This window comes from Rana temporaria, chromosome 4 (genome assembly GCF_905171775.1).
Source record: "Rana temporaria chromosome 4, aRanTem1.1, whole genome shotgun sequence".
NCBI classification, from domain to species: domain Eukaryota; kingdom Metazoa; phylum Chordata; class Amphibia; order Anura; family Ranidae; genus Rana; species Rana temporaria.
In genome coordinates, this window is record NC_053492.1 from 391106819 (window position 1) to 391234318 (window position 127500).

Sequence of the window (127500 nt, forward strand, 5' to 3'; positions counted from 1 at the left end):
TTTTTATATATTTTTGGGGATATTATAGCAAAAAGTCAAAAATATTGCTTTTTTTTTTTTTTCAAACTTTGTCGCTCTATTAAACAAGCTATCATATTTAAACTCAGTTTTGTAAAATATACATGAAAAAGAAAATGAATGATGTGACAACAGGGTCTCGAGAAGAGGAGTTTCATGTGAACCAAAGACAGCTATGGATTCTCAGAGTGTTGCCTAATGCATCACAGATCAGGTCCTGTTTAATCAAGTAGTAGTACCAACCATAGGGAGGAAAGAGGGGCAAGAAGGTATGGCAAGATGAGAAAATTGGGGATGGAGGCTTAAGGGTCAGGGCACACACAGGGCCGGATTCCAGACAAGGCCAGGCCTCGGGGCGGCAGTGGGTGCAGGGGAGGCATTGCAGCTAAGAGGAGAGGAGAATTTTATTTCGGGAGTCCCCCCAGGTCATGTCACGGATAGTGAGAGGAGAGAAAACAGAGGAAAGAGGAGGTGAGATGGTTCTCAATGTCATATTCGGCAGCAGCACCCCCTCCCACTTCTCAATGTCCTGCCGAAAAAGTCCCCCGGCGGATAATGTCCCTCCTGTACTGCGCAGGCGGGGGCGGCATTGAAGGACCCGGCCTTGGGGCGGTAAAGGGATTAAATCCGGGCCTGGGCACACAAGTCGATCATGGATGGTCATAACACTAGCAAGTTGTGATCAAAATTTGCCAGTAGGTGTTGGTTGAACCTGTGGCATTGGCTGCCAGGTGGGTAAATATTGTGGGTCATAATATGTGTGTCTATTGCAACTGTAAAACCATAATAAACATGAACTTCTCACCAAAGGATGACTTCTGCCCATAATGCACTTGTAATAGAAGAGGCGATGTACTTACCTTCTGGCGGTCCATGTCTTGAAAAGCCACGGTTTCTCTGCTCTCCATCTACTGCAGGTATTTGACACAGAATGTGGTGGCCATGGAGAAGCAGATTGGCAGCTTTTTATCACAGGAATTTCTGGGAAGATATGTGTATTGCCTATTCTGTTACAAGCTGCTTTGTGTGCAGAAGTGACCCTGTGGTTGTTGTTGCACATGATTTTTTTAGGCCTGGTTCACACTAGTGCGATTTTCTGTTGCGAGTTCAGCCACATAGTAAAGTATGATAATGGAAATCCTATTGATTTGAATGGTGCCCGCTAACCTCAATGCAATGTACCTGCAATGCGAATTTGGAAAGGAACCTGTGCTACTTTGGTGCAGTGAGTGAGGCACAATTTGTTATAGATGCACAAAAAATGCATCCAGGTGAGTTTTTTGGTCCGTTTTTGCCCACGATGTGGTTGCTTAGAAGCCGGCACCTGCTGGCATCCTAACAAACAGTGATTCATCTCTGCTGTCAGACGGGATTCTTGGCTGAAAGCAGATTATAAACAAATAAGCCTATCGGCACAAATGTAGGGAGGACCCCCATGCCAAAAAAAATGGCGTGAGGTCCTCCCCCAAATCCATACCAGACCCTTATCTGAGCATGCAGCCGCACTAGTGTGAACCTAGCCCTAAAGCGGTAGTAAACTCTGCTTCAGAACTTGTACCTACAGGTAAGCCTATAACGACGCTTGGCTAAAGGTGAATGTTTCCTAAACTTGCGGTGTTTAGGAGATTTTCACACTGGAAGCAGCCAGTGATGTCACCGGCGCATGTGAACTGCACTCTGAATTGGCAGCACGCTGAGTATGCTGTCAGTTGGGAGCACTGTGCCATGGCTGTGACTCCCGTGCTCAGGCACAAGAGTGACGCCATCTTGGCTCATTACATTCAAACAGCCAGAGCCTGCAAACCAAGAAGGAAGCCCGAGTGACAATGGAAGCGCCGACCACAGTGACAGCATGCCGCCGGAGGGCATGGGGTTTTAGGGTAAGTCTGCCATAGTGTTGACAGTCCTGTTGCTCAGCTGGGAGATTGCTCTACTGGGTTGAACAAAACAAAAAATTCATTGTGTGTACCAAGCTTAAGCTAACTAAAGGTCTGTTGTTTAGCACAGTGTTTCCCAACTCCAGTCCTCAAGGCACACCAACAGGTCATGTTTTCAGGATTTCCCTCACGGCTGTGGTAATTACTAAGGCAGTGAAACTCATCAAATCACCTGTGCAAAATAATGGAAAGTCTGGAAACATGACCTGTTGGTGTGCCTTGAGGACTGGAGTTGGGAAACACTGGTTTAGCACCAACCTAAAGCATGGTACATTCTGCAACCCAACGAAAAAAGCTGACAAAAACGGACAGATCGCCATACCAACACCAAGTGATGTTGGTGCAGCAATCTCCCCTGCTGTGCTATTATATTCTGACAGGAATCTCCCTTCCCCACCAGAATATCATTGATCAGCACTCGCAGCCATTGGCTGTAAGTGCTGATCGGATTGCTCATTTTCCAGCAAGTCCCATCGGCAAAAGCCGGTTGTTAGTCGGTCAATACATTTTTAGTTGCTTAGTCACTCAAAAATTGCTAGCAGTTGGAAGTGGCTATAAATCAGTGTAGCATGTTCTACCAAATAGCATGTAGTAGCCTGTGCTAATTGTATTTTCTCTCTGATTTTTCCTTCAGTCTGTGGACGTGGACTGGCCTCCTGCTTTGGATGACTGAATACTCTGTTCAATGGATGATTGCCCTGAAGACCAATCTTGCCGACCGGCAGGACACTGCAGTATTATTTGGATCATGTTGATCTGTTTTTATTCTCACAATTACTAGTATTCAAATTATTTTATGTTCTTAGCCTGTGATAATCATGAACAAGGAAATAAAGAATGTTACTGCAGTGGAAAATCCTGTATCACAATTGCATTTTTGCTATAATTTCAGATAACATTCTATGACTCTATGTTGTAAAGCCCCTTTTTTATCTTCTTCTGAAATACTCCTTGAAGATTCCTGAAACCTTAGGCTCCATGCATACTGGTTTAAAGATCTTCAGGAGTTTTGTTTTCTGCCTGTAGAAGCAGCTCAATGTTATGTTTTAAAGTTATAAACCCACTTTGAAAAATAAAATAAAAACTAATGCCTGCAAGACGATGGCATAATGAGATAGTATGCATAGCATACTAGCTGTTTATGTAATACTCACCTGAGATCGAAGCCCTTGCTGCATTGCCCGTGCACAGCCCCGGCCGGCGACATCACTTCCGGGGGTTACTTCTGGGTATCACGGCTTCAGCGCTGTGATTGTCCGGAGCCGCGATGACGTGACTCCCGCGCGGGAGCCGCCGGTAACGGCACAGTATAACTGAAGCAACAGCATGTCATGATGACTTTGGCTCATGTAGACACAGGGTATATCTCCTAAGCCATGCATGTTTAGGAGATATCCAGGGTAGCTACAGGTAAGCCTTAATATAGGCTTACCTGTAGCAAAAAGTTTGTTGTAAGGGTTTACAAACACTATAAAGCGGAGTTCCACCCTAAAAATGAACTTTCTATTAACAGCTTGCCTTTAATGTTAAAAAAATATATATATATATATATATATATATATATATTATATAGTTTACCTTATAGAGAGATACAGACAGCAATACAAATCTGACGTAGCCCTCCTTGCTCAATTGACAATAAAAAAATGGCTGAAATCTTTTCAGTTACAGAGTCCAGAGCTTTATTTACCATAAAGCAGCACATTCAAATACTACTTCCCCTTGGTAGACTCTGCTTCTCTAAAGAGAGTTTACCTTTTTAAATCAGAGAGGTTTATATTTTTACAGAACAAAAGGTCCTTCCATTTTTTTGATTATAACATAGAAAGGAATAAGGACAGCGAGACACGTGCATACAGAGAGGAGACCGCCCGTAATGTGGTCTCAACCAGAAGGTTTTTTTTTTTTTTCGTTACCTTGCCTAGTTCCTGGTCCTAGGTGGTTCAACTTCCTGCCCGAAGACCCCATTGCCTCCTGGGAAATGAGTGTCATCATTTCCCAGGAGTCTCTGGGCATTACTGTGCCTAAAAATCGCCCAGCATGCACCTCTCCCTGAAAACCAGGAAGAAAAAGGAACTGGGCTTCACATGCCCACACATATGATGGATACGGCCACAACATGAGCTGGAGGATATAAGGAAAGTGTTTGCAATGATTTCTGGAACGATTTGGGAGCTATTAAAATGTTTTAGGGACTATTTAATGTGATTAATTTTAGCTTGCAAAAAAAAAATACAAATTATGGCCGGAACCCATAAGCTTAACGTTCACACCATGGTGCAGAGACGTCAGTTTTTCTGCACGCATTTTGCAAGGGCTCAACAAAAAAAAAACAATTGTTCTCTATGTGCCCTGTTGACACCACATCAGGGGTCTGCAACGTGTATGCAGTTTTCTGCACAGAAAAAAACATGACATGACATCAACATTGGTGTGAATAGGGCACATAACTGATATAAACTGATGTCTCTGCAAGTGAAATCTGCGCGATTTTCCCATCAGTTTTCATGCACGTATGGTGTGAGCGAGCCCTTAGAGCAGGGCCGGCCTTTGGGGTATGCGAGCTGTGCGGCTGCACAGGGCGCCATGGGCAACAGGGGCGGTCTCCTCTATGTATGCACATGTCTCGCTGTCCTTATTCCTTTCTATGTTATAATCAAAAAAATGGAAGGACCTTTTGTTCTGTAAAAATATAAACCTCTCTGATTTAAAAAGGTAAACTCTCTTTAGAGAAGCAGAGTCTGCCAAGGGGAAGTAGTATTTGAATGTGCTGCTTTATGATTAACAAAGCGCTGGACTCTGTAACTGAAAAGATTTCAGCCATTTTTTTATTGTCAATTGAGCAAGGAGGGCTACGTCAGATTTTTATTGCTGTCTGTATCTCTATAATGGAAACCACCTCTCTATTTCTCATCAACAGACAACGGTATGGTAGATCTCTACAGTTAGGAGATCATTAGCAGTGTTTTCAAAGAATGAAGATGATTTGGTACCTTGTCTGGTTTTTATTGCATTTCCCTCACTTCCTACGAGGTTATAGGGACAGGATTTATGAAGAAATGTCCCTATCAAAAATTTAGACTCCAATGAAAAAAAAAAACACTTCTTTCTACTCCATAAAGAGCTTAAACATGTAAAGCCTTAAGCCTCGTACACACGTACGGGTTTTCCCAGCGGACTTTTTACCACCGGGGAAACCGAGAACCTGCTCGGTCACTTTTTTTCCCCTACACACGACCCGACAGGAAAAAGTGCCATGAGAGCTTTGGTCGGGAAACCCGGCCGTGTGTATGCTCCATTGCAGTCTTTTCCCATAGGAAAACTTCCGGCTTAAAAACCACTGGGAATCCCGGCAGGGAAAAAGAGAGCTGGTTCTCCTTTTTTTTTGTAGTTCTCCTGTCAGGAAAACTGTGATGAAGCATACACACGGCCGGGATTCCCAACCAAAAGCTCTCATGGCAGTTTTCCCGACGGGAAACCTGTATGTGTGTACGACGCTTGACTCTCTTAAAGTGGAAGTAAACCCTCCTATCATTTTCAGCCAAGGAAGCGGCCATCTTGACCTCTGTTTAATCTGCAACTGCCATGATGCTGTACATGTGACCTGTTATGAAACCAGCCATTGGATGGTTTGGCAGTTTGGTTGAGAGCACAAACAAATGTGACAGCTAGCATTTCCGGTATGCCAGGAATGTTAACTGTTTTTGTAACTATCAAATTGAAGGGTTTACTTCCACTTTAATCTTAGGTTAAGGGACACAGTATGATGCATTCAGGTGCATTGAGTTATTATGCTGCTGGCTTCAGGAGATTGTCCTTACTGCTTTTGTTTGCCAGTGTCCAATCTAGTTACAGGGGTGTCAAACTCAATTGTGGGCCGCATCAGCATTATTATTGCCCTCAAAAGGACCGGTTGTATCTGTAAGATTAGGTTCCAGCGCATCTCCTCCCCTTACATTAGATGTCAAGAGCCACCCCACCATCAGAAGTTGAGTCCCCCACTCTCCCTTACATCACAGTGCACCCCCCTTTCCTTATGCTGCTGCTGGGAAGAAGCTGGATGCATTGCTTGAAAGTAGGGGTCTGGAGGAGGACCAGAGGAAGGCTGGAGCTCTCCTGCTTCTGCAGGAGAGGTGTGAGGGCCACATGAAATGGCCTGGAGGGCCGGATTCGGCCCGCGGGCCTTGTGTTTGACAACTGTGATCCAGTACAACCCCTCTGACTTCCAGCATGCCTGAGTTTGTTTTGTTTTTTGTCCTAGGAGACGAGACATCTCTCCTCCTCCAAAACCTTTTTGTACTTTTTTGTTATCAATATAATTTTCATCCAGAAAGTCTCTAAGTCGTTGTAGAGCAAGAAGGTATCCTTTTTCTACTTACTGGGACTGGAGCTGCTATTACATGAGGAGGACAAACTTTGTGGGAATAATAGAAACTTGGTTTGACAGCTCAAACGGCTGGCTGGCAAATATTCAGGGGTATTCCTTGTATCGAAGGTAGAAGAGGAGGAGTGGTGTGTCTTTATATCAAAAATGATGTAAGGGTGGTAGTGAGGGGTGACATTGTGAATGGGAGGTGGAACCCGTGTGGGTAGAACTTCAAAGACAAGAAGTAAGTGGTAAATTGATAGTGTGGGTATGTTGCAGGCCTCCCAAACTGAAGGAGGAGGAGCTGGACCGCCTATCACAGTTAGAAATGTCATAATGGGGGACTTCAATTATTCTGATATTGACTGGGCTGAGGGGACAGCTCACTCATTAAAGGCCCGTCATTTCATGAATGTCTTACAGGACAACTACATGTCTTGGTGAATTCCCAGACTATAAAGAATGCATTGCTAGATTTATTAACCACTTGCCGACTGCCTAACTTGTACTGCGGCAGGTCAGCTCTATTGCACAAAATCACATACCTATATGTAATTTCCACCCACGATCATTACCGAGAGAGGCAGAACGGCGATCTGCCTATGTAAACAAGGCAGATTGCCGTTCTGACAGGGGAGAAGATAGAGATCTTGTGTTCCTTTTAAGCAGGAACACGGATCTCTGTCTTCACCCAGTCAGAGCAACCCCCACACAATTAGAAAGCTCTCCCTAGGAATACATTTAACCTTTTGATCTCCCCTGATGTCAACCCCTTCCATGTCAGTGTCATTAGTACAGTAACCGTGCATATTTTTAGCACTGATCATTGTAATAATGTCACTGGTCCCCAAAAAAGTGTCAGGTGTCCGATTTGTACGCGGCAATGTCCGTCACACTAAAAATAGCTGATCGCCGCCATTACTAGTAAAAAATGTATAAAAATGGCAAAAAAAAATCCCATAGTTTGTAGACTGGTAAACTTTTGAGTAAACCAATCAATATGCGCTTATTGGTATTTTTTCTTTACCAAAAATATGTACATGAAGAGGGAAAATGGATGATTGGGCTCAATTTGGACATTTTCACGTAGGGGTATAATCACTTTTGTTTAGACATTAATGGCTGTGTGTTGCATTATTTTTAAGGGACAGCACATTTACACTGTTATACAAGCTGTACACTCACTACTTTACATTGTAGCAAAGTGTAATTTCTTAAAGCGGATGTTCACCCAAATAACATCTATATCAGACCAACTTCTTTATACTTCTAACATGTACAGTCCGCATTTTTTGTATTGCGCTGTACATACCGTATAATCTATATTTGCAATCTGGCTTCCGGGTACTTCTCCCCGCGGGATTCGGCGTTTCTATGCTGAGGAGGCATGTCCTCTGGGAGGTCGCCCAGATGATTGACGGCCTTTCAGAAAAAGTTCCACTCGGCAGATAAGTCCCCGCCCCCGTATTGCGTAGGTGCGTCACAAGTCACAGCGTTTCTGAAAGAAGCCGAACATGCAGAGCTGTGAGTCGGCTCTATACGGCGCCTGCGCACTGACTAGGAGCCGTGTAGAGCTGACTGCGTAGGCGCCGTATAGAGCTTCTGCATGTTCGGCTTCTTTCGGAAACGCTGTGACGCGCCTACGCAATACGGGGGGCTGGGCCTTATCCGCCGGGGGGAACTTTTTCTGAAAGGATGTCAATCATCTCCGCGACCTCCCAGAGGACATTCCTCCCCAGCATAGAAACGCCTACTCCCGCGGGGAGAAGTGCCCGGAAGCCAGATTACAAATATAGATTATACGGTATGTACAGCGTAAAAAAATAAATAATAAAATGCGGACTGTACATGTTAAAAGTATAAAGAAGTTGGTCTGATATAAATGTTATTTGGGTGAACCTCCGCTTTAAGTGTTGTCACATGAAAAGTTAGAATAAAATATTTACAAAAATGTGAGGGGTGTACTCACTTTTGTGAGATACTGTATATATTTAAATCGCATGATCACAAGAACAAAAATGTATACCGTATTTATCGGTGTATACCGCGCACTTTTTTGCCCTGAAAATCAGGTCAAAGTAGTGGGTGCGCGGTATACGCCGATACCCGCTTTCCCGCGCCGAGTTTGAATACTGCGCCAACATATACCGAGCGCAGTACACTCGTGTATTGTTGGGCAGTCTCCGGTCCTCTCGCGCTGACGTCCTGGACGTACAGGACGTCAGCTTGAGAGTTGCCGAGCCTGCCCGACGATACACGAGTGTACTGCGCTCTGTATATGTCGGCGCTGTATTCAAACTCGGCGCGGGAAACGAGCGGGGAGGACGCCGGACCCAACGAAGAGGACACCCGAGGCCGCAGACGGACGCCGGACCCGACGAGGCTGCCGATGGACGCTGCGCAAGACACCAAAACTGTAAGTACAAAAAAACTTTTCCACAGGAATTCGGGCCAACTTTAGGGGTGCGCGCTATACGCGGGAGCGCGCTATACCCCGATAAATACGGTATATTGCTGTTTATTTTTATGTTAAATCTTTTTTTCCACCTAGTTATCCTGCTTTCTTAAATTGATTAACCGAATACCTCCCCCACTCTTCTCAGCCATATAAGAGGGATGTGTTATGTAGTTCAGAGAAGCGATTTTGTGACAGAAAATGTACTTGGCCTGAAAAAAGAAATGGAATGCAGTCGCTGCATCTAATGGCTGCCCAATTGCAATATATTCATCTTTCTTTTTGGGTTTAAATACACTTTTCATTTACGTGGAAACTTCCATTTTGATTTCTGTAGAAGAGACAGATTAAATCATCTCTGCAGTGATCTGAGTAGGAGGCTGCTATATATAACTTGTTCACATGCAAAGCATCATGATCTATTCAGATTTCCTTCTTTTTCTGCACTTTATATGAATAATTAGGACATACAGGTTGCTAGATATTATCTGCAAAGCCATAGCAAATGTAAAGGTGTAAATCCTCCAACCATATAGTGTCACATCCCTCTCTTGTCACATTTTCCATTGTGAGCCTGAGCATCAGATGTGGGTGTCCTTCGTCATATGAAACTACTCACGTGCATTACAACATTGTGAGCTGACACGAATGCCAGTTACACACGGTCCTTTTATGAAGGGGGCACTAGAATATTACTCAGAAGTGGTCAGGGTGTGGGCTGTTATCTCATGGATGAGGTCTGGGAAATGATGAGAATTGCTGTGGACTTCTAGGGTTAGTCCACCTAAAAATGTTACTTTTTATGTCTTGTTTTCTGTCGGGCTTCTTTCATGTTTTAAATTCTCGCTACAAAAAAATAGAAATTAATCTGCTACAGTTGCAAGTGTTCCAAGATCTGTATCAGTCCACCAAAGAGTTGAGGTGTTTACCTTCTATTGTTGCCTGTTCCAACACTTGTATTTTCCATAATAGTATACCATGTATAAATAAAATATATCTAAGAAGAGGAATGAGTATACAGTATCACATACCTGGTAGCAGAGTCTGAAATGAGGAAGGCCTCTCACACCTCTGATTCGGGGCCTGGGTAGTGTGAACTGGAGGCCAGGAGTGCAGACTGGTACGGGTACCTGTAAGTCTTGCTAGTAGTAGAGCAGGTGTCCATGCCAGGCAGGAAAAATTGTCAACAGTCTTCAGTGACTCGGGCAGGCGGGTAGACAGCTGGTAGGTTGAGGCATACACTGGTAGCAGACTGTAGAACAGCAGGGTGAAAGGCAAGTACTGGAGACCACAGGAAGATTAACGGAGTCATGCAGGCCAGGTCATACACTGGCAGGACGGCTCAGGTACAGAGAAGCAGGCAGGAGCGAGGTCAGGGTACAAGCCGGGTCAGGAAACAATCAGTGGAACAGAAGCAAATGGAGCAGGCAGAAGCGGTGGTTGGTGTAGATGGAGCTCAGAGAGTAGTCAGACAAGCCAGGTCAGCAATTGGAATCAGGAGCCAGGGTCACAAGATACAGGGGGGGGGGGGGGCTGCCACAAGTGCACGCGAGGATTCCGATGCGCACCAATATGTGCGTGCATAAGCATTAGCCAAATTCCTACATCTGTGAATTTCCTGACATTGTATTTTCTTTATGGCTACAGCAGGTGTGCAGACCCAGGAACATGCAGTAAGTGCAGTTAAGTTATGAGAGATAAAAGATGTTATCAGATGGTTGGAGGGAGGCTAGAACTTCATTAACCTTTTCTTTGGTTAGTGTCCTCAAGGGAGACTCTTGCACTCTTCCTAACACAGTGGCAATGCTGTTGCCAAGACAGTGGTAAAAAAATGGGTGTATGGGTATCGCAGAGCTTAAAGTGGTGAAAAACTTAACTAATGGACGCAAAAACAAAATTTTTAGAGAAATCTTAATGTTCATCGACGGTCACAGCGCCTCCTTAATCTCGACCATTGAGTTATATCGCCTCTGCAGGAGTAGGACTAGGCAGAACATAAAACTTGGCTACGCTCCATGGGCCTTCCCAGTCAGTATATAACCCCCTCCCTGCTCTAGGTATTTTGGTTTTTTTTTCTTCCTTCCATGCATCTCCTGGGAGATCTACAATCAGCTGATGGGCTGGATAATCTAGATCCAGTGGTCTCCCCAGTCCAGCCAGCGAACACGTGCAGACTGCAGCTACGCACTAGGTCGCCCGTGACCTACCCTCAACGGACTCGCAGGGTCTCATACGACTGGGCTCTGCTCCAAGTCGCAGCGGTCCCTTGGCTGTCAGCCCCCCCACTTTTTGGGGTTACACAAGGACCATGGAAACGGCTGGCCGCTTCTTCGGCTACCATCTTCAGCTCTCGTGTTTAGCCTTGGGTTATTTTTCCCACCTCTCATTTTTCTTTGGCACTGCTTTTGGATGTCCCAATGGTTGAGATTAAGGAGGCGCTGTGTCCGTCGATTTACGAAGGAGAAAATAGGATTTTTGTACCAACCGTAAAATCCATTTCTCTGAGTTCAGCGGAATGTAAACATCCCTTGTAATAGGAATCAGTGTGACAGGTCCTCTTTATGGAGAGATGTGGGGTCAATAACCCACATCTCTCCTCCAGGCTTACAAGCATGAAATCGGTGAAAAAACATTTACCGATCTCACACCGACAGCCGCGATTGCGGCTTTGTTTACTTCTGGGTACCGGGTGTGACGTCATAACGTCGCGCCCGGGCCTCCAACGGTCATAGAGATGACTGGTGACCATCTGGTCACCAGTCACCTCTATGCTTCCCCAGCCAGCGCCGGCCGATTCGCTCTCCGGGCCCCCGATGGCACGGAAGAGCCCGGAGAAGCATCGGATGGCGGCGGGAGGGGGGGAATGTCCCCTCCTGCTGCCTCTAAGAACGATCAAGCAGCGGAACTGCCGCTTTGATCATTCTTATTGTGCACAGAATCGCCGGCTGAAGACGGTGATATCTGAATGATGCCTGTAGCTGCAGGCATCATTCAGATATCACCGCACAAACAGAGGACGTATTTTCTCGTACTGCGGTGGGCAAGTGGTTAACAAACTTCCACTTTTTGTCCACACCACAGGCAGCACCAAAGTGCGAATCTCTGGTACAGGTTGGAGCAGAAACCTTACTGCAACAGGCTTGAGCACTACATTCAAACTGAAGTATATTAATATAAATTGACTGTAGATTGAATAGGTGCAGCATTATATAGGTATATAATGGTGGACTCAAGTGTATGATAGGTAGCATAATTCAAAGTAGATTAGCATAGTGGCATGTAGGTCCTGCCCTGAGAGTCTTCCTTGGCATGAGGCAGACTTACGGTCTGCTGCCCAAACATAATTTTTGGGGAATCAGTTGTAAAGATTCTCACCTGGAGATCCTACATATAACAAACACTTCATGTTACAGGATGACAATGCTAAACCACTACCTAGAAAATAAGCATCAGCATTCCTGTCCTGAGCCTTATTTCATTTGGCAATTGGGTGGCCTATTGGGTCTATCGGATAGATAAACCAATGACCAACTAAAGCAGTTGGCATGACAGGCTGACAACACTAGTAATGATTGTGAGACAGTGGCTTAGTGTTGTCTGCCGGCAATGGAAAGTGCTGTATATAGTGAGCCATGATGTCAAACATACTAAAATCTACATTTTAGGTGATACTCTCTCTCCGGGAGCAAAGTTTGACCTTGTCGGAAGTATATGTATGCATTGAACTGTGGGCATAGCAACTTTAATGGCTGGTGGGAAGTGGTTCCGAATATATGGGCAGATTGTGGAATACAGGATTTCAGTTGTGGCCCGTTGGCCCGATGAGTAGTTGTGTTGGGGGGTGAGGCTGTTTTTTTTGCCCGCCCGGCACTTTTTTTACTTTTACCTATAGGTAAGCCTATAATAAGGCTTACCTGTAGGTATAAAGAATATCTCCTAAACCTGCACGGTTTAGGAGATATTCCCCTCGCAATGCGCCGCTGATTGCAGCGGCGCATGCACAGGGGGGGATCTACAGCGAAAGGACCGGCCGCCGCCGGACCTTGCCGAATTTAAATCATCGCCGCTCCAGCCAATCACAGAGCTGGAGCGGCGATACGCGGAAGACACGCCGAGTCAAGATGATATCTCGCTCGGCGTGGACCAAATCAGGTAAGTTCTACACACCTCGTTCCGAGGTAAGTATTTCATAATGAGCTAATATGCGGTGCATATTAGCTCATTATGACTTTTGCCTTGCAGGAGAAAAAAAAATATTTTTTGATGCGGGTTTACAACCGCTTTAAAGGAACCTATTTAATAATAATAATTAAAAAAAAACCTTTACAACCCCTTTAAGCTCTGGAATACACTTCATTTACTCAGCGTGTTGCAATAATAAAAAATAGGAGCAGTTTATTCTCAGATTAATTTATTGGTGTATTAAAAAAGTAATGTATGACAATTCACCATCAATACAAAATAACCAAATTAAAACAGACACAAAGTAAAATATATGAAAGCATCTTGTTCTCAAAAAATGAGAAACATAACCGAACATTGGTATTAATATACAATATGAATGTGACACAGAAACAGAGCTGAGAACTTTATCAGAATAAACAAAATCATAAATAAATGTCAATGGCATCTATATGAAAAACACAAGAGATCCTAGCAAAGGTTTGGGTTTTCTTTACATAAAATATGCTTAACAATTATCTTTTGTGGCCTTTAAAGACATCTGTGACTGAATAAATGCTAATTCCAAGACCTAGTTGTGGTCCTTAGATTATATGGCAATAGGATGTGTGGCCTATAAAAGACCGCATATGTTGGCAGCTCAACCTGGACAGATTAGGGTGGAGAATTTCTCAGGGTTTCTTTGTATTAGAATGGAACTGATGCTTCTTTACCAAAGACCCGATGTAGCTCAGATCAATGAAAGTTATCCTGGGTTCATGTCATGAAATTAAAGGTAACCTTTCACAATGAAAATATTGAAACTCCACAGTTGTGATTTAAAGTCGAAATCTAAACCCAAGAACAAAAACATTAATGGGTTAGATCCACAAAGAAGTTACGCTGGCGCATCTATTGATACGCCGTGTAACTTCTAGTTTGCTCCGGTGTATCTTGTTTTGTATCCACAAAACAAGATACGCCTGAAGCTGGGCTAGATCCGACTGGCGTACGTCTTAGTACGCCGTCGGATCTAAGTTGCATATTTACACTGGCCGATAGGTGGCGTTTCCGTTGTTTTTCACGTTGAGTATGCAAATTAGCTAGATACAGCGATCCACGAACGTACGTCCAGCCGGCGCATTTTTTTTACGTCGTTTGCGTAAGGCTTTTTTTGGCGTATAGTTACCCCTGCTATATGAGGCGTATCCTATGTTAAGTATGGACGTCGTTTCCGCGTTGAATTTTGGAAATTTTACATTGTTTGCGTAAGTTGTTCACGAATAGGGCTTTGCGTAGAATGACGTTCACGTCGAAAGCATTGGCTTGTTGCGGGTTAATTTCGAGCATGCGCACCGGGATACCCCCACGGACGGCGCATGCGCCGTTCAGAAAAAACGTAATTTACGTCGGGTCAAGTAAAATTAACATAACACGCCCACATCTTTAACATTTGAATTCCGCGCCCTTACGCCGGCAGATTTACGCTACGCCACCGTAACGTTAGAGGCAAATGCTTTGTGAATACAGCACTTGCCTCTCAAAGTTGCGGCGGCGTATCGTTACTACGATAGGCTACGCCGGACTAAAATTACGATCCGCTACGTGGATCTGGCCCAATGACTGCAGCTGCCCACTCTGGCCTGTATTAACTGGCTTTTGTTCACTTCAAGATGGTTTCCCATACAATGTGAATGCAAAATCCGCTTGAAGAAGGTCGAATGCAGGTCAGGAAGAGGTAAACTGCGGGTCAAATGTACCGGTCAATGAACTCTGAATGATCTCAAAAGCTATTCAAACTTTTGTCAAACTGATGCCAATGACATGGGCCCTAATACTGTTGAAACAATAATTTTTGATGGAGTGGTAAAGCCCTAGCAATCTAAGGAATCATGAGATGCACTAACCCTACCTGCCTGGGACACTGTAGACATATAATATTAAGACCCCTTTCACACTAGCAGACCGATCGGGTCCGCCTGTCAGTTTTGTGGACCAATCGGGTCACCCTGTCAGTTTTTCAGACCCGATCAGACTCTCCTCTATGGAGCGGCGGGTGTCCATTGACACCTGCTGACATGCGTTCCGATCTGCTAAAAACAGATGGATGGGGAACCATCCCCTATCCGCTTGGTAGATTTGTTTGGAAGGCAGTCCATTTACATCTGACCACGCATAAGCGGAGCAGGCAATGACCAGCCATCTGCCTGCTCAGAGAGATTCCCCGCTGAGTATGTGGACTCCAAGGGAGCCTGCCCCATGTGGAAGAGGCCAAGAGGCTGTTATTTTCTTTTAATCCTTTGCTAATGATATGCCAACCATTGTAGTCTCCTGTCTGTTCACATATTCCTTCACATGTACTGGTGTAAGGAGGACTACCAGGCTTTCTTCTGCCTACCAAATGCTGCCTTTTTAACCAAACGGCTACAGTGTAAAAATTTCGAGATGAAAAACAATGGAAAATTTAGTTATCTTAAAAAAAGAAAAAAAAAAACACAATATGAACACATATCCAAATCTAACGCATTTACATTCATTACCATTAAAGAAGAATCATAAACCAAAAATCAAGAGACAATTAACGGACATCAAAAAAAAACGTTTTTGTCACTTACAGCTGACATGACTGTTGTACAGTAGCCAATTTAGATGACAAATTAGTATTTAGAACCCAATAGCATAGCTAATAAAATGTTGTGTATAACTATATCCGATCCATTTTAATTGGGATGTTACAACAAGTCTTCCCCATCTAATATACAGAAAAGGAACTTGAACACAGGTCACTTTATAGAAACTTTTCCAGTTTGGAAAGCATTACAGTTAAGACCCCATTCATCAGGGACACTGGCACTACATGAATATTGCTTAGCAAGTATAACGTAATCCACTCAGTGGTACAACAAAGAGAATTCACTTGAAACAGCAAATGTTACTTTCCATGCTAAAGTAAAAACATATTACAGAATCTGATGCAATAACTGTTCACAACAGTACATTCCAATCATGACAGACGTAGATTGGATATTTGATATAAAAGAAGGTAACAAGCTCCATGGGACAATTTACCAAAATAGATATTTTAGTTATGAACTGATGCTGGTGAAGGAATTGCCCTCTGGGTTTTAGGCCAGGTTCACACCTATGCGAATTGAGTGCGGCTTAAACCGCATCCAATACGCAGAACATTTCTAAATACATTGTTTTCAATGAGGCTGGTTCACATATGTGCGATGCATTCGCACTGCGCATTGCAGTAAAACCGTGTGCGTCTTTTAGGAATTGTGGTGCGGCTCAGGTGCGAATTCAAGCCCATTATCTTCTATGGATACGCAGCTGATTCGCAGATGTGTTCAGTTCTCTTCAGGAATTTCTCTCATTCAGCTCAATACACTTCTCCCCCACTCTCCTCTCACCCGTAACTTCTTCCAGGTCTCCAAATTCGCATCTAAAACGTTGCTAATCTGCTGAACACTTCTCTTATCTCTCTGCAGAGATAAGAGAGCTGAAATTCGCACTGCACTAGTGTGATTCCGGCCTCAATAACTCTTCCATACTCCAGCAGCCAGATCTTCCTGATCCCCAGCTCCACCTCACTTGTCCTGATGCTTTTTCCTTCTTATAAAATAAGGGAACGTAGTACCCTACTGCTACGAGGTGGGTGGAGATGAGAACTATTTTCAAGAAATCGCTCCACTATAGTTTCCAAGATGTATATAGAAAAAATGAGCATGGTACCCTACTGCAATGATCTTGGTAGGTTGATGGAGATTTCAGAAATCTTTCCACTATAGTTTCCAAGGTACATATAGAAAAAATTAGCATGGTACCCTACTGCAATGATCTTGGTAGGTTGATGGAGATTTCAGAAATCTTTCCACTATAGTTTCCATGGTGTATATAGAAAAAATTAGCATGGTACCCTACTGCAATGATCTTGGTAGGTTGATGGGGATTTCAGAAATCTTTCCACTATAGTTCCCAAGGTGTATATAGAAAAAATGAGCATGGTACCCTACTGCAATGATCTTGGTAGGTTGATGGAGATTTCAGAAATCTTTCCACTATAGTTCCCAAGGTGTATATAGAAAAAATGAGCATGGTACCCTACTGCAATGATCTTGGTAGGTTGGTGGAGATGGAAACTCATTTTCAGAAATCTCACCACTAAGATCCCAAGAGACATATACAGTATTTATTAGGCTTAAAAGTAATAAATACAGTAGCACAAGTTTTTGAAGCTTGTTATATCTCACCAAATCTCTACAACTATATTAGTGTTTCAAAGTTGAAACCATTTCATAAACATGGACTCAACATTCAAAAGTAAGTTAAATCAGTTAGACAGGTCGAACAACAAATTCAGGATCTTTTTTTGAATGACTAAACACTATAGAATACTTTCAGAACCTCATTCTACACACACCAGGCACTGATATTGCAGAGGTACAAGTAAACTACCATCAATAGCTCACTGCTGGCTTCCTGTTCCCTAATGCAGGTATAATGTCCCTGATCTACCTCTGCCTGACAAATTTTTCCTACACCAACCTTAATATTTCCAAGTTCAGACTATGGAGTTCATTTACTAAAACTGGAGAGTCCATAATCTGGTACAGCTGTGCATGGTAGCCAATCGACTTCTAACTTTAGCTTGTTTAATTTAAGCTTTGCCAAAAAAAAATGAAAGCCGATTGGTTTCTATGCAGAGCTGCACCAGATTTTGAACTCTATAGTTTTAGTAAATCAACCTCTTTGTTTAAATTCTTGTTGAAATGTCTTTGATCACAGGTATAACAGACATGCAAAGTGCTACTGACAGTGAACTGTACTCTCCTCTTCTCCCCCTGCCAATTTTTCTAGTCCCCAGAAGTAAGGAACGGCAGCTTTTTATAAGCTGTGATGTGCTCCAGCCAGTGGTGGGGACTTTCCCTGTCCCCTTGTCACAGCCCTAGGCCCTATGCTCTGCCATACCTGGATATACTGGGCATTTTCTTTGCTCCCATTGGCTAAAAGGGCAAACTGCAGGTTGGCTTTAAAACCAATACCAGTGCACTACGCACAGTCACTGCTAAGTACTATCCAGGCAAGATGGTGTGCTTTAGATATGACTGCAGTCCATGGTCGCATGATTCTGTACTCTCCACTATACCTCTCCTGCTTGAGGGTTTTATTCACACTGCTATTACCCTGTATTTTATTGCAACCAAAGCTTTGCTTTCCTATAGAGCACATATTCATATATACTGTTCATTGCAGCATCCAACAAGCTGTATTATTTGGATATGCTGCCCTTCGGGTCCTTTTCAAGTCAAAATATAAATGCATGATTACAGGTGCCAATGAAGAGCACAGTTCTGTATGCATTATGGTGTAAGTGTATCCTCAACATATATGGATGAGAAGCAATACAGAAAAGTAGGGTTTGATTATTGGTGCGACGACCGATATTCACTTTTTTAGAAGTATTGTTCCAAAAAAATTACCGATATTGCTTCAAGGTGTTTTACCGGGGTCATGCATGCAGCTGTGGTACTGTTCTTTAGAGTGGACGGTCGGCTTTATTGTAATAACAACCGACGCGGCTCAGCAGCTGCTCGGCTGTTAGTACAAGCAGGCTCTCCTGCCCCACCGGGAGGCCCAAGCAACCAGGCGGTACATTCACCGGCTGGCCGAAGAACCGAACAAAGACAATGCATCGTTCTGGTCTCGGATCTAGTAATCCGGAAGCAATGTCATGAAATGACTTCCCGGGTTACTGGCATCTTAAAGCGGAGTTCTACCCAAAAGTGTAACTTCTGCTTAAACCACTCCTCGTCCCCTTATATGCCACATTTGGCATGTAATTTTTTTTTGGGGGAGGAGTGGGGGCTTCAGTAGGAGTGGGACTTCCTGTCACACTTCCTCCTTCCGGCCAGGAGCGCTTAGGTGATATGTCATATCGCCTACGGCGGCCCCTCCCCGTAGGCGATAACCTGGGACATGTGACAGGTCCCAGGCGATCGCCTATCCACTCAGGTAGCGCAGCGCCGCTCGTGCATGCGCAGTAAGTGCCCGGCGGTAAAGCCAAAAGCTGTCACGGGCGGGTGCCAACAGTTAGAATGTAGGCGTCGGCGGAGAGGGGGGGAGAGGAGCGGAGCATAAGCCATCTGCCTTTGAAGTCCAGTCCATGGATTGTTTCTATTCCATCCACTTTTGGCTAAATATCAAGTAAGTATACAACGCACAAATGGGAACATTTTGTTCCAATCCCTTACCCTAAATATATAATTTTTTTAATGTGTGAGGGGGCCGTCCAAACTGAACTACAAAAACTGACTACTCTATAAAGTTTGTCATTTACAGCACATTGTAAAGGGGGTGTACAAGGCTTTGGCCCTTTCAGATGGGGCAGACTCTTTCATCTCTCTGGTGATCCCTGCTGAGCAAGCAGATGAAAGGTCTGTGTCTGCTCCGCTATGCAGAGCAGACACTGATACAGCCCGCTGTTCTTTATGGAGCGGTTGGATGAAAATGGACTGCTTGTCTGTTTCCATCTGACTGTCATCCGATCCGCCTGACAGATGGGGATCCCCATCTGTCTGTTTTGAGCAGCCTGGATCAAATGTCGGTTGATATTCACCACTCCACAGAGAACAAAGGGTGGTCTGATCTGGCACGCCTGAAAAACGGACGAACGGACCTGAGACAAAAAGAGAAAAAACAACACAGAAAAGATGGCAGTCAGTCCTTATGAAAGCGTCCAAACAATCTTCATTGTCTATCGCCTGACGGGGACAAAATCTGTAAATTTATTCATAGTCATACCTTTGCATGCACAGTGGAGGACAACTGGGAAATTTGAAAAATAGCCAATAAAAGATCCTTTCTTTGCTGGTGTTCTGATGTTACCTGCTGTTGCACCAACACTGTGTACAGTTATCATGCACACATATAAGAATTGTAGATTTTGATTGAGTTTCATTCCAAGTGCATAAGTATACTCCTAACCTCAGGAATCTAAGTCCATCTTCAACAAAAGTTGTTTACAAGTGATAATTCATACAGCTCATTTAGCCAAGACCTAGTTACAATGACACAGTCATTACATTTATTCATTAATATTTGCACACTGGCAAATAATATAAAAGGCTCTGAAAAAAAATGTGTATAAACGTGGCACGAGCAATAAGTATAGTAATTTCTAAAATAAAATATAAGCACGAAAAACAATAGAAAAAGCTATTAATTGCTGAATATTGCAGCAACGATCTGGGTTACTCTATCATTCCCTATATTTACAATGGATTTTACAATAAAAAAAATACAGTTTGGTGTCCTCCTTCAGAGTAAGTGTGATATCATACTGTTACAGTGCAGTAGAGACAAGAAAAGTCTTATTATAGAGCTGTAAAGAGCTTGTAGTTCTTTAACTACTGGATATAGCAGTGGTCTCCAAACTGTGGCCTTTGGGCCGAATGCGACCCTTTGCTTGCATTTATCGGGCACTATCAATCCCACTGATACGAGACACTATTTTGCCATCTGACACAGGCAATGGAGCACTATTTCTTCCACTAACAACACTAATGGGGCACTATTCCTCCCCTTAATACCAGATGTTTATTCCCACAGATGCCAGGAAATTTCCACTTCCGCTGGCCAAAATCTGGGCTTTCGAGAGTCTGAAGGACAGTAAACCGGCCCTTTGTTTCGAATGTTTGGAGACCCCTGGGATATAGGATGCTCAAGGCTCCAGTACATGCCACCATTGACAATGAGGCCCCGTACACACGACCGAGTTTCTCGGCAGAATTCAGCCAGAAACTCAGTCGGAGCTGTATTCTGCCGAGAAACCCGGCCGTATCTACACTTTCGGCCGAGGAAGCCGACGAGGATCTCGGCGAGGAAATAGAGAACATGTTCTCTATTTCCTCGTTGTTGAATGGGAAATTTCGGCTCGCCGACATCCTCGGCGGCTTCACAAGGAACTCGACGAGCAAAACGATGTGTTTTGCCCGTCGAGTTCCTCGGGCGTGTGTACGGGGCCTCAGGCTTGCTGATCCGCATTTACTCACATGACATTATTGCTTACTGGAGAAACAGGATTTTCTTCACAATGTGACCACAGCACACATCATTTGTACTGCCCTGCATAGTCTTTCCTGCAGTGAAATCCATGTTTTAATTCAGAAAAGGAACCTAGTGTAGGAAACGTTTATATTTTTACATGGCTAATCTTGTGCATATTATAATTTTGTCCGTATTTACATCCTTTGAATACAGAGACCAGAACTGCTACACAGTAAAGATACGGGATATGGAGGAAGACATATGACATAGACAGATTATCTCTGCCAAATAATCAGTAAAAAAAAAAAAAAAAATTGGCACCCCTTAAATTGTAAAAAAATCAAAACAATCCCGATCTAAGAAAAATTGTGGATGGACAAACTAGGAAGCCCGTATGGGAGAAATAGCCAATCTAGCAAATTCTTCTCTGAATCCACAGTTTCCTGAACAATGGCAGTTCAACTTTGCATCGAACAAGTGCATTATTGATGGATGACTGTTCATTTTAATGGTACTATGGATTCGACATGCTTTGTTGTAGATTCTCAAAAAAGCTTTCAAGTTCAGAATCAACGCTTACACACATGGTTTCCATAAGATCAGAACCTTGCTGATTCACCATACTGTCATGTGACGTGCTCTGACTTGTTGAATCAAAATAATTTGTTTGAGGTAAACTGGTCACAGTCATCCCTGGCAATGACGATTCATTGGTTCTACTTGGTGCCAAGTGACCGCCGTCTCTTCTAATTATATCTTTGTAGGAAAAAGCATACGAGGTACTTCCAAAAGATGCAGAAGGATAACTGGGTGGTTGGGAGACATCCTGAATACACATGGAATCTGTATATAGCTTCTCCGGAGTATTAAACCTTTGTTGATTTAGGGAACTGTTTGTTTGCAGCAGGGTATTATACTCCACATGGCTGGTGGCAACTTGCTGAAGTTTTCCTACATGGCCTCCCTTCTGTGCTTGGAGAAATGTGGTTGTTGGCATGGTGTTGTAGGAGAAATCCTGAAAATTGTTTGAGATTGATGGTTGGCCTTCCGTCACTGACCAAAAGTTAGGATAATTAGCGGACGTGCCTATTTGTATAGACTGGGTTCTGGTTTCTGTTGATGGAGGCATGGCGAAAGGAAAAAGAGAGCCACTTTTCTGTGTCATGGACTCTACTGAAGGTTGTACACAACTTTGAACATTAGAAAGAAAGAAAGGTTCTGTAAGACAAAAAAGGGAGAGTCTCTTCTAATATTTATAGATCACTCAGTGAAGCTATAATGACTGATAGCAGGGTAAAATCAAAATCACAAAGTTATGGGAATCATTTTTACCTGTTTTAATAGTTCGCTGTCTGTCACTGGATCTTGACATGGTTGCCAACAAGCTTTCTGCTTTGTCCATTTGTTGAGGTTTTTGAGAATCTACCAAAGAAACACACCACCAGTTAGTAATGTTACTATTTCCATTCCTTACTAGGAAACATTATCGAGGATGATGTTGACAAGACACATTGGGGGTTTTAAAAAAGAGTGTCATAAAGTCTGTCACACTCTTCTAAACAGAGAAATCTGAGCATATCCTGGTGCTAATCAACAAAGTAGGAGCTAGCCCCTTTGTTAAAGTAGGAGCTAGCCCCTTTGTTAAAGTAGGAGCTAGCCCCTTCGTTAATCAGGAGCAATCTGTTCCATTATCTATGCTGTGTCTGGTGCATAACCTGGTGAGGAACCTTGCTTTTGCTGGGGCAAACAGCTGGACATATAAGAAGTGAAAGTCACCACTATATTTTTCCCATTACGACACTTCAGGGTTGTTCGGCTGCCTATGTCTGCCCACTGTCCGCTAGTATGGCTCTGAAGCACACAGCACAGGTTGAGCGAGAGCTGCAGGGATACATTAGTACACTGTATAATACCATACTGTACACCAGTGGTCTCCAAATTGTGGCCCTGGGACCAGATGCGGCTCTTTGCTACCTGTTACCTACCTATTTCATCCACTGATACCAACAACTGGGCATAACCCCCCCCCCCAACTGACCCCAATGAAAGGGGCACAATTCCTCGCAATGACACCAATAATGGGGCAAAATTCCTCCCAAGGACACCAACGATAGGGCACAATTCCTCCCACTGACACCAAGAATAGGGCATTGTTTATTTTCACTGAATGCGGGACCTTTTCTACTCCCAGTGGCCATAGTTCGGCCCCCTAAAAGTCTCAGGCTGGGTTTACATTATTGCAAATCGGATGTGGATTTCTCCGCATCCAATTCGCATGTCAGGAGATTTTGATTGGCTCTCCATGGAGCCAGTTTACACATCTCCAAAGTGAATTGCACAGGAGTCCTGTGTGTCTTCTGGTCCATTTCAGGTCCGAATTCAACCCAAAATTCGGACCGAAATCTGACCTGAAACGTTGAACAGGGATGCGCGCCGGACCCCTGTTGTGAGCCATTCCATACAGCAGTGTGAACCCAGTCTTAAAATGTTACTAAACCCACAACAGTAAAATCTGTCTGTATATGCAGAATAGCATGCTTGTTATACTCACTGTGGAACTTAAAGTGGTTGTTAACCCACTTCTACTAAATCCTGTAATCCTCTCTGTACCATAATAAGTGTCCCTGTGTCTGTGTAATGTAAACAATCTGCCGATCTGTACCTATATAAGCCTGGCTCCTGGCGCTCAGCTGACTGTCAGCTATCTTCTCTCTCCGGCTCACAGATCCAGTGAGTGGGGCCGAGCACTCCCGCTGATGTCAGCCGGGGAGGAGGGGGAGAGAGGAGAGAGAGCCGACAGCCAGCTGAGTGCCGGGAGCCGCGCTTATATAGGTACTGATCGGCAGATTTGTTTACATTACACAGACACAGGGACACTTATTATAAGATTACAAGATTTGGTAAAAGTTATGGGGGGGGGGCACTGGTACGAGCAGACAGGCAGGGAGGGAAGGGGGAGGAGGAAAGAGGAGACACAGACACAGGAAAGCAGGGTTGCGGATGACTGAGGCACGTACTCTGATCACTTTGTCAGGGTTTAACAGCCCTGATTATCGTGGTCAGTTTACAGGGGGTAGGGTATAGCCAGGCAGGATCAGCAAGGCATTTCAGGTGTTATGGGGGCCAAATGACACAGCACAAGTGCTGTGCTGTATAACATGCTTAAAGGAAATTTTTTTTACTTTTTTTTTGTGCATTATTGCTTTAAGAGGTTCATTCTCTGTATTCTGTAAATAGGCTCTTTTATCCTGTATTGACAGATCCTCACCCCCCCCCTCCTGCAGGTTCTCTCCGGGCAAGGCCAGATAAGACAGAGTCACAGTGGTCCCCCTGCACATGCTCAGTTTGGTCTCTATTGCTGGAGAGAAAATTTCCTGTCTTGAGCTGAGTTAGTCAGTTTACATGGTATTGACATCGCACATTTGGGCATGTATACAGATCCTAAATGACAGCCCAGCCCCTCCCTCCTACTCCATGCGCAGTATCTAAAAAAAGAACACAGTGGGTGGGATGTTACATCTTAATTCCTGGAAGATCCGCCTCCCATAACAGCACATGGACACAGGCTATTGAGGAAATCTTCTCCTACCTGAACTCTCAGCACTGGACAGACTCTGCAGTTTATCACTTGACCGTGTTATACAGATCAGCCAAAAGGTATATAGTGGCAGTATTTTAATGTAAAAAGATGATTTATAAGCTGTGGGCACTGGGGGGGGGGGGGGGGCAGAATAACTATTTTCATATTACTGGGTTTAGTAAAACTTTGAGGACAGTAAACCGGCCCTTTGTTTTGAAAGTGTGGAGACCCCTTGGCTTTTAATTGCTGGTCTTTTTTCAAATTGTGAAAAAAGCCAATCAAAACAAAATACATAATAAAGCACTTGATAATAATATCCTCATTTTGTTTAGATGATATCTAATAGCTCAAACCATTCACTATTAAAAGTATACAGTTTATGAAAAGAAAAACAAAATTATATTGTTACTCACCCCAGAATATACGTAACATCTCTTCACTTTTTTTAAACTTCTTTGCATATTGGTCTACATAGGTTGTAAAAAAAAAAAAGTTACAATTATTTCATATATTCAACATGCTATAATACAAACTATACTGATTTACCAAATATGTCATTCTTTTTTTTTATTTCAGCTAATAAAAGATTACTATGTCCTTTTACAATTCTGACATGGTGACATTAAAGAGAACCAGAACTCTGAAATCTATGCCCATAAATAACAAGCAGGGGTAAAGGACTAGTCACCAGTATTGGCTGCGGCCTTCCTGCAGCTACCAAGTCATCTTGGTAGAGGCAGGGCTTTGCATCCTTGTATCAGCGTCAACCTCTTAACCACTTAAGCCCCGAACCATTATGTAGCTAAAAGACCTGGCCCCTTTTTGCGATTCGGCACTGCCTCGCTTTAAAGCGGTGGTTCACCCTGCAGAACAACATTTTAGCATACAATTCGGCATTGTAGCGCGAGCTACAGTATGCCGGTCTTAATTTTTTTATCGCCGTACTCACAGTGTAATCGTACATAGAAGATTCCGACTGCCCGCGGGGAATGGGCGTTCCTTTCAAGAGGGAGGGTGATTGACGGCCGGCTCTGGCGCGTCACGCTCCCCGAAGACAGCCGGAGTAGGTCTCGGCTCTTCACGGCGCCTGCGCACAGACTATGCGCAGGCGCCGTGAAGAGCCAAGCCTATTTCGGCTATTTCCGGAGAAGCGTGACGCGCCAGAGCCGGCCGTCAATCACCTTCCGTCTGGATTGGATCTACTATGTACGATTACACTGTGAGTACGGCGATAAAAAAATTAAGACCGGCATACTGTAGCTTGCGCTACAATGCCGAATTTTAGGCTAGAAGAAAAAAAAAAAAATTATTTTATTTTATAGGGTGGACCCCCGCTTTAACTGACAATTGCGCGGTCGTGCGACGTGGCTCCCAAACAAAAAAAATTGGCGTCCTTTTTTCCCCACAAATAGAGCTTTCTTTTGGTGGTATTTGATCACTGCTGCGGTTTTTATTTTTTGCGCTATAAACAAAAATAGAGCTACAATTTTGAAAAATTGCAATATTTTTTACTTTTTGCTATAATAAATATCCCCAAAAAAGATATAAAAAAAAAATGTTTTCCCTCAGTTTAGGCCGATACGTATTCTTCTACATATTTTTGTAAAACATTTTTTTTTACAATAAGTGTTTATAGATTGGTTTGCGCCAAATCTATAGCGTCTACCAAATAGGGGATAGTTTTATTGCATTTTTATTAATATTTTTTTTTTTTCTAGTAATGTCGGTGATCAGTGATTTTTATCGTGACTGCGACATTATGGCGGACATATCGGACACTTTTGACACCATACATCTTGTGAGACACAGGCAGATAAAGCTTGTAGAATGTAGATGTTCCATATGACATAGCAAATGTTCACTTTTTGAGTTAAGGTCCACTTTAATGTTTAGTATATCCAGTTATTTTTTTTATCAAACAATAGGTGCTGGAACTAAACCACGACCCCCCAAAGCCCCTCCACCCACACACACCCTCCAAATCACATCAAATAGTGGTTGTGGTCAGTCAAATTTCACAAACAGTAGGAGGGTCTTAAAGGGGCATTAAAAACCCGGATTGCATTACATACAGATGGCAGAGTTCGGGGGGGAGGGGTTACACACAGAGTGCAGAGCTGCCACTTGTAAACACAGAAACCGCACTTCTATGTTTACAAGTAATTGTGGTGATCAGCCCCCCCCCCCCCCCAAGGGTCTGAGCCATATCCAAAAAAGCCCTGAGTATATCCATACAAAGCTTGCAATTTGACCTACATGTTCTTTCTTAGGAATGTTTTTTCATGGTTACCAGTCTATGCCATGTTCCATTTGCACCAGACATGGATCTTTGTCATCTTGTGTCATTTTAGTGTTATTTCTGACATGGCTTCAGTCCTTTGTGAACAATATTTAAGAGGGAAGCCAGTAAATGGCCTTCATAGTCCTTCATTAAAGAGGTAGTAAACTTCCTCTGCAGACATGTACCCATAGGTAAGCCTGTAATAAGTCTTACCTATAGGTAGTGTAAATATCTCCTAAAGATATTTACATTACATTACATTACATTACATGCAGCTAGTGACATCACTGGCGCATGCGCTCTGATGGAACGGCTGCAGGTGCCATTCCATCCAAGCCCTGTGCTGTGAACGCCAGCTCACGCGTGGGAATGACATCATGGCGGCTCTTGCCAATCACATCGCCAGAGCCCGCGAACCAAGAAGAAACTCTGGGGAAAATTTCAGCCATCTCAGCTGTGTGCGGTTGCGTCTAAGGTAAGTCTTTTAAAATGAGCTAGTATGCGGTGCCTTTGTCTTGCAGGTTTTTTTTTTCTTTTTTTAAGACTTTGCAACCTCTTTAATGGGCTCCTGTTTGGTACCACTGGTTACAAATGAATAAAATCCCATTATCAAGGTGGTTAAATATTAGAAAAGGGACTGGTAAAAGCATTCCGGGACCAGATCTTATGGGAATCCATGCACAAGCACTATCTTTCTGACTCCCTACACACCAAAGCTCAGCATTTTGTAGAGAAACTCATAAGCAAGTGGCATAGAAACTCATAGCGATATAACTATGGTGATGCACATGATTTTTTTCAGCCATTTGAGTAACTCCAAGATCTTTCCAGAAATTGGCAAGAAGGGATGATGGCTTTAGCATAGAATGTAATAAAGTATATTAATTCTGCTTTATATTTATCAGGAGACAAGTTCTCACCTTTTTCACAAGGTATGTATCTGAAATCCATGGGTTCACTGACTTCTTGGTCAGATGGTCTTTTCAACTGCATTTTTACTGTTGTAACCTCAGTGATAGGAAAGGGGAATGGAGGAGTCCTGAAAACAATGGCTACTTGACGGTGCACATCAGCTTGTCCAAAGATTCCTTTGTTTTCCCAGTTGTCAGTAAAAAAACGGACCTCTATGTCATCTACATAAAACAAAAATTAAATATTTTGAGATATATAGTTAGTGAAGTGAAAAGGTTGTAGGACATTTTTTTGTATAGCCCTATTATCATGTTTTAGTCCACAATATAGCTGTATATTCCATGGTTTCATCTGGACTCTATGGAAGAACCATGCTATCTGTAATACATTAGCTATGTTCAGTAACGGAAAAATTCAATAAAAAGATCACCAGTTCACAGAAAGCCAAGGGCCAGTGCCCCTCTTCAAGGGGAGGGGTGCTACTTTCTGATATATAGCTGTTACCCGATAATAATGGCAAAATAATGTAATGGAGAAGTTATAAGGAAAGCTTGCTAATCAGAATAAGATCTGGAAATTTGGAATAATAGGTAGGTCAGACCTAAACACTTCATTTAGTTAAAGTGGATGTAAACCCGCACATATACCCAGTGAATTGAACAGCCTCAGATGATACACAGGGATGAAACAAATCTCCCTACATAAGTTTTACATGTATATCTGCTGTCTTCATCTGTATATATCCTTTAGAAAGTGCACATCCTTTTACAGATTTTTCTCTTCCTGGTTAGCACTTAAACCGAGGTTCCACTGTATGTATTGTAGTAGAGCGTCCCAGAGAGAGCCTGGGAAAGTCCTGTTCGGGGTTTATACCTCTCCCAGGCTCCTCTCTTACACATTCAGGGAGCTTTGATCCAGTTCAGGTGTTCCTCTCTCCCAGGTCCATTTAAGCTCACCTGAGCAGACAGCCTTTGCTCTGCCTAGGAAACACAGATGGTCCTGATCTGTGAGAGAGCAAGGATGTTGGTGGAAAACTGTTAAGCAGTTTGTGTTTAAGCTGACAAGCTGTAGGCTTGTTCAGCCTGGTAGTGAGGGCCTGTATATATATTGTATAGCTAGAGCCAAGACACGGCTAGGTTTTTGTTTAATTATTCTTTGTTCTGTTTGTTTTTCTGCACACTGTACAGCACCTGTAAATAGACTTTGTATATAACACCAATAAACACCCCACTGTTTTTCACTTATCCCATGGACTTGGTATCTGTGCCTGCTCATCCCAGGGAGCTTTTGTACCTGCTACCTATCCCTCAGGTTACATATGGTGGAGAATGTGGGCAGCAGTAGTAAGTTACTATTTAAAAGGCTGTTTGCTCAGGTGAGCTTAAATGGACCTGGCAAAGAGAAACACCTGAACTGGATCAGAGCTCCCTGAATGTGTAAGAGAGGAGCCTGGGAGAGGTATAAACCCCAAACAGGACTTTCCCAGGCTCTCTCTGGGACGCTCTGCTACAGTATATATATATATATATATATATATATATATATATATATATATATATATATATATATATATATATATATATATATATATATATATATATATAAATATATATATATATATTATACACACTGCTACAGCTACTTTGTTTTTTTTTAACCCTTAAGCATTTTGCATCCACACTGTGCCACTGCTAGGGTCATAGACAAAAGCTCTACTACCCCTATATTAGGAAATTTAATTTTTATCATGAAAAGGTTTTAAATGTCAATCAAATAATAAGAAAAAAAGCCAAAATAGGGGGTTTGGGTCTATTTCAGACATGGGTCTATTTTAGACATTTCTTATAAACACCTAACACAATGGGGTTGATTTACTAAAGGCAAAAAGACTGTGCACTTTGCAGTTGCTCCAAAGCTTAGTAAATGAGTGCATGTGATTGGGTATTCTTTGCAAAGTGAAACTGTATCTCACGTATTAATCTCTGGAGCAAGTGCACAGTCTATTTGCCTTTAGTACATCAACCCAAAATAATTCATTGACTGGAGTAGAAGTAAAATTTGTACCTTTCTGAACTTTGTCACATAGCAGGAATATCTCATCACCTCCGGCTGCAGTCCCACAATTTTTATTCACACGGCAGATCCGTAGCTCGGCAGTATTGGGAGCTCCTAAAATGGTAAAATAGTCAAACTATGAAGAAACACTAAGATTCTTCCTATCTTTGATACCACACAAAATGGAAAGGAAATTATATATATATATATATATATATATATATATATATATATATATATATATATATATATACATGTGTGTGTGTGTATATATATATAAAAATAAACACACACACACACACATACTATACACAAATACACAAAGTCATTGAAGCAGAACTTAACTTTCTCAATCAACATTGACTATTTTTAAACCTTATGTTGCTAGCAATAAAATAGATAGGAAAGTATACCATTTTATTTTTTTCTTACATTTCTTCAGTAACTTTCTGTTTTCCAGGCCTATGCAAATGATGTCATACATCCCACGAGTCTTCAGAAAAGGAGCAGGGGGTTTTCTCAGCAAACTGTTCTGCCAATATGCCTGAGCTAAGGGCAAATAGACTCCAGGGAGTAATTGTTACATGAATCATCTGCTCTTATTTAGGATGGCCACGACCATAAATGCTGGCGGGGGGGTGTTTTTCAAATCAATTATTCAGCAAAATAAAGCACGGAGACATGGATGGATGGGTGAGTTTGCTTTGAATATTAAAAATGAATAGAATAGCGATTTTGGTGCTCAGATGCAATGTAGTTCTGCATTATTTATTTTTAAGAGACCTAATTCTCCAGCCACTGCACTACCGGTTTGGCATTACCAGGGCTGTGCTGGGGCCCCCCCCCCCTCACGGAGTTGTCCACCTGTGTCCTAGCAACAAGGGACAGTGTGAGGCACTGGGGATGAACAGCATCTTTGATGGCTAGAACACTCATGGTCAGGCCACACAGTGCCGCTGGTTGCTAGAAGGCAGATGGCTTGGACCCGCAGTGTCAATGTTAGTTATGATGCACACAGCTGTTTGCACCATAACAGTCAATGGTGCTGTGCAGTCAAGAGGCTGAACATACACAGGACTGAACATGTACTGAGGAAGGATTGTCTGGTATGGACCCTACAATCTTAGTGTTGCCCCCATCAGACTGCTACCAGCTGCGCCCGTTGTAAAGTCTCAGTTAGAGCTGTAAAATTAGAATGGAACATGAGTTTTGTTGATTACCCAGCTCTATCTGTTATTCATCTGGGGGGGTGTTGGACCTAAGCACAGTGGCTGACATAGAAAGCAAAGGTCCTCAGCCAATGGCTGAGAGCACTGACCGCAGTGTTCTGGTGGGTGGGCCGCCCCCCTGTAAGAACACAATTGCTCAGCGGGAGAGATCGTTGGTGCAGTGGCTCCAAACTGAGCTGTACGTTTTTTTTTTTGTTCAACCCGCTGGGTTCCAGGTAAAATAATGAAATTAAACATTCAAACTAAAAGTAAAATCAATTAATAGCAGGCTTAAAGGAAAGGCCATAAAGGCAAAATTTAGGGGATGTAGATACTTTGTCTTTCCTTTAGGACCTCATTAACCTATACGTTATTAATTTTATTACTAAAATCAGGCAATTAACATCCAATTACTGTATTTATTGGCGTATAGCACTCACTTTTTTACCCTGAAAATAGAGGGTAAACTGTGCCAGCGTGTTATACGCAGGGGGGTGTAGAATGTTTTTTTCCTGGAACTTCTCTATTAAAGTTAGGGTGCGTGTTATACGCCTGTGCGTGTTATACGCCGATAAATACGGTATATAATACTTTAATTTGTATTCTTGTACAGCAGGAATGTGCAATTAGCGTACCTCCAGCTGTTGCAGAACTACAAGTCCCATGAGGCATAGCAAGACTCTGACAGGCACAAGCATGACACCCAGAGGCAGAGGCATGATGGGACTTGTAGTTTTGCAACAGCTGTAGGTCCGCCAATTGCATATGCCTGTTGTACAGTATAGGTCAGTGGTGGCGAACCTTGGCACCACAGATGTTTTGGAACTACATTTGCCATGATGCTCAGCTACACTCAAGCGTGCATGAGCATCATGGGAAATTTAGTTCTAAAACATCTGGAGTGCCAAGGTTTGCCATCACTGGTATAGGTGAATTAAAAAGTGTAGAGGGCGGCACAATTAGCGTAGTTAAGCCAGACATAACTGGAACCCACACCTGGTTATAAGGACGTAGGAAACTTACGGTTATCATAAATTGGGTTGGAGACAATAGGTGTCAGAGCTCTGGTATATTTCCCTTGTTCATCAGCAAGAAAGACTTGGAAGCACAGTCGTACAACATTGAGGTCATAGTCTTCAATTGTAAGCAGCTGTTCTTCTCGTACTGCAGGGAAACAGAGGTTGAGAGCATGTATCATATATGTACTACAAAAATATAATGTCATTATTTCCCAATTCATCTGAACGGCAAAAGGTGCCCCTGCACCCGCTTTGCAAGGACTCACACACTGTGGTTCCAGGCCAGTTCCTAAGGGCTGGTTCTGTTCTGCAGTGGGCCCTAAGATATGAACCTAGGGGGCATCATGTGCTAGACCTCCTCTATCCATGAAACTTCTCTCATTGGCCACCACCATTCCCTCACTAGAGTTGACTGCTCCACCTTCCTGATACTTTACGCTCTTCACCTGCCAGAGGGTTAATGTGAGAGGAAGAAATAAACGTGAGGTAAAACTGTGAGGTAATTTGTGAGGAGACCTGTGCTCTGTGCTGCGGGCCGTAGGAACCAGCACTAGAGGCCAAAGACTCTTCAAAGATGGCCGCTGACGCTTCAGATCAGGACACGGACACAGTAAAATGGGGCCACCACCATTCCCTCACTAGAGCTGACTGCTCCACCTTCCTGATACTTTACGCTCTTCACCAGCCAGAGGGTTGATGTGAAGATTTACACTTCAATCCCCAAAAAGTATTCACTGTATAAATCACTCTTTTTTCAGGAATCAGACCAGACGTTGTTATGTAACCAGACCTTCTTTTACTAACTTGTAAATACAGTTCTTTAGTTGTTTCCATACCATAACATATCATGGTGCAACATTCCCAAACACAACATTTTTCACAACATCCTCCTTTTCCTAAATGCTGTGGTGTGCACACCTTTTCGATGTGCTTGTTCTCAACAAATGTATAATAGAGATTTAATCCTTTGCCCCGTATAAGGGTCCCGCTATGAAGTTGACCCACTTTTGACAAAAAGGCTATATCTCTACGTGTATGGTCCACTTTCCACTCCCAGCAGACCACGAGGCCTTGCCTCCTCCTATATACATTCCTTCTCAACAGGAAGTGACACAAGCAGGGGGAAAGGCTATTAACCATTAAGTCACCAAGCATTAACTCTTTGGTACAAAATACAAAGAACGTTTAGGCACTTGCCTACAGGGACACCCATGGCTCGAGTTTTGGACAATTCAGCATGAATCTGCCCTAATTCAAGTCATTCATGGCAGCCTTAAATCTCCTTTCTATCTAGTCGTAACTCTATACCCAATAACTCTATTCAGTTACCATTCCTTAGTACCCCAGCAGTGCAAGCCAACAACACTGGTTTTCTATTAGCTTACAGTTTAACTGTGTCTGGATCATAGGCGTGCGCACAGGGTGTGCCAGGTGTGCCCAGGCACACCCTAATCACCCTGTGCAGCACAGATTCCCCCTACTGCCTTGGTTCCCCCACTCCTTCCCCTTGCAGCGCTGCTGGCTTCCCTTCTGTTCTCTCCTTCTGGCTGTTGCTGCAGGGATGTTTTAGGATGAGTGGGGGAAGGGGCCGGTAAATATGTAACTTACCGGCCCCTTCCCTTTCATCGTGAGTGATCTGTAATATGTGTTTGAGCTTAGGGGTGCACATCCTAATGCAATTGGCTGCGCACACTTATGGTCTGGATCCAGGGCTTTAGGCCATTGTTGTGGGGCCCAAAGCAGCTGCCACATACTTGCCAACTATACCAGTTTAAATTCCCTTGTCCCTTGAAGTTTTAGTCCTTTGCTATGTCCTCATATCTCAGTGTGAAGTGCTGCTACTAATGCTGCCCAGCTTTGCCCTATTGTTGTGAACAGATGACTCACCTGCAGACCCTGTGTTTACATGTTTACATGTAAATAACCATCATGTACATATAAATAACAGGAGCATTAATATGTAAATAGTGGTGGCATTCATATGTAAATAAAGGCAGCATTCATATGTATATCATGTCCCTCTGCAGTGAAGAGATGATGTGATGTAAACTCTAGCAACCAATCAGTGAGCAGTATTACTGTACAGTAATCTTTAGCAACCAATCAACAAGAAGAAATCATGTGCTGTAACCTCTAGCAACTAATCAGTGAGCCTTAATGTGTTCTGTAACCTCTAGCAACCAGTCAGTAAAGTGGTAATGATATGCCGTAACCTCTGGCAACCAATCGCAATCACTGCCTGATCTGATAGAGTAAACTGATTTTAAGTCTAGCTGATATTTATTGTATATCTCAGAGCAGGTGGAGAGCAAAATTGCATGGGAGGGCCCCCAAGGTCCAATCAACATTAGAGACGGCCCTGTCTGGATCACTGTGTGATATTCCAAATCTAGGTTAGGTCTGTGATAACATTGGCAAGCCTCTCTAATGCAGTTTTTCACGTGTTTAGCTTTCTGAATATAACATCATTTATACAATTACCCTCCTCGTAATAAACCATCTTCCTAATAAAATGAATACTTGCCATGGGGTCCACTACTTATAATGTAATAGCTCCACCTTCATGGTCTCAGATACCTTCAGGTCTGATAACTTAACATTTTACATACGCACCCATACACACACAGATGTAGGCAGGCATGAATATAAATACTCTTTATATAAATACTGTTAGGTAGATTCACAAAGAGTTAGGCCGGCTTATCAGTAGATAAGCCGACCTAACTCTGAATCTACGCCGGCGTTTGTTTAAGCGTATGCTCAAATAGAGATACGCTTAAACAAAGCTAAGATAGGCCGGCTTGCGCCGTTCTATCTTAGCTTGCAATTTTTTGGATGGCCGCTAGGTGGCGCTTCCATTGCGGCCGGCGTAATTATGTAAATGAGCTTTTACGCCGATTCCCGAACGTACGCGAGCCCGCCGCAGTCGATTAACGTTGTTTCCGTAAGGCCTAAGGCGGCCTAAAGTTATTCCACCTATGAGGTGGAATAACAATGTTAAAGTATGGCCGCCGTTCCCGCCACGAGGTTCGATTTTTTTACGTCGTTTGCGTAAGTCTTTCCGCGAATCGGGAGTTACGTCGTTTACGTCCGCGTCGAAATCAATAGGCCCGTACAGCCTACTTAGCCACAATGCGCACTGGAAAATGTAGTCGCCCGGCGCATGCGCAGTGTCAAAAAACGTGAGGTCAAGCCTCATTTCCATACAACATGCCCCCCTCCAAGTCATTTGAATTAGGCGCCCTTACACCCGCTCGTTTGAGGCTACGCCGCCGTAGATTAGCAGGTAAGTGGTTTGAAAATCACTACTAGCCTAGTTAATTTACGGCGGTGTAGCCTAAACAGGCTAGGCTAGGCCGTCCTAAATATAAGCCTTTCTACGTGAATCTACCTATGTATTATCAATGGCCTTTCCCATAAGCCAACTGGGCATATTGGTCCTTTATATACCCACAAGTATACAACAAAACAGGTGGAAAATGTACAGAAGGGAAAACAATACTGAGTCATTCATGACAATAACAGGATTTACTGAAGTCTCTGTGAATAGCACTAGGTGGCAGTTCTCATAGGTAGAACTGAGAAAAGCACCTTTTCCATTGAGGTTTTATAATCATCTACGATTGTACTCCCACATGGTATCAGGCTTGGAGTTATTTGTGCTGTACCGATATTGGCTACAACTAAGGGTTGATAAAAAATGGGTACTAAAGATTAAATAAATGTAATGCTCATAATCAGGAGCTGCAATATCAGTTTCAGGTTGATTCCTGTGCTGCAGTTTTCCAGTTCTCTGTGAGCTAATATATTCCATTCCATTCTCCCACATTCCACTTCCTAATTTTAGGCTGGAACAGTGATATAACTGGATAATGCAAATTGATGCATACATAAATAACAAGTCAAATCTGAGTAAGCCAAGCCGATTGTTGTTTAACCCTTTCACCTCCATACCATAGCCAATTTTTTGATTTTGCTCACACATACTAAAATGAATGTACACATTAGTATGCTTAGCATGGAGTACATGAACAAATGGTGGTACACACACTATATTACCAAAAGTATTGGGACACCTGCCTTTACACGCACATGAATTTTAATGGCATCCCAGTCTTATGGCTCTCAACTGCCATGAGAGCTTTTGGCCAGGAAAACCAGCAGTGTGTATGCTCCATCGCAGTTTTTCTGTCGGGAAAACTGCTGAAAAAAAAAAAGAGAACCAGCTTTTTTTGGCAGTTTTCTATGTGAAAAACTGCGATGGAGCATACACATGGCTGGGATTCCCGGCCAAAAGCTCTCATGGCAGTTTTCCTGTCAGAAAAAACTCTTGTGTGTAGGGGGAAAAACTTACGGAGAAGGTTCTCGGTTTTCCCCTTGGGATTCTCGGCGGACTTACCGACGGGAATCCCGTATGTGTGTACTAGGCATGAGTCCGTATGGTTCAATTACTGAGTTGGCCCACCCTTTGCACCTATAACAGCTTCAACTCTTCTGGGAAGGCTGTCCACAAGGTTTATGGGAATGTTTGACCATTCTTCGAGAAGTGTATATGGATGAAAAGGCCTGGCTCGAAGTCTCTGCTCGAGTTTATCCCAAAGATGTTCTATAAGGTTGAGGTCAGGACTCTGTTTAGGCCCACCCCAAACTCACTCATCCATGTCTTTATTGATCTTAATTTGTGCACTGGTGCGCAGTAATGTTGCAACAGGAAGGAGCCATCCCCAAACGACACAATCTGCCCTTTCTAAAGTGCATATGCGCCGTAGACATCGGCGCACGGCTTTATTGAAAATATCTCCTAAACCATGGAGGTTTAGGAGATATTTCCATCACCTATAGGTAAGCCTTAATATAGGCTTACCTGTAGGTAAACGTGGTTGTACAGGGTGTACAACCACTTTAAGTACATTGTGACACCTTAATATACAAACTCATGCTATCTTAGGCCGCATACACACGGTCGGTCCATCCGATGAGAACGGTCCGAAGGACCGTTCTCATCGGTTAACCGATGAAGCTGACTGATGGTCTGATGTACCTACACACCATCAGTTAAAAAAACGATCAAGTCCAACGCGGTGACGTAAAACACAATGACGTGCAGAGAAAAAAGAAGTTCAATGCTTCCAAGCATGCGTCGACTTGATTTTGAGCATGCACTGGTTTTTAACCGATGCTTTTGCATACTAACCATCGGTTTTGACCTATCGGTTAGGCGTCCATCGGTTCAATTTTAAAGCAAGTTCTAACATTTTTGACCGAAGGATAACTGACTGATGGGGCCCACACACGATCGGTTTGGACCGATGAAAAGGTCCTTCAGTCCGTTTTCATCGGTTTGGACCGACCGTGTATACGTGGCCTTAGAGTCCAACTCCTTGTTTTGTGATATTGTGAGTCAGGAATTCTCAACTCCACCTATCAGTTTCTTATCAGTCTAAATGTGTAAAACTCTTAATGTTGTCTAATTTTGCATACCCTTGGTTGTTCAGAAATTAGTCATGCCTCTTCCCCTTCCCCAATTCAGTCTATATAAAGCATTGCAGAAAGATGTACATCTCAGAAAAGGATATGTCATTGCTCATCTGTTAAGAATTAACTGGTAAGAATCTACAGCCCCGTCCTGTGAAAGACCTGCTCATTATAGCAATGGAAAAACTACGAATACATTGATTTACTGCAAATTGTATTAGTTGTACTGTAGCACAGTGGCATTGTTTGCTAATTCGTATTGGGAGTTCACTGAATACTTGAAAGTGTGTCTGTGTGTCTTTGGGGAGATTTTCCTTCACTTCCTTTGCTACAGACACAATGGTAATTGAGAGGAAATCTCTTCAAAGTGAATAGCAATCCCACTTAGACAGTTGTCACCAGAAAAACTGTCCCCATTGAAAAGATGTGTTCCTGTTTTGGTGACTAATTTTGGGTTTCCCACCTCTTCCACAGAATGGCTACCAGTAGGGATGAGCTTGGCTTCAATCTAAACCTAGAAAAAAAAGGGTCAGTGCTGAACCAATGAACTTTATACAGGAGATTCCCCACCCTGAATTTGCAAAGAATGAAATCCTTGACTTAAAGCGGAACTTTACCTAAAGGGGAAGTTTCACTCGTTTGCATCTCCCCATCCACTGCCACATTTGGTACTTTTTTGGGGGATCGGGCACCTAGAAGGCTGGGGAAAGACTCACAAAGCGCATTGCGGCTCGCGCATGCACATGCGCAGTAGTAATTCGGCTGTGAAGCCAGAGGGCTTCACTGCCAGTTTCCCTTACTTAACAACTTGCCTACAGTGCACTATTACCCCCTTCCTGCTCAGGCCAATATTCAGCTTTCAGCGCTGTCACATTTTGAATGACAATTGTGCGGTCATGCAACACTGTATCCAAACAAAATTTTTATAATTTTGTTCACACCAATAGAGCATTCTTTTGGAGGTATTTGATCATCACTGGGTTTTTTATTTTTTGCTAAACAAACAAAAAAAGCCTGAACATTTTGAAAAAACATTTTTTTCCATAGTTTGTTCTAAAATTTTGCAAATAGACAATTTCTTTCCTTTACTGATGTGCACTGATAGGCACTGATAGGCTGCACTGATAGGCTGAACTGATGGGCACTGATGGACACTAATAGGTGGCACTGGCAAAGCCAATAACTGGCTTGTGTTGACATCCGTGATCAGCTTTCATTGACCATGTGGTAGAGGGGCGCTGTGAATGGCCCTTCGGACTGGGCTATCACAGAGCGTGCTGTCCGCGCACTGCAGGGGGCACGCGGGAAGCGCGCTCATGGAAGGATTTCAATTGACGCTCTCCTGGCAAATTAAGCTAGCACTGTAGCCATTATTCGGCTACAGAGCCGGTGGTAACAGGTTAAGATGCCTGTGCCTGGAACCAAAGCCAATTGAAGGATCAGCGGGTGAGGACAACACTGGATCTTTGGACAGGTCAGTGTCCTTATTTTAGAAAATCAGCAGCTCCAGTATTTGTAGCTGCTGACTTTTCATTTTTTTGGGGGAGACTGGAGCTCCTCTTTAACCACTTGACAACCAGGCCTATTTTGGCACTTCTCTCCTTCATGTAAAAATGTTTTTGCTAGAAAATTAATCAGAACCCCCAAACATTATATATTTTTTTTAGCAGACACCCTAGGGAATAAAATGGCAGTCATTGCAACTTTTTTTCTCGCGCAATATTTGCACAATCATTTTTCAAATGCCTTTTTTTTAGGGAAAAAAACGGTTTCATGAATTAAAAAATTACAAAACAGTAAAGTTAGCCCAATTTGTTTGTATAATGTGAAAGATGATGTTATGCCGAGTAAATAGATACCTAACATGTCACGCTTTAAAATTGCGTGGTCACCAGTCATTTCTATGCCTCCCAGGCAGCACCGGCCGATTCGCTCTCCGGGCCCCCGATGGCACGGGAGAGCCCGGGGAAGCACCGGATGGCAGCAGGAGGGGGGGGGGGGACGTCCCCTCCCGCCACCTATAAGAACGATCAAGCGGATCCGGGACAGGTTGGAGGTTAATGATCTTGTCTGGGAGAGGTGGCATGTGGAGGAGGACCCGCCGTGAGCCGACGACAGGTCACCGAGGTACATTACTACCCCCGCCCTTCTTGTCTGCCCCCCCCCTCTTTCCTTTTTCTTCTTTTTCTTTTTCCTCTCGCCTCTCTCTCTTTCCCATTTCCTTCTCCTCACCCCATCCCCTCTTTCTTCTTTCCCTCTTCCTTGATTTCTAGTTGTTTTACAAGTTACTGATCGTATAAACAAGTATGAAGCCACTGTGTAAGTACATTAAGCTGGAATTTTGTACCTCCTCTTTTCTCTTACACTTGAAATGCTGCTATATTTTGTATTGACCTTTTACGAAAATAAAAAACTGTTATTTGAAAAAGAACAATCAAGCGGTGGAACTGCCACTTTGATCATTCTTATCGCGCACAGAATTGGCGGCTGAAGACGGTGATATCTGAATGATGGCTGTAGCTGCAGGCATCATTCAGATATCACTGCACAAAGTCGAGGACGTTAAATAACGGCCTTCGGCCGTCAAGTGGTTAATATGTCCATGTGGCCATATTAAAGATAATGACATTGACCTGATATGACCATGTACCCATATTAGGTCAATGATGTTACGAGCATCCCTGCCCCTTTGCATACGTCAGCTGCAGGGTAGGGAATCTTCCCGCCCACAGCACATTGACCGAGCAATTCAGACCAACTTAGGTTTGGACTGGACCCCAAGCTCATTACTCGCCACCAGGATAATTAGAGAGGATAAATCTACCTAGCAGGGACATAGAGAGCAATACAAAAAAGTGAGCAGTTTTCTGACCATTCCCTAGGCTATACATAAACTATAATATGTTGCCTACAGTTGCTTTTAAAAAAGCTTCCCAGGTGTCAGACATTGGGGGTTATTTACGAAAGGCAAATCCACCTTGCACTACAAGTGCAAACTAAAAGTGCAAATCGCACTTGAAATTGCACTTGGAAGTGCAGTCGCTGTAAATCTGAGGGGTAGAGCTGAAATGAGGGGAAGCTCTGCTGATTTCTATCATCCAATCATGTGCAAGCTAAAATGCTGTTTTTTCTTTTCCTTGCATGTCCCCCTCAGATCTACATCGACTGCACTTCCAAGGGCACTTTGCACTTGTAGTTTGCACTTGTAGTGCAAAGTGGATCTGCCTTTCGTAAATAACCCCCACAGTGTATAAATCTTATTATTGACAGTGTACTTTGTGAGAAACTTGATAATACATAGCTTTGCTTTTATATTTCCGACCAATTTGCTTAAAAAGAGCATGATTCTATTTATATACATACAACTCCTATACTTTAACACAAAAGCCACTTGAACCTTTGTAGCCTAATAACTTAAAGTCGTAGGTGTATTTGAACAGAATAGTTTCAGTTACTTGTTTACCTCGGAGTAATTCAGTACCGCTGCAGAAAGAGTAGATACTGTGGTTTGCAACAAAGGTAATCTTACCACAGTGTTATGTGTAGGTATACATCGGAGGTTGATGCGGCCCACTAAATGTTCCTCCTTCAGAACTGCTGGCTCCATCAGCTAATGTAGTATTTCAAATTCGAGTCTATATATAAGCCAATAAGGTTAAAGAGCTTATGTTATAATAATTTCCTGTGCACCCACAAATGCATTGAGAATCATTGCCCACACTTGTGTGTGGCATGGTGGTAAGTGTGTTGGAGTTGGAGAAAAGGAAACATGGCTATATTAAAGCAATACATTTCCACTTCTGCATCTTGAAATAATGCATTAATATTCATTTTACTGCACTGTTTTAATTATAATATTACATAATATTAGAACAGTGTGCAAACTGCAGTAACCTTGAGCAGCTAATCAGAATATACTGTATGTTGCACACAGTGGTGAAACAACTAGGGTTTTCAAAGGTCACACTGGTGACCAGCTTCTCGTGTTCCGCCACTGTCGGGCCCCCCAAGATGGCAGGAAAGTGGCCAACTGAACAACATGTGAAAGGGTCCTGCTGCAGGAACGTAATAAAGAGCCCCGCGTTAGGAGTAAAGGACCCCAAGACCAAAGGAAGGAGCCCTAGAACCAGAAGAAAGAGCTCCAGGGCCAACTGAAAGTGGTTCTAGTTATGCCTTTGAATTCACAAAAAGATACACCACGTGCCACTCCACACTGGATGCACATACACAGTCAAGTCTTTGCAAGTAGAATCCCCAGATTCAAGATCTTTTGCAGAAATCAGCAAGGACTGGTTCATATAGTGCAGCCCTTCTAAACCAGGGGTCTGTTGAAACCTTTCGGTTATGTGAAAGGTCACTTAGGCCTCGTACACACCATAGGTTAACCAGAGGACAACGGTCTGAAGGACTGTTTTCATCAGTCAAAACCAATCGTGTGTGGGCCCCATAGGTTATTTAACCATAGGTTAAAAAAAAGACAACTTGCTTTAAAATTAACCTATGGATTCCTAACCGATAGGTCAAAACCGATCGTTAGTAGGCACGACCATCGGTTAAAAATCCACGCATGCTCAGAATCAAGTCGACGCATGCTTGGAAGCATTTAACTTCGTTTTTTTTAGCACGTTGTGTTTTACGTCACCGCGTTCTGACACGATCAGTTATTTAACCTATGGTGTGTAGGCGTGACGGACCATCAGTCAGCTTCATTGGTTAACCTATGACAACGGTCCTTCAGACCGCTGTCCTCTGGTTAACCTATCGTGTGTACGAGGCTTAAGAGTTGTGCAAGAGATTATGATATTTAGGGGACCAGTTCAGGTTGATCTCCCTCCTGGCAGTGCCTGTATAGTTTGGACACCAATGTCACTTGGCAGAACTAACGGTGCAGCACTAGTAGAGATTCTCCTCTTGTCTCTCGTCAGTAAATAATGACATCAATTATCTTTTTAGCAGTCTGTCCCACTGATCACCAATGGAAAGGATATTTTCCCATGGACTACCAATGAAACAGGGCATTCCTTTTACTAACTACCAGGGTAAGGGGCATTCTTTCTCCAACTGACCACTAACGTAAGGGGGCACTTTTCTACTGACTAACAAATGGAGGGGCACCTTCTTCTACTGAACACCAGTGTAATAGATATTTTCCTCCAACAGACCACCAGTGTAATAGCACTGGTCTCCATTGTTTGTGGAGCCCTTCTTCCACTCTCCCTCAAAGTAAGGGGACACCACACTGCTACCATTGTGCAAAACAAAAATTAGATAGACCACAGGGCAGCAGCCTTAGGCCCCGTTCACACCTAGGCGTATATACGCCTGTAGTGTGAACGCCGCTGCCGCCCCGACATGCCAGAGGGATGCTTTAGCATTGCCCTCTATGGAGATGGTTCACATCTCCACGCCGAACGCCGGACGCCTGCCGCCTGAAAAAAGGTCCCGGACCTTTTTTTCAGGCGTCTTTCGGCGTTCGGCTAGGAGATGTGAACCATCTCCATAGAGGGGGTCACAGGCTGCATTCACAATCGTGGTGTTTTGTCGCCGCGAATCGCGGTACAAAACGCCGCTATTTGCCGCCGCAATTCGCGGGACAAAACGCCGCGATTCAGTACGCTATAGTGTGAATGCAGCCTTATAGGAAGAAAAACAATGCAAATAAAACAAAACATATAAGGAGGGTAAACCCAACACTCCCAAGTAGACAGAAACAGAGGTAGAAAACTATGGTAGACAGATCTCTTTGTTGAAGTATCCAAGACATATAAGAAATCAGGGGCTGACTCCACCTATGTGCAAATTTATCATTCTAGTCCCTTGACTTCTGAATGGGGGAGGAAAGTACATTTATATCCTGTAAAAAAAGTGTTTTGTACAAAACCCACTGTCAACCACTGAAAGGAAAATCAAATTAATGAGATCATGAACATCTGAAAATAGATACCTTTGTAACATTTGTAGTGAAACAGGAAGTTTCAAGTTTAACAAGAAAGGTGCGGAAGTATTTCTAGCCTGCAATCAATTGAAATTACTTTGCGCTTCTACAGAAATTCCTGCACATTTTTCACAGCAGGAACTCAGTTCCCTTTGCAGGACTAGAGCAGCCGAGGCGCCCGAGCCAATCCTTCACTAAGAGGCGATGCCCAGCTCGAGTCACTGTCAGTGGCAGGCGAACCTTAGTAATCCTTTATGTTACTGGCCATTTCCTGTAAATGGATTCATCAGGTAGTGTGCGGGTATTTCCTCAATGCCGCAATGTCTCCTGGGAGCTTTTGTCATTGTTCCCAGGAGACATTGCGGAGGTCTGCCGCGAGTTATCGCGGGATTAAGAAAAAACATGCGGTTTAGTAATTATGCATATGAGCGTATCATTTATTTATTTTTTTGGTGGGGGAGTGGATCTTGGGTGGGAGTTCCCACACTTTTTTCCCCAGGACTTGACCAGCTTAACACCTTGAGTGGAAGCAGGAGGATTCTCAAAGCGATGACCAAGACATTTTAATAGGGCTGTGCCACCAAGCTGAAAAGAAGATGGGCTTTAAAAATCTCATGGTCAGCTTGTATGGAAAACTCCCAGCCATGTTAATAACCTGGTCACACTTCTCATGTTATCCTGCATATAACAGTTGTAGCACCCTCCTAGTTAGGTTGCTAAGATGTTAGGCAAATCTATTTTTTGGCTCCTCTGTAATCAGCGGAGCAGCTGTAGATTGCTTTTGGCTGTTCTGGATAGCACAGGCTGCGGGTTTGATTGCTGTCTCCTGCTTTCTAGAGGCTTTTGGACCATAGGAGGTTTTGGGCAAAGCAAATGGGCAGAAAAAGAAAGAAAGAAAAGAGGGTGCACCAGCCTTGTGCATTATCCTTTGATGAGTTTATTATAAGAATAAATTAAAAACTACTCACAAGCATGTGAAAAAAAAACGCAATGTGAAAGCCTAATGCCGCGTACACACGATCGGTTTGTCTGATGAAAATGGTCTGATGGACCGTTTTCATCAGACTAACCGATCGTGTGTGTGCCCCATCGGTTATTTATCCATCGGTTAAAAAAATAGGAACTTGTTGTAAAATGATCTGATGGTTAACTAACCGATAGAAAAAAACGATCGTCTGTGGGTACGTCCATCGGTTAGAAATCCACGCATGCTCAGAATCAAGTCGAAGCATGCTCGGAAGCATTGAACTTAATTTTTCTCAGCACGTTGTTGTGTTTTACGTCACCGCGTTCTGAAACAATCGTTTTTTTAACCGATGGTGTGTAGGCACGACTGATGAAAGTCAGCTTCATCGGATATCTGATGAAAAAATCCATCAGACTGTTTTCATCGGATGAACCGATCATGTGTACAGGGCATTAAAATGATGATATCGACAGTCTCCAGGTGATAAAGAGAAGGACATGAGCATAGGTTCTCATGTCCTTCTCTTTATCACCTGAAAACTGTCGGTTAGAAATCCACGCATGCTCAGAATCAAGTCGAAGCATGCTCGGAAGCATTGAACTTCATTTTTCTCAGCACGTTGTTGTATTTTACGTCACCGCGTTCTGAAACAATCGTTTTTTTAACCGATGGTGTGTAGGCACGACTGATGAAAGTCAGCTTCATCGGATATCTGATGAAAAAATCCATCAGACTGTTTTCATCGGATGAACCGATCATGTGTACAGGGCATTAAAATGATGATATCGACAGTCTCCAGGTGATAAAGAGAAGGACATGAGCATAGGTTCTCATGTCCTTCTCTTTATCACATGGAAACTGTCGATATCAGACCGATTGCAATCAGTTTAAAGCTTTCACATTGCGGTTTTCTTTCACATGCTTTTGAGTATTTTATAATTAATTCTTATAATAAACTGCTAGGATATCCCTATCCTGGAGGGAAGCAAGGCCTGAGACATTATCCATCCTGAACTTTCGATCACCAGATCAACACACTTGTGTGCTTTTAAGGCAAATGGGCAACCTGGATATTTATTGTGCTTCAACCAATCCCTGCAGAGGTGGGCCCAGTAGGTAGCTAGAGATCACATAAATAGCCTGAGGCCTGGAGCAGCCTGTTTTTTTCCTGCCGGAGAAGTCGCCAGCCGGAAGGGCCTTGCCCCTCTGGGCAGTCTGCTGGAGTTCGCTTCATTTTCACTGAGTTCCCAGCTGTCTGAGGGCCCTACTTCTAAACTCTTCCTTTGATGCTAATAAAGGGATTTTCACCTAAGGATCTGGTCTGGAGAGCTCACTGAAGACTACCCGGCAGAAGTTGAAAAGGGTCCGACTGTCCTTTCACATTGTGAGCATTAACCTCTCCCTCGCTGAAGAGTGTCCAGTGGATACTGGAAGGAGGCATCGGGTGATCCTGTGACAGTGTGAGTACTGACCTGAGCTCAGAGTCCTAGCGACTGTGTGCTGTTTCATTTGGGTTGAAGAAACTTCTAAAAAGGGACTCAGTTCTGTCATCTGTACTTGCTCTTGCATAGAGACTGTGCAAGGAGGTTTAGCAAAGTGTGTGTGTGTGGGGGGGGGGGGGGTCCTCCCATAAAATATTCAGTCTATCTGGAGTATCCCATATCACCCTACACCCCATACAGATTGTTTCACAAAAGAATCTTAAAAAGACATCACCTAGACCGATTACTGAGCCAGAGTGGGTGGACTGTTGCTGTATACCTGGCTGCTCGGCACTAATCTAGGGACCAGTTTATTGACAGCAGCTCTCATGGGAGTAGCGCTATACAGCTATATCTCACTCACTGAAAATCAACGGATGCACAACCCCCCCAAAAAAGAAAAAGGCTAAAACAAGCCCAGTACATCATGGAAAGTGTTCACTTGTTTCTGCCTAATGTCTTTGGTGTAGTGGTTAATCAGTCATTCTTAGTACACTTACAAATCTTCACTTTCACTTCCTTTTAGACATAAACAGTGGTTAACAAACACCCATTACAATGTCTTTTTTAGTGGAAATATATTTCCTTGCAAAAAAAAAAAACACTTATTTTACTGAGAATCTAAATTGTTTATCTGCACTGAAAACCAATGTCATCACTTGCTATCCTGCAAGCAAGTTGATAAGAGGTGTTATGCACTGGGATGTGGACATTGCTCGTGAAGTCTAGATGTCAAATGCTTTAGTTGATGCTTCCAAATCAGCCTTTCTCAACCAGGGTTCCTCAAGGGTTCCTCCAGAAGCTACTAGGGGTTCCTTGAGCAATTAAAGATTTGTTATTTCAAGATAAGTAGCCATTAACACCTGTTATCTTTTTATTTATCTGTAAGAAAGGATGGACCATCAGTGTGATGGGGTCCTTCTCTCACTGATTCTCCCAATGACCACCAGTTTAATGTGGTCCTTTTCTCGTTGACCCTCCCAATGGCCACCAGTGTAATGGGAGGCCCTTCTCTCCCAATGGCCTCTAGAGTAATGAGGTACTTGTCTGACTGACTCTCCCAATGGTTGGCATTGTAAGAAATATATTTGCCAAATACCCCAGATTCCAGATTTTTGTGTTTATTTTTATATCTCCTCTCTTTTTCTATATCTCAACTGCTTGAGCGGTGAACTATAGATATAGGGCCAGATTCAGGTAGACTTACGACGGGCGTATCAGTAGATACGCTGTCGTAAGTCCGAATCCCCGTTGTCGTATATTCAAGCGTATTCTCAAACTGAGATACGCTTAAATATTGCTAAGATACGACCGGAGTAAGTCTCCTACGCCGTCGTATCTTAACTGCATATTTACGCTGGCCGCTAGGGGCGTGTACGCTGATTTACGCCTAGAATATGTAAATCAGCTAGATACGCCCATTCACGAATGTACGCCCGGCCGTCGCAGTAGAGATACGCTGTTTACGTAAGGGGTTTTCAGGCATAAAGATAAACCACCAAAAAGATGGTGCAGCCAATGTTAGGTATGGACGTCGGAACCGCGTCAAATTTTTCAAGTTTTACGTCGTTTGCGTAACTCGTCCGTGAATGGGGCTGGCCATAAGTTACGTTCACGTCGAAAGCATTGACGATTTTCCGTCGTGATTTGGAGCATGCGCACTGAGATATATCCATGGACAGCCCATGCGCCGTTCGATCGAAACGTCATTTACGTGGGGTCACACTTAATATACATAAAACACGCCCACAGCTTCAACATTTGAATTAGGCAGGCTTACGCTGGCCCTAATACGCTACGCCGCCGTAACTTCTGGCGCAAAATCTTTGAGAATACCATACTCATCTCTCAAAGTTACGGCGGCGTAGCGTATTGGAGATACGCTACGCCCGCCTAAAGGTATGTGAATCTAGCCCATAGTATTTATTAGCAGGGGCTCCCTAATACCTGGAAATTATTAAAAAAGCTCCTCTAAAGATCCTTTACTTCCTTACTTTATTTTTTCCCCTCTCTACTTTCTCTCACCATTTAGTTTACTGGTTGAAGCCTATTGAGTACACTGCACATGTGATCCATGTTCTACCATAGGCTCCGCAAGCACTATGTTTACTGTTAACATGTCAACACTGGTTCACAGCTAACTTGCTATCATGTCTCTCTATACTGTTTCTGACTATCTCATCCTCTTACACATATGTCAGATGAATAACAATATTTGCCCTGCTCATTCCTTTACCTCTGTACTTGTTTTTTGAATAAAATAACTTAAAAAAATCATTTGATCTTGAATTGCAGAATAGTATAAAAGTGTACAAGCAATGCTCATTCTAAAATGTCTGTATTATATTCAACAATAAATGTATAATGGTGCTTTAAACAGTGAAGTCTACTTGGATGATATACATGACTGGAGAGCCCAATACCAGCTTCGGCACCACCATGATCAAGCCAAGCAGGTGTTCTATCGGGTTGAGGTCAGGACTCTGTGCAGACCAGTCCTGCAAGTTCCTCCACCTCAAACTCGCTCATCAATGTCTTTATGGACCTTGCTTTGTGCACTGGTCCAAATCATTTGGTATAGGGAAATTATGGTGTGGGGTTGTTTTTCAGGGGTTGGGCTTGGCCCCTTAGTTCCAGTGAAGGGAACTCTTAAAGGAGTTGTAAACTTTTGTGTTTTTTCACCTTAATGCATCCTATGCATTAAGGTGAAAAAACACCTTGCAGTGTCCGGCCACCCAGCCCCCCCCCCCCCGTTTTACTTACCTGACCCCCGAATTTCTGCGTTGCTCTCTCCTCGGCTTCTCGGCTCTTCATTGGATAGATTGATAGCAGCGCAGTCATTGGCTCGCGCTGCTGTCAATCAAATCCAATGACGCAGGTGCCAGGGGCAGGGCCGAGTCATACACTCGGCAGCTATGGACGCCGAGTGTATGACACGGGAGCGTGCCCACAAGGTAACCCCCTCGGGAGAGAGCTTCCCAGAGGGGGTTATCTTTAAGGCCCAGCATACCAAGACATTTTGGACAATGTCATGCTCCTAACTTTGTGGGAACAGTTTTGGAATGGCTCCTTCCTGTTCCAACATGACTGTGGACCAGTGCACAAACAAGGTCCACAAGGACATGGATTAACGAGGTTGGGGTGGAGGAACTTGACTGGCCTGCAGTCCTGACCTCAACCCGACAGAACACCTTTGGGATGAATTAGAGTGAAGACTGTGAGCCAGGCCTTTTTGCCAAACATCAGTGCCTGACCTCACAAATGCGAAGAATGGTCAAACATTCCCATAGACACACTCCTAAACCTTGTGGACAGCCTTCCCAGAAGAGTTGAAGCTGCTATAGCTGCAAAGGGTGGGCCAACTCCATATTGGACCTTACGGACTAAGACTGGGATGCCATTAAAGTTCATGTGTAAAGGCAGTCATCCCAATACTTTTGGTAATATAGTGTTTGTACCATGGGAAATGTCGTATTCGATAAAAAACAGGTTTAGGTAGGATTTTGTGTGCCTCAAAGTGCCCTGCCAAACCATTCAGAATGATTGGGCTGCTTTAACGCCCCCTTAGTGCATGGAATGTATGGGGTTAACTCAAGTGTGTTAACACAACACATAATTTGAAGGGGTCTCAAAAGCATGGCAATGCACATTAAACTGCACATTGATGCAGGTTAATAAAGAGCCCTTTAAGGATGTATTTTTGACTAAAGAGCTTTAACCTTTATTAATGTCAGGAGAGTATTTTTACACCTTTGCCTACACAATGCCTTCAAAAGAGTACCATTGTGATGAGGAAGGCAATGACCGTGTTAATGGTTATTGGTACTCCTACACCACCTGGTTCACCACCATCTGACATATTTAAAACAAATTTGCTAGATAGCTGTCTCTGTGCCCTGTTTTCAAAATAGTATTCTTGTATATGGGTTACAGGCAGGATGTTCCTACGCAGACAGAAACACTTCCACCACGATGACAGTAACTTGTGATTGGCCCTTTAGATTTTTTTAAGTAAGACAACTGGTTTATTTTTAGAATTTGTATACAACATATCATCATGACTTGTACAGAGTACAGAGTAAAAGTGTAGCGGAGTGCCCATTTTCTTACCATGCTCAGATGCAAGCATCAGGCCCCTATAACTCCATGTTCTACAACTCCCTGGGTTCCTGGACATGCCCAGGGAGTATAAATTCCTCAGCTTTCTTCCCCTAGCAGTTCAAAGACGGTCTCCTGAGATACCAGCCTCGTGCTCGGTGCTCTCCAAGACAGGTTCTTCATCGAGTGGCTTCCTCCCTCCAGGACGGACAGCACAGGACCACTCTGCAAACATAGACCCTGTCTGACTACTGTGCCTACTTAGTAGATCACAACTCTGGACCAACGTGGTTCCCGGAGCCAGGAACACTTGAACACGCACCCCCAGCCAGGAGGGCCACACACGGGGGTGGTGGGACGACAGACCCAGGATCGACGACCCTGGTCCAATGGCATCTGTCCCTTAAGTACTCCTCCCCAGCATGTACAGCGGGATGATCAATTCCCACTGATTGGCTGCCGAAGGGGAACACCTAAAACACCTTGACCTGACTGCTGCCACCCTTGGCCTGAGGTGGTAACGGTACTCGCAGTACAGCCATGGCTGGAACAGAGGCCCAAATTTTGAAAAATCATAAGTTCTGAGTCAACTAACTGTCAGACTACCCTCTAAATTTAAAGCGGTGTTTCACCCTAAAGAACAAGTTTCTAGCATGCCATCAAGCATACTAGCGCAAGCTACAGTATGCCTTTCTTTTTTTTTTTTTGCGCCGTACTCACAGTTTAATCCTGTAGTGAAGTTTCAGACTCCCCGCGGGGAATGGGCATTCCTATGCAGAGGGAAGATGATTGACGGCCGGCTATGGCGCGTCACGCTTCCCGAAGATAGCCGAAATAGGACTTGGCTCTTCACGTCGCTATACGGCGCCTGCGCACAGACATCGGAGCTGACTGCGCAGGCGCCGTGAAGAGGCAAGTCCTATTTCGGCTATCTTCGGGAAGCGTGATGCGCCATAGCCGGCCATCAATCATCTTCCCTCTGCATAGGAACGCCTATGTTTTTTTAGGGTGAACCCCCGCTTTAAAGCAGCGCCGGCTAAAAAGTAGCAGGCTGCTACACAGATAAGGCACCAAGTGAGTTTAATTACCACCTTAATCAGCCACATTACCTGTGTAATTAATATGTGTTCGGGTTTAAAGGGATGAGGTGGCAACTCAGATACATGAAAAATGATGTCATGTTGTCCTTTGTTTTCTCTTGGTTTCATGTACTAAGTAAGTCTTTATTATGATTGGCCACCGATTGTATAAGTTATGGTTTCTTTTGCACATGATATGTTAGGTATAAAGTAGTACTGTTGGCATTGCACAATGTTAATCAAAATTTGCATTTCACAGGCACACCCAGTCACATCTGTTCCTCCCCAACTACACTGTTGTGTCTGGTTGCCACAATAACACTTTGATTTTAAGTGTTTTAAGCTTCCTGTCCTTACCCAACAGAGAGAGCATAATACTTTACTGAAAGGGATCGATCACGCTTTAGCATTGCGTTGCAGTGCGTTAGCATGCGTTGCATACTAATGAAAGAATAATCCCACACTACCAGTTGCTATACCAAAATCAATAAAATGAATAAGTGTTAAGGAGCAGCTCAAAACACTTCTGTGATATCACCACAAACACAAATATTTAAATTTATACAAAACATAATGTAGCACTCCTAAAATATCTAACCACACTCATTAGGATCTCATACACCTTTACATACAATTTAAATACATAAAAAGTGCAATCAACTTCAAAAGTGCAAAGGTGCTATAAACCATAAAATTAATATAGTGTGCAGTCCCTTTAAAATCCCTTCATGTAGCTCGCCAATATATTTGGAATATACAGCATATTATACTTGAAAAACCAAAGTGCTAGTGCAAACTGAATAACTGTGCCAAAACACACCAAAAAAGAGAAATGTGCCCATATACAGCCAATAAATAAGTGCTTTACACTTCTCTTGTGCAAAATCTCACTGTCGGTGAATCAATCCCTTCCCACAGTGCAACCACCTCTGTGCCCCCTTTTCCATGCAATATGTCGCCTCCTCACCGCTTGTTTTAAGGCTAAACCCCAAAAATAACAATTACTACTGGTTCTAACACAATATTAACACATACTACTGGCCCGAACCCCAAAAATAACACATACTACTGGCCCTCCCATATTAATAACAAATACTACTGGCCCTACCACAATAATAACATATACTACTGGCCCTACCACAATAATAACAAATACTACTAGCCCTACCACAATAATAACAAATACTACTGGCTCTGCCATAATAATAACAAATACTACTGGTTCTACCACAATAATAACAATTACTACTGGTTCTACCATAATAATAACAAATACTACTGGCCCTACCACAATAATAACAAATACTACTGGCCCTACCATAATAATAACAAATACTACTGGCTCTACCACAATTATAACAAATACTACTGTCTCTACCTGAAAGGGACTACAATTTTGGTCCTCTCCAATGGTGTAATAAAACTGCAGTGCCTAACCATACACTTAGCTTTGGGTCAAGTCAGGACTACAACTGGTTTGGGCCACAGACTAATAGGAAATTCTAAAGCCCTGTACACACGATCAGTCCATCGGTTAACCGATGAAGCTGACTGATGGCCTGATGTGCCTACACACCATCAGTTAAAAAACCGATCGAGTCCAACGCGGTGACATAAAACATAACGACGTGCAGAGAAAAATTAAGTTCAATGCTTCCAAGCATGCGTCGACTTGATTCTGAGCATGCGCGGGTTTGTAACCGATGCTTTTGCATACTAACCGTCGGTTTTGACCTATCGGTTAGGCGTCCATCAGTTCAATTTTAAAGCAAGTTCTAAATTTTTAGACCGAAGGATAACGGACCGATGGGGCCCACACATGGTCCTTCAGTCCGTTTCCATCGGTTTTGACCGACCGTTTGTACGCGGCCTAAGTCACTTAGTGAGCTGAAAACTGGGCATAAATAATCAAAATTTGCCTTCTGATCTAGACTGATTCAACTTGTGTGTAATGTTGTGTCATACATAATGGACGCACAAGACATTCCGTAATGTAGTATTATTAAAAATGACCTCCCTATTTTAAACTGATGGCAGTTGCCTATGGACAGATCTAGACAGAATTGCACTCTCCTTTTCGTGCATATGGCTCACTGCCCTACAGCTCATGCACAGCTCTTCATGTTTGGCAATTTTCGGAGCTAGAGCGCTGCGCCTGCGCAGTCCAGGGCGGGTATTATCCGCCAGGGGACACATCTCGGCAGAACACCGGTGCCATTGGCAGCTGAGTAAACAGGAAGTGACGTTGTGACGTCGCTTCCGTGTTTACACTGAAGAGACTAGATCGAAGCTGTTCGCGGCTTTATTTCAGTCTCTTGCTAGGCACTGGGGGCAGCGGATCGTGCATCGGGTCTCCCGGTGGGATAGAAGGCCCGGTAAGAGTGGCGGAGGCAGCAGGAGGGGGAATGTCCCCTCCCGCTCCTCCGGCATAACAACCAAGTGGCTCTACAAAATGATAACGGGATGATGCCTGCAGCTGCATCATCGCGGTATAACCCCTGAAATCCGAGGACGCATATGTGCGTACGCTCGGCAGGAAGGGGATTATCCATTGAAGGTCAATGCATGAACAAAGCCAGTCACAACTGAAAATAGGAGAGACTATACACTGGACTGCATACCAACTATTTCTGTGCTTTACATTTTCCATTTATTTAAGCATCCTGAGCAGGCCCTCCTGCTGATGTAAAATTTCAGCTACTTTGCAGTAAATAGGAGTTTCTTAACATTGGCATGGGGAGTTCTCAGCTATAGTTTTAAAATAAATAAATAAATACAAACAAATTACGTTAATAATGAAACTTACCTCCAAAGGGGTTTATATTACGATTTCTTCGGGTATGGATGGCCTCTCTCACTTCTCTTCTCCGCACACACTGAATGCCCAAATTCTGAAAGCTGATAAAGATAGAACAGGTCAGATTGAAATGCTTTTTAAACTCCTTGCATTTAAAGGATATGTTCATATTCAGAAAAAAAGTAACCTTATCCTGTTTGCCCCTTTAAGGTGACCGAATCAATCCCAACCCCCTCTCCAGAGACGGATACTTATCTTGATCTCTGAAAGTGCACTTTAAGTTCAAGAGTCAAGTGGTACAAACTGTAGTACTGCTCTGGATTCCGTTTAATGGAAAGTCTACTCAAAATGATATTTCACTACTGGAATAGACACTTGTGGGCTGAATCACTCACTATTGTATCAATGCGATAACGAGATTCCAGCAAAAATCTCATTCACCTTGTTGGATTTTTTTTTGCTTGTTTTACAGGATGGAGTCATCAGCAAGATGACTTCTTGGGCAGTCTATGTTAAAGAGAATATCTAGTGCCATATTCCCTGGGTGAAAATGGGGTCCGTCATTGGAATCTCCAAGAGTAATAAAAGCCAGTGGGTGAGCCAGCTCATCCAACATAACCCTATACTGAAATCATTTTTGGTGGACTAAAGCTGGCCATAGATGCTTCGAATCTCGGCTCAAACCATGTATGGGCAGGCTGATCATACCCAAATTAATCGATCAACCAACTTGGGTACAACCAGCCTGTCAGATTTTACATGCTATTATTGCAAGCGGCTGTTATAGCCACTAGCAATAATCACTGTGTTCTCCGGGCAGGGACTGTTTCCCTGTCAGGAGAACACAATGGCTCAGCGAGAGGCATTCCCCTGTCAACACTGTATGTGGTTGCAGGAGAAAAAAAAATGCTCTGTCTATGGCCGGCGTTATTCCTCTGGTAATGTATAAATGTGTGAGTGTAGATACAGAAAGCATTCAGGATTTAGTTGATACATTTTAATGCAGGCTACAAAAAGAAAAAATCAAATCAATACAAAACCTACATTTTTTTCTATATACTTTTAATGGCGGGGAGTTTTTCCCCTCACTTCCTGTCCCCGAGACGTCTTCCAAATAGGTGCTCCTCATCTCCTGCTACAGTAACAACTGTAACATTTTGGATTTTTAATCACTTTTTGTTCCTCGGACATGGTCACTAGGACAACTAGAGAGGGTAAGGCTGGCCATACATGGATCATTTGGTTTTTCTTATCAGTCAGATGGGCTGTCGAAAAAAGTGAACAGATTCCCCCATCCACACAAGCATGGTGGATGAAGGAATCCACCCCACTGTGTTATTGTATTCTGACTGTGAGGACTCCTTTGCTGTCAGAATATACTGATCAGCGCTAAAGTCAATTGGCTGCAGCGCTAATCGAAGAAAATTTTTACAACAAGCCATTTCAAGAAAATTTGATCATTGGATCAACCTCTCTGAAACTGGAAGGTCCGTAGATGGAAGAAAAATGTGTCCGGTCCTTGCTGAACCAGCTGAATTTCGATCATCCATGGCCATAGAAGTCTAGTCATTAACAACAGTAAATACTAGGGATGAACCGATAATTTTTTTTTAAGAACAAGTACAAGTACCAATACTTTTTATTAGGCATTCAATGATACCAATTACCGATACCTATTTTTTTTTTGTGTGGTACGATGCGATTTGAGCCCATAAAAAATGAACAGGCTCAAATCTCACTGCAAAGAATCACATGTGATTTGAACAGGAATGCGGTGCGATTCCTGTCTGAATGACACATAGTTTCCTGCACCGCACCGCTGAAGTCACTATGAAAAGTCTGGGTTCACACAGGGACGGTGCAGGAAACCGCATGTAATTTGGACAGAAATTGCACAGCATTCCTGTTCAAATCACATGCAATTCTTTGCAGTGCAATTTGCGCCTATTCATTTTGTATGGGCTGCAATTGCACCACACAAAAAAGGTATCAACTTAAGTATCAGAGCATTTGCATGAGTACAAGCACTTGTGTAATTGCTTAGTATTGGCATGAATACCGGTATCAGTGCAACCCTAGTAAACACTTATGCCGCGTACACACGGTCGGTCAAAACCGATGAAAACGGACTGAAGGACCATTTCATCAGTCCAAATCGATCGTGTGTGGGCGCCATCGGTCAGTTATCCTTCGGTCAAAAAATGTAGAACTTGCTTTAAAATTTAACCCGATGGAAAGCCTAACCGATAGGTCAAAACCGATGGTTAGTATGCAAAAGCATCGGTTAAAAATCCATGCATGCTCAGAATCAAGTCGACGCATGCTTGGAAGCATTGAACTTCGTTTTTTTCAGCACGTTGTTGTGTTTTACGTCACCGCGTTCTGACCCGAACGGTTATTTAACCTATGGTGTGTAGGCACATCAGACCATCAGTCAGCTTCATCGGTTAACCGATGAGAACGGTCCGAAGGACCGTTCTCATCGGATGAAGGACCGTTCTCATCGGATGGACTGATCGTGTTTACAGGACTTTAGGGTTTCTAACCTAGAAAACTCAAAGGATCCTATGATACATTTTGTATGTGCTAAAATCCCACCGCATGAGAAAGGTATAATTTTACGTGTAAAAGCATTGATACAGGTATTGGTGCAACCCTAGTAAATACTTAGATTGCCTAAACTAGGAGCTAGATATAAACATTTTGGATATGCCCTCACTTTAAGCCTACCAATGCCGAGAAGCCCCCTGCTATGGTGTCCATACACAAATTGTTTTGTGATCGATCCATGTATGAGCAACAGCAAACTCATCATTATTTATCAAACAATACAACCCATAGGGTATGAACTGAAAGTATGATCTTTCTATAATAATCTATTACAAATGATCATTTAACTTTTTATCTGTATAACAATTAGTTCCCTGACACACATGCAGGTATTCATTTTATTGATCAGAATAATCAACAAAATTCAGCCTTGGTTGGTTGACTTGGTAGAGTTGAGAGCTCACTGAATCAGCTAAACAAAGGGTCTGTGGTTTACAATTTTTAATAAATTCAATCAATTTAGTTGCATCAAATGATAATATTGATCGGTGTGTGGCCACCTTTAGACAGATTAGCCACGCCCCTGAAGACGTTAGTGATGACGAAACTAGTAGGGAGGAGCCTGTAATGTGTGACGCGACGCTTGTACTGGGACAGCCATCTGTATGATTAGAAGCGCTGGACTCCAGTTTTTTATCTGCTTGATATTTACTTTATAAACGTGAGTGTATCAACTTCTTTATCCTTTATTAAACTACTTCTTGGGATGTCTGCACTATGAAGTGCTTTCTTTTCTTTGCTGGGTTCTCCGCTAACGAGGTCGATTAAGAGCCTGATTATGCTCATTCTGCTGAGGATCCTATCTTGGGAAGCACCCAGGATTGCTGGCTTATACTAAAGAAGCTGCTGCCTTTTACCTAGTCTATACCCTTTGCTGTTGAAGAGCCGCTATTGATATACCGGTATTGTCTTGCGAGTTTTTATCTTCCTTTTGGTAAGAAGCAGTGTGTTTGGGTGTTGGTGGTGGTGTCCAAACCAGTGATCTTCACAAGAATTTTTATTAGGACTTTATCATTGTTCAATTACATTTAATTTTATGAGTGATTCAGTTCCCATATAAGCGCTGCACCATTTTCTACATACCTTTAGACAGATGTAACATTCAAATGAATGATCTGTCAAGAGCATAAAAGTACTAAATGTGAAAATAATATTTGACTCTATGTAGCCAACAGATGAGATGATTTCAACACGCTGTAAGTAAAATGAACATGGATTGTGCAATCTTTTGCAAGACAGGCAGTGTTACTGGCAGGAAATGTCATTGCAATGCAGCAGACTCACTCACCATAGCACTCTCCGGTCAGCTCCAAACTCTATTTCATAATAGCCATCTCTGCAGTCCTTGCCCACCAGATCATGTGGATGTGGTCTGTACGGCTCGTTTTTTGTTACCAAAGTGACTCTTACTTTTCCTTTTACACCATATCCTAAATTCTGCAACTAAAAAGATGACAGAGGAAAGCATTAATAATATACTGTTTAGGAATTAAGAACATCATTCCTATTGCATTGTACATAGTCACTTAGAAGATAACGTTGGAAAAAGACACCAGACCATCCAGTCTGGATGTGTGTGTTTGTTTTCTAAGAGCATTCATATCCCTGTATGTTGTGCTCAGTGAGGAAGGCATCACAAAGTATTTGAAATCTGCCAATACTCCCAGCTGATACAGTACCACTATTTTGATGAAGGGAATACCTCATTTTTGCTGCTCTGACTTTAAAGAACCCTCTCCACAATTTTACTTTAAAGTGCATGTAAACCCTCCATACACCCAGTGAAGTGAACAGCCTCAGATGATACACAGAGATTAACCAAATCTCCCTACATAGGTTTTATATGTATATCTGCTGTGTTCACATGTATATACTGATTAGAAAGTTGAGATTTTGTTAGGAGATTTTCTCTTCCTGGTTAACACAGAGTGTGATGTCTGGGCATACAGCCAAGATAGCTAACATTGCTGATTGGAGGAAAGGCACACACCCCCTCTCATCATAGGCAGAGACTCTCAGAGCTGTTTTGTAATAAGAGCTGCTCTCTGCTACTCTATTTTAGCAACCTCCTTTGACATTGCATTAGGGTGTGCACCCCAAAGCTCCAACACATATGCATTTGACATATTTACCAGCCTCTTCCCCACTCTCCATCCTGAAACAATGGGAGAAAGGGGGAGCAAGGGAGCACATGGGGGACCTGGGCAACAGAAGGAAGAGGAACAGGGAAAGTAGGGGTGGCATATATTAGTACCGATCCCCTATATTTTCCTCCTGTGGCAGCTGAATTTTAACAAAAGGGAGAGAAGGAGAAGCCTACTTTGAGCTTCTGCAGGAGAAAAATACAGATCGGTTCCATTAAATTCCACCCCGCCACCTCTTCTGTCCAGGTTCTGAGGACCAGCAAGGAAGGATTGCGGTTTACCTGTCACCTGCTCACCATTGACAGGTTGCCAACCCCAGGATTAGGGTGTGCTCAGGCACACCTGGCACACCCCTTGCGCATTCCTATCTACGTGACGCCTATCATACTTAACAGTCAGCATTGATTTTATTGTAGATAACGACCATGTGCCCTCTTAAGCACCTCCACTTCAAAGTGGAACTTTAATTTAAAAAAAAAGTGGGCGAACAGGCAAGATTTGTAATACAGAAATGCAGAAGAGACATGCTTAGTCTCTTTTGCATTAAATTTACTTACCTGCCTGTCCGCCCCTGTACAGTGAGCTGTGTATGCTCAGCTCATTGAATACATTTGTCAATGTCAAAGCTGACAGATGTGACCCCCCACCCAGCCAATGAAAGCGGCTGGCAATCGAGACACCTGAAGCCGGTCGCCGAAGATGTCAGCAGCCGATGGGTAGCTCTGGGATACCGAATCACTGGATACAAGGTGAGTATAATTCAGCTTTAAGGTAAATAAGTTGAATTTATTTAATCATTTCTCAAGAGCTGAGTTCCTCCAGCACCTGTATTCATTGTGTTGCTTTTCGCTGGACTATTTCTAGTTCTAGTACATTCATTCTGTTGATTGCTGACCAAAACGGCATATTCAAGTAATAACATCATAACAACCATGTTAAAGCAAATCCCTAGCTCGAAATGAGTTCCTATATTTCATTTAGTAACTCTCTTTATTTAAAAATGTGACAAAGATTCCTGTATTATTTGGGCACAGTTTATAGCTTCAGATTTTTAACCTAAAACAAAGTCAGGGTGCATAAACGGTTAATTTTAAAAGTCCTTTTTTTTTTTTTTTAAAGTTCCAGCCCCAACCCAATACTCCCCTTCCCTGACTTCCTGCCTATGCTGATTCTATCATGAGGCTGCTGTGAACTCCTACATTCATATTGTGTGTGTATAGGAAATGTCATCCAAACAAACCAGAAATATTTAAAAGTTGGTATGACACAAGGCGAAAAAGAAACATAAAAAAAAGAGAAAAGCGTAAATAAGCGTCTTAAACTACTCGAGAGCATTCCAGCAAATGCAAAAAAGTAATAGCCAAGTGTGTTGAGGTGAATACCATTCTCTATAGTTTATTCTATGAAAATTAGCTATACTACTGGCCTGATATATTGATAACTCATGCTGTTTTCTCTAGGGAAGAGCAGCACAGATCTTTCATCTCTGGGTAGCTGAAATTACTAGCTTTGTGTTGATCGTTTTTTATATAGGCAGAAAATAGGGATATATCTAACTACTTTTTAATCATACTTACCTAGGTGGATGCAGGATTGGTCAGATGCTGCATCTGTCCCCTGCCAGCTCTAAGGCTGAGAACCGAGCAATCAAACACTGCTATACCACTCAGTTCTCAGAGTTCCCTGAGCAGAGAGCTGCTGACTGTCAGTCACCGACTCTCTGCTCCCCCCCCCCCCCCACGCTCACTGAAGCACTGGGCTGTGGAGGTGGTGGGAGTGGCTAGCTTAGGCTCTCAGCGGTTTGCTAAGAGGTTGAGCCCGGTGCCGCTCCAGGCATGTGGGCAGATTTTAACCATATGGTTGCGATCCCTGGACGGCTCTGAGATATCAACCGACAGCGAGCATTAGCCCGCTGTCTGCTGAAAACGATTCACAGGAGTGAAAAACGATCTGCGCTTCTGTAAATTAACAGGAGAAGTACAGCCAAACAAGCTTTGGCTGTACTTCTCCTTTAAAGAATTGTTAGGCTGCAATTTAATACAATTTTTTTTTTAGGTTTAATATCGCTTTAACATCAAACCTCGCTTACCACTTCTAGGGCATGTTTTACGAGCGAAAGAGCTTTGGCTGTATTTCTGCTTTAACAAACACAAAAAAACAGTCCGTTATATTGTATCATCAGAGGTGTGCAGTCCAGAGTTTCCTGATCCCTACTCTGCTGTCTCTCCCCCATATCAGCCTCCTACCAGACTGATTAGTCTATTCTTTTTTAACCCTTTTATTGACTTTCAAAAATAATATTATTTTAGGCAAAAGCAATGATGTGCAGTAGCCCATAGCACCATACAGAAGTTTAGAGAAGTCAGATCAATGAACAATGATTTCTGATTGGTCGCCGAGTCTCTGTACTTTGCATGAAGCCTTTTGACCCTAATAAATAAGAAAAATCAGACTTAAAAGCAAAAGTTCAAGTGATGTGTGGTGTACAGGCCGCTGAATATTTAAAATAAAGTTGACATATAGACTATAAAGGGGAACTAGAGTCAAGCTGAACAGCCCACTCTACATGGTTGGCTTCCTACAGATGGCTTCCTGTGAGAAATAGAGTGGGGAGGAACATTTGAGCTATTCACCTTAATAGGTTAGACTGCATTTATTTCCAACCTACATTTAATAATATAAGTGTATGCGCTGTGGTTGAATCTCAGTCCTAACACCTCCTTCATTTGTGAAAACAGAACATTAGTGGGGCTGCTTGTCCCATCTGGGAGTATAACAGACACCCTATGTTACATTATAAATTAAACATAAAGAGAGGTGGATTACGGTCTTCCTCCTCCTGCTGCAGGAGGGGAGCACAGCAAAAATGAGTGTCAGTAGGTGAGGGTTTTTCCTTGCAAGAGAACTTTAACTTTGTCCATTTATTCTTTTTCAATCAATAGAACTGATAGTGTCAGGGTCTGGAGTCAGGATCAGAGGCCAGAAGCTATAGCAGTAGAGTAGCACCCACCGACAAGGTTCACCTGAGGTGCGGGGTCTAAATACTAACCAGTATTCACCAGAGCTCCTGATGGTGGAGAGGGGCTTTGCTCCGTGCCAGCATAGTACCAGGTCGCGGTCCTCTGGATTACCCCCACCAGGAGGTGAGAAAGCCAGGGTCCAGTAGCAGATATAGCAGGTAGGGATCAAGCAGAAGCGTAGTCGAGGAAGAAGCCAAAGGTCGGTAACGAATAGTTGCAGGTTGGGATCAAGCAGACCCATAGTCGAGGAACAAGCCAAAGGTCAGTAAAGAATAGTTACAGGTTGGGATTGAGCAGAAGCATAATCGAGGAAGAAGCCAAAGGTCAGTAAAGAATAGTTGCAGGTTGGGATTGAGCAGAAGCGTAGTCGAGGAACAAGCCAAAGGTCGGTAACGAATGGTAGCGAAGAAATGTGCGGCAGCAGGAGAGACAAAAGCGAGATATTGGCTGGAGAGAGCACAATCTAGCAAACAGGAAGTGCAGAGACATCAATCAGGAAGTTCATGGGAGGAGCAAAGAGTTCAAGGTTCAAAACAAAGAAGATTTAAGGCAGGATCATTCAAGGAATTGTCCAGCATTCTGGGCGGCTCAGCGAGCAGAGTCATTGCTAGACACAGCAGAGGTGTCAGGTTCAGGTCCAGGCCCTGATGGTTTAGTTTGTGGCAGATTATCAAGGGTTAAACCACCTGACAATAAAATGAGCCCTGAGGCTGGGTTCACACTACTACACTACTTTCATCCTACTTTGCTCTGCTACATTGGTCCTACATCCATCCTACTTTCATGAACAGGATACTACTTTGGTCCGACTTCAATGATATTCAATGGGCCTGAAGTAGGATCAATGTAGGACCAAAAGTAGTACAGGGAGCATTTTCAAAGTCGGACCGACTTGTGTAGGACGCTACAAGACGCTCTCATAGGGAAACATTGAACATAGAGCAAAGTAGGATGAAAGTAGTGTAGTAGTGTGAACCCAGCCTGAAAGGAGAAGTTCAGACTGAGCTCGTTAGGCTGAGCTTCTCCTAAGGGTCACAGGAGTGCAATTAGTTTTGCATTCCTGTGACCTGTTTCCAGGAGAGAGCGGTCTGAAGTCTGGGAGTCTGGATCTGCCAGGTGCCTGGACTGACAGTTGTCTTAGCCTCTCAGCTAGCTGTTGAGAGGCTAAGACGCCCGCTCCCCACCCCTCCACAGCTCAGCGCTCCAGTGAGCATGGAGGAGCGTAGGAGCAGAGCAGGAGAGCTGCTGATTGACAGCAGCACTATTTTCGGGGAGGTGAGAGAACCGAGCCATCAGTGGTGTTTGTTTGCTTGGTTCTCAGTGCAGAGACGGCGGGGAACAGATGCAGCATTGGCCCAATACTGCATCCACATAGGTTAGTATGATTATGGGAAAAAAAAATATTCTTTTAACTTCTGAACTCTCCCTGAAAACCTTACTACAGTATATAATGAAAACAAAAATGACTTGGCCACTGAAAGAACCTGTGTACCATTGATGACTGATCCACGATCACTCTGATCACATTGTGGATTACCAAACATTTCCAAGGCAATCAAAATAACTTTTTGATGTTTTTTTTTTTCATAATGATATACAATCCAAGTCTGTTTGCCTAAGAAAATCCATTACTGATATTATTACCTGGATAGATGGGTAGGAGCGGTTGTTTTCTGTGCTGCGTTCACCGAGGATGCTACCAGCTGATCGTCCTTCACATTTATATCGAAATCTCATCCCTCTTTGCCGGGGTTGTTCAAATATTTCTATGGAGGGTTCATGTCCCCCTGAGAAACAAAAAAACACAATAGTAAATACATCACAATATACAGTAAACAGATATGAAAGCAACTCATACAAGTAGGTGATTATATTCTAATACTTCGGACACTATATTTGTTCATCATTGTATCATTACTGTACATTCTTTGGAACTTCCTTCTTATCTCATGATGAGATTTGTATCATTCTGCAGCAGTAACTAACCCCACAACATACAGTACCTGTTAGGCCCCATACACACGAGAGGATTTATCCGCGAATACGGTCCAGCGGACCGTTTCCGCGGATAAATCCTCTCGAGGATTTCAGCGGATTTCTCTGCGATGGAGTGTACTCACCATCGCATTGAAATCCGCGCCGAAATCCTCTGGCGATGACGTGTCGCGCCGTCGCCGCGATTATGCGCGACGCTGTCATATAAGGAATTCCACACATGCGTCGAATCATTACGACGCATGCGGGGGATCCCTTCGGACGGATGGATCCGGTGAGTCTATACAGACCAGCGGATCCATCCGTTGGGATGGATTCCAGCAGATAGATTTGTTTAGCATGTCAGCAAATATCTGATCTGCTGGAATCCATCCCAGGGGATAAATATCCGCGGAAACAGATCCGCTGGAGTGTACACACCATAGGATCTATCCGCTGAAACCCATTCGCTGGGATTTTTCAGCGGATGGATTCTATCGTGTGTATGGGGCCTTAGGGATGAGCTTCGTATTCGAGTCAAACTCATGTTCGTCTCGAACATTGTATGTTCGATCGTTCGTTGAATTACGAACATTTTGGGCCGTTCGCGCCAAATTCGAGTTGCGTTTCACGGCCCATAATTCACTGCGGCATCGCAGTTCATTGCTGGCTGATGATTGGCCAAGCATGCACTATGACCCGCATGCTTGGCCAATCACAGCTTGCAAAAAACGGAGAGTCATAATTGCCAAAGCCAGGGTGGCTTTGGCCAATTATGGCTCAGGGGGTTTAGTACACGCCCCACACTATAAAAGGCCGCCTGCAGGTCGGACTTGTGTAGTGTGTTGCGGTGGTTAAAAGAGAGAAGACAGAGAGAGAGAGTAATTTTTAGTAGGTAGATAGAGCAGGCAGGTAGGCAGGCTAGTCAGTTAAAGTTACAGTGTGTAGAGGATATATATGCATCCCAGGTGTTGTGTATATATATATGTATACACTGTATAGTTTAGCTAGATCTGTACTTCTTAATTTACTGGCAGGCAGGTGATTGTGCTAGCTGCAGTATTCTCACGTGGTGTACTGCCTGTGTCCTCTGCAATGTGCACCTAAAGCTACGTGGTGTGTACTGCCTGTGTCCTCTGCAGTGTGCACCTAAAGCTACGTGGTGTGTGTACTGTCTGTGTCTGTGCTATTTTTCTCAATGATTTTCATCCATATTGCAGGGACCAGACATTACATTAAACCCGCAAGCATTTTAAATTACTTTTTTCTTATAGTAATCTCATTTTGTGCAGGGACAAAACACGTGCCACTTCACAGGCATACTATAGACACCCAGCAGGTACAATATTTAAAGGAATTTTTCATATTTTTTTTTCACTTTAAGCTTCATTAAAATCACTGCTCCAGAAAAAACTACCGTTTTTAAAACTTTTTTTCCATTGATACATGTTCCCTGGGGCAAGACCCGGGTTCTTAAAGACGTTTTTTTACGACAATAACTTGCATATTAGGCTTTAAAATGAGCACTTTTGAATTCGAACGTTCGAGTCCCATAGACGTCAATAGGGTCGTCGGTTCGTTTGAAGGTTCTGGTGCGAACCGAACGGGGGGTGTTCGGCTCATCCCTAGTACCTGTTAATGTTCTGATTTTAGCACGGTTGCAAAGATCTTGGTCTGGACTGCTTAAAGTATATGTAAACCCTCACCTTGTAAAACAACCCATTCAGTTTATAATAGAAATGAAAGGCAAAACATCTGTGTATAGATATATAAAAAAAAAAAGATATATACCATTTTTCTCTTTTTACAAGTGATCACATTCCCTCTGTTCTCAGATGCATTAGAGCTGGGGGATGAGAAGCTGCAGTACACTGAGCTTCCCAGTAAATGGCTGTTCAGAGGGGGTGAGTCAGTCTGATCATTGTAGGAGAGCAGGATGAGCTCCCAGCATAGCTAGAGAACTGACCATGCGGTACTCTCCTGCTTAGTGTGGTCAGTTTTTAATAGGAAAGCAGAGGGACTGGAAGGAACACCAAGGATTTCACACAAAGGAAGCAATACAAAGAGAACAGGATACTTTTTCATACAAGTACATGATACAGCAGGCACATATAAGGAATATGAAATGTTGGGTTTACAAATGCTTTAAGCAGTTCACTGATTGCTTGCACTTTAATTACTCTTTAAGGCAACCCTTTCTATGTGCTTCTTTATCAAATAAATGTTTTCCAATCTGTCTCTCCATTTATGTCCTTATTCCCCTGATGGAGTATTCAGAAGAAGGGGCCAAGCTTTCAATCATGTGATACAAGGCAAAGACATGCAATGTCAGAAGATCGAGGTGTGGTCAGTGAGCAAACCAGGGCTGGACCCAGGGGCAGACCCCCCCCCCCCCCAGAAAATATTACAGACTCCAAGTCTCACATTCAGAATCAGCAGCAGTGGCACAGAGACCCTATTGTTGTTGCACCACCGCTGACCTGACCTCTACTGCCCGACGCACTGATTGCTATCGCCTGCCGCCTGGCATCTAGCAACCAGTGATGTCACGTCAGAGGAGGCGAGCGAGGCCCCAGCATTCAGAGCGGAGGAGGATTTACCTTCCTCCTCCATGCCTAGTGAATGTTGGCTCCACCCACCTCCTTCCTCCATCTTCCCCAGCACGGCATGAGGAAAGGGAACTGTGCCAGCTAGCCTGCCAGGATTAGAGCATGTGTGAAGAGCTTCCTGTTGACCTGAACGCCTGAGGGTGAGGTGGATCGCGGATGAATTAAAACATATAAGCATTATTAGCATATTCTATATTTAGCATATTCTCATTATTTTGAAATTTAGACAAGGTTAGAACTGTATGATACGTCAAATACAGGTCTGTAGTGAACACCTTATTTTCTGGCAGTGCCCCTACCGAGACTAGACTCTGGATCCACCCCTGGCCCAGATCAGGCCTGTCTGATCTAGGGTAAGGTGACCAGATTTTTAAAATGAAATCCGGGGGCATATTTTTTTTTTTACTAGTAATGGTGGCAATCAGCGACTCTCTGCCCATTGCAGCCCGCCTCATAGCCTGTCAAATCTCACTCTCCGGGACCTGGCTACTACTGGGTGGGGAGCGGAGGAAGATCCCTCCGCCAGGGAAGGCAAGGAGATAAACAGGCCGACACTGAAAAAATATTCCCTCCCCCACCGACCAGCACATGATCATCAGAAAGGGGCACGGATAATGGAAAGAAATACACCCCCCCCCCCAAGCTAGTAGGAACAGGGGACAGTCTGCACTGACTGTCTTTGAAATTGCTCCAGCCCCTGTTCAAATCCAATCCGGGGACAAAACCGGGGACAGACTTGGTCCGGGGACAGTGTCCTCAATCTGGGGACTGTCCCCTGAAACCGGGATGTCTGGTCACCCTAATCTAGGGGTGCAGTAAAAAATCATGGCACCCTTTAAAATCATGCAAAATCTCAAGACACTCCAGTCCTGCATTGTATTTATTGGGCTGAAGGACACGGATCTCTGCATTGGATGATGATGTCACCCACTTGTTGGCACCACATGGGGAAGTTCCCCATTTACATCAGCATTCCACCCAGCACTTTAGAGTCAGCCCCCTTTGCATTACTCTCCCCCCATTACATCGCCTCCTTAAAATCAGAATCTCACCCATTGCATCAGAGTCTCCCTTCCTATTGGAGTCTCCCCATCACAACAGAGTGCTCCATTCACAACAGTGTCTCTCCATCATAACAAAGTCCCCCCATCACAGCAGAGTATCCCCCTATCACAACAAAGTCCCCTACATTGCAACATGCTCCCCCCATTTCCTCATCACAACAGCAATGAATGATGCTGTACATCCTGGTACGCCCCCACCTCCCCCTCCACACTATGGAAACAAATGATGCAGTGCAATGAATAGGGGCAGGGTACTGAGCAGCCATGCCAACTTGGCACAGCTAAGGTTGTGTACTGCCCCCCCCCAGCCTCTTTACTTCCAATGTCACTTTGAGGCACAACTAAAATCTGTGAGGGTGAAAATCCCACCCCAGCACCCCCCTAGATCTGGCCCTAAAGCAAACTGCCTATTTTTTGTAAAAAGTCAAGGTTTCAACATTACAAAATAACAGATATTGTTGCTTTACCCAAGAAAGACTGAGCTGTGTGGAAAAGCTGAAGGCCAGCACTGTAGGAAGGTAATGTTATGTTTGCCTAATTGGTGAATGAAATGCTTTTATTGAAAGGAAAATTCTACTTACCTAAAAGTGAATTCTGCATCATTATATGATGATCTATAAAGGAAGAAAAAAGATTTGATTAGGTTGGGAATGATGACCACTGGTATACAAGGGTATAAATACATCCATAGCTAACCAAGGAACTGCTTTGGGCCCCATAGCAGGGCAGGGCTGGACTGGGACAATAATTTGGCCCTGAACTTCATCCAGACTGGCCCACTTTGACAGGTCTTTCCCATGGGGGCCGGACAACTCCCGCACACCCCCCCCTCGGCCACCCAAGCCCCCTCTCCCCCTTCACTAGCCATTCTACTTTATTAGAGTAGAACGGCTGGTACTGGTACTCTTATAGGCAGTACCAGTGGGGAAGCTAGACATTATTTCACCCGGGGGCGAAGAATCAGTTCGGTGCCCCCCCTTATGGGACAAGATTAGGCAGAAATGAGAAACTCACCCAGGCCATAGCTGTTGAGTCAGCTGTCTGTCCCCTCCCCCATGCTCCTCTGTTGTCCCCCCTGCTCCTCCCCCTGCTTCTCTGCTCCCCCCAGTTGAGCGCTGTGGGGAGGGAGAGGAGGTGAGCGCTGCGGGAAGGGAGAGACAAAGGAGCGGAGGGGGGGCGGCGGTCTGCTGTCACTGAAGCCGGCCCACTGAGCCATTGGCCCACCGGGAAACTCCCTGTAGTCCCAATGGCCAGTCCATCCCTGTAGCAGGGTGTCGAGATTTATGCAGGTGTAAATATAGTTTTGCACATAACGAAGGTACTGTATTTAAAGCAGTTAGTATTAGAGGTTCTCAATTAATAGAGGGAGTTAGAGAGGCAGTGGATCCCTTATTAGTTTTGCTGTGGGGCCTCATTATACTTGATTGAAGCCCTACCTGTGAGTCAAAGTCCTCAGAACAGGCAACACACACAATGGGTGGATTCTAATAACTTGAACCAGTCAACAACTTCTTATCTTTGGCCTTTCCAACAACAGGATGCCCCAACTAGGCTTTCTAGCTCTACTTCTTTCTCAAAAACGTTAACTCAACCTGCCGCAGTCTACATTTTGTTGGATGAATTACAAACTCAAGTTCACAGGGGGCTACTTCATTCTGGATGGAGCTGAGGCAAAGAAATGTTTCCACTGGCTTCCAAGAGACTTATTCTCCACCATTCTATCCGTCCATGTGAAAGGGCCCTTAAAGTGGAGGTTCCATCAAAAAAACAATTTTGCTTTAAACTGTAGCTTACGACTAAAAAAGAAAAAAAAAAGAAAATGTATTTTTTTACTCATCTGGAAATGCCTGTTGCTATGCGGTCCCACGAAATCTGCCTTTGAAACCACCTAGGATTCTGACATCATCTCCCTCTAATGCTCCTGGGAAATGTGTGTCATCATTTCCCAGGATGCAGTGCGCTGTCCAATTATCACTCCCCATCCAAGACTTCCAGGAAGTAAGGGCCAGATTCACAGACACTTACGTTACTCCGCGGCGGCGTAACGTATCCCATTTACGTTACACCGCCGCAGGTTTACAGCGTAAGTGCCTGATTCACAAAGCTCTTACCTGTAAACTTGCAGCGGTGTAACGTAAATGCGCTCGGCGCAAGCCCGCCTAATTCAAATGGGGCGGGCACCATTTAAATTAGGCGCGTTCCCGCGCCGAACGTTCTGCGCATGCCTTGTTAGGAATTTTCCCGACGTGCATTGCGCGAAATTTTTTTTGAAATGCGACGTGCGTTACGGCGTTTCGTATTCCCGGACGTCTTACGCAAAAAAAAAAAAAAAAAAATTGAAATTTGACGCGGGAATGACGGCCATACTTTAACATGGCTGATCTAAATATAAGCCATGTTAAAGCAGGTGTAACTCTGCGACGGGTAAAAACGACTAGCGACGACGTACGGGATTGCGACGAAAGCGCGGATCTTCGTGGATCGCCGTAACTAGTCATTTGCATATTCTACGCCGACCGCTATGGAATCGCCACCTAGCGGCCGGCCTAGAATTGCATCCTAAGATCCGACGGTGTAAGTCAATTACACCTGTCGGATCTTATGGCTATCTATGCGTAACTGATTCTATTAGGACGGGCGGATCACAGAGATACAACGGCGTATCAGGAGATACACCGGCGTATCTCTTTTGTGAATCTGGCCCTAAGTGCCTGTAGGCTTCACAATGCCCACAAGCAAAATGGCAACGGTGTAGATATAGTTTTATAAACTATCTTTTTTGAATATCTATGCGGATCGGCGGCGGATTGTAAAATAGTAAGTGACCGGATTTATATTATAAAAATGCAGGATGAAAGGACATACATTTAAAAAATGCTAATTGTGGTTGGAACTCCGCTTTAAGAAGCTGAGTTTTTGGGTGGACTATCCCAATACAGAACAATAAAGAACATTTACATGTATTAAATATGTAGAGAATGTTAGAAGAATATAACAGAGATGTCTTCTTCTGTCAGTAGCAGAAGTAGGGGAACTCAAGGTTACGATGTAGCAGCTCATTCGTAAAACTGCCTTTAGCGATTTTTGACTTCATGACTAAGTTCTACTGTAGGAGGATATGAGAAAGACCGTATAAAAACAGGTACAACGAAATACAGATGAAAGTGCTCGCCAGCTATTTTTAGCTCTGTGATATAACAAGCATGGATTAACATGGTAGGTGGGGAGTAAAGCATAATCAAGAACACAACAGCAACCTACCCCACTGATTTTATTCAATTTTAAGATTAATTACAACTTTTTTCAACTCAATTGTAAGCATGGTTGAGAAAAATGTAAAGGAATCATTTAAGTACTTTTTGCACCTGAACTGGCAACAAGTTCATCTCTTTTAGTGTACACTGTATACTGTTTATTGGTACCCTATGGTTGTGCTTACGGTTGAACTCGCACAAATGCTCCCGATGCCTGACCCGATACTTGGTCAGCGGAAAGGGCGGGCGGTGTCAGTAGGCGGATCAGCTGCCTCAGTGGGTGGAGCGGGCGAACGGATTCAGTGGGCGGGTGGCGTCAGTAGGCGGATCAGGCTTAGTGGACGGGCGGCCTCAGTGGGCAGAGTGGTCGTCGTCATCTTGGCACACTCTGCACTTGGACATCTTGTTACACCCAGCCCATGTAGTTCGCGCTGGGTGTAACATGATGTCTGCTGATACTTACTGATGCAGAGTGCAGGGTGTACCAAGATGGGCGCTGCAGCATTTCCTCATGTCATTTATTGCTGCATTTCAGTGCCTGCCCATAAGTGCCAGCCACCTGTCAGTGCCAACAGTGCCCATAAGTGCCGCCTATCAGTGCCAGTCACCTATCAGTGCCCATAACTGCTGCCTATCAGTGGCAGCCACCTGACAGTGCCACAAGTGCCCATAACTGCCGCCTATCAGTGCCAACCACCCGTCAGTGCCATCAGTGCCCATAACTGCTGCATATCAGTGCCAGCCACCTGTCAGTGCCATCAGTGCCTATAAGTACCGCCTATTGGTGACACCTGTCAGTGCCGCCTATCAGTGCCAGCCACCTGTCAGTGCCATCTATCAGTGCCATCTATCAGACCCCATCAGTCAGTGCCACCTATCAGTGCCCGTTAGTCAGTGCCATCTATCAGTTCCCATCAGTCAAACTGTCACATGGCATTAAAAAAAAGGTAATCGGTATCGGCGAGTACATGAAAAAAAGTATCGGTACTTGTACTCGGTCCTAAAAAAATGGTATCGGGACAATGCTCTCAACCAAACTGTCAAACCATCCAATGGCTGTTGTCATAACTAATCACATGTGCAGCATCATGGCAGTTGTAAATTAAACAGAGGCAAAGATGGCAGCTTAGAGGGATTTACTTACACTTTAAGAAAAACAGCTTATTCGCATTTGTCATTCAACAGTAACAGCAAAGTACAAAAAGGTTACCAAAGCCACGTTTGATGCTAGAGTAATGCACAGCATTGTCATAGCAAACTTAGGACAAGGAACCAACTTGCCATAGGCTTATAACTCCTTTTAAAACCCCAGTTGCACGTCACTTTGCACGTTCACTCTACTCATTCTCATGTGATTCCATGCAGTAAGCACCAGTCCACTCCAAAAATGTCCACAGCCAATCCCTTCTTATGTACATACGGTTTGTGAAAGACTGTTCATGGGAAGGCAGGTAAGCACTGGGGGGGCGTACATAGCAGCATTGGGAAGCACACCAAATGGCACCAGTAATTGTAAAAGAAACAATTGCTTTTGGAAAGAACCACCAGTTGAAGGATACATCCACAATGGTGGATTCGGGTCAAAAGTTCTTCTTTAAGCACTGGTAATTCCTGAACCCACACAGGCCCCCATCTTACCCCTGTAAAGTAAAAACTATAAAGGATGTGGTCAGGGCCGCCATCAGGGGGGTACAGGCAGTACACCTGTAAGGGGCCCGGAGGCCCCCAGGGCCCCAGATGGCAACCCCCCTTTTTTATATATATATATATATATATATATATATATATATATATATATTATAACATAATATGAATATTATTATTATTATTATTATTATTATAGGACCCAGAGGTCCCCAGGGCCCCGGATGGCAACCCCCCTTTTTTTTTAAAAAATAAAAAATAAAAAAATATATTATTTTATTTCTTTTTATATATATATATATATATATATATATATATATATATATATATATATAATATTTATATATATTCATTAAAGGGCTCAGAGGTCCCCAGGGCCCCATGTGGCAAACACTCTTTTTTATTTTTTATATTTTTGTTTATATATTTTGTTCTATTTATTTATTTTATTAAAGGGCCCAGAGGTTATTTTATTTTTTATACATGTTTATTTAAAAAAATAAATATATTTTATTTTATATTAAAGGGCCCAGAGGTTTTTTTTATTAAAGGGCTCAGAGGTCCCGAATGGAAACCCCCCTTTTTTTGTAATTTCTTTATATAAAAAATATATATATTAAAGGGCCCAGAGGTCCCCAGATAGCAACCCCCCTTTTTTAAAAAAAATATATATATATTTTTTATATAATTTGTATTTCTTTTTATTAAAGGGCCCAGAGGTCCCAGGGCCCTGGATGGCTACACCCCTTTTTTTTTATATATTTTTCTTTTTTTTGTAAAGGGCCCCCCCCCTACTTCTCAATTCGCGGCAGCCCCCCCGCTTCTCAATTTCAGGCGGCTGCACCCCGCCCCCCGGTTCTCTGCTCCAGGGGGCCCATGCCTGAAGCTGTGTAAGGGGCCCCATAATTCCCTGGATATGGTTTACAAACAAACCTAATACAGTGCCAGCAGTCAGAGGACTTTGCCTTCTTGTTTCCAATAGACATGAATGATCATTAATGATTATTTGGTGCTTTTATTGACATGAGGCAATGCTGTATCATATGGAGTAGAGACCCCTAATGACCCCAATATGATCTTTATGTTTACCGACCTGCAACAAAGCTGCTAAGACAAGTCCTATTTGAAGCATATTTCTTTCATCCTCTATATATATGTATAGATAAGTACAGTAAGAATGTGTTAACATGTTTTGTCATTCAGCAAACTTGGATCAGTTCCAGTCTACTCTTTTGTATTCTTACGGGAATCAAAGTACAAAGAATGTAGTCAAACTAGCACTGGCGCATTTCACAATGTCACAATATAACCTGTTTTACTGCATGAAATGTGTATTTCTCACATAGCTCTCCGCTTCCCAGAGATGATCATTGATGACCATTCTAATCCATTCCTAAAACGAGTCAAGATAAGAATCCTACCAACCTTCCTGGGCCCCTCAACTCCCGCTACTCTATGATTGTGAAGGAGGAGGCTTACCATACATTACAGTGTCCAGGGGTTGTGGAAGAGCACACAACTATGAAAACAACATCAGAAGAAATTATTTTAGTTGAACTTTCAGGAAAGTGGAGACGTCTGAAGGTGTGGAGTATATTGTAGATGCAAAATAATATAAAGAAATACGATTTTAGTTCCTTTTAAAGTGGAAGTTTACCCTATAATTACTCTATGAACATGAAACAGCCATATAACACATGTACAGGCCCGGATTTCCCACAAGGCCACTGAGGCCAGGCCTTGGGGCGGCAGGGCGCCAAGTGGCGGCAGTGGCATGGAGTACCCCGACGCCTGGAACATACAGTTAAGGGCGGTAAGTTATGAGGGAATCTGCTCGCTCGTTAACAAGTGATTGCGGAGATGTCGCCTAAATCACTTGTAAAATGTGTGCTCCCGTCCATCCTCCCCTCTCCCCCCACCCCACATACCTCTCTTTGCTGGCTCTGTCTTCGGGACTCCGGCCTCCCCCCGGCCACCGAGTCTGTCTCCTGTTCCTGCTGCCGATGTACACAAAGAGCTGTGCTCTTCCCATCTCAGCTGTGACAGGAGTTCTAGCACAGTGCTAGGACTCCTGTTTTGGAGGTGACAGGGTCAATAAAGAGAACATGTCACCTCCAATTGCTATCACACAGGGAATTGTTTTCTCCTGTGTGATAGCAAAAAAGTTAAGTGAACAAAATTGATTAAAAATAAATAAATAAATAAGAAGAAATAATAATTCAATTAATAAAATAAAAAAGTAAAGAATAAGAAAAATAATAAGGAAAATAATAAGAAAATTATACAAAAATTTAAAAAAGTAAGCGACAAGCTACTAATAATAAAAAAAAAATGATAAAGTAAAAAAACAAAACAAAACATATTTTAACTAACCGTGACGCTCATTCTCTGTTGATTTAGGGGGGGGGGGGGTTGCGGAACTTGGCCTTGGGGCGGCAGGGAGAGCAAATCCGGCCCCGCACATGTACCTTGGGCTTAAAGGGGTTGTACAATTTTTTTTCCCTAAATAGCTTCCTTTACCTTAGTGCAGTCCTCCTTCTCTTACCTCATCCTTCGATTTTGCTTTTAAATGTCCTTATTCCTTCTGAGAAATCCTCACTTCCTGTTCTTCTGTCTGTAACTCCACACAGTAATGCGAGGCTTTCCCCTGGTGTGGAGTGTCATACTTGCCCCCTCCCTTGGACTACATGAGAGTCAGGACACCCACTAATAAACTGCTCCTTTCTCTATCTGCAACGTAGAGAGCATCCTGACTCTCCTGTAGTCCAAGGGAGGGGGGCGAGCACGACACTCCACACCAGGGAGAAAGCCTTGCATTATGGTGTGTAGTTACAGAAAGAAGAACAGGAAGTGAGGATTTCTCAGAAGAAATAAGGGCATTTAAAAGCCAAATCGAAGGATGAGGTAAGTGAAGGAGGACTGCACTAAGGTAAAGGAAGCTATTTAGGGGAAACAAATTGTACCTTTACAACCCTTTTAAGTCTACAGACTACTACTTGCAGCAAAGGCCAATAGGCCAAGAAAAGGGCGGAAGCAAAGGCAAAAAGAGGAAATGTGAGTGTGGGGGGGGGGGGGGGGGGAGTGAAAGTCACCAAATCCAGATTAGCATTGTATTTCTTTTTTTTTTTATTATTAAATACATGCCAAACGAATTTGCACTTACACATAGAAAAAATTGTAGTAATGTACCAGTATAGATACCAACCACAGAACATACAGTTGACTTGGACTGATTAAAAGTTTTTTTTCTTAGTTATATTTTTCTGTTAACATGAAACATACATTTTTAAGTTGACAGGATATCAGTTAAGGCTTCACTTAATTGTTTCTTTTGTCCAGGTTTATATTCAGTATAATTGCTAGCAAAAAATGTGGTCGTACCAGGTAAAGCAAGGTTGGGGTTTTAGGAACACTAGGGTTTGGGGGTTGCAGGCATCGTGTCAATAGCATTAAGGCCAGGTTCACACCTATGCGAATTGAGTGCGGCTTAAACCGCATCTAATACGCAGAACATTTCAAAATACATTGTTTTCAATGAGGCTGGTTCACATATGTGCGATGCATTCGCACTGCGCAGTGCCGCAAAACCGTGTGCGTCTCTTAGGCATTGCGGTGCGGCTCAGGTGCGAATTCAGGCCCATTATCTTCTATGGGTACGCAGCTGATTCGCAGATGTGTTCAGTTCTCTTCAGGAATTTCTCTCATTCAGCTCAATACACTTCTCCCCCACTCTCCTCTCACCCGTAACTTTTACCAGGTCTCCAAATTTGCATCTAAAACGTTGCTAATCTGCTGAACACTTCTGTAATCTCTCTGTAAAGATAAGAGAGCTGAAATTCGCACCGCACAAGTGTGATTCCGGCCTAAGGCCTAAGGAAAATATTAAGGCTGGATTTACACTGTTGCGGTACCATTTCTGCATGCCCTGCATTAACATGTGTGTTGTGTAGAGGTAGCCTGTTTATTTAAATTAGCTGCCTAATGCATCAAATGCAGCACACAATGTACGCGGTAGTGTGTGAAGTGCATATTGTGGTATGCTGTGATACAGGTGCAATAGCGAAGTTCACCGGGTTGGCATTAAGAATAAATGGCACCGCAGCACACGATAATATAATATGCACAATGGGCCATATTCTGAGTAAGGATACGATGGAGTATCTCAGGATACTCCATCGTATCTCTCTTTTTTGACCCGCGTATCTATGCGAGTGATTCCTAGAATCATTTTCGCATTGATACACTTAAGATCCGCCATGTGTAAGTCACTTACACTGTCGGATCTTAAATGTAATTACTCCGCCCGCTGCTAGATGGCGTTTACGTTCAGGTCTCATTTGTTTATGCAAATGAGCCTGATACGCCGATTCCCGAACGAATTTGCGTTGCGTAACCGTCCCTAACGTCGTTTGCGTAAGCGTAAACTTACCCCTGCTATATGAGGGGTAAGTTTACGCAAGTCCCACGTAGGCCATGTTAAGTATGGCGTCGGGTCCGCGTCGTGTTTTTCCGTCGGCTACGTCGTTTCCCTAAGTCGTTCTTGAATACGACTTTACGTCAATGACGCACACGTTGGCGTCATTGACGTTTTACGCCGAGAACTGAAGCATGCGCACTGGGCTATTTTAAGCCCGGCGCATGCGCAGTTCGTTAGAATCGGGGGCGCGCTTAATTTAAATAGAAGCCGCCCCCTTGGAGATACGCGTGGCTACGCCGGGCCATTTACACTCCGCCGCCCCAAACTACGGAGCAAGTGTTTGGGGAATACAGCACTTGCTCCTGTAGGTTGGGGCGGCGGAGTGTAAATGGCTTACGGAAAATGGAAATCTTTGGAAATCTACGAGAATATGGCCCAATGCGTGTTGCAGTATCACATTCAGTAAGGATCTTCAGCAACCAATACTTTTGTGCGAGTTGGTTGGTTGGTCCCCTTTTGTACTGGTTTCAACTGATGCAGCTATTTAGCTGTTTTAGGCCCCTTTCACATGATAAGCCCACTCGAATCCTCCTGTCCGTTTTCCAGGCGGATCCGAGCGGACCACCCACTGACTCCTATGGGCAGGTGGATGTCAGCGCAGATGTGTCCTCTGACATCCGCCTGCCATCCGATCCGATCAGATCCGCTCAAAACAGACATATGGCGATACGTTCACCATTCATCTGGCGGATCGGATGGGATCTGATGAAAACAGACATATGGCGATACGTTCACCATTCATCTGGCGGATCGGATGAGATCTGATGAAAACAGACATATGGCGATACGTTCACCATTCATCTGGCGGATCGGATCTGATGAAAACAGACATATGGCGATACGTTCACCATTCATCTGGCGGATCGGATGAGATCTGATGAAAACAGACATATGGCGATACGTTCACCATTCATCTGGCGGATCGGATGGGATCTGATGAAAACAGACATATGGCGATACGTTCACCATTCATCTGGCGGATCGGATGGGATCTGATGAAAACAGACATATGGCGATACTTTCACCATTCATCTGGCGGATCGGATGGGATCTGATGAAAACAGACATATGGCGATACGTTCACCATTCATCTGGCAGATCGGATGGGATCTGATAAAAACAGACATGTTATCTGTTTTCGTCCGATCTCCCCATAGAAGTCAGCGGGGGTCTGACAGGTCCCTCCCTGCTCAGTGGGCATCAATGGAGCGATCTCCCGCTATGCTAGCGGAGTCCGCTAAGCGGATCTGCCCCATGTGAAAGGGGCCTAAGAGTGAAGGTCGGTGCAGTCCTTCACAGGGTGCATTTTATTAATTTTTTTAATCGGCGGATAGTCGCTTTAAATAAAAATATATTTTTTTAAAAAGAATTCAGATGAAAACAAATATAGTTTTTTTTTTCTGAAGGCAGGTCTGTTTGGATCTCTAAAAAAGCCAAAAGTAGATATTGGGTTGATTTCTAAAACTGGCAAGTGCAAAATCTGGTGCAGCTGTGCCGACTAAGACTGGGGTGCCATTAAAGAGGAGGTCCATCCAAATTTTTTTTTAAAAGCCAGTAGCTACAAATACTGCAGCTGCTGACTTTTAAAAAATGGACACTTACCTGTCCAGCGCGCCCGCAATGTCGGCAGACAAGGCTGAGCAATTGCTCGGTCCTCGGATACTGCCGCTGCCATGCTCGGTGAGGGAATCAGGAAGTGAAGCCTTGCAGCTTCACTGACCGGTTCCCTACTGCATATGCGTGAGTATCGCGGCGTGCCGTCACTGGTCTCCGCTCTCTCCTGGGAACAGTGGGCCGGATTCAGATAGGTTAGCGGATCTTTAGAACCGCGTAACCGATCTGATTTACGATCCGCCGTCGCAAGTTTTTGAGGCAAGTGCTTAATGCAGAAAGCACTTACCTCAAAACTTGCGGCGGCGTATCGTAAATCCCCCGGCGGAATTCAAATTCCGTGGCTAGGGGGCGTCTACAATTTAAATCAGGCGCGTCCCTGCGCCGATCGAACAGCGCATGCGCCGTTCACGAATTTTCCCAGCGTGCATTGCTCCAATTGACGTCGCCAGGACGTCATTGGTTTCAGCGTGAGCGTAACTTGCGTCCAGCTCTATTCTGAATCGACATAAAAATTCAAAACTCGGCGCGGGAACGACGGCCATACTTAACATAGGATACCCCTCACATAGCAGGGGTAACTATACGCTGGAAAAAGCCGAACGCAAGCAACGTAAAAAAAATGCGCCGGGCGGTCGTTCGTTTCTGAATTGGCGGAAATCCTCATTTGCATATTCGTCGCGTGTAAAAAACAAAACGCCACCTAGCGGCCAGCCTGGAACTGCAGCCTAAGATCCGACGGTGTAAGTCACTTACACCTGTCGGATCTTAGGGAGATCTATGCGGAACCTGATTCTATGAATCAGCCGCATAGATCCGATCGGCTGAACTCAGAGATACGACGGCGTATCAGAAGATACGCCGTTGTATCTCTTTCTGAATCTGACCCAGTGTGTTTCCCAGGAGACAGCGGGGGGACGGGAAGTGGCGTAGACTCCAGTCTATGTCTTAGAGAGCTATATGCACCCCCCTCCGCCCTGAAAGGTGCCACCAGAGGGGGGGGGGGAGGGTTCTGAAAAGCGGAAGTTCCATTTTTGGGTGGAACTCCACTTTAAGGTCCATGTATGTGTAAAGGCAGGCGTCCCAATACTTTTGGTAATATAGTGTGTATGAATCCTACATCAGAAAACCATTCTCATGTGACAGTCAAGACGTACAGTCTTCTCATATAAGGAAACAACCAGTAATGCCAAAACAGCTGTGTTGACTTGTACAACTTCTATGGAATAATACCTGCAACTTCAAAGAGGGAGGCTGGGGAATCCCATGAATAAAAAAGAACTAACAGTTATTTGAGATGACACCTAAAGCTATACCCAACGTCTGTTCAAATATGCTGCTGAAACAAAAGTATACCACACAGTAATAAAAAAAATCACACAAAGGTTCTTTGTGTCAATAACATTGGTATGTACTAACATAAAGGGGTTTTCCACTCATTAGGAGAGGTGGACCAGTAATTCTGACTCTCTCAGCAGCTGCCCTGGTGAGGTAGGTCCCTTACATGCCAGCTTGAATAGTATACTGACAAAACAGGGCAAATTTACTGATGGAGCAACTTTTTTACTGACAACCTGAAAAATGACATCATTAAAATTGTATGAGCCAGATGGAAAACGAACATTGGCACAGCGATTGCATCCATGCAATCACTGTGTTGTGGTTTTCTGAATACAATAGCCGCTGATGGAGGGATTCCTCCATCCACATTGTTAGTTTTGGATAGAAAGTTGAAGGTTTATAACTGTTTCCAGGTTTTTATTGCTATCTGTGTCCCTCTCAATTTCTCCTGGTGACCACGGTCTCTGGTATGGAAAGTGATGGTAAAAGGTTTTTGAGTTGTCACAGACACAAAAAGGGAAGGCAAATCTTCCAATAAGGACACCCGTCCTGGTGTCTAAAGGCCCATACACACGATCAGACTTTTCGACAACAGCGGTCCGACGGACCTGTTTTATCGGACAATCCGACCATCGGTTAAGGAGATATTTGCAAGAAAGACGGCACCAATGTCTACGGAGCCTGCGCGCCATAGACAACGGTGCAGGCGCACTGAGCGTGCCGTTTCTGAATAGGATCGTGCCATCCCTGACAGCTCCCGCGCGCGTGCGCGGGAGTGACGTCATCGCGGCTCCGGCCAATCACAGCACCGGAGCTGCGATACAAGGAAGTCACTCCGGGAGAGATGTCGGCGGTGGAGGAGAGGAACGAGGACCGCTGCGGGGGCTTCGATCTCAGGTAAGTAATTTATAATGAGCCAGTATGCTATGCACGGAATACCCGCACACTACCCGATGAATCCAAATACAGGAAGCGGCCAGTAACATAAAGGATTACTAAGGTTCGCCTGCCCCTGACAGTGACTCGAGCTGGGCATCGCCACTTAGTGAAGGATTGGCTTGGCGGCTCGGCTGCTCTAGCCCTGCAAAGGGAACTGAGTTCCTGCTGTGAAAAAAGTGCAGGAACTCCGTTCCCACGCGTTTCCGCAGGACTTGAGCCCTGATTGGTGGCACACAGTTGGCTCTGCCAAGTAGTACTGGAATATGGAATTATACAGCACCATCAAATGATAGGTCATTCAGCCACATCTCAAGGAACCTCTAGCAGCCTCTGGAGGAACCCTAGGGTTTCACGGAACCCTGGTTGAGAATGGCTGCTTTCAAACAGTGGACTTGTGTCCTCATTCACACCATCCTCACCATAATAACAAATCAGGTTACAATGGAGGTAATTCAGCTGGAGATGTGCTTTGGAGGCCATCTTGGGACAGGCAGAGTCTATTTTAGACCCTGGCTCCCGGGGTGTGGCACGCATTTCGTGTGTGGCGAGAGTAGGAACAGGTTATATGTCTGTCAGGGACAGTGCTTGGCATCAGGGAGAGGTTCCAGACGAGTAGGGAAAGTGCAGGGACACTCCATCCTACCTGGAAGCCTCCCCACTTGAATACGAACCAGCCAGGCCATAGTTCGTCCCTCGAGACAGATGCTGTCAGCACATCTGAGACCTTCAGCTACTACTCATCGCTGTTACATTCTGTGAGTGTTCCCAGTCCGGTGCCTTCCTGCCGGGCTTGGTTTGTATTGCTGAACTTCAATTTCAGTACAGTTCCGTTTTCTTCAACTGAAGTGATTTCTGTCGTCAAACCACACTGCACCTACCCACACCTTTACATCTCAAATAAAACAAAAAGACTAAAAATAAATAAATAAATAACTTTAGCCTTGATTTATGATATTTGTTGTTACCTTTTAAAATATAAATATATACATACATGAAAGGGTCATAAAAAAAACACCGACACTTCTATGATCAAAAATCAGTCAATGGGAACTGTGAACCACAATGAGTAAAAGTCAAATATAGTATACAATACTGTTGTCTGAACGCTGTTACTAATTAAACAACTTTGACATTTACATGCCATTTGCCTGTGAAAAGTGAAGTCATAAAAACTTTTATCATGTAAACATAAGCACTGGCGTATGATTACAGTAATAAGACAAAGGTAACACCAGCAATTCAAAAAAAAAAAGGTTGCTGACATCTTGTCTGGGATTAACCCTGTTGGAATTGAAGGCAATAAAATAAAATTACCTTCGATTTTTTCTGAGTCATCAGTATAAAGATATTTCTAATGTGCTAATTATTGATCATGATGAGAGCATCAGAATTAGCTGATGTGCCAGTTGGGGAACTACAGAATTACCGTATTTATCGGCGTATACCGCGCACTTTTTTGCCCTGAAAATCAGGCCAAAATCGTGGGTGCACGGTATACGCCGATACCCGCTTTCCCGCGCCGAGTTTTGAATACTGCGCCGACATATACCGAGCACAGTACACTCGGGTATAGTCGGGCAGTCTCGGCTCCTTCCGCGCTCACGTCCTGGACGTCATGGCCCTTTAAATGGTCTGTCCACCCGGGAGTGGTGTTTTATCTCTGGTTGGATTCTGGTGAGCTGGCTCACCCACTAACATAATATATCTCTCAGGCCTCGTACACACGACCGAGAAACTCGACGGGCGAAACACATCGAGTTCCTCGTTAGGCTTGTCGAGGATCTCGACAAGCTTGCTTTGCGTACACACAGTCAAGCCAAAATCTCCTCGTTCTCAAACGCGGTGACATACAACGGCAGGGGAAGTTTGATTCCACTGGCTAAACTATTGGGGCTGCTTTTGCTAATTTCATGTGTTTGCGTGTTAAATAAAAGTTTGGTAAGAGACGATTTGCACTTTTCTGTCTTTTACAGCTTTAAAAATGTGTTATCTCCATTACAAATGCTACTTTTACTCCCGTCTCATACTTTAATCTGAGCAAGCGCGGGTTTCTTAGCATACAGACGTCCGAGTTTCTCGTTGAAAACCAGCCCGTCGAGGATCTCGACGAGCCAAATCAGACTCCCGTCAAGAAAATAGAGAACTTGCTCTCTTTTTGGCTCGTTGAGGTTCTCTACAGTTTCCTCGACGAAAATGTACACACGACCGGTTTCCTCTGCAAAAAAATATCTCCCAGCAAGTTTCTTGCTGGTTTTTGCAGAGAAACTCAGTCGTGTGTACGAGGCCTCAGTGATTGTTCAGACTTCACAGCAATATTGGGTATGAAGGAGTCTCAGTCTTGAAGCTGCATTCTCATCAGAGTAAAATATATGGGGATCAGAATCTCATTTAGAATGACAGCTGGGCAGATTTGGAAATTACACTGGAGGCCTCACCACTGCAGCTGAACTGTGATCTTTTAACAAATACAATAACAATAAAACTAGCAATATTGGGGGCCTTCACTTGTATTAGATGTTTTGAATTGCTAGTGTAGTGTACCTAATGGACAGGAGGATCATTAAAAAAATACAAGAAGGCCGCGTTTGACCCTCAAACTTCCAGGTAAATACCACTGCACTGAAATCTGAGACTGGTTACACCATACAATATTTGAGAATTGACAATTATGCCGCGTACACACGATCATTTTTCGGCATGCAAAAAACAAAGTTTTTAAAAATTTTTATTTAAAATGATGTGACGTGTGTGGGCTTCACATCATTTTTCAGGGTTCTGAAAAACGTCAATTTTTTTTTTCGAACATGCTGCATTTTTTAACAATCTTTTAAGCCTCGTACACACGATCAGTCCATCCGATGAGAACGGTCTGAAGGACCATTGTCATCGGTTAAGCAATGAAGCTGACTGATGGTCTGTCGCGCCCACACACCATCGGTTAAATAACCGATCGTGTCAGAACGCGGTGACGTAAAACACAACGACGTGCTGAAAAAAATGAAGTTCAATGCTTCCAAGCATGTGTCGACTTGATTCTGAGCATGCGTGAATTTTTAACCGATGGTCGTGCCTACTAACGATCAGTTTTGACCTATCGGTTAGGAATCCATTGGTTAAATTTAAAGCAAGTTGGCTTTTTTTTAACCGATGGTTAAATAACCTATGGGGCCCACACACGATCGGGATTGACCGATGAAAACGGTCCATCAGACCGCTGTCCTCTGGTTAACCTATCGTATGTACGAGGCCTTAATCGATGTTGTTTTTCGGGTTGTAAAAAATGATCGTGTGTGGGCTAAAACGATGTTAAAAACCCGCGCATGCTCTGAAGCAAGTTATGAGACTAGAGCGCTCGTTCTGGTAAAACTAGCGTTCATAGTGGAGTAAGCACATTCATCACGCTGTAACAGACAGAAAAGCGCAAATCGTCTTTTACTAACACAAAATCAGCTAAAGCAGCCCAAAGGGTGGCGTCATCTGAATGGAACTTCCCCTTTATAGTGCCGTCGTACGTGTTGTACGTCACCGCGCTTTGCTAGAGCATTTTTTTTAACGATCGTGTGGGGGCAACGTCGTTTAATGATGAAGTTGGAAAAAACTTAGTTTTTTCTAGAGGCTGAAAAACGTTGTTTTTTACAAGCCGAAAAATGATCGTGTGTACGCGGCATTAGTCCTTGGCTAAGCGTTCTGTGTTGACATCGTGGAATGTGTCCACAGTGACTCAGCAACTACATTTTTTTTTGTTTGAGATGTTTTCATACATGCAGGCAGGGAGGGGTTCACCTTTCAGTACTGTTGTCTACTCTTGGTTAGAAATATTACATGCCAATGATGCATTGCTCCAGTGCCTGGAAACCCTCTATTCATAGACAGGTCAAGAAAGTGTTACCTTGGCTAATATGATAGATTAAACATACAGAATTCCCTTCTATACATTGTAAAAGTTGCAAAATATGAATACAAATTTGTTATAATACACTTTTTATGGTGAAATAAAAATGATTCCAAGCCTACGTTCCAAAATCTGTTTTTTGTATTGAATATTGATGAAAAAATTTAAGTGAGGTTACACAGTGAACTTGGTAAAAATGACTTATAAATCTTCATGATTTAACCCTAAATACATGACATAGGAGCAGAAAAGGGCCTTGTCCATATAAGCTTAAAATTTAAAGTGAAACTACTCTGCATCTGAGCACCACAAACCAATAACACTGGCCCAGATTCAGTAAGCAATTGCGCCTGCGTAACCATAGTTACGCAGCGCAATTGCTGACTTGCGCCGGCGTAACGAGTTCTCCTGATTCAGAGAACTCGTTACGCCGACTGCAGCCTAAAATCTGCGTGGCTGCATTCTTGCGATGACCGCTAGGGGGCGTTCCCATTGTGGTCAGCGTATAGTATGCAAATTGCATACTTACGCCGATTCACAATGTTGCGCGCCCCCTGCGTACGCAAGTTACGTTGTTTCCGTACGGCGTGTTTAGCGTAAGGCTGCCCCTTCTAATAGCAGGGGCAGCCAATGCTAAACTATACCCGGCGTTCCCGCGTCGCGACGTTCGAATTTTACGTTGTTTGCGTAAGTGAATCGTGAATGGCGATGGACGCCATTCACGTTCACTTTGAAGCAAATGACGTCCTTGCGACGTCATTTGCCGCAATGCACGTCGGGAAAGTTTCCCGACGGAGCATGCGCTCTACGCTCGGCGCGGGAGCGCGCCTAATTTAAATGATTTTACATTGCGTGCGCTTACGCCGGGCAATTTTGCCGGCGCGCCCTCGCAATTTACGGAGCTACTGCTCCGTGAATCGAGGGCAGCGCAAAATCGTTGCCCTGCGCCTCAGCAAATAGAGCGCAATTCTTTCTGAATCCGGGCCACTATTTATTTTGCTGAGAAATCAAGTTGAAAAACATCCCAATAGCATTTCTGGTTGTGGCCATCTTGAGTAAGGGCAGATGATTCATGTAGCATTTACTTCTTGGAATCCATCTGTCCTTAGCTCAGGCATGCAGACAAGAGGGTGTGCTTAGCTGAGAAGACCCCTCCTCCTCTCCTGAAACACTTGGGATGTATGACATCATTTGTCTAGGCCAGGAAACCAGAAAGTAACTTAAAAGGACACTATAGCCGCCACTATAGCCGCCGACTGTATCACTCGACCCCGCCCCCCGCGTCATTGATTTGATTGACAGCAGCTGAAGCCAATGGCTGCGCTGCTATCAATCAACCAATGAATGAGCCAAGAAGCCCGGCCGAGAAGTCAGCGCGTTCACAGCGCGGTACTTTCGAGGGGTCAGGTAAGTAAATGGGGGGGGGGGCTGGGGGGCTGGGACGTTGTTTCACCTTAATGCATAGAATGCATTAAGGTGAAAAAACATGTACTTTTACAACCCCTTTAAAAAATGTAAAAAGTTTAAAACGAGTAAATATAATATACCTTCCTATCAATTTACTAACGCTAGCAGCAAAAGGATTAAAAACAGTCAATGTTGATTGAGAGAGTGAAGTTCCACAAGAGATAGGGAAACATTAGTAACAACAGTTAAAAAAGTGGTCAGCTGAAGTTTTTACAGTCCCATTGATACTCGCAAACATCTAATTTGCCAGCCATGATGAAAGGGGATTGCGTAGCCCCTCGAAATATGTTGGCTGTCTTTTGAATTGTTGTAACCAGTTGAACAGTAAAGATTTTGGACTCCTACAGATTTTTTCATTTGGCACCTCTTAAGCCCTGTACACGCGATCGGTTTGTCCGAAGGACTGTTTTCATCGGTCAAACCGATCGTGTGGGGGCCCCATCGGTTTGTTTTCCATCGGTTACATTTTTTTTTCCTATGGATAAAAAAACGATAGAAAAAAACGATCGTCTGTGTGGAAGTCCATCGTTCAAAAATCCACGCATGCTCAGAATCAAGTCGACGCATGCTCGGAAGCATTGAACTTCATTTTTCTCAGCACGTCGTAGTGTTTTACGTCACCGCGTTTGGACACGATCGGATTTTTGACTGATGGTGTGTAGGCAAGAAAGTCAGCTTCATCGCATATACGACGAAAAAATCCATCGGATTAGATTCCATCAGATATCCGATCGTGTGTACAGGGCTTGGATAGAATAATGGGATGATGGAATAGGCATTGAGAAAAACATTTTATAACAATATCACGTCATACTCTCTCAGAATAACATGATATGTGGGTTAGACTTTGTTTCACCTTCTCATTCAACAACAAGGCTTCATACTTCCTCCTTCCACTGTGATGGCAGTTGAAGTAAATGCATACACCAACCAGGAAATAACCAAACTTCCTTCGAAAAATTCCCCTTTATAAAGAACACGAGTGCAAAGCTTAGAATAATAACATTACATACTGAATTTTGCTATTTGTAAAATGCTGTGTCCCAAAATCACCAAACCAGAATCTTCGAGCGCACTGTTAGCTGGGGTGGGTATGCACTGCTTACTACCACCAGAGGCAGTTTTCCACAGACCACTATCGGAAAGGGGAATAGGGGTAATTTTCCACTGACCACCGATGTAAGGAGTAATTGGGGCAATTTTCCACTGCCCACTAATGTAAGAAGTAATTTTCCACTGACCACCAATGTAAGGAGTAATTGGGGCAATTTTCCACTGCTCACTAATGTAAGAAGTAAGGGGGTAATCCACAAAAGGGATACGCCGGCGTATCTACTGATACGCCGTCGTATCCCTGTTTCTATCTATGGAACTGATCCACAGAATCAGTTTACCATAGATAGGCAGAAGATCCGACATGTGTAATTGAATTACACTGTCGGATCTTAAGGATGCAATTCTAGGCTGGCCGCTAGGTGGCGAGGCCATTGCGGCCGGCCTAGAATATGCAAATGAACACTTACGGCGATCCACGAACGTTCCGACGGGCCCGTCGCGCTAAATCTACGTCGTTTATGTCGAGTTACACCGCGTAAAAATAGGGCTGAGTCCTATTTGACTAAGCCCTATTAAGTATGGCCGTCGTTCCCGCGTCGAAATTTTAAACTCTACGTCGTTCGTAAGACGTTCGTGAATGACGCTGGACGCCATTTACGTTAACGGCTAAGCAAATGACGTCGGAGCGACATCAGTTAGCGCAATGCACGTCGGGTAAGTTACCCGACGGAGCATGCGCAGTACGTCCGGTGCGGGAGCGCGCCTAATTTAAATGGGACTCGCCCCATTAGATTCGGCACGCATTGCGCCGGACGGATTTGAGTTACACCGCCGCAAATTTCCAGGTAAGTGTGTTGTGGATCGATACCTAACTTAGGAAATTTGCGGCAGTGTAACTTAAATCACTTAAGTTACGTTGCGCTGCGGGGCTGTGGATTTGGCCCTAATTTTCCACTGACCACCAATGTAAGGAGTAATTGGGGCAATTTTCCACTCACCACTAATGTAAGAAGTAATTTTCCACTGACCACCAATGTAAGCAGTAGTGGAGACAATTTTCCAGCAACCACCAATGTAGGGGTAATGGGATCAATTTTCCACTGACCATCAATGTAAAGGGTCACTTCTACACTGACCACTAATGTCACGGGATGCCACCATTTTTACTGTCTGCATTGCTTTTCTGTTAATACTGTTTATTACATTTCATGATTATTACTGAAAGTAATTTTGTTGTATACTTCAGGTGGTGTTACAAATGATTTGCCCTGGGTGGCAAATTCTCCAGGTACATCAAACTTTTTTGTCTTATTTAAAACTCCCTACAACTAATGGCCTGTGACCTGTAGGTATAATCCTTCTTTTGGCAGGTGTCCCCCAAGAGAGGAAACCTACCTGGTGCTCCCTTTAGTTTCAGAGTTCCAGGAAGCCCCCCAAAATTATGCAACTATTGACAGAATTGATATTTAACCCATTTCTTGTGTTGACCAAATGCAATAGGTGGCCTCACTGATGAATAGGAGTGAATGGGTGGGAGCCAAAAGTGATCCATAATATTCCATTCATGTTACCCATGTAGTCAATGTTTAGTAGTAGAGTACCACAGTTTTGGAGGTGCCTGGGCACTCCAAAGATAAAGTAAGTAGCCACCTCTAGTTTGAAGCTGGTGTCACTGTAATAAGGTAAGGTTCACTTTAAAGTAGAGTTCCACCTTTTATATTCTGGGGAATGGTGCGCGCTGCCTTCTGGGAACTGTGTGTATCCCAGAGAGCAGCCGCCCATTCATACAGCGCTGCAAGACTCGCGCATGCGCAGTAGGAAACGGGCAGTGAAGCCGCAAGGCTCCACTGTCTGTTTCCCTTAGTGAACAATGGCGGCACCGGGACCTTCTATGATTGAGGGATCAGCCTCGGGGGGGGGCCGACATCGCGGGCACCTAGGACAGGTAAGTGTCCTTATTAAAAGTCAGCAGCTACAGTGTTTGTAGCTGTTGACTATAAAAGAAAACAAATTGCGGGTGGAACCCTGCTTTAATCATCCATTCAAACTAAGTGTGAACACAGCCAGGTGAGGTGTATTTTGGTGCTTCAGCTAGAACAGGTGTCTCCAAACTTTCTAAAGAAAGGGTCAGTTTACTGCCCTTCAGACTTTAGGGGGGCCGGATTGTGCCCAGTGGAAGTAAACAATGTCAGACTTTGGCATTAGGAGGAGAAATAGTTGGTGTCTTCGAAAGAAATTATGGCCCATCATTGGTGTCGGTAGAAAGAATAGTGCCCCATTGTTTTGGATAGCGGCAGGAGTCATGCCCCATTGTTGGTGTCAGTGGCAGGAGTCATGCCCCATTGTTGGTGTCAGTGGCAGGAGTTATAGGCCATTGTTGGTGTCAGTGGCAGGAGTTATAGCCCATTGTTGGTGTCAGTGGCAGGAGTTATGCCTCATTGTTGGTGTCAGTGGCAGGAGTTATAGCCCATTGTTGGTGTCAGTGGCAGGAGTTATAGCCCCATTGTTGGTGTCAGTGGCAGGAGTTATAGCCCATTGTTGGTGTCAGTGGCAGGAGTTATAGCCCATTGTTGGTGTCAGTGGCAGGAGTTATAGCCCATTGTTGGTGTCAGTGGCAGGAGTTATAGCCCATTGTTGGTGTCAGTGGCAGGAGTTATAGCCCATTGTTGGTGTCAGTGGCAAGAAAAATGCCCCAAGGGCTGAATAAAGGCAAACAAAGTGCTGCATCTGCCCCACAGGGCAGATCACTGATCTAGAACCAGAGTAAAATCCTGCTTTTTGGCCCATGGCTCCTATTAGGCCGCGTACACACGGACAAAACCGATGATAATGGACTGAGGTTCAGTTTCATCGGTCCAAACCGACCGTGTGTATAGCCTATCGGTCTGTTGTCCTTTGGTCCAAAATTTTAAAACATGCTTCAAAATCGAACCGATGGTCCGCTGCCCGATCAGTCCAAACCGATGGTTAGTACAGAAAGCATTGGTTCAAAACCCGCGCATGCTCAGAATCGAGTCGACGCATGCTTGAAAGCATTGAACTTCGTTTTATTCAGCACGTCGTGTGTTTGACGTCACTGCGTTCTGACCCGATCGGTTTTTGGAACGATGGTGTGTACGCACATCAGACCATCTGGCCACTTCAGCGGTGAACCAATGGAAATGGCCCGTCAGACCATTCTCATCGGTTTGGAACGACCGTGTGTACGCGGCCTTGAAGTCTATGGGACAATAACATTCTGCCCAAAGAAGACCATGTACTTTTTTGAGCTTCACATGAGGCCCCGTACACACGGCCGAGGAACTCGACGTGCCAAACACATCGAGTTCCTCGGCGAGTTCAGCCCTGAAGCCGCCGAGGAGCTCGGCGGGCCGAGTTCTCCCATAGAACAACGAGAAAATAGAGAACATGTTCTCTATTTTCTCGACGAGTTCCTCGGCGGCTTCATCAGGCCGAAAGTGTACACACGACAGAGTTTCTCGGCAGAATCCGGCTCTGACCGAGTTTCTCGCTGAATTCTGCCGAGAAACTCTGTCGTGTGTACGGGGCCTCAGAAACCACACAATGCTGAAGTGTGAATGGGCCCATTGAGGATAATGGTGTGAATGGGGGGGTTGAATATAAGCATTTCACAGTTAGACCCCTTTCACACTGAGCCGCCCATAGCGTCGGCGGTAACACGTCGCTATTTTTACCGCCGTCACTATGGCCGGATTTGCGGCGCATTTCGTCCGATAGCGGGGCACTAGCGGGCGAGAAAGGGTTAAAACCACTGAAGCATCGCATTGCAGGCGGTATAGACATGCTATCTCATTGATTTCAATGGGCAGCAGCGGTGGAGTAGCGGTATACACACCGCTCCTTCACCGCTCCAAAGATGCGGCTAGCAGGACTTTTTTTACCATCCTACTAGCGCACCACTCCAGTGTGAAAGCCATCGGGCTTTCACACTGGAGTCAATGGAGCAGCTGTTTGGGGGCGGATTGCAGGCGCTATTTTTAACGCTATAGCGCCTGCAATACGCCCTCAGTGTGAAAGGGAGAGAAGACTCTGAGGCCAGAATTCAATATTCTTCTGTAATATGCAGCTATCACTCACGTAAGGCCACTTCTTAAACTATGCCATCTCGAAACAGCATTACTACAAGAATATATCTGACTGCTACCGTATGTGACTCACAAGGTTTTTTCTTTTTTTTTTTGTATCTGTTGGGGAAGTGATCCACTCATTTCTCGTGACAAACAGCGCACCGAGACAACTTCCCCTTTTTTAGTTTTCATTACTTACTTATTTTTTTATTTTTTGGTTTCGACCAAATGGTAGAAAATACCTAGCGTCAAAAAAAAAATTACATCGCAAAATATATTTTTTAAATTTAAATATGAAAAAGAAGGTGGCGGGTTGTTTCTTTGATGGCCCAGTGAAACTAGTGCTCGCCGCAATCTGCTTGTATAAAACGTAGTTCATTTTTAAATCATTTTTACTGTTAATAATTAATGAAGACATATACAGTATAAGGGTAATTTATAAAAAAATATAGTATAGTTATAGTAAAATATTTTTATAGTAAAATATTTTTCTTTGAGCCAACAAGCACATGAAATGCACACAAATAAATACAAAAATGAATGAATAAATCATTTCAAATTGCAAACTTGGCTGCCACACTGTTCTTATACTGTCACAATGCATTCATACAGACTCTCATACCACACGGACACCCTGGTTTGTCACACTAAGCTCACACAGACTGTCCCATTGCATTTACACTGTCATAACACAGACTGTCACATTACATTCACACTGACTTTCCTCATGCACTCTGCACTTCCTGTTTGTCCCTGGGACAGGAAATGAAGGGAAATCTCCCCAATGGGACACGGTAGGTGATTTACCGTATAGCTAAACGCAATTTTCCTCCTTTTTAGGTTTGGATAGAGTAGTGAGAGGTTAGAGCCACTGATAGGCTTTTATTGCTTTTATTTTCCCAATTAGAAAGATTCACCCTCTCTAAGGCCTTGTACAGACGAGAGGATATCCGCTGGAAACGGTCCGCCGGACCGTTTCCAGCGGACATTCCTCCTCCGGATTTTGATCTGATGGCTTGTACACACCATCAGATCAAAATCCCCGCGGGAAAACATCGGCGGTGACGTGGCCGCGCCGCGGTGCGCGACCCTGGAAGGTAAATACTTCCACGCATGCGTCGAATCACTTCGACGCATGCGAGGGATGGGGATCGGGCGGACTTATCCGGTGAGTCTGTACAGACGACCGGATAAGTCCGAAGGACAGGATTCCAGCGGATAGATTTCTTAGCATGATAAGAAATTTTTATCCGCTGGAAATCCGTCGGCTGGATTTTTATCCGCTGGAAAATGTCCGCTAGGCCGTACACACGACCGGATCTGTCTGCTGGAACTGATCTGCGGGTCAATCCCAGTGGATAGATCCGGTCGTGTGTACGGGGCCTAAGGGTTAGTTTACACTTGCTTCAAAACAAGGCTTCGGATACCCTTTGTTAAAGCTCTCTGAATGGCAGTCAAAGCCCCGGTCACTAAATAAAATGGTTAGCTTACAGTCCTGTTTACACCTTGCTTTTGCTTGGTGCTTCGATGAAGCTTTGGTGGGGTTTCGATGAGGCTTCGGTGGGGCTTTGGTGAGGCTTTGTGGGGCTTCGGTGGAGGTTCAATGAGCCTTTGGTGGGGCTTCGATGAAGCTTTGGTGAGGCTTTGTGGGGCTTTGATGAGGCTTTGGTGGGGCTTCAAGCAAGCTTTGCCATAGACTTCTATGGAGGCTTTGAAGATGCTTTGAAGCACAACTAAAGCGACATGGGGTATAATTTTTGAAGCAAAGCAAAGCAAAAGCAAGGTGTAAACAGGACTGTAAAGCCTCGTACACACGATCAGTCCATCCGATGAGAACGGTCTGAAGGACCGTTGTCGTCGGTTAAATCCCTTGTGACAGTAATAGGTGGTGACAGGTACTCTTTATGGAGGGATCGGGGATCTAAAAGACCCCAAATCCCTCCTCTGCACTTTAAAGTACTCAGATTGCTGAAAACGGTGATTCTGAATACTGTATATTTTTTTTAAACCTGCGCAATTGGCAGCCGAGTAAACCGTAAGTGACGTTGTGACGTTGCTTCCATGTTTACAGAGAAAAGACTGACACAAAGCCGTTTACGGTCTGAAGGACCGTTGTCATAGGTTAACGATGAAGCTGACTGATGGTCCGTCGCGCCTACACACCATAGGTTAAAAAACAGATCGTGTCAGAACGCGGTGACGTAAAACACAACGACGTGCTGAAAAAAAATAAGTTCAATGCTTCCATATCCTCTCACTTCACGTTGTGTCTACAGGAAAGGAAGTGAAGGCAAATTTCCCTAATGAGACGCAGATGGCAAAAAAAAAAAAATCAGCAGTGGTTTGAACCTGCCCCTACCCTATCCAAAATGAAGATACATTTTAGGGTTTGTCTTCGGGGGGCTCATTCACTTGGTGCCCGGCCATTTGTTTTCTTTTTGTACTAGCGCTAAACTGCGTGCAGGCGGTCTATACAAAGTGACCTGATACACGTCGGATATATGGACACCGCCAGGTTTTACAGGTACGCAGGCGTGAAAGCACAGACCAAGATATGCTTAGGCTCCATTCACACTTGTTCGACCTGTTATGCAACTTTGGACAGCAAAGTCACATGACAAGTCATTCCTCGTGTTTTCCAATGATAACCATTCATATATGTGTGACTTTGGTTGCACTCCAAAGTCGGTGTAACGGTGGCGTCGTACAAGTGTGAATTTATACTTGTCTTTTCTCCAACGGTCCAGTTCCTCTCCAGCGCGGGCTTCTTCTGTGTCCTGTTTTTTTTGCCAACGCGAGATGACGTCACTCACTGTGTAGGAGGCCGTCATTACAGCACACCTGTAGGCTTGTAAGCTGAGGGGATTCTGCAAACAAGCAGGTAAGTGTACTTTATTGCAGAAGAGACATTGCATGCCACTTCTGCAATAAAAAAAAACTGCCTGCTCGCAGTGAACAACAGCAGAACTTTAGTTTCCGCTTGAAGGGTCACCATACACATTACAAACTGATCATTATTTACCAAAATTAAGATCTATCTAATCCATGGGTGCTCAACCTGTGGCCCTCCAGCTGTTGTGAAACTACAAGTGAGGCATTGCAAGGCTGACAGTTACAAGTATGGCTTCCAAAGGTAGTGGCATGATGGGACTTGTAGTTCTGCAACAGCTGGAGGGCCACATGTTGGGTACCCATGATCTAATCGAAACAAATCAATTTGTATCCAACCATGGTAGCCATACATGCTTATATAACTGATTGATTACCGTATTTATCGGCGTATATCGCGCTCTTTTTTGCCCTGAAAATCAGGGCAAAATCGTGGGTGCGCGATATACGCCGATACCCGCCCCAAATTTTTAATACTGCGCCGACATATACCGAGCGCAGTACACTCGGGTATAGTCGGCCAGTCTCGGCTTCTTCCGCAGTCACGTCCTGGACGTGAGCGCGACAGTTGCCGAGCCTGCCCGAGTGTACTGCGCTCGGTATATGCTGGCGCAGTATTCAAAACTCGGCGCGGGAAACGAGCGTGGAGGACGCGAAGGACGCCGCAGAAGGACACCGGACCCGCCGAAGAGGACACCGGACCCGCCGAAGAGGACACCGGACCCGCCGCAGAAGGACACCCGAAGCCGCAGAAGGACACCCGAAGCCGCAGAAGGACGCTGGACCCGCCGAAGAGGACACCCGAAGCCGCAGAAGAACGCCGGACCTGACGAGGCCGCCGATGGACGCCGCGCAAGACACCAAAACTGTAAGTACAAAAATAACTTTTTTTCCACAGGATTGGGGGTCACTTTAGGGGTGCGCGGTATACGCGGGAGCGCGTTATACCGCGATAAATACGGTAACTTTCTGATCAAACTCTCCCGATAGGAGTCAGAAAAAGAAATGTCTTTCTGGACAGCCACACCCCCGATAGGAGTAATTGATCTATAGAAAATATCAATCTATAGTCGACAACCCAATCGATCAATATGCCATACACAGAGAGGCGGATTGATTGTTGGAAGATTCGATCATAAATCATCGCAGTTCTGTTTTTACCATTCAGTCTAACAATCTGACCTTTCGAAATACGATCATATTCGTGATCAGAGCAGATCATTTTTCCACTCTAGTTGATCAACTCCAATCAAAATTGATCGGAAAGGGAAGTTATGGCTAAATGATTACTTGAGGTTTTTGATCGAATGCCACATTAATCAGATTGGTGAGCTTTAAATAGGCTGATCGCAAGCGCTAGTACAAAAAGTAAACAAAGAGCTCTCGACGCTGTACAGGGCTGAATGAGCCCTTAGAAGTCTACATGAATAGGAGTACATTGGGCACTTACCTGCCATGCTTTGTGTACAGCGTGACGGGACGGTCTCCCTATGACGGGATAGGTAAGTCGGTGAACAGGTAAGAATTTGAGGGGGTCCTGTAATGGGAATCCTGACCACTGTAGTCCTTAGAGGGATGTGTAGAAGGAAGGTCTATCTGGAATAGTCCTAGAGGGACAGGAGTCCTTGTCAGAGCTGTCACTGTGACTTCTCCATAGAGGGAGAGGAAAGTCCAAGTGCTCAGCCTTCTTCTTGTAGTGACATAGAGGCAGAGCGTTGCAGGGAGGAGTCCCAGTGTGTAGAAACTGGAAAGTCCCTCCACACACACACAACTCTGACATCACAGCCTCTCTCCTCCTGTGCAGTGTGGAGGGCTCAGGGTTGTGACACACATATTGACGTCTCTGAGGTAGAGTGGTCACTCACAGTACACCTCCATGCCCACTCTAATATTCAACTTGAAGTGATTCTTTCAGTGACGTTGTAGAAAGCAACCCTCAGCCGTCCTCCTTGGGGAGGGAGAGCCCCTTCTTTGTAGCCACAACCCCCCCCCCACAATTCCCGCCTGCATCACATGAGGTAGAATAAAGATCTCACGAAATCAAGCAATGCTGCCAATAATTCGGACAATTTTCTGATCATTTTAATGTCAAAGCAGCTAAACAGAACACAGCAGCCTGCAACCAACGCTTTGCATTATTTAACCACTTCAGCCCCAGAAGAATTTACCCCCTTCCTGACCAGAGCACTTTTTTGAGATACTGCACTGCGTCGCTTTAACTGATAATTGCGCGGTCGTGCGACGTTGCACCCAAGCAAAATTGACGTCCTTTTTTCCCCCATAAATAGAGCTTTTGTTTGGTGGTATTTGATCACCTTTGCGGTTTTTATTGTTTGCGCTATAAACAAAAGAAGAAAGACAATTTTGAAAAAAAACACAATATTTTTTATTTTTGATTTAATAAATATCACAATAAAAAATAAAAATAAAGATTTCTTTCCTCAGTTTATATCAAAACGTATTCTTCTACATATTTTTGGTAAGAAAAATCGCAATAAGCGTATATTGATTGGTTTGCGCAAAAGTTATAGGCCCAGATTCACAGAGAGCGGGCGCACATTACGCCGCCGTAGCGCAAATAATATACGCTATGCCGACGCAGCGCAGCGAGGCAAGCATGGAATTCACAAAGCCAGTGCTGCCAAAACTGCGCTGGGTTTCGAAGGCGTAAGTTGGCGTAGGTGGAAGTGGGCGTGAGCTATGCAAATGAGGCGTGACCCCATGCAAATGATGGGCCGAGCGCCAGACAGATACGTATCACCAACTGCGCATGCACAGAGACGAGGACGCATCCCTCTGCGCATGCTCACAACCACGTCTGAACAACTGCCTAAAATACGCCGGATCACTGCCTACGCCGTGAACGTAAACCTACGCCCAGCCACACACACACGTCCAATGTAAACTCCGTAAAATACGCCGGCTTGTGTTCCCTGGTGCAGACCTTTGCATGTCTGCTGCTGCGTTACACCTCCTTTATGGGGCTTAACTTTACGCCGGACATACAACTTACGCGCACACCGCATAGCTTGCGCCGGGCGCACGTACGTTAATTTGCATATTTGAATAGAAAATCAATGGGAGCGCCACATACGTCCAGCCTAAATATGCGCCCACGCTACGCCGGCAAGTTACGTCGGCGGGATGAAGCCTGTTTTTAGGCGTATCTTAGTTTGTGGGTCCGGCGCACAGATACGACGGCGCATATTTGCACTTACGCGGCGCATCTGGAGATATGTCGGCGCAAGTGCTTTGTGAATCCGGGCCATAGAGTCTACAAAATAGGGGATAGATTTATGGCATTTTTTATTTTATTTAGTAATGGCGGCGATCTGCGATTTTTATTGTGACCGTGACATTGCGACGGACATATCGGACACTTTTGACACAGTTTTGGGACCATTCACAAGTATACAGCGATAAGTGTTATAAAACTGCAGTGCACTGGTTACTGTGACTGGCAGGGGTTAACACTAGGGGACGCTGAAGGGGTTAAATATGTTCCCTAGTGAGTGATTCTAACTGAAGGGGAAGGGACTCACAAGGAGAGGAGGCCAATGTGTGTTCGTCTGTACTGAGAACACACATCGGTCTCCTCACCTCTGACAGGAGGTGGATCTGTATGTTTACACACACAGATCCACGGTCCTGCCGTGATTGCGGGCAATCGCGCATGCGTCAGCGGCGCACACGTGCCCCCTAGACGGCCGGGAATCCCTGGACGTCATATGATGTCCACCCAGGATGGGAGATCTGTGGACGTCATTTGACTATGGGCGGGTAGGGAAGTGGGTAAATAAAGGCTATCCAAACCCAAATACAACAAGGCCTTCTAGACCTTAGATGAAGACGTGGCTGCGTTCATTTTTATTTTTCAGACTCCCCCCACACACACTGTTTAACTGGTGATCCTGCTAGTAACACACTTCCTGTCCTAGGGTGACAACGCTCACTCACTGCACTGTAGCTCTGAAAGAGAAGCATTGTCACCCTAGGCTGCTCTCCTGACTTGGACTACAAACACCTCCCCTTCCCCTCATCTCCATTACAGAAGGGGAGGTTCGCAGTTCACAGACGTAGACTTGGAAAGCTAACATAGATTCAGATTTCAATTCGATACACAAGTTACAAGGCCCAGATTCACATACAAACGCCTATCTTTAGGCGGGCGTAGCGTATCTCAGATACACTACCCCGCCGTAACTTAGAGCGCCATGTCCTGTATTCAGAAACAACTTGCGCTCTAAGTTACGGCGGCGTAGTGTATCTGACATGGCGTAAGCCCGCCTAATTCAAACTAGTGTGTTAGGGGTCGTGTTGTATGTAAATGTGTTGTGACCCCATGTAAATGACGCTTTTTACGAACGGCGCATGCTCAGTATCACGTCGAATTTTCAAAGTAAATTACGCCCGCTCAATGCTTAGTGGACGTGAACGTAACCTACGCACAGCCCCATTCACGGACGACTTACGCAAACGACGTAAAATACGACGCTGTTTGTACGTTTCCGACGTCCATACCTAACATGACTTACCCCTGCTTTATGAGGGGTAACTTTACGCCGGCGTATGTCTTACGTAAACAACGTATCTTGATACGCCGGGCGCACGTACGTTCGTGAATCGGCGTATCTAGCTAATTAGCATATTCGACGCGGAAATATACGGAAGCGCCACCTAGCGGCCAGCGTAAATATGCACCCTAAGATACAACGGCGTAGGAGACTTACGCCGCTCGTATCTAGGCAACTGTGAGGCGTATCTGATTCTATGAATCAGGCGCCGAGTTGCGACGGGCCGCACTCAGAGTTACGACGGCGTATCTCCTTTGTAAATCCGGGCCAAAATTTCTGGCAAGAGAAACAGGTGTTTTTCTGTACTTGCAGAAAATCTACTCAAGTTCAAAACAGAAAACGAATGCAGCCATAACATCTGAGGACTGGTGAGCTGCAATATAATATCATTTTAGTCTTGGGTTTGGATATCCTTTAATTAATCCTTATGCTGCCATGGATTTATGTTATACCTCAGCAACAGCGGGGGGTATTACAAACACACCGACTGTCAGGTGGATTTGATCTGATGGCAGTACAGCCACATGATCGGTTCCACAGATCCCCGGTAGTGTACCCCCCTGGCATGTTTTTTGGGCTCTGAGTGGATAGGGACCAGTGAAAATCCGTTCACTGATCTTCCCTAGCCAGAATGAACACAAGCATAAATGATTACGTCACTTTTGGGTTCGGCTGTCATTTTCCAGCTGGGGAAGAAGCTAATGGAGCAGGATCTGTGCATCATTAGCTTCAGTGGAAGGCAGGAGAGAATAGACCCCACTTCCCGACCAGGTTATTTTTGCGTTACTTTAACTGACAATTGCGCAGTCGTGTGACGCTGTACCCAAACAAAATGCATGTCCTCTTTTTTTCCCCACAAATAGAACTTTCTTAGAATCACCTCTGCGATTTTTATTTTTTGCACTATAAACAAAAAAAAAGACAGAGGGCCATATTCTTGAAGAAAGTAGGCGGGCGGCGCGTAAGCTATTTACACTCCGCCGCCCCAACCTACAGGAGCAAGTGCTGTATTCCCCAAACACTTGCTCCGTAGTTTGGGGCAGCAGAGTGTATTTGGCCTGGCGTATCCCCGCGTAAATCCAAGGGGGCGGCTTCTATTTAAATTAAGCGCGCCCCCGATTCTAACGAACTGGGCATGCGCCAGGCTTAAAATAGCCCAGTGCGCATGCTCCAGTTCTCGGCGTAAAACGTCAATGACGCCGACGTGTGCGTCATTGACGTAAAGTCGTATTCAAGAACGACTTAGTAAAACGACGTACCCGACGGGAAAACACGACGCGGACCCGACGCCATACTTAACATGGCCTACGTGGGAATGGCGTAAGGTTACCCCTCATATAGCAGGGGTAACCTTACGCCTACGCAAACGACGTAAGCGACAGTTACGCGACGCAAATTTGTTAGAGGAATCGGCGTATCAGGCTAATTTGCATAAACAAATGAGACCTGAACGTAAACGCCACCTAGCGGCCGGCGGAGTAATTACATTTAAGATCCGACAGTGTAAGTGACTTACACATGTCGGATCTTCAGCGTATCTATGCGAAAATGATTCTAAGAATCACTCGCATAGATACGCGGGTCAAAAAACAGAGATACGATGGAGATTCCTGAGACACTCCATCGTAAGTTTACTCAGAATATGGCCCAGACAATTTAAAACAAAAAACAATATTTTTTACTTTCTGCTATAATACATATCCCCAAAAAATATATAAAACAAATGTATTCATCACTTTAGGCCATGATATACTCTGCTACAAGTTTTTGGTAAAAAAAAAAAAATCACAATAAGCATATATTGATTGGTTTGTGTCAAAAGTTATAGCGTCTACAAACTAGGGGAAAGGTTTAGGGACTTTTTATTTATTTTTATTGGCCCAGATTCTCAAAGGAGATACAACGGCGTATCTCCAGATACGCCGTCGTATCTCTGAGTCTGGGCAGTCGTATCTATGCGCCTGATTCTTAGAATCAGTTACGCATAGATTTCTATTAGATCCGACCGGCGTAAGTCTCTTACGCCGTCGGATCTTAACTGCATATTTACGCTGGCCGCTAGGGGCGTGTACGTTGATTTACGCCTAGAAATTTGTAAATCAGCTATATACGCGAATTCACGAACGTACGCCCGGCCGACGCAGTACAGATACGCCGTTTACGTTAGGCTTTTCCCGGCGTAAAGTTACCCCTGCTATATGAGGCGTACATGCGGCGTACCAATGTTAAGTATGGACGTCGTTCCCGCGTCGAATTTTAAAAATTGTACGTCGTTTGCGTAAGTCGTCTGTGAATGGGGCTGGACGTAATTTACGTTTACGTCGAAACTAATACGTCCTTGCGGCGTACTTTGGAGCAATGCACACTGGGATATGTCCATGGACGGCGCATGCGCCGTTCGTAAAAAGCGCCATTTACGTGGGGTCACATAACATTTACATAACACACGCCCACATCTTCCACATTTGAATTAGGCGGGCTGACGCCGGCCTATTTACGCTACGCCGCCGCAACTTACGGAGCAAGTGCTTTGAGAATACAGCACTTGCCCGTCTAAGTTGCGGAGGCGTAACGTAAATAGGATACGTTACGCCCGCACAAATATGCACGCTCCTACGAGAATCTGGCCCATTGTTTTTACTAGTAATGGCAGCGATCTGCGATTTTTAGCGGGATTGCGACATTGCAGCGGACAAAGCCCCCTTTCACACTGAGGAGTTTTTCAGGCATTTTAGCGCTAAAAATAGCGCCTAAATACCACCTGAAAAACTCCTGCACTGAGGCGATGCGCTGGCAGGACCGCTCCAAAAAGTCCTGCTAGCAGCATCTTTGGAGTGGAGAGAGGAGCGGTGAAAGGAGCGGTGTGTTTACCGCTCCTCCATTGAAAACAATGGGACACCACGGCTATACCGCCCGCAATGCGCCTCTGCAGAGGCACATTGCCGGCAGTATTAACCCTTTTTCGGCTGCTAGCGGGGGCTAAAACAATTCCGACGGTATAGCGCCGCTAAAAATAGCTACCACTGAGGTTGAGACGTCCGATGCACGGGACTAAAGACCCCAGGTTGGGTTATAAACCACAAGCGCCCAATGATCTCCTATAACTAAGAGATCATATTTATCCGGTAAGCAGCAGTGTGTACTCATTTTTCTATTCTCACTTCCTCTCGGGTGTTTTGGATTACCTGTCACCGTGGATGTTTCACTGATAATTTTATATGGACTTTTTTTGGAGGTTACAGTCACCATCACTGTGTTTGTTATTGTGATCACTGAGGGTTGTTATTTCTTCCCTCTCTTTCTTTTTTCTCTGTTTTTGTACTGTTTTCATGAGGTTTATTGGTACTGTGTATGTTATTTGACACTATTTTTATATTGATAGTATATTCACAATTACACAATAAGGATATGTATATTCATCTATACTGATTTTTTTTTGGTTATTACCCTTTTTATCTGTTTCTGGTTTATTTATATGTTTTGCTTACATTATTGACACTACTTTTTTATTACTCGCTCCAACTGCGAGTGCATTCATACCAGTACGGTTGGGTAGTGCAGTATAGGTTCTCATACATAGCGCAGCTTCTTTCTCTTTATATTCCTTTGGTGTTGTATAACATTTCTAGTTGCAGCTTGATTCACCCACCCAAATAGCGCAGTTTTTATTTTTCCACACAATATGGGACATACTTCATTACAAGTTAAGCCTCGTAAACACGATTAGTCCATCGGACCGTTCTCATCGGTTAACCGATGAAGCTGACTCATGGTCTGTCGCGCTTACACACCATCGGTTAATTAACCGATCGTGTCAGAACGCGGACACGTAACCCGCGTACGACGGCACTATAAAGGGGAAGTTCAAATCCAACGGCGCCACCCTTGAGGCTGCTTTAGCTGATTTTATGTTCGTAAAAGACGATACGCGCTTTTCTGTCTGTTACAGCGTGATGAATGGGCTATCTCCAAAATGAACGCTAGTTTTACAAGAACGAGCGCTCCCGTCCCCTCATTTAGTCTGAGCATGCGTGGATTTTTAACCGATGGTCGTGCGTACTATCGGTTTTGACCTATGGGTTAGGCGTCCATCGGTTAAATTTTAAAGCAAGTTCTCATTTTTTTGACCGAAGGTTAATTAACCTATGGGGGCCTACACACGATCGGTTTGGACTGATGAAAACGGTCCTTCAGACCGTTCTCCTCTGGCGATCCTATCGTGTGTACGAGGCCTAAGTCTTGAGACTAAAGGCAGCATCTGTCCTCTGTCAGGTTTTTTCAGGGCCACCATCAGGAATTTTGGGGCCCCTTACGCAGCTTCAGGCATGGGCCCCCTGCCGCCGCAAATTGGTGGAGAAGCGGGGGGGGGGGGGGGTGACGCAAGTTGAGAAGCGGAAGTTATGTGGATGAAAATGCCTTGTTGATGTCTGAAGTCAGAGGAGAATGGGAAGACTGGCTCGAGATGATAGAAAGGCATGGATCCATACTGCCTTGTATTAACGGTTCAGGCTGCTGGGGGTGTAATGGTGTGAGGGATATTTTCTTGGCACACTTTCGGCCCCTTAGTACCAATTGAGCATCATGTAAACGCCACGGCCTACCTGAGTATTATTGCTGACTGTCATGGACCTTGGAGTACTGGAGTGTTCCTACTTGAAATCCTAATTCATGTATTACATGAGATGGGACATATTACAGGTGATTTCATGTGGACCAGAGTGACTCATTATTCTGCATAACAGACTGTTGAAATGCTAATGTCCCACCACCAGCCAGCTCTCTATTCTAAAGGTAAATTGATCTATTGTGTGTGTGAAGAAGACCTGTGTTTACCCTTAAGAGATGTGTAATGTATCGTGAGGAATTGCAGATGAGACGCCTATTCACCTCGTCAGGCTAAATGATTAGATAATTGGCTCAGGTAAATTATTCTGATTGCTTCGTTGTTTTTCTGTTATTCTGTTACAATTAGTAATTAACTTCACTGATGTCATTATCTAAAGAAATGTGTCTTGTCAGGGTCGGCACCAGAGTGTCTACCTATAATCTGTATGGAAGCCCCAGTGTGTGAAAAGGGGGTGGAGATTTCATTGTTCTTTGATTGATGATAAGCTTGTAAACTGTATATAACCAGCTGAATGCTGCCATTAAAGTGAGTCCTGTTTGAACTTACATACAGCCTGCCTGGTTTTTTGTTCTTATGGATCCCGAACGGCACATAGCTGTAGTTCGGATCCCGGAACCTTGGATGACTGGACCATCAGACGTTGCAATCGGCAATCTGATCCAATAGAAGCAGAGGAGTGTCGGGAGAGCAGAACCAAGCGAGCAAAGGGTCTCGTTACACTGACCATGTCCATCCCTTTATGACTACAGTGTACCCATCTACTGATGGCTCCTTCCAGCAGGATAATGTACCATATCACAAAGCTCAAATCATCTCAAACTGGTTTCTTGAACATGACAATGAGTTCGCTGTACTCCAATGGCCTCCACAGTCACCAGATCTCAATCCAATAGAGCACCTTTGGGATGTGGTGGAACGGGAGATTCACATTATGGATGTGCAGCCAACAAAGCTGCAGCAACTGTGTGATGCCATCATGTCACTATGGGGCAAAATCTCTGAGGAATGTTTTCAACACCTTGTTGAATCTATGCCATGAAAAATGAAGGCAGTTCTGAAGCAAAAGGGGGCTCACTAGCAAGGTGTAGCTAATAAAGTGAGTTTTTATAGGAGGTCGCATGGAATTGCTTTATAAACTACAATGACAAATCCACATTTTTTTTTATAGGGTTCAGCTGTGCTTATATATCAAAATGTTGCACAGACCAACAACTGTAATTCAACATCATGTTATACACATAACCATACACCACTATTTACATGAAAAAAAAAATATATATATATATATATACACAGTATCTCACAAAAGTGAGTACACCCCTCACATTTTTGTAAATATTTTATTATATCTTTTCATGTGACAACACTGAAGAAATGACACTTTGCTACAATGTAAAGTAGTGAGTGTACAGCTTGTATAACAGTGTACATTTGCTGTCCCCTCAAAATAACTCAACACACAGCCATTGATGTCTAAACCGCTGGAAACAAAAGTGAGTACACCCCTAAGTGAAAATGTCCAAATTGGGCCCAACGTGACAATATTATTATTTTCCAGCACTGCCTTCACCCTCTTGGGCATGGAGTTCACCAGAGCTTCACAGGTTGCCACTGGAGTCCTCTTCCACTCCTCCATGATGACATCACAAGGCTGGTGGATGTTAGAGACCTTGTGCTCTTCCACCCTCCGTTTGAGGATGCCCCACAGATGTTCAAAAGGGTTTAGGGCTGGAGACATGCTTGGCCAGTCCATCACCTTTACCCTGGGCTTCTTTAGCAAGGCAGTAGTCGTCTTGGAGGTGTGTTTGGGGTCGTTATCATGTTGGAATACTTCCCTGCGGTCAGTCCAGTCTCTGAAGGGAGGGGATCATGCTCTGCTTCAGTATGTCACAGTACATGTTAGCATTCATGGTTCCCTCAATGAACTGTAGCTCCCCAGTGCTGGCAGCACTCATGCAGCCCCAGACCATGACGATCCCACCACCATGCTTGACTGTAGACTGTAGTCTTTGTACTCCTCACCTGGTGGCCGCCACACACGCTTGACACCATCTGAACCAAATAAGTTTATCTTGGTCTCATCAGACCACAGGACTTGGTTCCAGTAATCCCTGACCTTAGTCTACTTGTCTTCAGCAAACTGTGGGCTTTCTTGTTCATAATCTTTAGAAGGGGCTTCCTTCTGGGACAACAGCCATGCAAACCAATTTGATGCAGTGTGCGGCGTATAGTCTGAGCATTGACAGGCCGACCCTCCACCCCTTCAACCTCTGCAGCAATGTTGGCAGCACTCATATGCCTATTTCCAGAAGACAACCTCTGGATTTGACGCTGAGCACGTGCACTCAACTTCTTTGGTCGACCATGGCGAGGCCTGTTCTGAGTGAGTGGAACCTGTCCTGTTAAACCGCTGTATGGTCTTGGCCACCGAGCTGCAACTCAGTTTCAGGGTCTTGGCAATCTTCTTATAGCCTAGGCCAGGGATATTCAAATAGCGGACCTCCAGCTGTTGCAGAACTACAAGTACCATGAGGCATAGCAAGACTCTGACAGCCACAGGCATGACACCCAGAGGCATGATGGGACTTGTAGTTTTGCAACATCTGGAGATCTGCGAATTGCTTATCCCTGGCCTAGGCCATTTTATGTAGAGCAACAATTCTTTTTTTTTCAGATCCTCAGAGTTCTTCGCCATGAGGTGCCATGTTGAACTTCCAGTGACCAGTATAAGAGAGTGAGAGCGATAACACCAAATTTAACACACCTGCTTCCCATTCACACCTGAGACCTTGTAACACTAACAAGTCACATGACACCGGGGAGAAAAATTATTAAAAGGGCCCAATTTGGACATTTTCACTTAGGGGTGTACTCACTTTTGTTGCCAGCGGTTTAGACATTAATGGCTGTGTGTTGAGTTATTTTGCGGGGACAGAAAATGTACACTGTTATACAAGCTGTACACTCACTACTTTACATTGTAGCAAAGTGTCATTTCTTCAGTGTTGTCACATGAAAAGATATAATAAAATACTTACAAATATGTGAGGGGTGTATTCACTTTTGTGAGATACTGTGTGTGTGTGTATATATATATATATATATATATATATATATATATATATACTGCTACCAATTAACAACATATTTTTTAAATATGCTTTTTAATATTTATTTTAAGAGAGACAATATAAGCCAAATGCCAAACATAGGATAGAATTGACATGAATTTGACATACACAGCATTGCACTTCGTCTGCTGAATTGTATACAAGTCTTAGAAGCAGTACACTCTTTTTACTCCTCAAATACATTTTTTAGCTCGCCGTTCTTCATTGGTTAGATAAAGGTCAAAAGAAAGCAAAGCCACCTAGTAAGGTGTAACCTGCAGCGACCACGACACTACATCTTACATCACTGACTGCATATTACACTCACCTCACGTTTATCCTCCCCCACACACGTCTTCTGACTGAACCAAAAGGTGACAGGGAAGACCTATAGCTGACGTCATCTTTCTGTGAAGAGTATGCTCTATGGACAGGCAACAAGTCTAGCAAAGAAAGACATACACAAAAAAAGCTATTACATGAACAGAAAATAATAATTAAAGTTTAGGGCCCGGATTCACATACATCGGCGCATATTTATGCCGCAGTAGCGTATCTCATTTACGCTACGCCGGCGCATCGCACAGAGGCAAGCACTGGATTCACAAAGCACTTGCTCCCACTCGCTCTTAAAGATACGCTGGGTTTCCTCGGCATAAGTCAGTGTAGGTGGAAGTGGGCGTGAGCCATGCTAATGAGGCGTGACCCCATGCAAATGATGGGCCAAGCGCCATATAAGTACTTAAAATGAACGGCGCATGCGCCGTCCCGTGGCCGCATCCCAGTGCGCATGCTCAGAATCACATCGAAACAACTGCCTAAGATACGTCGAATCACTGCCTACGACGTGAGCGTAACCTACACCTAGTCATATTCACGTACAACGTAAACGACAAAAGATACTACGGCTTGTGTTCCCTGGTCCATACCTTTGCATGAGTTGCGCCTCCTATATGGGGAATAACTTTACACCGGACGTACAACTTATGCAAACCGCGTATATGATGCGCCGGGCGCAACTTCGTTTGTGAATCGGCGTATCTCCCTCATTTGCATATGTGCATAGAAAATCTATGGGAGCAGCAAATGCGCCTGGCGTAAATATGCGCCCACAATACGACGGTGTAGGCAAGTTACGTCGGTCGTAGGAAGCCTATTTTCAGGCGTATCTAGTTTTGTGGGCACGGCGCATAGATACGACGGCGCATAGTTACACTTACGTGGCGTATGTCGAGATACGTCGGCGTAAGTGCTTTGTGAATCCGGGCCTAGGTCTCCTTTTCTGCACACTTCCAACAACCTTCTTCCCCTGTTTCTATGCATTCCTGCATCCCCAGAGTCCTTGTCCGTCTCCATGCAGTTCATAGAAATAAAAGCAGACCTTCACCCATAAACCAGATTTCCTCCCCGTTGGCTGGTCCCCTTTCTGGAAAGAAATGTAAAACAATGAAATCATTTTTCCCCCCCTAGTCTTTGCTTCCTGCAGCTTGATGCAGCGGGATATCCTGCACATGTGCAGATATGCCAAGGGTCTGGAGCTGACAGAGACCTATGACTTGTCTGTTCATGTGCACAAGCTTGAGATGTTCCACACTTGCTAGCTGCGCATGCTTGGGTTGCCACTTTTTCTTTAAAGGGGTTGTAAAGGTAAAAGTTTTTTTTACCTTAATGCATTCTGTGCATTAAGGTGAAAAAACATCTGAGGATTAGCGTTCCCCCAGCCCCCCCCCCCATCTACTTACCTGGCCCCTCGAAAGTCCCGTGCCATGAACGCGCTTGCTTCTCGACTAGGCTTCTCGGCTCATTCATAGGTTGATTGAAAGCAGCGCAGCCATTGTCTGGCGCTCCTTTCAATCACATCCAATGACGCGGCGAGCCAGGGGGCGGGGCCGAGTGATACAGTGAACTGCCGGCTGTATCACAGAAGCACGCCTGCAAGAACTCATCACCATGCGAGCTTGCTTGCATGAAGGTGATGAGTTCTTGCAAGGGGGAGCCAAGACAGCTACCAAGGGACCCCAGAAGACCAGGTTCAGGGCCACTCTATGCAAAACGAGCTGCACAGTGGAGGTAAGTATAACATGTTTGTTATTTAAAAAAAAAAATTTTTAGCATACACTAGTGACTAGAGGTCAAGTCCTGGGGAAAAAAGTGTGGGAACTCCCACCCAAGATCCACTCCTCCACCAAAAAAAAATAAAAAATGATACGCTTATAGCTCAAAGTCTCCTGAGAGCTCTTGTCACTGTTCCCAGGAGACATTGTGGAGGTCTGCCGCGAGTTATCGCAGGATTTAGAAAGAACTTCTTTCGAAATCCTGCGATAACTCGCGGCAGACCTCTGCAATGTCTCCTGGGAACAATGACAAAAGCTCCCAGGAGACATTGCGGCATCGAGGAAGTGACGGAATAAATTCATATACAGGAAGCGGCCAGTAACAAAGGATTACTAAGGTTCGCCTTCCCTGACAGTGACTCGAGCTGGGCATCACCGCTTAGTGAAGGATTGGCTCAGGCGGCTCGGCTGCTCTAGTCCTGCAAAGGGAACTGCGTTCCTGCTGTGAAAAAAATGCAGGAACTCCGTTCCCACGCGTTCCCGCAGGACTTGAGCCCTGGTTGTAGTAGACCTGGGGCCCCTTTGTGCGCTCTAAAGAAAACAGGAATATTGGTGAGCATAGTGCCCCCCCACCCTCCTATCAGGCCCTGCCTTCATAATGCTGTTTATTCCCTATGGTCTGATGGACCGTTTTCATCGGACCAAACCGATCGTGTGTGGGCCCAATCGGTTATTTATCCATAGGTTAAAAAAAAGCAATCTTGTTTTAAATTTAACCGATGGATACCTAACCGATAGAAAAAAAACGATCGCATGCTCAGAATCAAGTCGACGCATGCTTGGAAGCATTAAACTTCATTTTTTTCAGCACCTCGTTGTGTTTTTTTAACCGATGGTGTGTAGGCATGACTGATCATCAGTCAGCTTCATTGGTTAACCTATGACAACGGTCCTTCAGACCGTTCTCATCGGATGGACCGATCGTGTGTACAGGGCTTTAGAAACACACCAGGCAGATCAGGGATAAAGTTATGGAGAAGTTTAACGCAGGGTTAGGTTATAAAAAAATATCCCAAGCTTTGAACATCTCACAAAACACTGTTCAATCCATCATCCGAAAATGGAAAGACTTTGGGGTCAATTCACTAAGAGTTAAATAACAGCTAATAAAATGCAGTAAAATACTGCATGCGGTAAAAATTGTGTAAGTGTTTAATTCACTTAGAAATTTGAGTTAAATACAGAATGTGGTTTAATTGAGCGGTAATTACCGTATTAATTAATACAGCAATTTACCGCATCGAGCTGGTTGCTAAGGAGCAGCCCGTGAAGCCGCCTGCCGCATCCTTAACAACCGATGACTCATCAGCTGTCAGTGGGCTTCCCCGCTGACAGTTTATCATAAAAAATCATATCATAAAAATGTGAAAAAAAACAGCCTGGTGTCCCCCCCCAAATGCATACAAGGCCCTTCGGGTCTGGTATTGGTTGTAAGGGAAAACTCCACGCCAAAAAAAAAAATCCTTATCTAAGCATGCAGCTGGCAGGTCAGGAAAGGGGGAGGGGGGTGAGTGAACCATACAAGGCCACATGCTCTCAACATGGGTGGGTGGAACCCACTGACAGTTGATGAGTCATCGGTTGTTAGGAATGCGGCAGCCCCCCAACCCTCAGGCTGTTTTTTGACAAAGACTGCATGTGATACCGCCAGCTAAACCCTGGTGGTAATTTTTTCCCGGTGAATACCGCATAATCTGTATTTTTTTTGTAATTTGGACTTAGTTTATAGCATGCAATAATGTATGCAAGTTAGTAATTTGCGATAAAGCTTTGTGAATTGACCCCATTGCCAAAAGTATTGGGACGCCTGCCTTTACACGCACATGAACTTTAATGGCATCTTAGTCCATAGGGTTCTGAGTTGGCTCACCCTTTGCAGCTATAACAGCTTCAACTCTTCTGGGAAGCCTGTCCACAATGTTTAGGAGTGTGTCTATGGGAATTAATAAAATGGAGCTGCGCTAATTGAAAATTGAAGTGTTAACACCATAAGTTCGTACAACACAAAAAATTATATATAGCCAGATTCATGTAGGCAGGCGCAACGTTAGGCAGGCGTAGCGTATGGCATATACGCTACGCCGCCGTAAGTTAGAGAGGCAAGTGCTGTATTCACAAAGCACTTGCCTCCTAAGTTACGGCGGGGTAGCGTAAATGGGCCAGCCTAAGCGCGCCTAATTCAAATGTGGAACAGGGGGGCGTGTTTTATGTTAATGACTGGTGACCCGACGTGACTGACGTTTTTTACGAACGGCGCATGCGCCGTTCGTGAAAGAATCCCAGTGCGCATGCGTTGGATAGAATGCCTAAGATACGTCGAACACTGCCTACGACGTGACGTAACTTACGCACAGCCCTATTCGCGTACGACTTACACAAACAACGTAAAAAGATAGGCCTGTTCCGACGTCCATACCTTGCATGTGCTACGCCACCTAGGGAGCAGCTTTATCTTTATGCTGGCGTATCTCTTCTGTAAACGGCGTAACTAATTGCGACGGGCGTACGTACGTTCGTGAATCGGCGTATCTTGCTCATTTGCATATTCGACCCGGAAAACAACGGAAGCGCCACCTAGCGGCCAGCGTAAATATGCACCCTAAGATACGACGACGTAGGAGACTTACGCCACTTGTATCTTAGCCTAATTTAAGCGTATCTGGTTTCCAGAATACGCTTAAATTTACGACGGCGTAGATTCAGAGTTATGACAGCGTATCTCCTGATACGCCGGCGTAACACTACCTGAATCTAGCTAATCATTTGCATAAATCTTGACATTACTTCCAACACCACAAAATAATTGATATGAATTAGTCCATAAACCATAACCACATGTGTAAAATCTTGATATAACTTGGGGTGACATATATCAAGATTATATGATTTTTTTGAGTTGTACGAACTTATGGTTATAACACTTACATTTTCAATTAGCGCAGCTCCATATTATTATTTTCTATTTGTATATACAGTTTTGTTCAAAATTATTCAACCCCCCAATGCTGTAAAGGGTTTTAGGGAATTTAGTGTACATTTGTAATTGTATTCAGAATGAAATCCTACAAGGACTTCTTAAAGAACCATATGCAACTAAAATTACATCAATTGGTTTTGTAATACAGTAGTAAATGTTTATTTTGTGAATTCTTCATTTACACAATTATTCAACCCCTTAAAGACTACCACAGAATGGCACGTACAGGCATATGGGCGTACATGTACATGCGGCGGTCGGTAACCCGCGGGGAGCGATCCGGGACGACGGCGCGGCTATTCGTTTATAGCCGCCCCATCGCGATCGCTCCCTGGAGCTGAAGAATAGGGAGAGCCGCATGTAAACACGGCTTCCCCGTGCTTCACTGTGGCGGCTGCATCGATCGAGTGATCCCTTTTATAGGGAGACTCGATCGATGACGTCAGTCCTACAGCCACACCCCCCATCAGTTGTAAACACACACTAGGTGAACCCTAACTCCTACAGCGCCCCCTGTGGTTAACTCCCAAACTGCAACTGTCATTTTCACAATAAACAATGCAATTTAAATTCATTTTTTGCTGTGAAAATGACAATGGTCCCAAAAATGTGTCAAAATTGTCCGAAGTGTCCGCCATAATGTCGCAGTCACGAAAAAAAAATCGCTGATCGCCGCCATTAGTAGTAAAAAAAAAAAAAAAATTTAATAAAAATGCAATAAAACTATCCCCTATTTTGTAAACGCTATAAATTTTGCGCAAACCAATCGATAAACGCTTATTGTGTTTTTTTTTACCAGAAATAGGTAGAAGAATACGTATCGGCCTAAACTGAGGAAAAATAAATGTTTTATATATGTTTTTGAGGGATATTTATTATAGCAAAAAGTAAAAAATATTGCATTTTTTTCAAAATTGTCGCTCTATTTTTGTTTATAGCGCAAAAAATTAAAACCGCAGAGGTGATCAAATACCACCAAAAGAAAGCTCTATTTGTGGGGAAAAAAAGGACGCCAATTTTGTTTGGGAGCCACGTCGCACGACCGCGCAATTGTCTGTTAAAGCGACGCAGTGCCGAATCGCAAAACCTGGCCTGGGCATTTAGCAACAAAATGGTCCGGGGCTTAAGTGGTTAAAATGACTGTGATACTCAGCTCCTTCTAGACATTTACTGGTGTGGTTACAAACATGGTGAAGTCAAGAGAATGGTCCAGGAAGACAAGAGAAGAGGCGATTACTCTTCACAGGAAGGGCAATGGCTATAAGAAGATTGCAAAGATGTTAAACCAAGAGACACCATAGGAAGCATCATTCGCAAATTCAAGGCAAAGGGCACTGTTGAAACGCTACCTGGTCGTGGCAGAAAGAAGATGCTGACTTCGACTGCTGTGCGCTACCTGAAGCATAGAGTGGAGAAAAGTCCCCGTGTAACTGCTGAGGAAATGAGAAAAGATTTGTCAGATGTGCGTACTGAAGTTTCTGCTCAGACAATACGGCACACACTGCGTAATGAAGGCCTCCATGCCAGAACTCCCAGGCACCCCCTTGCTGTCTCCAAAGAATAAGGCCCCGTACACACGACCGAACATGTCTGCTGAAACTGTTCTCTAAACAGTTGTTCTTTGAGGAGGATGAAAAAACTGGTTGCCTTTTGGTGAGGATTGCGAACTCCCACCAAAGATCCCCTACTATAGGTGCCATTCAGACTCGGGCGGGGCCCCTAGTGTGCCTACCTGAGCTAATCATGCAAGAATTAGCTAGTTTCTATGAATCTCTTTACAGTCCTGGCACCTTCTATGCCCAGGAAGAACTTGACCTATATTTACAAAATATCTCTTTCCCTGAACTGTCTGTAAGCCAGAAGAGGGAGTTAAAGGCCCCACTTACCATAGTAGAGTTGCAGATAGTGAGTCTTTCCTCAACTGCAAGGTGGCGGGGAAAGATGGGATCCCCATAGAAGTATACAAATGAGAATTGCTACCACGTTTGCTAAAAGTATTTAACGAGTCCCCGGAGAGGGGTGTCCCCCCCCCCCCGCCAATGTCAAAAATCAAATAATATTTTACTAGTCAAACCAGGTAAGGGCCTGATTGATCCAGGTTCATACCGCTCGATCTCGTTGCTACAGAGTGAGGTTAAGATCTTGGCAAAGGTGCTGGTAATGGAGTGATAGCATCTATTGGGCATGATGACCAGGCTGGCTTCATGCCCAAATATAAATATACAGTCCCAGGCAGATAACATCGGTAGCAGAGCGTTGTTGTCATTAGACGCCACAAAGGCGTTTGATAGTATAGAATGGCGCTATCTGTGGGCAGTGTTGAAGAAGTTCGGATTTGGCCCTACTTACATATAATGGGTACGCCTTCTCTATAGCCAACCACAGGCTGCTATCCGGGGCTTTGGTGCTTTATTTCATGGCTTTGCACTAAGGAGGGGAACTAGGCAGGGATGCCCGCTGTCTCCCCTCCTGTTTGCATTGGCTATCAAACCACTAGCAATTGAGATCAGGGCTAATCCACGCATCATAGGGATCATTTTGCTATGGCACTCTGCAGGAAAAGGTAATGCTATGTGCCGACGATACCCTGCTCATGTTGGGAGATACTGATCTTTCCTTGCGGGAGGCCATGACAACCATAACCAAATTTGGTGGATTTTCCAGTTTGCAAATAAAATGGTCAAAATCTGCTCTACTCCTCTTAGATGGGGACGACACACAGTCTGTGACTTCTTCATGTCCCATACCTATTGCCACCTCCTTTAAATATCTGGGGATTCAGGTCACATCTAGGCAGAGGGATTTCATACATCTAAACATCTCCCCCACCCTCCAACGGTTTAGGGATATGGTCAAAACATGGAATGCCCTCCACTTATCGGTGGCAGGCCAGGTAAACTTGATAAAGGTGATACTCATGCCACAACCCCATGGTTATTCCCGTAAAGGTTTTTAGAATAGTAAATATGATTTTCTGAACCCTCATTTGGAAAGATAAGACACCCTATGATCAAACTAGAGCACCTACAACGGCCAAATACGACGGGGGATTGGCTTTGCCAAACCCTTGGGCGTACTACCTGGCAGCACAGCTGCAACACCTTCTTGACACATTCGGGTCTGTGGGAGAGGCAGGAACTGGGACACAAAGTTCTTTGCAGACACTAATACTCCACACTGTACGCAGAGGACCTATTCCCATGGCTCTGGAAGCTCTACCCTTTAAAAAGCCTCATAAAAAGTACCCAACCTATAGTCTCGTTCAAAAGGTATGGAAAAAAACCAAGTATCTCCAGAAGGCATATGGCTATACTGATTATAGTCCTATTTGGTTAAATGACACTTATACCGAATTGTGGAAAACATATGGGGGTTTTGCATCTTAAGCACATCTTCCATAATGGGGTGCTCCGCACCTTCCCTGACCTGAAGGAGGCAAACAACCTGGCGTCTTCAATGCATCGCCATTACTTACAACTCCGCCACGTGGTGCCGGTCTTCAGAGTGGCGTCTGTCCCCGACCTCAGTATTTAGCCTCATTAGGAATGCTGACTCATCTAAGGTTTTTTCCCCCCAATGCTATGCCATACTGTTACAATCCATTTTAAAGCAACACCCCCTGAAAGTGAGGGAGAAATGGGAGGCAGATGTTGGGCAGCTAGATGGGGAGCAATGGGAAGAGATATTTCAAGCTGTAGGTACTTGCTCACTGAACGTGACACAAAGACTTACCCAGCAAGGTGTATGAGGTCCCCATGGTCAGGTTTGCAGCATGTGGATGCGGATTGTAGGTTCATCAGTTGGAGTCTGTGGGGAGTATAGTTAATTTGAAATAATACATATACTATACTCCCCACTCCAACTGATGAACCTACAATCTGATTCCACATGCACACGCTGCAAACATGACCATGGGGACCTCATACACCTTCTATGGCTCTGTCTCAAACTACACACATATTGGGTCCGGAGTAGTGACCAACTTAGAATTTAAAGTTTCCCTTCCACAGGACTGAGAGCCTGTCTCCTGGGTGCGCTGGAAGGATATGAGTGGGAGGTGCACACTAGCGAGGCTATTCATAGAGTCTTATTCCAGGCCAGTCAATTAATTATGATGCATTGGAAATCAGAGGTCCCCCGTTAATAAAGGAATGGATTACTAACATTGGTGGGGTGCTGTGAATGGAGAAACCTATATACCAGCACAGGGGAAGTGCATGCAAATTTGAGAGATTGTGGGCACCGTGGCTGGATGTTCCGGGACATCCCCTGGTGGATCTGGTAGCAGACGTATTACTGGGAATTTATATTGGTTGATTACTTAGTTTTATGGAATATTGTGATCTGCTGGAGAAGATATAAGTTGCTTATTGTTGAGATTGTACTGTACTGTACTACAATGATGACACTGTTTGTATACCAATTCTGCATATTAAATACCATTTTGTTGGATAAAAAAAAAAAGTTCATATGCGTATAAATACTTTTGGCAATATAGTGTACATGATAAAAGTCAGAATAGTACTTCACATCTAAAAACTGTGAAAGCAGAATGTAAAATGTGGCATTAGTTCCACCTAATTGGGAAGAGGTGTTGATTATTTTCAATGACCCTGCATTCACACTACAACGCGGCGTATTTTGCCGCGACAAATTGCGGCGTATTGTGCCGCGATTTGTTCCGGGACTTGTTTTCAGGCGGCAGGCGTACGGCGTTTCGGCGTGAGATGTGAACCATCTCCATAGACACCAATGTGAAATCTCCCCTCCAGCGGCACGAGCGTCTGGCATGAAAACGCCTAGATGCGAATGGAGCCTAAGAGCAGTAAGCTGCAGAATATTTTACACATGAAGTAATAATGGTAGAGTGACCAGACATCCCCAGTTTTAGGGGACAGTCCCCTGATTGAAGACACTGTCCCCGGACCAAGTCTGTCCCTGGTTTTGTCCCCAGATTGAATTTAATAGGGGGCAGGGGCAATTTCAAAGACAATCAGTGCAGAATTAAAATAAAAAAAATAGAATTACACCCCCCCGCTCCGCTGTGCCTAGCATAGGGGGGTTGTATTTTTCCCATTATCTGTGGCCCTTTCTGATGATCATGTGCTGGTCGGAGCGGAGGGAATATTTCTTCAGTTTTGGGTGCATGCCCATTTAGCTTTGCTCGCATGTTCTTCTGCCTTGGCTCAAATCCTGGCCAGCCACCTGCCTATCTCCTTGCCTTCCCTGGCAGAGTGATCTTCCTCCGCTCCCCATCCAGTAGTAGCCGGGGCCTGAAGAGTAAGACTTGAGAGGCTGTGAGGTGGGCAGCGACGGGCAGAGAGTCGCTGATTGTTGTATTACTAGTAAAGAAAAAATATGTCCCCGGATTTAATTTTAAAAATCTGGTCACCTTAAATAATGGTTAATGCAATAGTGGAATTTAAAAAAAGGACTGAATGTTTTCCTTGCAATTAGTTATATCCAAATCATTACTGAAGGCCAAGCACATGGTCAATGCTATGTTACCAACTGCTGTGAAGTGCTGAGAGGGAAAGGTAGGGAGTGAATGGGGGAAACCTGAAATGAATGTCAAAGTTCAAACTTACTTAGTCCCAAGTTAACCCTTATCAATAAACTCCTGCAATTTGCTTTCTTTTGGTCTGTTCATTTCTACCAGTGGTCATCAACCCTGTCCTCAGGGTCCACTAACAGGCCAGGTTTGCAAGATAACTGAAATACATGACAGGTAATATAATTGGCTGTTCAGTGATTGCAGTATTCTAGTCTGCATCTCCCCAAGGAAATACATAAAATCTGGCCTGTTAGTGGGCCCTGAGGACAGGGTTAATGATCACTGATTTATACCATTGAAAGCAAACACAGAAAAGCATCCGCTCAGGGCTGTACATCAACAATGCTTAGCGGCTGCAGCCAAAAATAAACAGCGTGTTGCATTCGGCAGGCGGTACCCATCATCGAACGTGACTCATTCAAGTGAATGGGGCCATGCTGCTACTGTCCTGCAACCACAGGGTCATGTCAGAACCCAATAGCACAGTTGTTGTACTAACATCAGATTGTTAGTACAAGATCTGCTCCCGAGCTCTTCGTTTTATTTCCTTTAACCAGCTGGGGTGTACTGGGCTTAATACTACCCTTCTCCCAGACAGACAATGCTGCTATCCAAAGGTGTCTCTGTTGCTCCTTCATCTAGGGTGGAGGCACTCTAATACAGGAAGTGTTACTGGCCAGATCGCCAGTTGAAAACAGAGGAGGGGAGAAAAAGAAATAAAAAACAGCCACAACATCTAATGATTGATAAGCAGCAATACATTACATTTAAGGTTTTATACAGCATTAAAGAGGAAGTAAAGCCTCTGGGGGGGGGGGGGGATGGAAATACACCCTGCAAGACAAAGGCATAATGAGCTAGTATGCATAGCATACTAGCGCATTATGAATTACTTACCTGAGATCAAAGCCCCTGCAGTGGTCCTCGTTCGCCTCCTCCGTCGCCGCCATCTCTCCCGGAGTGACTTCCGGGTATCGCAGCTCCGGCGCTGTGACTGGCCGGAGCCGCAATGAAGTCACTCCCGCGCATGTGCCGTTAGAAACGGCACACTCAGTGCGGCGTGTCAGTCTGATTGTAATAAGAAGCCTCTGACAGAGGCTTCTTACCACGTGATCAGCTGTGACCAATCACAGTTGATCATTGCGTGAACCAGGAATTGCCGGAGAGCCAATCGGCGGCTCTCCCTGTCAGAGGGGGGGGGGGGCTGTGCTGATAATTATCAGCACATTGATTATCAGCACAGCCCCCATCAAATGTACCCATAAGCTGCCAATCGGTGCCCAGTCAGTGCCCCATCATAGCCCCCTGCCAGTGCCAATCAGTGCCCAGCATTAACACCTGTCAGTACCTGCCCAATCAGTGCTGCCCATCAGTGACATCTATTAGTGTCCATCAATGCCACCCATCGGTGCCCAGTGCTGCCTATCAGTGCCAACTCATCAGTGAAGGAGAAAACTAAAATTTTATAACAGAAACAAAGAAAATCTATTTTTTCAAAAATGTCTAGTTTTTGAGTTTGTTTAGCAAAAAATAAGAACCGCAGAGGTGATAAAATACCACCAAAATAAATCTCTATTTTTGGGAAGAAAATTATAAACATTTTGTTTGGGTACAGCATGACCGCGCAATTGTCATTCAAAGTGCGACAGCGCTGAAAGATCAAAATTGTTCTAGGCAGGAAGGGGCGAAAGTGCCTGGTATTGAAGTGGTTAATCAAAATGTGCATGTTAGACTCTGAAGGGGTTCACATACTTTTTCTTGCAACTGTAGCTGGTTACACCATTACTTCATCATGTGCATTTTTTTACTTTTGTTTTCACCCGTTTACACTACTATAATACAGATTAAAAATAATTGGTTTTTATTTCACATGTTGAGGACACTCTCTAATACGCTCACATAATTGCTCACATTTTTAGCCAGTTACTATCATTTGCACTTTATTTTTTTACATTTCCTGTAGAGCTCTACTCTGGGGATGAGCTCCATGGGCCAGCGAAACTATACCTCACTGCATATTCCAACAGTACATATTAGTACACAATGTGATCTAGTTACAAGATGCATGAAAAGTACAGTTAAACCTCAGATTACCAGCATAATCTGTTCCAGGAGAATGCTCGTAATCCAAAGAACTCGCATATCAAAGCGAGTTTCCCCATTGAAGTCAATGGAAACGAAAATAATTTGTTCCGCATTGACTTCAATGGGATGCAATAGCGCATGCGGCCAGAGGGGCGGGGGGGGGGGGTGCCGGAGAGCCTCGGAAACGGACGGAAAGGCCCAGACACACGTCAGCTGACCTTGGCAAACGTCAGAAACTTTGTATTTCCAAGCATTGCGGAACAGCGCTGATTAGCTGCGATCGTCGCTGTTCGGCTCTGCAGCCCCCGCACCTCAGACCAAATGCGGTACTGCAGGCCCTATTAGGTTGAATTCTGCTCGTCTTGTGAGACAACACTCACAAACCGAGTCTGATTTAAAAAAAAAAATTGCTTGCAAAATCAAAATGCTCGTTAACCGTTTTAATTTTAAACCAAGGTTCCACTGTATATAAATTGAGATTTCCAAAAAAAAAAAAAAAAAGGCACCATTTAGATACAGTTGAAGCTCAGATTACGAGCATAATCCGTTCCAGGAGTATGCTCGTAATCCAAAGTACTCGCATATCAAAGCGAGTTTTCCCATTTACTTCAATGGGATGCAATACTGAATGCGACCAGAAGAGGGGGGGGGGCGCCAGAGAGTGTCAAAAACGGCCGAAAAGACCTGAGAACACTTCGGCTCGGCTTCTGTGCCCCTGTACCTCAAGCCAAATGAGGTACTGCAAACCAATGTTGGGCTCCTGCGCCCCCATACCTCCGGCCAAATGAGGTACTGCAGGCCTATTTTTGGCTCTGCTCGGGTCCTGCGTCCCTTTCCCTCAGGCCAAATTATGTACTGCAGGCCTATTCAGCTTGAATTCTATTTGTCTTGCAGAATTTAAAAGTTGCTTGCAAATCAAAATGCTCTTAAACCGAGGTTCCACTGTATAACCCAATTCCTCACCTCGCCAAACAGCTATACATGTTTGTAGTGGAAAATGTTTTGCTGGTATCGGTATGCAAGCCATCACAAATTTGACACGTTTTTAAATATTTTATTGGTAGAATAAAGATTTTGTACATATGTTTTCTTACACAAGTATTTAAAATCCTACGACCTATGTTTTGTTGCAACACATTTACTATAGGGATATCACCCCTCCCCTGGCACATTTTTCTAGTTAACCACGTCCCCTATATATACACCCAAAACACACAAAGAAACTCTTCATCTCACATGGAACAGCATGCACCAAAATGATGTACTGGTCTAGAACTTGAATTCGCTGCATGCGGCGCCACTTTCTGGCCTTGTTCCCACCTATGCATATTTTAGTTTTGCAGAAACACACTATAGTCCATTTAACCTGGTTTCCTATGGGTCACATCTGTGCATTTTATGGAAAAGGGCCATAGACCAGAAGGTTGTGTTTTTGGCTCCATAAATTCAATGGATCAAAAACGTGTATCAAAAATGCCTGGAGAGCAAAAGAGTAGGTTGCATGTAGTGTGAGCTCCGCTGACCCATACACCTCCTTTTGAAATCCTGCCTGTATCTTGTTCAATTGTTGCCATCCTCTACACCCAGGCTCTATCCCGCTTCTTCCGCTGTCTCTGGAGCCTGCCAGCCCAAGGCCGCCATCGTGAGCCGTTCCGTCTCGGAATCTGCTCTAGGACAGGCCGCGGCTTCGGCCTAGTTGGCGGAGCAGCGGCCATCTTGCTCCACATGGCGGTGGCACCAGCAAGCTCTCCTGACCGCCCAGCGCTCACTCCCCTCCTGGAACAGCATCCTGAGGCCGTTACAGAGGCGCATCCAGAGGCTGCATCTGCCTTAGGACAGGGCGCAGCATCGGGCCTACCTCCCGAAGCGGCGGCCATCTTGCTTCACCCGACGGTGGCCTTGGTAAGCTCTTCTGGCCTCCCCGATTGTCCTGCGTTTCATCCCCCTCTGGAACAGCCTCCGGCCGCTGCCGAGGCGCATCCACATCCTGCAGCTGCCTTGGGGACAGAGCATGGCACTGGCCTAACTCCCGGAACGGCGGCCATCTTGCTCCACCCGGTGACAGCCTGGTAATCCACACTCCGGAGCAGTGGGGGACCATGTCTCCGCCGAAAAGGACCTATGAGGCGGTGGAATGTCGCAGTGTTCCCTGACTTCTCTAGTCCAAGGAAAGCATGCACAGTTCCAAGATGTTAAGAAGCGGCTCAAGGTGGTACACCTTAAATATGCCATGTTGTTCCCGCCCAGATTGGAGGAGAATGGCAGAGCCCTATTTTTTTGAAGAACTGAAAGCAGCAGCACACTGGTTGGATCAACGCGGACGTCCGGATGGATGAACGGGTACACAACCTGTTACTGTGAGTACTGTTGCCATTGTCAGATGATGGCAGGTCCCACTTTTCTTGTAAGTGTCCCCTCTGCTGTGGGCAGGTATTCTCATCTTACCCCCCCCTTTTTATAACCCATGCATTACTTCATATGAGTTCGGAGGCTCCCCCTCTTGAGGTTAGGGGGCCCGATCTCTAAACTCCCCTTGGGACTCAGTTTGTTGATACTCCTGGACACTCGGCTCTGGGCCTGGAGCTGCTTAGATGATAAAGATCATCACCTTGTGCTTCTTACTGCCCCACAGCACTTTCATGGAGATACCATAGGGCTGAGGCCCCAAAGGATGACTGTGTATCCTTGCAGAGAGTCTCACTCAGACAGAGAAAGACACATAGGACATGCCTCGTGCCCTAACCTTGCGTCACACAGTGAATAATCACCCCTGTTATGTTTGCAACCCCCCCTTATTTTTCCTCTTTGTTTTGAACTTTCCTGTACTGTACCTAAATTTATAATGTTGACTGTGCAGGGCATGCGGGATAATATTAAAAGGACAGCCGTGTTTAAAATATTTGAAGGGTCAGAAGGTAGATATTGTCTCACTGGTAGAAACTCATGTCACAGGCCACCCTGAAGCGTCCTTGGGTGGGCCTACCACAGTACCCACACAAATATGTGTAGAGGGGTAACGGTGCTAATAGCAGAATCAACACCTTTTGAGTTAGTCACTGCGGTGTCGGATTGGCAGGGTAGGTATGTATTTCTGCATGCAATTGTGGGGGGGGGGGGACCCCTTGTTGATATTGGCTAGTTATATCCCCCCCTCCGTACAGGTCGGACGTCTGAATCCTACCGGCCTATTTCACTCCTGCAGGTGGATATTACAATTTTAGTTAGAATTCTGGCCTCCAGGTTAAACGATATTGCCATAACATTAATGGATGGGGGTGTAGTTGCTTTCACCCACAGGGCCAAAACTGTGTGGGAGCTAGACTTGGGCCCCATAGATAATGCTGACTGGGATGAGATTCTAGAGGGAACCAAGACAGCGTCTCCCAAGTTGTCAGACTGACCCAACTGTATATTGTACACAAAGCCTACCTGACACTGATGAGAATAGCAAAATTCCAACACACGATATGACGTGTCACTTATGTAGAGCTGACCCAGGCTCGTTTTCCCCATCTCATATGGAGCTGCCCATATGTCCAGGCGTAGTGGACACATGTTGTCCGCTTTGTTCATGATAGCATTGGATCCCTGGTGGTACTGGACCCCAAGTTATGTATTTTGGGGCTACTACCAGAAAATGCATCAACTGCAACCTACAAAAGGTGTGAATCAGGAGTAAGAATGCACACGAGACAGTTTCGCAAAATCTGTCTGTGCCAAGGTGTCTCTGTACACAGAGAGTTGGTCTTAATTAGCTCCACTTTCATAAGATATCAACCGTCAATATTTTATACAAGCGTTGCGTGTCACAATGTAAAAAAGTGGCACATTTTAGAACTACCTGAACATGAGTCCATCAGAAACAAAAGTGTGGCAGATGCTCCATGAATATGGAGCAACACATTAACCATAGCGATGAATGCCAGAAAAGTGGCACAGCAGCTTTATTGAATTTAAACCCCAAAGTAGATATGACTAGAAGCTCCTGTTGAAATATCCAGGTAATGCGATAGCGATTAACCACTTCCTTGCCAATATAACAAAAAAAAAAAAAAAGTATTAATTCAAAAAAAAGTAAAAAGATGTTTTTTTCAAAAAATTGTCGTTCTTGTTTATAGAGTAAAAAATAAAAACAGCAGAGATTATCAAATACCACCAAAAAGAAAAGCCATTTGTGGGGAAAAAAATAAATAAATCTCATTTGGGTACAGCGTTACATGACCGCACAATTGTCATTTAAAGTGCAACAGCGCTGAAAACTAAAAATTGGTCTTGGCAGGAATCAGGTGAAAATGCCCTGTATTGAAGTGGTTAAGAAAAAAAATAAATTTAATTTAAATTGCAGCACCATCATCCATCCAATTAAACAGTGTGCGTTTAGCATCACTTTATATCTTACAGGAGATGGATTAAAAGCGGAGTTCCGGGAAAAAAATAAAGCGGCTACAAATACTGCAGCTGCTGACCTAACATATGGACACTTACCTGTTCAGGGCACCCGCAACGTCGGGTCCTGAAGCCAATTTGTCCCTCGGGTGCTGCCACCATCTTCGGTAAGGGAATCCGCTTCACTTCCTGGTTCCCTACTGCGCATGCACGAGTCGCGCTGCGCGATCCACTGGTCCCTGCCGTCTTCTGAGACGCGTGTCTCCCAAAAGACGGGGGGGGGGGCGCGAAGTAGGTGCCGGACGTGGCGTAGGTCACCAAGGTGATCTATGCGTGGCAGTGGGAGCAAATGCCTGCACAGGTATATACTCCCCCTGAAAGGTGCAGAAGTTCAATTCTTGCCATTCTTAACAGGACTCCCCTATTGATTTATATATGTTCTAGCCACTGATGTTTCTAAAGTTTACTACTGAAAGCTGGATTACATGGTTTTACCACAACAAGGCATTTTAATGACAACATCTTCATTTTGTAAAAACTGGCCTCTCATTTCCCAATTTATGTTAAAAAAACAACAAAAAAAAAAACCACACATAACCAAAAGTGAGGGGAGTAGTTTTTTATTGTCACGTTTGAAAGATGGATATACAAAAAAAAAAAAAATATATAGTCTGAATATACGACTTCCATTATAATAGGATTTATTTGGCAGTACATTTATTAGGACATGACATACAGTAGACTTACAACAAAATGGAGGGGTTCATGTGGAAAAAAAAAAAGCTCTAAAAATAATGAACAGCATAATAAAAGGCAATCAGCACAAGCAAGATATTAAATAGTTCCTGAGGCAATTATGAAAGAATACTTTTTTCTCTGACAAAAAGCCTGAACTTTAGCAGCCATAGAATTTTATGCAATAATCAAAAAAAGGGATTGTTTTTGCTTCAGAATACCTTCTCTGGAATCAACCTCCCATATACACTCTCCTACTTGCTTTGTAAAATCAAAGCCATCTAATGTCATTCCATATTGAATAGGCCGTCAAATGATTTTTCTTGCACGTTTGTACCTATAGGGAAAGGAGGTAGGAATTGTGCAGGCTGTCTCAACTAAAAAACGATGAATGGCCAGAAAAATCCATCCTGGCCATCAATCTTTCCCTGAGCAGGCTTAGCCATAGTCATGGAGGTGCCTAAAATAGGAACATTCCCCCAATTTGATCATAAATGACTGGACCAAGCAGATGTTCCCCTAGGTCTGTAGGTCAGAGAGGTACTTGTGTAAATGGATACAAGTTTTCACCTGCAGATGAAACTAGAAATGAGGGCTTCAGTTCCATAAGGGAAACGCAAAGTGGCGTGCAACTAAATTTAGGAGGAGAGGGGTTTTTGAAATTTACGTTTCATAAACCCTATAACTGTGGGAATAGGTTTTTCGTTTTACCATTGGCCATTTTAGGAGGTCACATCTGTATTTTATAGGCACAGACATAACATGCCAAGACACCTATATTTAATGGGATGGATGACCCAATCTGAATTTATATTTAGAGTTTCTTGATAAATTAAGGGAAGTTGGGGGATCTATCCAAATATTGTCCTAAACATAAATGTTAACATACCCTTTAAGTCTCCACGGGAGACAGTTTACCTTTGTATTCCAGATAGAAATTAAAATCTTTTTCTGCATTGAAAGCAGATTATGAAGTGTTGGCAAGCCCACAGAAAACAAGGCTTTTGTTTACTACCCAGGAAAAACTAACACCCCAGATAGTGAGGTAAAGTAACTCAATACAAGTTGGAACACAAATCAGATTCGGGAACAAAAAGGGAGAGACGCACAAAACAAAGGCTCTCAACAGCTTTTCATACAAATAAGACATTATTTTTCTTTGTTTTTAAATATTTTAAACAATTGAGAATACGCTGACCAAAAAAAAAAAAATTAAGAGCACGGAACATATCACAAATGGAAAATATTACAAATTACTTTTTTTTTTTTACTTTTTACATTTTTTTGCAAAGAAAAACAAAATAAAGTGAAAAGGGACTTTAAAAAAGACTAAAATTGTGTGCAGAAAGTGTTGGCAGTACACAGCTTTGGGCTGGAAACAGGAGGTGGTTTGCATCCCTACCATTCTTCGACGATTCATACAAACCAGCACGTATAAACAGCTATGCGCGGGCTTTTGTCAAAAAATACCTTGAGAGCTGCTCGGTTATTGCTTCAAACATCCATAAGAGGGGAGTTACCGGTTTAATGTAAGTCTAATAGAATTTTTAGCCACTCGCACTCTACTGGTTGGTGCAGGCGAAGATGCATCAGGCAGCTCGTTACTCTGTAGCCTCTAAACAAGAGGAAAAAAAAAGTTACAATGGTAGTGATGCAAGAGATTACACAGCATTTTAAAAAGTTACTGAATTGTATACTTCAGGAGTCTATATGCAACAAAATCAGGGGAATCGCAGTTCTATTAGAACTAAAGTAAAAAAAACAAAAACATAGTATCAAGTTACAGTAGGATGGATTAGATCAGGGATATGCAATTAGCGGACCTCCAGCTGTTTCAAAACTACAAGTCCCATCATGCCTCTGCATGTCATGCTTGTGGCTGTCAGTCTTGCTATGCCTCATGGGAATTGTAGTTCTGCAACAGCTGGAGGTGCGCTAATTGCATATCCCTGGATTAGACCTTACCGATCAAGTAAGCAAAAGATTATATATAGTGTAAAAATTGTTTATTAAAAACTGAACAAAGACAGGATTTTACAAGTCCAATCTTTTATTGAAGCACAGACGAGTTCATACTCATGACTAACTGGGTTGGGCTGCCACCTTCAGGCAAAATGGACACCACCCCAAAGAAAGGCAGGAACCCCACAGAGATCAGCTAAGCCTCAGTTGTGTAGCAATGAGAAGCATATAATAGGGAAGGGATCCCCATTGTCCTGTGTTGTAATCCGAAAATCCAAAATTTTCCAATCGTACATCACAGGATACTAAAAGACTTTATATTCATGACTACTTGTTACTTAGGATGTCACAAAGAAACCACAGGTCTGCCGGGGTCTTCAAAATAGGAAATGGCCGAGTCAAAAGCTGGAGAGGGCTAGAACCCCCTGTCCTCACACCCCACGGCGTCCCCCTGTCCTCCCATGAAGATGACAGGGCAAGTCTTAAAAAGGAAGGTGTAGTCTTGACAGGAAGGGGTGGGTCATATATAAATTAGGGAGTGCGCAAATTGTCAGGCCTAGGGCAGCGCAAAACCCTAAATACACCACTGACTGCATAGATAGGTGTCATCCGTGAACAATTAAAATCGTACTTTCAATCCCAGACCCAATATCATTTATAAAATATATTAAAAAAGTAAGGGTCCAAATAGTGAACCTTGGGGTAGACATTTGATGTCACACCTTGCAGGAAGTATATTAAAAACTTTAAGCAAGTTTGGGATAACTGAATATTAAACTCCCCTGCCTCAGAACCTGGGCTTTAAACAATCAAGCTGCCAAAACCTGGTACAAAGGTGTATAACCAGCCTTAATGAGCAGTACCTGGGATCTGCCACGTTCAATAGTCGGAATTGGCATAGGTTCTGTGATACTTAGTCTATCCTACAAAAGAATAAAGAAAAATGAACGTTAGTAAGAAGTAGGCTTATGCTACTAGGAAAGAAAATAAAAATGTATTTTAAAAACAGAAACCCAAATTTCTGCCATACCACAGATCTCCTCCGTTCGTCCTGCTCAGGGAAAGGTGGCTCCACAAAGGCAGAATCTGACAAGCCTGGAATCTAGAGAAGATACCAAGGAACAAGATTAGGACACAGTAACAGAAAATGTAAAGACTTCCGCTATACATGGGAGTCACTTTCTGCAGTTCTTCCTTTGCTGCTGTATTAAGGAAACTTTTTTATTAAAGGTAAACCCCTAGTCAGGATGAAAACTGCTAGAAAAAATTGGCATTAGATGTCCTTAAATTTTGTTTTTACAATTTTCTTTTTTGAAAGTCTCCATTGAAGGCCAGTAGTCTTTAGGTTTTCAATTACAGTGCTAGGGAAAGTAACTTAAGTCTGATGTCTCATACCGGGTTCACACGGGTACAACAAACGC

General features: G+C 44.1%; 3 protein-coding genes across 5 annotated transcripts in view; 1 reads left to right on the forward strand and 2 right to left on the reverse strand.

Moving 5' to 3' along the window:
• The window catches only part of PUS10 (pseudouridine synthase 10), a 124407-nt gene extending 121596 nt beyond the window's left edge, over positions 1–2811 (forward strand). For both annotated transcript variants that reach the window (XM_040351140.1, XM_040351142.1), the window contains exon 18: positions 2590–2811. In XM_040351140.1, the coding sequence (XP_040207074.1) occupies positions 2590–2628 (39 nt within the window). In that variant the 3' untranslated portion in view covers positions 2629–2811. The remainder of the gene's footprint in view (positions 1–2589) is intronic.
• An 18099-nt stretch (positions 2812–20910) lies between these two features.
• Positions 20911–95681, reverse strand: REL (REL proto-oncogene, NF-kB subunit). The gene is made up of 11 exons (XM_040351139.1): positions 95406–95681; positions 67879–67911; positions 63295–63437; positions 57775–57929; positions 53886–53977; positions 32049–32189; positions 29827–29931; positions 27771–27983; positions 24983–25036; positions 22322–22411; positions 20911–22207 (listed from the first exon to the last, which is right to left on the reverse strand). Exons 1-11 carry the CDS (start codon positions 95410–95412, stop codon positions 21504–21506), a joined length of 1737 nt encoding a protein of 578 aa, XP_040207073.1. The 5' UTR covers positions 95413–95681; the 3' UTR covers positions 20911–21503.
• A 28305-nt stretch (positions 95682–123986) lies between these two features.
• Positions 123987–127500, reverse strand: part of PAPOLG (poly(A) polymerase gamma) — a 44903-nt gene continuing 41389 nt past the window's right edge. For both annotated transcript variants that reach the window (XM_040351128.1, XM_040351127.1), the window contains exons 21-23: positions 127110–127181; positions 126943–127002; positions 123987–125732 (exon numbers count right to left, since the gene is read on the reverse strand). In XM_040351128.1, coding sequence (XP_040207062.1) covers positions 125634–125732; positions 126943–127002; positions 127110–127181 — 231 coding nt within the window. In that variant the 3' untranslated portion in view covers positions 123987–125633. The remainder of the gene's footprint in view (positions 125733–126942; positions 127003–127109; positions 127182–127500) is intronic.

Coding starts and splice junctions, on each gene's coding strand:
- REL (XM_040351139.1), bottom strand. Junction 63,438..67,878: donor GATGCAGAATTCACTTTTAG/GTAAGTAGAATT, acceptor TTTGTTTCTCAG/GGGGACATGAACCCTCCATA. Junction 22,208..22,321: donor ACAGCGAACTATTAAAACAG/GTAAAAATGATT, acceptor TTTGTCTTACAG/AACCTTTCTTTCTTTCTAAT.